The sequence below is a fragment of the Schistocerca cancellata genome, chromosome 8, assembly GCF_023864275.1.
Source record: "Schistocerca cancellata isolate TAMUIC-IGC-003103 chromosome 8, iqSchCanc2.1, whole genome shotgun sequence".
NCBI classification, from domain to species: domain Eukaryota; kingdom Metazoa; phylum Arthropoda; class Insecta; order Orthoptera; family Acrididae; genus Schistocerca; species Schistocerca cancellata.
Window position 1 is genome coordinate 268,289,762 of NC_064633.1, and position 144,179 is coordinate 268,433,940.

General features: G+C 40.9%; 1 protein-coding gene and 1 non-coding gene across 2 annotated transcripts; one reads left to right on the top strand and one right to left on the bottom strand.

The window, feature by feature from the left end:
• Positions 1-41,844: 41,844 nt before the first annotated feature.
• LOC126095506 (uncharacterized) lies at positions 41,845-113,512 on the bottom strand. The gene is made up of 6 exons (XM_049910292.1): positions 113,330-113,512; positions 58,356-58,461; positions 51,159-51,343; positions 50,127-50,237; positions 47,783-47,967; positions 41,845-41,975 (listed from the first exon to the last, which is right to left on the bottom strand). Exons 1-6 carry the CDS (start codon positions 113,510-113,512, stop codon positions 41,858-41,860), a joined length of 888 nt encoding a protein of 295 aa, XP_049766249.1. The 3' UTR covers positions 41,845-41,857.
• On the top strand, positions 52,028-52,101 carry Trnat-ugu (transfer RNA threonine (anticodon UGU)). The gene has a single exon. It is a non-coding gene; the product is annotated as a tRNA-Thr (tRNA).
• Positions 113,513-144,179: the final 30,667 nt, after the last annotated feature.

Sequence of the window (144,179 nt, forward strand, 5' to 3'; positions counted from 1 at the left end):
ACCCACCACCTACTCCAATCTGGTCACGAGCATCACATATCCCATCAATGGCAGGGCTACCTGTGAAAGCAGTCATGTGATCTAGAAGCTAAGCTGTAACAACTGTGATGCATTCTTCATGGGCATGACAACCAACAAGCTGTCTGTTCACATGAATGACCACCGATGAACAGAGGCCAAGAAACAGCTGGGCAACACTGTTACTGAGCACGCTGCCCAACACCTTCATTTCAGTGATTGCTTCATAACCTGTGCCATCTGGACCATTCCCACCAACACTATCTTTTCAGAATTGTCAATGTGCGATCTCTCCCTGCAATATATCCTTCATTCTTGTAACCCTCCTGGCCTCAGCCTTTGTTATTCATTGTCATTACCCTCTGTCCGCTTCATCCATGTACGCTCTTGCAAGCAGCATTTTAGTGTCCCTGCTATCCCTCACACCTACCCAGGCCCCCATCCCCACCCCTCAACCCCCGAGTCTCCTCCTTACCCCCACCAGATTACCCCCACCATCTGGTTGCCTCTTCCATCATCTGCTGCTGCCACTCACAGCGCGAGCGCGCGCGCGCGCGTGTGTGTGTATGTGTGTGTGTGTGTGTGTGTGTGTGTGTGTGTGTGTGTGTGTGTGTGTGTGTGTGGTTTTTTTTATTTTGTCTATTTTCAGTGAAGGCCTTGGCCAAAAGTTCATTTTCTGACAGTCTTTTTTGTTCTACCTATCTGTGACTCAGCATCTCTGCTATATGGCGAATAGAAACCTTTTCATAATACTGTCAACTAGTACTTTTACTACATTACCACCAGGAGCTACCATTGTTTTATTTACAAAATATTTGTACAACCCATTGTAGAGCATTGCTCATGTGTGTGAAGTTCATACCAAATGGGACTAACAGATAATACTGAATATGACAGAAAAGGTCAGTGTATATCTTCCCAGGTTTGTTTCACCTGAGGAAGCTTATCATGCACATGCTGAAGAAATTGAACAGGCAGTTACTTGTAGATATATGCAAACTGTTCTGAGAAAGCCTTCTTATCAAATTTCAAGAATCACCTTTAAATGACAACTCTAGGAATATCTTACAAACTCCCACATATCACTCCCTTAGGGATCATAAGAAAAGGATTATACTAATTACAGTGCACACAGATGTGTTTAAGTAATCATTCTCTTTGTGCTTCTCATATGAATGGAACAGGAAGAAGCTGTAATAAATAGTACAATTTAAAATGCCCTCTGCTATACACTTCACAGTGGTTTGCAGAGTATGGATGTAGATATAGATGTGGCTATAGTTATAACATGGTAATAGGTCAACAAAACAGAAAAATGAATGCTGTTGTTTAATCCTAGCTATACCAATGCATTTTTCATAACTCATAGTAGTATGGGTGGTACATTGTGCCCTCCATTTAAAAAAGCTAAAAAAAGAATCCATTAAATGTATTGAACTTTATTAATAATTTTTCCTGAGTGCATGCAGCTTTACTGTGTGGTTAAATGATGATGGTGCCCTCTTGCATAAAATATTCTGGAGGTAAAATAGTCCCCCATTCGGATCTCCGGGCGGGGACTACTCAAGACGACATCATTAACAGGAGAAATAAAACTGACGTTCTGCGGATTTGAATGTGGAATGTCCGATCCCTTAATCGGGCAGGTAGGTTAGAAATCTTAAAAATGGAAATGGATAGGTTGTAGTTGGATATAGTGGGAATTTGTGAAGTTCAGTGGCAGGAGGAACAAGACTTTTGGTCAGGTGAATACAGGGTTATAAATACAAAATGAAATAGGGGTAATGCAGGAGTGGGTTTAATAACGAATAAAGTAATAGGAATGCGGGTAAGCTACTACGAACAGCACAGCGAACGCATTATAGTGGCCAAGATAGACACGAAGCCCACACCTACTACAATAGTACAAGTATATATGCCAACTAGCTCTGCAAATGATGAAGAAATTGATTAAATGTATGATGAGATAAAAGAAATTATTCAGGTAGTGAAGAGAGATGAAAATTTAATAGTCATGGATGACTGGAGTTCTAGAATAGGAAAAGGGAGAGAAGGAAACATAGTAGGTGAATATGGATTGGGGGAAAGAAATGAAAGAGGAAGCCATCTGGTAGAATTTTGCACAGAGCATAACTTAATCATAGCTAACACTTGGTTCAAGAATCATTCATAAAAGAAGGTTGTACACATGGAAGAATCCTGGATATACTAGAAGGTATCAGATAGATTATATAATGGTAAGACAGAGATTTAGGAACCAGGTAATAAATTGTAAGACGTTTCCAGGGGCAGATATGGACTCTGAGCTGTAGATTAAAACTGAAGAAACTGCAAAAAGGTGGGAATTTAAGGAGATGGACAAACTACTAGAAGGTATCAGATAGATTATATAATGGTAAGACAGAGATTTAGGAACCAGGTATTAAATTGTAAGACATTTCCAGGGGCAGATATGGACTCTGAGCTGTAGATTAAAACTGAAGAAACTGCAAAAAGGTGGGAATTTAAGGAGATGGACAAACTGATTAAACCAGTGGTTGTACAGAGCTTCAGGGAGAGCATAAGGGAACAATTGTCACAAATGGGGGAAAGAAATACAGTAGAAGAAGAATGGGTAGCTCTGGGGGATGAAGTAGCGAAGGCAGCAGAGGATCAAATAGGTAAAAAGACGAGGGCTAGTAGAAATCCTTGGGTAACAGAAGAAATATTGAATTTAATTGATGAAAGGAGAAAATATAAAAATGCAGTAAATGAATCAGGCAAAAAGGAATACAAACATCTCAAAAATGAGATCGAGAGGAATTGCAAAATGGCTAAGCAGGGATGGCTAGAGAACAAATGTAAGGATGTAGAGGCTTATCTCACTAAGGGTAAGATAGATACTGCCTACAGGAAAATTAAAGAGACCTTTGGAGAAAAGAGACCCACTTGTATGAATATCAAGAGCTCAAATGGAAACCCAGTTCTATGCAAAGAAGGGAAAGTAGAAAGGTGGAAGGAGTATATAGAGGGTCTATACAAGGGCGACGTACTTGAGGACAATATTCTGGAAATGGAAGAGAATGTAAATGAAGACAAAATGGGAGATACAATACTGTGTGAAGAGTTTGACAGAGCACTGAAAGACCTGAGTTGAAACAAGGCCCCCGGAGTAGACAACATTCCATTGGAACTACTGACGGCCTTGGGAGAGCCAGTCATGACAAAACTCTACCATCTGGTGAGCAAGATGTATGAAACAGGCGAAATACCCTCAGACTTCAAGAAGAATATAATAATTCCAATCTCAAAGAAAGCAGGTGCTGACAGATGTGAAAATTACTGAACTATCAGTTTAATAAGCCACAGCTGCAAAATACTAACGTGAATTCTTTACAGACAAATGGAAAAACTAGTAGAAGCTGACCTCGGGGAAGATCAGTTTGGATTCCGTAGAAATAATGGAACACGTGAGGCAATACCGACCTTATGACTTATCTTAGAAGAAAGGTTAGGAAAGGCAAACCTATGTTTCTAGCATTTGTAGACTTAGAGAAAGCTTTTGACAATGTTGACTGGAATGCCCCCTTTCAAATTCTAAGGGTGCCAGGGGTAAAGTACAGGGAGCGAAAGGCTATTTACAATTTGTACAGAGACCAGATGACAATTATAAGAGTCGAGGGACATGAAAGGGAAGCAGTGGTTGGGAAGGGAGTGAGACAGGGTTGTAGCCTCTCCCCGATGTTATTCAATCTGTATATTGAGCAAGCAGTAAAGGAAACAAAAGAAAAATTTGGAATAGGTATTAAAATCCATGGAGAAGAAATAAAAACTTTGAGGTTCGCCGATGACATTGTAATTCTGTCAGAGACCGCAAGGGACTTGGAAGAGCAGTTGAATGGAATGGACAGTGTCTTGAAAGAGGGATATAAGATGAACATCAACAAAAGCAAAACGAGGATAATGGAATGCAGTCGAATTAAGTGCTGAGGGAATTAGATTAGGAAATGAGACACTTAAAGTAGTAAAGGAGTTTTGCTATTTGGGAAGCAAAATAACTGATGATGGTCGAAGTAGAGAGGATATAAAATGTAGACTGGCAATGGCAAGAAAAGCGTTTCTGAAGAAGAGAAATTTGTTAACATCGGGTAGAGATTTAAGTGTCAGGAAGTCGTTTCTGAAAGTATTTGTATGGAGTGTAGCCATGTAAGGAAGTGAAACATGGATGATAAATAGTTTAGAAAAGAAGAGAATAGAAGCTTTCGAAATGTGGTGCTACAGAAGAATGCTGAAGATTAGATGGGCAGATCACATAACTAATGAGGAGGTATTGAATAGAATTGGGGAGAAGAGCAGTTTGTGGCACAACTTGACAAGAAGAAGGGATCAGTTGGTAGGACAAGTTCTGAGGCATCAAGGGATCACAAAGTTAGCAATGGAGGGCAGTGTGGAGGGTAAAAATCGTAGAGGGAGACCAAGAGATGAATACACTAAGCAGATTCAGAAGGACGTAGGTTGCAGTAAGTACTGGGAGATGAAGAAACTTGCACAGGATAGAGTAGCATGGAGAGCTGCATCAAACCAGTCTCAGGACTGAAGACCACAACAACAACAACGTACATTATAAATAGGTTCTGATGCACTAGTAGGGTAGAGAACCTGATCATATCTTTTTGTACAAGCTTAGCAACACCAACACATTTACCATAATGTTTACACTGAGTGAATGGTACTTTATCACCACCACAAAAAATTAAAAACAATACAAATTTCATAACTTGTCACTGATTTTCATTCAAAACATACTTTTTAATGTTATACAGATGTGTAAGAAGGATCAAGTATGATATTTGTTGCAAAAAATCATATTGACTACTAAGACTTAAATTTTGGGTTAATTTTACTTAAAAATTTAAAACAATTATGGCTCTGATACAAGAGACCATTAAAGACAATAAATTTTTTTAAGAATTTAAAATATAAAGTACCAGACTAGATTACAAATATTTCAGAAGGAGGACACAAAGTACCCCTCCCCATACACCCCCTCCCCTTGGTATTGCGAGAGTTACTGCCAATGTTGAATTCCAGCAATTGCTGGTAGAGATTTCTGTTTCTTCCACAAGGCATAAAATTATAAAATTATCTTCTCACAAACAAAAAACATGCAAAAGTGATTTCTGAATGTAAAACCCACTGTGTACCCTTTCAATAAACGCAGAATGTAGATGGCATTATCCTGCCTGCTTGGAGCACTTGTTCTGAAATGCTTATCATTTGCATATCCAATATTTAGTACACTGCATTCCAATTTGACATTTGTTGCATGCTCCCTTGTTGCAATTTTAGTGGTCAGCAGTGTATCATGGGACCTTTTCATGTCTTACTATCTTCCACAACACAAATATGCAGCCTACAATACTTCTGAATTTGTGCCACAGAATGCACACACTCTTGAATCCAAAGCTGAACATTTGCGGTTGGCTGTTCAGGTAGTTTGTAACAATTATATTGTTGCTCTTAGTAGAAATACATTGCTCTGTCAAACTTAAGGACAAGCTAGATAATGTAACTTAACATATTAACTACTTGGTTAGATTAGATTAGATTAATACTAGTTCCATGGATCATGAATACGATATTTCGTAATGATGTGGAACGAGTCAAAGAAACCAATGAAAGTTTGAAATTGTGGGAGTACATTTCTAGAAGTCTCCCAGTAATGCACAGAAAGTTTAATGTCACATGGCTTGAGGGCAGCATGACTATAGTGCCAGATGGGACTGGCTCTGCAACACAAGGCAGTTGAAGGAACAGGAAAAGACAGTGTGTGTCAATCAGTAAGCAGTTACAATGCACAGTCGTGGTGTGCAGACAACATCTGGATGACTTCATATGGGGAAGGATCATCAGGAAACTGGATGACAGATGAGGTGTAGTGAGTGTAGCCCAGGAGTTTGATACTGCTCAGAGCAATGTTTCATGTGCATAGGGAGTGTTCTAAACCATTGGGGTTATTGCCTGAGGGAGAGGAGCTTGAAAACCATGGTCAGTTACAGCTACAGACGACCACTTCATTGTGCCACAGACAAGAAGAGACTCACATCAAACAGAAGGTGCAATTGCAACTACATCTAACATGACTGTAAGGCACACAATCTCATGTTCCACAGTGTCACAGCAACTGCATCACAGTGGTCTCTCTACCTGATGACCAAGATAATATGTTCCATTGACACCCACATATTGACAACACCATTTGTAGTGGTGCCAAGAGCATAAAGACTGGACCAAAAGGGAGTGGGATCACATGTACTTCTCTGTTGAGATCAGACTTGGTCTGGGTAGTGACTCTGGATTTACCCTTATGCAGCAGGAGGTGGGAATATACACTCCTGGAAATGGAAAAAAGAACACATTGATACCGGTGTGTCAGACCCACCATACTTGCTCCGGACACTGCGAGAGGGCTGTACAAGCAATGATCACATGCACGGCACAGCGGACACACCAGGAACCGCGGTGTTGGCCGTCGAATGGCGCTAGCTGCGCAGCATTTGTGCACCGCCGCCGTCAGTGTCAGCCAGTTTGCCGTGGCATACGGAGCTCCATCGCAGTCTTTAACACTGGTAGCATGCCGCGACAGCGTGGACGTGAACCGTATGTGCAGTTGACGGACTTTGAGCGAGGGCGTATAGTGGGCATGCGGGAGGCCGGGTGGACGTACCGCCGAATTGCTCAACATGTGGGGCGTGAGGTCTCCACAGTACATCGATGTTGTCGCCAGTGGTCGGCGGAAGGTGCACGTGCCCGTCGACCTGGGACCGGACCGCAGCGACGCACGGATGCACGCCAAGACCGTAGGATCCTACGCAGTGCCGTAGGGGACCGCACCGCCACTTCCCAGCAAATTAGGGACACTGTTGCTCCTGGGGTATCGGCGAGGACCATTCGCAACCGTCTCCATGAAGCTGGGCTACGGTCCCGCACACCGTTAGGCCGTCTTCCGCTCATGCCCCAACATCGTGCAGCCCGCCTCCAGTGGTGTCGCGACAGGCGTGAATGGAGGGACGAATGGAGACGTGTCGTCTTCAGCGATGAGAGTTGCTTCTGCCTTGGTGCCAATGATGGTCGTATGCGTGTTTGGCGCCGTGCAGGTGAGCGCCACAATCAGGACTGCATACGACCGGGGCACACAGGGCCAACACCTGGCATCATGGTGTGGGAAGCGATCTCCTACACTGGCCGTACACCACTGGTGATCGTCGAGGGGACACTGAATAGTGCACGGTACATCCAAACCGTCATCGAACCCATCGTTCTACCATTCCTAGACCGGCAAGGGAACGTGCTGTTCAGACAGGACAATGCACGTCCGTATGTATCCCGTGCCACCCAACGTGCTCTAGAAGGTGTAAGTCAACTACCCTGGCCAGCAAGATCTCCGGATCTGTCCCCCATTGAGCATGTTTGGGACTGGATGAAGCGTCGTCTCATGCGGTCTGCACGTCCAGCACGAACGCTGGTCCAACTGAGGCGCCAGGTGGAAATGGCATGGCAAGCCGTTCCACAGGACTACATCCAGCATCTCTACGATCGTCTCCATGGGAGAATAGCAGCCTGCATTGCTGCGAAAGGTGGATATACACTGTACTAGTGCCGACATTGTACATGCTTTGTTGCCTGTGTCTATGTGCCTGTGGTTCTGTCAGTGTGATCATGTGATGTATCTGACCCCAGGAATGTGTCAATAAAGTTTCCCCTTCCTGGGACAATGAATTCACGGTGTTCTTATTTCAATTTCCAGGAGTGTATAATGCACCCATGAGCTTTGTCAAACATAATCATTATGGTGGTCCAGGTGTTATGATGAGGAAGGCATAATGTTTCAAGGGCATACTATAAGCTCCAAATTTTTGAACATGGTACACATACTGATCAACATTATTGTGACACTCCTTACCCATGTGTGACTTTTCAGGGTGCATAAAGCTCTGACTTCCCATTTATGGATGCCATTGTGTGACCGCATCAAACTGCACAGTTAGAGGAGCTCTTGGAATGAGAGAACATTCAGCAAATGGACTGGCCTGCACATTATCCCAATTTAAGTCCCCTCGAGCACAATTTGGATGTATTGGGGACATGTATTGCAGCATGTACCCATGCACCAAGGACCACCCAGCAGTTGTTTTAATTCAATAATGCCTTTAGTAGCATTGAGGTTGCTGGTTGTAACTCTGTGCTCATTGAATCAGCAGGTTTGGGCACATATATTGTTTAAATATGTAATTACTTTCCCTCATAAATGGGTTACCTATGAACCTGCTCAAGGTAACTTGTGGTAAATGTATTTAGTATATCACAAGAATCTTGGTCCCTGCCTTCGATTGAAAGTGCATATGTTTCCTAATCTACATCTAGCAGAGTGAAGTATTCCTTATTAATCTTGCATGATTAGGGAAAATACTCAGAATATTTGCCAATATTTATTTTTCAGCATTGCACCACTTCAATACTTCACGTGCATAGTCTATACAAATATATGGTTACAATTTTGGGCCTGCCTCAATGATTATCTTCACTCATATTATCTAGCATCATGACTCTTTATTTATTTAGAGTTTACTGTGTTCTCCACTGCATTAAATATGTTACCACTCATGGTATTCAACCCTTCTTGTTGGTACTAATTCTGTTCAGAATTTATGACATTGGCATCATTTATTTCTGGTGTTGGCCAACTTTCTATACGAAGTATTGAGTGCATGTTACTAACACGAAATCAATAACTGAGAATAGTTGTGAGAGTGGGAACTTAACCTACCTCATTCACTTGAAGAGATATATCCCAAATAAGGTGAAATATGAGTCCTCTGAGTCCTACTTAAGCCAAAAATCAACAGCTTTTTGGCACAGCCAACTTAATTCCATCCTAAAGCCTGTAAAGATTCTATAATATAGAAGAAACATGTAAAGAATGGAATATTAGTAAATTAACCATGCAAGAAACAAGATTGCCAGATGAGGGCGCCATGTATTTTGGAAATTAGACTGTTGAAAACCAAAATATACACAAGAATCTTTCGAAATACTCTGCACATTGGGAAACTAAGAAAATACAGGATGACAAAACTGCATGGATTTATCCATTATATAAGAAAAAACAGAACTGATTATAATAATTTATGATTTCTCTTCTTCCTGAGCTATCCAAAATTCTATCTCAATGTCTTCAACAGCTTGAATACAAAACCGGTGAATATCAGGCAGATCTAAGACTAAACAAATTTTATCCAAACAGATTTTAGTTTTGAAACTAATAGTATGGTATAGCTTATTTTTTCATACCTCATACTTTACAATGGTATTAGACACAACCTCTATGAACTACAGATCTTGCCATTGGTAGGGTGGCTTGTGTGCAGATAACCATACTCGAGATCTAACCACAACAGAGGGGTATCTGTTGAGAGGCCAAACAAATGTGTGGCTTCTGAAGAGGGGCAGCAGCCATTTCAGAAGTTGCAGGAGCACCAGTCTTGATGATTGAGTGATCTGGCCTCACTGTGATAGTACTGTGAATCGCTGAGGGGAGACTACAACTGTAATTTTTCCCAAGGGCATGTAGCTATACTTCATGGTTAAATGATGATGGCATTCTTTTGGGAAAATATTCTGGAGGTAAAATGGTCCCCCACTTGGATCTCCACGCAGATCTACCCAGAAGCATGTTGTCATAAGGAGAAACAAAACTGGTGTTCTGTGCATGAGAGCATGGAATGTTAGATCCCTTAATTTCACAGGTAGATTATAAAATTTAAAAAGGGAAATGGGTAGGTTGAAGTTAGATGTAATGGGACTTAGTGAAGTTTGGTGGCAGGAGGAACGGTACTTCTGGTCAGGTAAATACAGAGTAATAGATCCAAAATGAAATAGGGGGAATGCAGGAGTAAGTTTAATGATGAATAAGAAAATAGGAATGTAGTTAAGCTACTCTAAACAGCATAATGAATGCATTATCATAGCCAAGGCAGGCACAAAACCAACACTCACCACACTAGTACGAGCTCCACTGATGGTGAAGAGGTTGACGAAATGTATGGTGAGATAAAAGAAATTATTCAGATAGTTAAGGGAGATGAAAATTTAATTGTGATGAAGGACTGGAATTTGATTGTAGGAAAAGGAAAAAAGGAAATATTGTAGGTGCATATGGACTAGGGGAAAGGAATGAGAGAGGAAACCACCTGGCAGAATTTTGCATGGTGCATAATTTAATCATCACTAACTCTTGGTTTAAGAATCATGAAAGAAGGTTGAATACACAGAAAAGACCTGAAGACACCAGAAGATTTCAGATTGATTATATAATGGCAAGACAGAGATTTTGGAACCAGATTTTAAATTGTAAGACATTTCCAGGGACAGATGTGGACTCTGACCACAATTTTCTGTACATTGAAACTAAAGAAATTTCAAAAAGATAGGAAATTAATGAAATGGAATCTGGATAAGTTGAAAGAACCAGAGGTAGTTGAGACTTACAGAGGGAGCATTAGGCAGAGACTGACTATAACAAGGAAAAGGAATACAGTAGAAGAAGAATGGGTAGTTTTGAGAAATGAAATAGTGGAGACAGCTGAGGATCAAATAGTTAAAAAGACAAGACCTAGTAGAAATCCATGGATAACACAGGAGATGTTGAATTTAATCATTTAAAGGAGAAAATAGAAAAATGCAGCAAATGAAGGAGGCAAAAGGGAGTACAAACATCTAAAAAATGAGACTGACAGGAAGTGCAGAATGGCTAAGCAGGAATGGCTAGGGGACAAATGTAAGGATTTAGAAGCATATTTCACTAGGGGAAAGATAGATACTGCCTACAGGAAAATTAAAGAAAGCTTTGGAGAAAAGAGAAGCAACTGTACAAACATCAGGAGCTCAGATGGAAAACCAGTCTTCAGAAAAGAAGGGAAAGCTGAAAGTTGGGAGTACTATATAGAGGGTCAATACAAGGGAGATGAATGTGAAGGCAATATTATAGAAATGGAAGAGGACATTGACGAAAATGAGATGGGAGATAAGATACTGCAAGAAGAATTTGACAGAGCACTGAAAGACCTAAGTCAAAGCAAGGTGCCGAGAGTAGACAATGTTCTGTCAGAACTACTTATAGCCTTGGAAGAGCCAACCACGACAAAACTATTCCATCAGGTGAGCAAGATGTATGCGGCAGGTGAAACACCATCAAAAAGAATGTAATAATTCCAATTCCTAAGAAAGCAGCTGCTGATAGGTGTGAATATTACTGAACTATCAGTTTAATATGTCATAATTACAAAATACTAACACAATATCTTTACAGAGGAATGGAAAAACTGGGAGAAGCCGACCTCAGGAAGATCAGTTTGGATTCTGGAGAAATGCAGGAACACGCAAGCCAGTACTGCCCCTATGACTTATCTTAGAAAATAGATTAAGGAAAGTCAATCCTAAGTTTACAGCATTTGTACATAGAGAAAGCTTTCGACAATGTTGACTGGAATTCTCCCTTTGAAATCCTGAAGGTAGTAAAGGTAACATACAGGGAGCAAAAGGCTATTTACAAGTTGTAAATAAACCAGGTCAAAGTTATAAGAGTTGAGAGCCATGAAAGGGAAGCAGTGGTGAAGAAGGAAGTGAGACAGATTTGTAACCTATCACTAATGTTATTCAATCTGTGCATTGAGCAAGCAGTAAATGAAACCAAAGCAAAATCCGGAGTAGAAATTAAACTTCAGGGAGAAGAAATAAAAAACTCTGAGGTTTGTTGATGGCACTGTAATTCTGGCAGAGACAGCAAACGACTCAGAATGGCAGTTGAATGGAATGGTCAGAGTCCTGAAAAGAGGATAAAAGATGGACAGCAATAAAAGCAAAACAAGGATAATGGAATTTAGTCAAATTAAATCAAGTGCTGCTGAGGAATTTAGGTAGGAAATGAGATACTGAAAGGAGTAGAGTTTTGTTATTTGGGTAGCAACATAACTGAGAATGATCGAAGTAGAGAGGACATAAAATGTAGACTGGGAATGATAAAAAAGTACTACTGAAGAATAGAAATCTTCTAACAGCAAATATAAATATAAGTGTTTGGAAATCTTTTTTGAAAGTATTTTTATGGAGTGTAGTCATGTATGGAAATGAAACATGTATGAGAAACAGTATGGACAGGGAGAGAATAGGAGCTTTTGAAATATGATGCTACAGAAGAACGCTGAAGATTAGATGGGTAGACCAGATAACTAATGAGGGGGTACTGAACAGAACTGAGGAGAAAAGAAATTTGTGGTACACTGGAATTTTACCAGTCTGACTAGAAGAAGGGATGGGTTGAAAGGACATGTTGTGAGACATCAACAGATCACCAATTTAATATTGGAGGGAAGTGCAGAGGGTAAAAATTGTAGAGGAAGACCAAGAGATGAATACAGCAAACTGATTCAGAAGGACGTAAGTTGCAGTAGTCATTTGGAGATGGAGAGGATTGCACAAGATAGAGTAGCATGAGACTTGCATCAGGCCGTCGTAACTGCCGTCTGCTTCACGTCTGCTGTGCAGCGAGCTACCGTAATTTAAGTATTATCTGTATTTTTCTTACTTGTCACTTCTTCTTCCGTGTGTATTTGCTTTTAGGAAGCTTTAATTGTTGAGTGCTATTAATAGTTCCATAGATTTCGTGTTTGTTTTGAATACAGTCAGAGAGTCCCTTTAGTCAACCATAGTGCCAGTAGTGCTAGTGTTTGTTTTCAATACAGTCCAGAGACAGGTAATGCTATTTTCATTGTTTTCTACAAGAAGTGGCTAGCAACCACAGTTTAGTGAATAAACAGCCGCCTTTAGTGAATTAGCAGTCTACTTAAAGGTTGATTAACTCTCTTCAGTAAATTGATTCCTTAGGATGGATAGGATGTGTGACTGCTGTGTACGGACGCAGGAGGAGCTGGCCACTGTTCGCGAAATGCTGAGCGTGTTGATGGCCGCAGTCAGCCATCTTCAGGCTGCTGCCTCGGAGTGTAGCGGCAGTGGGGAGTCTGGTGCGTCGCAAGGTACACCCCAGGTATTACATGCTTCACCCACTGTCCCTGCTGTCGAGACATCTTCGCGTGTACTGGGCGCGGTTGGGCCACCCTCTCCCCAAGGGGAGTGGCGGGTTCAGCGGCGTTCGCGGCGCACGAGGCGGAGGGTCAATGTGGAGGCTGCCTGTGAGTGAACATGTGGCTGCTCCTTCAGCAAGGTCCGAGCAGGCACACGGGGGGAGCGGTTTATTAGTTATTGGGAGCTCCAACGTTGGGCGGGTGATGGAGCCCCTTAGGGAAATAGCGGGAAGGTCGGGGAAGAAGGCCAGTGTTCACTCTGTCTGCTTGCCGGGGGTCTCATCCGAGATATGGAGGAGGCCCTACCGGTGGCGATAGAGAGCACTGGGTGCACCCGACTGCAAATTGTTGCTCATGTCGGCACCAATGACTCCTGCCATCTGTGTTCAGAGGTCATCCTCAGTTCGTACAGGCGGTTGGCGGAATTGGTGAAGGCGGAAAGCCTCGCTCGCGGGGTGAAATCAGAGCTAACTATTTGTAGTATCGTACCCAGAACCGATCGCAGTCCTCTGGTTTGGAGCCAAGTGGAAGGCTTAAACCAGAGGCTCAGACAATTCTGCGGAGATCTGGGGTGCAAATTTCTCGACCTCCGCTATCGGGTGGAGAAATGTAGGATCCCCCTGAATAGGTCAGGCGTGCACTACACGCCGGAAGAGGCTACAATGTTAGCGGAGTACGTGTGGTGTGCACATGGGGGTTTTTTAGGTTAGAGAATCCCCTCCCTAGGCCCGACAAGACGCCTCCTGAGACGCGGCAAGGTAGGAGTAGGCAAAATGCAACAGGGAATAACAATATTAATGTGCTAATAGTAAACTGCAGGAGCGTCTACAGAAAGGTCCCAGAACTGCTCTCATTAATAAACGGTCACAACGCTCATATAGTACTAGGGACAGAAAGTTGGCTGAAACCAGACGTAAACAGTAATGAAATCCTAAACTCAGATTGGAATGCATACCACAGAGACAGGCTGGACAGTGAAGGGGGAGGCTTGTTTATAGCGATAAGAAGTGCAATAGTATCGAAGGAAATTGACGGAGATCCGAAATGTGAAATGATTTGGGTGAAGGTCACGGTTAAAGCAGGCTCAGACATGGTAATTGGATGTCTCTATAGGCCCCCTGGCTCAGCAGCTGTTGTGGCTGAGCACCTGAAGGATAATTTGGAAAATATTTTGAGTAGATTTCCCCACCATGTTATAGTTCTGGGTGGAGATTTTAATTTGCCGGATATAGACTGGGAGACTCAAAAGTTCATAACGGGTGGCAGGGACAAAGAATCCAGTGAAATTTTTTTATGTGCTTTATCTGAAAACTACCTTGAGCAGTTAAACAGAGAACCGACTTGTGGCGATAACATATTAGACCTTCTGGTGACAAACAGATCTGAACTATTTGAAAAAGTTAACGCAGAACAGGGAATCAGCGATCATAAAGCGGTTACAGCATCGATGATTTCAGCCGTAAATAGGAATATTAAAAAGGGTAGGAAGATTTTTCTGTTTAGAAAAAGTGACAAAAAGCAGATTTCAGAGTATCTGTTGGCTCAACACAAAAGTTTTGTCTCAAGTACAGATAGTGTTGTGGATCAGTGGACAAAGTTCAAAACCGTTGTACATAATGCGTTAGATGAGTATGTGCCAAGCAAGATCGTAAGAGATGGAAAAGAGCCACCGTGGTACAACAACCGAGTTAGAAAACTGCTGCAGAAGCAAAGGGAACTTCACAGCAAACATAAACATAGCCAAAGCCTTGCAGACAAACAAAAATTATGCGAAGCGAAATGTAGTGTGAGGAGGGCTATGCGAGAGGCGTTCAATGAATTCGAAAGTAAAGTTCTATGTACTGACTTGGCAGAAAATCCTAAGAAATTTTGGTCTTATGTCAAAGCGGTAGGTGGATCAAAACAAAATGTCCAGACGCTCTGTGACCAAAATGGTACTGAAACAGAGGATAACAGACTAAAGGCCGAAATACTAAATGTCTTTTTCCAAAGTTGTTTCACAGAGGAAGATTGCACTGTAGTTCCTTCTCTAGATTGTCGCACAGATGTCAAAATGGTAGATATCAAAATAGACGACAGAGGGATAGAGAAACAATTATAATCGCTCAAAAGAGGAAAGGCCTCTGGACCTGATGGGATAGCAGTTCAATTTTACACAGAGTACGCGAAGGAACTTGCCCCCCTTCTTGCAGCGGTGTACCGTAGGTCTCTAGAAGAGTGTAGCATTCCAAAGGATTGGAAAAGGGCACAGGTCATCCCCATTTTCAAGAAGGGACGTCGAACAGATGTGCAGAACTATAGACATATATCTCTAACGTCGATCAGTTGTAGAATTTTGGAACACGTATTGTGTTAGAGTATAATGACTTTTCTGGAGACTAGAAATCTACTCTGTAGGAATCAGCATGGGTTTCGAAAAAGACGGTCATGTGAAACCCAGCTCACGCTATTCGTCCACGAGGCTCAGAGGGCCATAGACACGGGTTCACAGGTTGATGCCATGTTTCTTGACTTTCGCAACGCGTTCGATAGTACCCCACAGTCGTTTAATGAACAAAGTAAGAGCATATGGACTATCAGACCAATTGTGTGATTGGATTGTGGAGTTCCTAGATAACAGGTTGCAGTATGTCATTCTCAATGGAGAGAAGTCTTCCGAAGTAAGAGTGATTTCAGGTGTGCCGCAGGGGAGTGTCATAGGACCGTTGCTATTCACAATATACTGTACATAAATGACCTTGTGGATGACACCGGAAGATCACTGAGGCTTTTTGCAGATGATGCTGTGGTGTATCGAGAGGTTGTAACAATGGAAAATTGCACTGAAATGCAGGAGGATCTGCAGCGAATTGACGTATGGTGCAGGGAATGGCAATTGAATCTCAATGTAGACAAGTGTAATGTGCTGCGAATACACAGAAAGATAGATCCTTTATCATTTAGCTACAAAATAGCAGGTCAGCAACTGGAAGCAGTTAATACCATAAATTATCTGGGAGTACGCATTAGGAGTGATTTAAAATGGAATGATCATATAATGTTGATCGTCGGTAAAGCAGATGCCAGACTGAGATTCATTGGAAGAATCCTAAGGAAATGCAATCTGAAAACAAAGGAAGTAGGTTACAGTACGCTTGTTTGCCCACTGCTTGAATACTGCTCAGCAGTGTGGGATCTGTACCAAATAGGGTTGATAGAAGATATAGAGAAGATCCAACGGAGAGCAGCGCGCTTCGTTACAGGATCATTTAGTAATCGCGAAAGTGTTACGGAGATGATAGATAAACTCCAGTGGAAGACTCTGCAGGAGAGACGCTCAGTAGCTCGGTACGGGCTTTTGTCAAAGTTTTGAGAACATACCTTCACCAAAGAGTCAAGCAGTATATTACTCCCTCCTATGTATATCTAGCGAAGAGACCATGAGGATAAAATCAGAGAGATTAGAGCGCACACAGAGGCATACCGACAATCCTTCTTTCCACGAACAATACGAGACTGGAATAGAAGGGAGAACCGATAGAGGTACTCAAGGTACCCTCCGCCACACACCGTCAGGTGGCTTGCGGAGTATGGATGTAGATGTAGATGTAGAAGCCAATCTCCACACAACAACAACATTAGATATGTCATGTTGCCAGTTTTATACAGAATAAACAATGTTTTTAGAAATTTGTCATTGATACATAAAATAGTTATTTCGTAATAATAATGCTAACCAATAATCAATAATAATACACAGTTATGTGTACACACTAATATTTTGCATTAAATTATGCACCATTCTTACAAACATAAGGAATGTCTAAAATGTTAGATGTTTTTGCCATGCTACTGGTACTTCATCTAAGCCTACTTTTTTATTTTTTAGTTTTTGAACAGTTTCATTGACTTCATTCTCTGTGGTTGGAAGTAACATTATTGTATTTAGTGCAACATTATTTACAGGTGTTATATTTGTTTAGGGGAATTTTTGCTGTAACTTCTCTCCAATACTTGAAAAATGCTCATTTAAGTAGTTTGCTAAGTGTTGTGGATCATTTATTACCTTATCCCCCTCCTTTAGCAGTATGTTATTCTGCATTTGTTTGCCTCTCCCTGTTTCCTTTTTTATAACATCCAAGACTGCTATGCTTTTATTCTCTGCATTATATATTACTTCATCCTTAAATGACTTTTTTGCATCAGTCAGCACTTTCCTATAGATCTTTTTGTATCTATGTTAGAAATTTAAGAATTCTGTATCATTGCAAATCTTTTTCATGGATCTGAGGTGTTTAAGTGTTTGGGAGGACTTCTTAATACCCGCTGTTATCTACCTGTTTTTGTGAGATGTTGATACAGACATGAATACTTTTGGAAATGCCTTTTCAAAAGTCCAATTTAAACAACGTGGAGAATTTAGAGAATTTCATATTCACATTGGTTTCCTTATAACTTCATCCCAGTTTTTTTCTAGTTCTTTTGAAAAATCTTTTATTTTGATTTCTGATAGATGTTGTTTGTAGGCATGTAGTTTAGGGAATGATTCGATGCCTGATTTTACTGTTGTTATTTGACAGAGATGATCTGACAGTCCAAAACCTTTTACAGCCACATCACATTTTTCCCTGTCCATATTTGTGGCCACATGGTCAATTACTAATGCAGTCATTGTAGTAACTCTTGTTGCACTATTAACCAATAGGGACATGCCAAAACTTTAAAGGATGTTTATGAAGGTGCTTCTGGATTCATTTATGATATTAGTGTTGATGTTAATGTCCCCACACAGAATTACATTGACCTTTGTACTTGGGACTTTGTCAAGAACTTCTGTTAATTTATTGAAAAAAGTGTCCACACTACCACTGGAAGATCTATACACACACAAAATGATTAATTTCTTAATGATATCAAGTCTTGTTAATTCAATATCTGATATTTCAAAGTGTTTGTCTTCACTTACGGTACTGAGGTCATGTCTTGATTTGAACTGTGTTCCTTTTCTGATATAAATGCATGATGCTCCACTCCTTGAAGTAGTTCTGCAGTAAGAGTTTGCCCTTTCATACAGTGATGTACTACATGTTGGATTTCTGTGTCGCTAAACCAGTGCTCAGTAATACAAACCACTGTGCAGTTCAAAGATTGGAGCTCAACTTCTAATAGTTGTTCTTTATTTTTTATTGATTGCATGTTTTTATGGAGAATTTTAAGTCTGTGAAATGCCCCATGTTACTCTTTCCAATGGTTTGTTTTTCCTTGTGACATCTGGTATGTGTGATATTCGAAGTGTTAAAATCTGTCTAGTGATGATTGTTTCAGTATTTGTTCAGCTGCTGGAGGTACTCTTTAGGCAGGAGAACCAATTGCCTGGATTTATCCTAAAAAAGACCTACTTTCCCTACCTATGACAACAGGTATTTGACCGCGTGTGTCCCGAGATCTGCCTCCTATACTTTCATGAATCAGCTGTACCAATCTTCCCTTATCAGTCCTGTTTAGGTGTAGGCCATGCCTAGTGAAACCCATCTGTTGACAGTCCCGATGGACACCAGAGAAACATAAGCAAAGTTGGCTGTCCTCAGAGACATCCCTAACCCCACACTGATTCGCCTCACAGCTACATCAGGGTATGGTTGATCACAATGCCAGAACAGCTCAACAAAGTGTATGTTGGTGCTATGAATCAGGGAAGCTATCTTGTCCAGGTCACCACCTATGTCATATGCCCCATCCCTGTCCAAACTGTTTCCCATCCCACCCACTATCACTACATGGTCCTCTTTTGTAAAGTCCTTACATAAAGACCCTAGGTCCTCTATTACATGACTTAGCCCTCCATTTGGCTTTAAGATAGTGGTAGCCTGGTACACTGCCCCTAAACTTTCCTGCAACTGAGGGCCTACACCTTGCCCATGGCTAAAACCTAGCAGCAGCACTTTCTTCTTCCTAAACTTTGTACATTCCTAGGCTTCTTGGCCTTGGTTGAAGTGTGCTGCACATTTCCTGCTCCTTGTTCTACCTGAGGTTCTTCTCCACTTAACACTGGCAGTGGTAGATACCTGTTTTTGATGTTGATGATAAAACTGTCAGATCACGTTCTCTTTCTTCCTATCCTCCTACCAGCTGTCAGTTCCCAACCCCCCTCCTCCCCCCTATCTCCCTTGATCCTTATCAGTTCCTGCCTTGCTTCCTTCAACTGTGCCTGAAGGGCACAGATTTTCCTTTCCTGTTCCCCAATCAAAAAGTTCCTTCTCCATACTCTGCAGTTCCAGGAGACAGCACAAAAGCGTGTAATCAGAATAATAGCTGGAGTCCACCCAAGATCATCCTGCAGACATTTATTTAAGGATCTAGGGATATTCACAGTAGCTTCTCAGTATATATACTCTCTTATGAAATTTGTTATTAACAACCAAACCCAATTCAAAAGTAATAGCAGTGTGCATAACTACAATACTAGGAGAAAGGATGATCTTCACTATTCAAGATTAAATCTAACTTTGACACAGAAAGGGGTGAATTATACTGGTACTAAAGTCTTTGGTCACTTACCAAATAGTATCAAAAGTCTGACAGATAACCAACAAGTATTTAAGAAGAAATTAAAAGAATTTCTGAATGACAACTCCTTCTACTCCATAGAGGAATTTTTAGATATAAATTTAAAAAAAATAAAAAAAAAATTAAAAAAATAAAAATAAAAAAAACAAAAAATGAAAAATTTGTTAAATTAACTTAATTATGTCATGTATTGGAAAATTTGACACGTTCCACATCATTACGAAATATCGTATTCATGATCCATGGAACTTGTATTAATCTAATCTAATCTAATCTACTGAAACAATGCATAGGGATTAAACAAGGCCCCTTAACAAATATAATAAATGAATCCTTCACATCAGGGACATTTCCAGAGCAGCTAAAACAGGCAAGAGTTGTACCTTTGCTTTAAAAAAGTAATGCAGAAGATGTAGAAAATTACCAGCCCATTTCCCTGCTGTCAGCATTCTCAAAAATAATAGAAGCAATTATGAAAGACACTTTAATGAATTATCTGCATAAATACAATATTTTAAGCGAATCATAGCTTGGTTTCCAAAGTGGAAAATATACATAATCAGCCATAGTAGAATTCACAAAAAGTTGTACTTGATGCTCTTGATAAAGAAGAGTGCATTACAGGCATATTTTTGGATCTTTCTAAGGCGTTTGATACAGTCAACCACAAGATTCTATTAAATAAATTAGAAGCGTTTGGAATAAGAGGGGTAGCTAATGACTGGTTTTGATCATACCTAGCAGATAGGGTACAAAGAATAGAGACAACAGATATTTCAAATAGATCTAAACATTTAGTTAAACACTTATCAGAACCAAAATACATTAATATAAGGGTTCAGCAAGGTACCATATTAGGACCAATACTATTCCTGATATACATCAATGATTTTCCCAGTAGTGTTACTCATGGTGAAAAAATTCTCTTTGTTGATGACAACAATATTATAGTCACTCAGAAAACAAGAGAACTCCTTGCTGAGAAACCAAATAAAACTCTCTAGGAAATTTACAATTGGTCAATAAGCAATAAAGTGACATTGAACATAAAGAAAACTAATCCCATGAATTTCAGTTTGAAGAGGAAAAATGACAATGTTAAATTAAATGTAGATGGCACCTCTATATCGTCGTCGTCATCATCGGCTGATACTCGTATCCGAGTTTTCATTTCTCTCCTGAGATTTCCTTTGTCACGGTTCAGGTGTGGAAGTGTCATTGATGGCTTAGCAATCCAATCCTAGTGTGGAACAGGCGGCCACAGACATTACAGCTGATGGAAGGTGGAGGACATAGCTGAGCCTGGAGGAGTTTACATCTCCGGTGTTTGTCATCCTCCATTCTTCGACGTTCCAGCTCAAAGTTTTGAAGAGCATTTGAGGTAACTGAGCACCAGCGACTTCAGTCTTCTGCTATTGTGGACCAGTTACTCGGATCGATGTTCAAGTTTTTCAGATTTTTCTTGTACTGATCCTTATAACGTTTGAGTGGGGCACCTCGTGGCCTTTTACCTGTGCTCACTTCGCTGTACAGCATTTGGCATGGAAGTCTGTCATTTTTCATCCGCTGGACATGTCCAACCCATCTGAGTTGATGCCCAATGATAAGAGCTTCCATGCTATACATTTTTGCTTTCTCAAGAACAGCCATGTTGGATATGAAGTCAGGCACCTCTATAGACTGTGTAACAAATGTAAAATTTCTAGGAATGAATATTGATTCTCAGTTGAAGTGGTGTGAACACACAAAGGTACTTGCAATGTCATCAGCATGTTATGCCCTTAGAGTGCTATCATCAGTGTGTAACATGCAGTGTCTTTTGGTTACATTTTATTCATATGTACACTCATTTCTTAGCTATGGAATTCTTTTTTAGGGAACAAATGCACAAAATATGAACACAATTTTCAAACTCCAAAAAAGAGCCATAAGAATAATAACCAAAAATACTAGTCGAGTACATTGTACTGATCTGTTCAAATCACTGGGGATTTAAACTGCTCCATGTGAATACATTTACCATTTACTACATCTAAAATAACATTGGTAATTATGTACAAACAGCTCTGTCCATGACCATGCAACAAGAGACAGACTCAACTTACATTTACCAAGAAAAAAATAAACATAAAACTCAAAACAGCATTTTCTACCAAGGAATAAAACTGTACAATAAATTACCAAAAGAGATTAAAGAAATTTAAAAAATACGCTTATTTAAAAAGGCAGCTAAAAAGTACCTGTTATGCAATACATTTTATACATTGAAGGATTACTTAGATAAAACAGAGTAGGAGTTTGATAAAAAAATTTATACAAATAAATAATAATAATTATAAAACATCCAACATTCCACTAACACCTTCACTTTATGTTTTTCTTCTTCTTTTTTCCTTTCTAGAAACACTCTCCCCTCAAGCTATGCATAGCACAATACTAACACCTGTGTGTGTGTGTGTGTGTGTGTGTGTGTGTGTGTGTGTGTGTGTGTGTGTGTAGTGAGTGAACTGTTATGAGTGAACAGTGTGGCATTACACTAATGATTGTCTACTTTGGCATGTCCTATATCCTTGTAAAAAGAGATCAAAGATCTACAGATGAATAAAGCTACTACTACTACTACTACTACTACTACTACTGACAATACTAATACATTTTTTATAAACTAAAAACTAATGTTTAGGTCATGTATCTCAGCCATACTGGAGAAAGTATTTAGACATTCATACATACTGAAAACTCATTTAAACCATGTCTGCAAAAATGTACCTAATCTATATGTTCTCTACCATAGTTCCAACTTCACATTTTGCTTTGTTTTCCTTCTTTCAGGTAATTTGTTTCCACATGGAAAAGGAAGTGTTTTACTCCATTTCCAACTTTATATTTACATTTTTTCTATTGATTTGCCTACAAGTACTGCTTCACCTTAAACCAACATCCTGAGCTGAAATATTCCTTCAGTTTTTATTTGAAGGTGCTCAGTTCCTTTATGCTAACTGGCAGTATAAAATAAGCTATCTGCATCTGTAAGGTCTGTATCAGTCATTTTCAATCTTTTGCTGTAGATGTGGTAATTTTCTCTAGTTCTTGTATTGCGGTCATGAAGATCTCTGTTCAGAGGAGCTGTATCATTTACTTCACTGGGTCTTATTTATCATTAAAAGGAGTATTGTCTCATAAATGTGCAAACTTAGTACAGTTAATATCTAAATTTTTTTAAATTTATTTTTACATGATTCCTGTGGTATTACTTTTGCTAAGCATTTGAAGCTTTCTTTTGAAGTCTTAAAATTCTTTTAATCTGTAATCTGCTCCTCCCCATATTGGTGTACAGTACAATATGCGTGAATAGTTAAGTCCATAGTACATTTTAGCAAGGTTTCTGTGTCCATTATATATTTCACTTATTTTTTGACAGATTATAACAATAGAGCCTTCCCCAAGACTCTAATGAAGAGACTTATACCACTTTTTTGTGTGTGCGCCCGGGTGGCTGTCGGATGAGTCAGTGCTTCCTAGGGACTTGTATGTGTGTCTTTATAAATATCATTCTGTCCAGTTTGCTAAAACACTTGTGAAAGCATATAGAATGTTCTGGAAGGACTTATATTATCATGATTGTCAGGCGATTGTTGTCATTAACAAATTTATGTACAGGTGCTGAGTTAGATGTTTAATCAAGAAATTGAAGTGTTAGATGTCTGGTGGCAAATATTAAGAGGCTGTGGAAATATTGGCATAATTGGTTGACATCTCTAATTACCTTAATTGCAGTTGATTGGTGGGTTGACACAGTGAACATCATTATCTTGAGAAACTGCTTAAAAGTTATTACCAAGTGATGTATTTTCATTTGTTATCTATTATTATGTCCTCCTCTGTAATTAATATCCTTTGTAATTACATTTCTACTTAACTCTCCAATTATTTACATCACACAACTTTCCAATTTTCAGAATTTAAGGCCTTATTTGTAAATTTTACATATGTAGTCGGATAAAGCACAAGATTTGTACTGTCATTGAATGTTAGTAACTAAATCCAAATTGGAAATAATTACATAACTACAATAATACAAGAGACATTATTGTAATTAAAGTTCAGATTGACTTTTTTTCTGTTTCAAAGTACTGATAATACTAAAAAATTTATGTAATACAATATTGTATTTTATACTGTATTCGGCTGTAACATCAGTTTCTTTACATTTTGTAAATTTTAATTGTAACATCAAAATTGTACAGAGTTAATAATGGGTTATTTTGAAATTTGTTGTTAAAATTCTATATAAAGTGATGCAGTGAGGCTGCAAATTAGTTGATGAGTTGTTGTTTTGTCAGTCAGTCAAAGAGATCTGTGCAGTATGTCAGTCAGTGTTTTTGTTAACATGATGAGTATGCAGTTCAGTTGTCAATAAATTTTGTGAAGTTGGAAACTGTTATATTCTTTCATCAAATGAACTCCAGGCAATAGAAAGTTAAGTTAAATGTAACGATGCGAGCAGACCATTATAAGATCTTATCAATGTAGTTTTCCTGTCAGAAATTTGTCCACCTCTACTCCAAGAAACCTATTACTATGCACATCTTCTAAATCTGTATCCCCGATACTCAGAATAAAGTCTTCTTAGATATTAGATCTGCTTGTTTCACATTTTGTACACATTGTTTCCATCCTGTTGATCAATAAATTATTTTCTCTAAAATACCATTCTACCATTCATACATTCTCACTGGCTCTCTTTTCTAAATCCTTAAACAATATGTGTAATTACACTCACAAAGGTGTAGTTCAATGCCAGTGCTTTTTATAATACTGTGGAATTTTTTTTTTATTTTACTTCCTCCATACTGAAAATGAATATTTCTTTGAGGACTGTGCATAAATTATACATATTTTTCTTATTTTGTCACTCTACTATTTAATTAGCATGAAACATTTAGGAAGTGTGCTGCCACCCTAAGATGCCTTACATTAACATTTCACATGTGTCAGTTTGCATAGGTTCACAATTTTTCATTATTTTACAGTAGATAATAATAATAATAATAATAATAATAACATAATTCTGTGAACCCACTATGCTGTTGTAGCAGGAAGAAATGTGATACTCCAATGTGGCATGTCCCAGGTGGCGGATAGGGGGTCCATAACCTATTTCCTGGTGGTCTTCAACAAAATGAAATGGCTCTCACAGTCCAAACACACAACAACCTCTACAGTGAATAACTGTAGTTATAACTCAGAGCTTGCCCCATACAAGGCTGACCACCTTTGAAAGTCAAACATGGAACGAAATTTTTTTTAAGGTAAAATGCACCATTTTGCAATGAACAGTTAAGACCACACTCAGATAAGGTGGACAGTCACTTGAAAGATTACTTAGATGTGTCAGGGCAGCTGAAAATACCCAACACTGACAAAAGATCAAAATTTAGACTCAAGACAGGGTATATTACATTGCAACACGCAACATAAAGACCATCATACAACCAGTGAAACTCAAAATTTTGACAGATAAAATAGACTGCAAAGGGAGTCTAATAACTGGATTACAAGAAATGAGAAGCACTAATCAGGTACCAATGGAATCAAAATGATATAGAATTTATATGGGAATGTCAGGAAAAAGAGTAATGAAGCAATGTCCACAATTCGGAATAGGATTTGTGGTCAGTCTCAGAGTAATTGAATCCATAATAGAATTTAAATCACAATCTCACAGGCTATCAACACTAACTATAAAAGCAGCAAATGAAATATACATAATAATAAATGTCCATGCCCCAACTAATGATAAAAACTGTAAGAAAGAACAAAGAGAAGATGTGGATGAATTGTGGGAGCTTTTAGATCAGACAACAACAAACATAAATAGATATCATACCAAAATTTTAATTGGAGATTTTAACACCCAGTTATGAATAGAAAAAAGATATTGAGATGTAGTAGGGAAATGGCCAGCACAAAGAAATACAAATAGGAATGGCATGAGACTGGGGGGAATTCAGCAGAAACAATGACTTGATGTAAAAGTCAACATATTTCAAGAGAAGACCAAACAAGCTCAAAACTTGGAAACATCCAGACTGTAAAAAAGGAGAATGGCAAATGGACCATGACTGTATGGATACAAATTACCACAGGGAAATCTACAATGTGAAAGTTCTGAGAGGGACAGATACTGCATACTTACATGATAAAAATAAATTCACCCCATCGACAAAGAAAAAAATCCCACCTCAAAAAGAAGAGAACCAGTGACTTTAATACACTGATAAGTAATGAGGAATATGAAGAACAAACAAAGAATGTAAAAATAACAGATAATCTAGGTGAAATAGTTCCCCAGTTTAAACAAATAGTTGAACAGGTAGCCTAATAAATCCAAAGAAAAAATACCAGTGGTGGAACAATGAGGTGATAAAAATTGGTAAATAGACACCAAGCCTGGTTAAGACATCAGAGTCATAAAACAGAAGAATCACACCAGGAACTCACAGAAAAAAAGAAGATAACTCAAACAAGAATAAGGGTTAAATGCCTGCATCAAAAAGATATACATCTTATGATAGAAACAAATAGTGGAGAACAAACACAAAGGATTACTACAACTTTGATGTTAAAGGATAAAAATAGGAAGATGGCCCATGGCAGTACAAAAAATACAGAAATTTTAGCAGACACATGTAGTAAATTGCAAAGATCCCCTGTAACTCCTTCAGTGGCGTTCGCGGCACACGAGGCAGAGGGTCAATGTGGAAGCTGGCCGTGTGGCATCTCCTGCTCTGCCTGTGAGTGGACATGTGGCCGCTCCTTCAGCAAGGTCCGAGCAGGCACATGGGGGGAGGGTTTATTAGTTATTGGGAGCTCCAACGTTAGGCAGGTGATGGAGCCCCTTAGGGAAATAGCGGAAAGGTCGGGGAAGAAGGCCAGTGTTCACTCTGTCTGCTTGCCGGTGGGTCTCATCCGAGATGTGGAGGAGGCCCTGCCGGCGGCGATAGAGAGCACTGGGTGCACCCAACTGCAAATTGTTGCTCATGTCGGCACCAATGACTCCTGCCATCTGGGTCCAGAGGTCATCCTCAGTTCGTAAAGGCGGTTGGCAGAATTGGTGAAGGCGGAAAGCCTCGCTCGTGGGGTGTAATCTGAGCTACCTATTTGTAGTATCGTTCCCAGAACTGATCACAGTCCTTGGCTTGGAGCCAAGTAGAAGGCTTAAATCAGAGGCTCAGACGATTCTGCGGAGATCTGGGGTGCAAATTTCTCGACCTCCGCTATCGGGTGGAGAAATGTAGGGTCCCCCTGAATAGGTCAGGCGTGCACTACATGCCGAAAGTGGCTACAAGGGTAGCGGAGTACATGTGGAGTGCACATGTGGGTTTTTTAGGTTAGAGAATTCCCTCCCTAGGCCCGACAAGACGCCTCCTGAGACGCGGCAAGGTAGGAGTAGGCAAAATGCAACGGGATAAAAATATTAATGTGCTAATAGTAAACTGCAGAAGCATCTATAGAAAGGTCCTGGAACTGCTCTCATTAATAAACGGTCCCAATGCCCATATAGTACTAGGGACAGAAAGTTGGCTGAAACCAGACGTAAACAGTAATGAAATCCTAAACTCAGATTGGAATATATACTGCAGAGACAGGCTGGACAGTGAAGGGGGAGGCATGTTTATAGCGATAAGATGTGCAATAGTATCAAAGGAAATTGACGGAGAGCCGAAATGTGAAATAATTTGGGTGAAGGTCACGGTTAAAGCAGGCTATAGGCCCCCTGGCTCAGCAGCTGTTGTGGCTGAGCACCTGAAGAATAATTTGGAAAATATTTTGAGTAGATTTCCCCACCATGTTATTGTTCTGGGTGGAGATTTTAATTTGCTGGGTATAGACTGGGAGACTCAAATGTTCATAACGGGTGGCAGGGACAAAGAATCCAGTGAAATTTTTTAAGTGCTTTATCTGAAAACTACCTTGAGCAGTTAAACAGAGAACCGACTCGTGGTGATAACATATTAGACCTTCTGGTGACAAACAGACCTGAACTATTTGAAACAGTTAACACAGAACAGGGAATTGGCGATCATAAAGCTGTTACTGCATCGATGATTTCAGCAGTAAATAGAAATATTAAAAAAGGTAGGAGGATTTTTCTGTTTAGCAAAAGTGACAAAAAGCAGATTACAGAGTACCTGATGGCTTAACACAAAAGTTTTGTCTCAAATACAGATAGTGTTGAGGATCAGTGGACAAAGTTCAAAACCATCATACAATATGCGTTAGATGAGTATGTGCCAAGCGAGATCGTAAGAGATGGAAAAGAGCCACTGTGGTACAACAACTGGGTTAGAAAACTGCTGCAGAAGCAAAGGGAACTTCACAGCAAACATAAACATAGCCAAAGCCTTGCAGACAAACAAAAATTACGCAAAGCGAAATGTAGTGTGAGGAGGGCTATGCGAGAGGCATTCAATGAATTCGAAAGTAAAGTTCTATGTACTGACTTGGCAGAAAATCCTAAGAAATTTTGGTCTTATGTCAAAGCAGTAGGTGGATCAAAACAAAATGTCCAGACACTCTGCAACCAAAATGGTACTGAAACAGAGGATGACAGACTAAAGGCCGAAATACTAAATGTCTTTTTCCAAAGCTGTTTCACAGAGGAAGACTGCACTGTAGTTCCTTCTTTAGATTGTTGCACAGATGACAAAATGGTAGATCTGCATCTACATCTACATTTATACTCCACAAGCCACCCAACAGTGTGTGGCGGAGATCACTTTATGTGCCCCTGCCATTACCTCCCTTTTCTGTTCCAGTCGGTATGGTTCGCGGGAGGAACGACTGTCTGAAAGCCTCCGTGCATACCTGAATCTCTCTAATTTTACATTCGTGATCTCCTCGGGAGGTATAAGTAGGGGGAAGCAATATATTTGATACCTCATCCAGAAATGCACCCTCTCGAAACCTGGCGAGCAAGCTACACTGCGATGCAGAGTGCCTCTCTTGCAGAGTCTGCCACTTGAGTTTGCTAAAGATCTCCGTAACGCTATCACGGTTACCAAATAACCCTGTGACGAAACACACCACTCTTATTTGGATCTTCTCTATCTCCTCTGTCAAGCCGCTCTGGTACGGATCCCACACTGATGAGCAGTACTCAAGTATAGGTCGAATGAGTGTTTTGTAAGCCACCTTCTTTGTTGATGAACTACATTTTCTAAGGACTCTCCCAATGAATCTCAACCTGGTACCCGCCTTACCAACAATTAATTTTATATGATCATTCCACTTCAAATCGTTGCGCACGCATATTCCCAGATATTTTACAGAAGTAACTGCTACCAGTGTTTGTTCTGCTATCATATAATCATACAATAAAGGATCCTTCTTTCTATGTATTCGCAATACATTGCATTTGTCTATGTTAAGGGTCAGTTGCCACTCCCTGCACCAAGTGCCTATCCACTGCAGATCTTCCTGCATTTTGCTACAATTTTCTAATGCTGCAACTAGATATCGAAATAGACAGAGGGATAGAGAAACAATTAAAATCACTCAAAAGAGGAAAGGCCGCTGGACCTGATGGGATACTAGTTTGATTTTACACAGAGTACGTGAAGGATCTTGCCCCCCTTCATGCAGTGGTGTACCGTAGGTCTCTAGAAGAGAGTAGCATTCCAAAGGATTGGAAAAGGGCACAGGTCATCCCCGTTTTCAAGAAGGGATGTCGAACAGATGTGCAGAACTATAGACCTATATCTCTAACATCGATCAGTTGTAGAATTTTGGAACATATATTATGTTCGAGTATAATGACTTTTCTGGAGACTAGAAATCTACTCTGTAGGAATCAGCATGGGTTTCGAAAAAGACGGTCGTGTGAAACCCAGCTCGCACTATTTGTCCACGAGACTCAGAGGGCCATAGACACGGGTCCACAGGTAGATGCCGTGTTTCTTGACTTCCGCAAGGTGTTCGATACAGTTCCCCTCAGTCATTTAATGAACAAAGTAAGAGCATATGGCTTATCAGACCAATTGTGTGATTGGATTGAAGAGTTCCTAGATAACAGAATGCAGCATGTCATTCTCAATGGAGAGAAGTCTTCCGAAGTAAGAGTGATTTCAGGTGTGCCGAGGGGAGTGTCATAGGACCATTGCTACTCACAATATACATAAATGACCTTGTGGATGACATCGGAAGTTCACTGAGGCTTTTTGCAGATGATGCTGTGGTATATCGAGAGGTTGTAACAATGGAAAATTGCACTGAAATGCAGGAGGATCTGCAACGAATTGACGCATGGTGCAGGGAATGGCAATTTAATCTCAATGTAGACAAGTGTAATGTGCTGCAAATACATAGAAAGATAGATCCCTTATCATTTAGCTACAAAATAGCAGGTCAGCAACTGGAAGCAGTTAATTCCATAAATTATCTGGGAGTACGCATTAGGAGTGATTTAAAATGGAACGATCATATAAAGTTGATCCTTGGTAAAGCAAATGCCAGACTGAGATTCATTGGAAGAATCCTAAGGAAATGGAATCTGAAAACAAAGGAAGTAGGTTACAGTACGCTTGTTTGCCCACTGCTTGAATACTGCTCAGCAGTGTGGGATCTGTACCAGATAAGGTTGACAGAAAAGATAGAGAAGATCCAACGGAGAGCAGTGCGCGTTACAGGATCATTTAGTAATCGGAAAAGTGTTACGGAGATGATAGATAAACTCCAGTGGAAGACTCTGCAGGAGAGATGCTCAGTAGCTTGGTATGGGCTTTTGTTGAAGTTTCGAGAACATACCTTCACCGCAGAGTCAAGCAGTATATTGCTCCCTCCTACGTATATCTCGTGAAGAGACCATGATGATAAAATCAGAGAGATTAGAGCCCACACAGAAGCATACCAACAATCCTTCTTTCCATGAACAATATAAGACTGGAATAGAAGGGAGAACTGATAGAGGTACTCAAGGTACCCTCCACCACACACCGTCAGGTGGCTTGCGGAGTATGGATGTAGATGTAGATGTAGATGCAGAAATAAACACAGATGCTGCTATTAAAACGCCAGCAGAAAATGTAAACCCACCCATAATCAAGTCTACAAAGTTCTGACAGAGCTCAAAAACCACAAAGCACATGGAGTAAATCAAAAATTTGTGAAACTTTAAAAATATGCAGCAGAAGCAGTGAAGGTATCATTACACCTATGTATAGTGAAAAATCTGGAACAAAGAATAGCTGCCTTAACATTGAGCTACAGCTATACTCCAGCCATTACACCAAAAAAGGTGTAAATCAAATCCAGACAACTATAGGGGAAATTACCTTTTGGGTACCACATGTCAAGAATTCTATACAAGCATCATAAAGAGCAACTTGATTGTATCCACAGATCTTCAATGACAAAGATACTAAGGGATTTTTGTCTCCATTCCAAATTAATAAAAATTGCAACTTAATTCTAACGAACAGCAAATCTAAACCAAAGTCCAGAAAGGAAGTGCCTGAGCCATTTATGACAAAAACAGACTTAAGACAGGAAGATGGTTTATTGCTGCTATTTTTCACCTGTGCTCTGAAGTACATGATGAGGGAATGGTATAGGAAAATCCTAAAAACATAAGAATTGGAACCAAGAAAGACCAATTAAACTCAAGTTGCTTGGGATTCACAGATGACTTAGTGTTACTAGCTGACAAAATTTAAGAAGCCAGAAATCAATAACAGGTCTGCAAAATATAGCACAAGAAATAGAACCCAGGTATCATTCAGAAAGACGGAGATAATGGTAACAGATCCACTAGTAATCAACCAAAAGATAGTAAGTAACAGGAAAGTAAAAAAGTGAAACATATTAGATACCTAGGAGAAATTATAACATACAACTTGGATCACAAAACTGCATGGCAAGAAAGAACTAACAAAATGATAAAAGCTCAAAAATTAACATGGTCTACATACAATAAAAAATCTGTCATTTAAAACTGAATTAATACATTACCAGGCAGTGGCTCAACCAGAGGTGACATAAGGAAGTGAAACGGTTTTCAGTCACCCAGAAAAAGAGAATCGACAAAATCTTTAGAGAGAAGAAAAACTAGAACCTGCATTAAAAAAAAAAAGGCTGTAAAAGTAGGAGTAGAAGAAGAAGAAGATAATAATAGTAATAATAATAATAATAATAATAATAACTCAATCACATTTTGAAAACAACAGTAATGCTCATAAATATAATCCTAGAAAGAAGAATCATTTACACTATTCATCACTCAGCCTTAGTGTGGAAGGACAACAACCACATCAAGCTGTCTGTGGTGAATGTTTACATGCGAAAGAGCCTTGTCAACTCTGGAGATGTATGACAATTAACTGATGGTAAACCCATATCAGATCACACAATGTGAACTCTATGGATTTTGAAATTACCTTCTCAGTTACAATAGCAGTGAGCTTACATGAGCATGAACCATTTCATAGAAGATTAATTTTGGCAGACTGACTGCTCACAGTATTGCAGCATTGACAATGCATTAATTCAATGGAAAACAGTAATCTGCTATGCCTTATCCAAGGTACAGGCCATGACTCACAGCAGCTAACAGCCAAATGGCACTGAGCACTTGCATACAGCTCTGGAAATGTTGACATTCTCATCTACATGGACAACCACCTTCACTTGGCCAAAACAAATAGACCTCTGGTCGGCAACAACATTCCACCTGCTTAAAAAACAACATGACCACACCACTCTCAGTTTCACACACATTTTGGCACTAAAGCTCACAACTGTAAGACATCCTATGATTATTCAAACAGGAAGAACAATCATCCCACCAATTCAAGTTGCCTGCTGCCTCAACATGTGAGTCCATCTTATCTTCATAGTGCTGGACTGCACATCCTATCAATATTTTCTCACTGTCATGAGGTCTAAGGTGAACGTTATTTCAGTTGATCTATCATTGGCAGGAAAAATTTTATTTGGCTTCCAACTCCACATGGCAAATTATTCACATGTTGTAGGATATGGAACCACACATCAAACCTTAGACTTTGGTTTAGAAGACAAGTTGTTTTGGAAATTTTTCATCACTGATGTCAACAAACCAATATTAGGGGCTGACTTTCTAAGATGTTTCCACTTCTGTCCTAATTTATCTCTTGGAACTCTTTTTCATCACAGCAACAGATGTTTTTTCAATGGATTTATCTGCTCCCCAACAGCCAGCATGAAACTAATGACTATGGACATCAGCTTGCAGATTGTCAATTCATTTGACACATACAAACACTATTGACAGTGACTTCAATGCTGCCTCTCATTGACACTGGAATTACAATGTACTATCCAGCAATAGTTTGACATATGACAGGAAACGCTTTGCTTTTGTGAAGAAAACATCACAATATGTGACAAAATTTGCTCATCAACAGACAAGCTTGCTACTGTGCATAGATACCTGAAACAGCTCAGTGAGGAGTGGCCTCATCATCCTACTTCTCTCTTCACGAATAAGTCAGTGAGAGGGGGGTAGATGACAGCAGACATTCACATACCACTGGAGCAGCCTGCAACAGCTTCGTCAGCTCAGCAAGTACACAAGCACCAGAAGAGGAATCCACTTGACTGACCTGTGTATTTTCTGCCTCATATAATCCCCATGTGAAGTTCCATCAGAAAGCTATCAGTAATGGTGCAGTTCATATAATGAACACCACGCCAGTTCCTCAAGTCTGGCACAAAGCATGCAGGCTGGCTCCCGACAGACTCCAGATGGCTAAGTTGATAATATTGGAGTTATTGCAAGCTGGGATTGTTAGACACTCCAATAGTCCTTGGGCCTCACCCATGCAGCTCACATCAAAGGAGGAAGGGATTTTTAGACTATGTGGTGACCAGTAGGCACTCAAGTCCCACACAATACACTTGTCCCAAATACTTTGCACAGTATTTGGCAGGTGCCTCGGTTTTAATGTAGTATATTGTAAGAAAGCATTTTTACCAGATCCCTATGAACCCTGACGACATTCAAAAGACAGCAGTCATCATCCCTTTCAGACTGTATGAATTTCTTTATACACCATATGGACTTAAAAATGTAGCACAAACCTGGCAACTTGAGTCATCATAAATTATGATAAACGTCAGTAGAGACAATCTCAAGTTACTGTCCTAGGTCATTTGGTTTCCAGCAATGGTACGTGGTCCACACCTCAACATGCCAAATTGATACAGCGCCTGCTGTAACCACAAACCTTTTATGACTTTCACCGATTTCTCAGCATGATAAATGTTTATTGTAGAAATGTGCATAATCCAGCTACCACACAGGCACCTCTTACATACATGTTAAAAGCCAAGCACACCTCAGGCAAAAAGACTGTTCACTGAACTCCACAGATGCAACAAACATTTGACAAAATTCAAAGACTGGCTTTCGCAGGGTGTAACCATGGCTACCCCACCACATACTTACCAACTCACTTTCACCAGAGATGTGAGTGATTTCATGATTGGTGCTGTCTTCCAATAGTCAATAGCAGGCACACAACAACCACTGTGTTTCTTTTCCTGAAAGATGACAGACTCAAAACATAAGTGGTTGGCCTACAATAGAGAACTGTTGGTGCTGTATTGGTGCTGTACAAAACAATATGGTACTTTCAAGACGACATTGAGGGCATACCATTAACAGTTTATATGGATCAGTACTTCCTAGTGGATTCTATCTGAAATCATGGAAAATATTATTGTCCTCAGTGCTTCTGCAATTTGAACTTAATTGCACAGTGCACAACTGATGTCCGACATTTGCATGGTGCACACAATGTTGTAGTTGATTTCCTTTCACATATAAGTGCTCTTTTAGTTGGTTCTGATTTTGATACCAGGTGTAGAAGTATGAAACTGGAATTTCCCTATAGATGGTGATTGCGTGTGCAGCACCACCTGGTTCCTGTAATGGCTGACAACAAATGTCAAAATGCAGTAACCCAAGTTCCACACGTCGATATCTGTTTCAAAACTCATAGACATGTCAGTTTTTGCACCTACGAACTATGATTTGTGGAAGCATTGGTTTTCTGCTATCTTTTGAAGAAAATGGCTGCAGAATCACATCAAATGCTTGTTGAAGCTTTCAGCGAGCATGCTTTTGAGAAAAAATAGTGTTTTGAGTGGTTCACAAAATTTAAAAGTGGTGATTTTGATGAGAGAAGCAAAGAGCACGGGACACCAAAAAAGTTCAAAGACATTGAATTGCAGGCCTTATTGGATGAAGATGATACTCAAACTCAACAGGAACTCATGGAACAATTGAATGTGATGAAGAAAGCCGTTTCTCTTTGGTTGAAAGCTATGGAAAAAGTGCAGAAAGTGGGAAAATTGGTCCCACATGAAGTAAATGAAAGCAAATCGAAAGACCTCTTGTGAAATACTGTTCACCAGATAGAAAAGAAAATCATTTCTCCACCGAATAGGGAAAGGCGATGAAAAATGGATATATTCTGAGAATCCAAGCATTGTAAATCATGGGTGAATCCAAACAAACTATTGATATCCACTGCAAGACCAAATCACTTTGGAAAGAAGACATTGCTCTGTGTTTGGTGGGTCCAGAAGGATGTCATCTATTATGAGCTGCTAAAACCTGGTGAAACTGTTAATGCTGATCACTACCAACAGCAAATGATCAATTTAAATCAAGCATTATGAGAAAAATGACTGGAATAAGGAAAAAGCCAACACAAAGTCATATTGCTCCAAGGCAACAGCCCATCATACACAGAAAAACTGTTCAGCGAAACAATCGAGGCATTCTGTTGGGAAATACTAGGGCATACAGCTTATTCTCCAGGCTTGGCTCTGTCCAATTATCATCTATTTGCATCAGTGAGACACTCTCTCACTAAAAAACACTTCAGTTCATACGAAAATGTACTAAAATGGATCACTGACTGGTACGCTTTTAAAGAAAAACTGTATTTTGAATAAATTATTGTTTATCAATTTCAAGCAACATATGTGTGTTTATTGCAACCAAATTCCAGTTTCATGCTTCTACACCTGATAAAGTTGTGACAGCACAATTAAGAAATGTACAGCAACAGGACCTTCAGCATGTCAACACTATATGATTGTGCATTGAAAGCAGCAAAGTCCCTAGTTCTTCAAATCAAGTAACATCTGATGTCTTCCAAAACCTGCTTTGTCCAGTGGTACCACACATCTTGAGATGAGCCATTTTTGAGAAACTGGGGAGGGGGTTATAGAGAGAGAGGGAGAGCACTTAAAAATCATGTAACTGTTCAGCTTGTTGCCATCCATATTTTTCACTGGGAAGATGTACTATTATAAAACTGACTCACTTCATATCATAGCAAGAGGTCACAATTATGAATGATGGACCACGAAGATAATTTATAATAATAGTAATAATAATGTACATCCAAACTATCAAACAGTGCCAGTATATCTGGATGGTACATTTGATCACACATAAAAGCAGCTGTGCTTGAAAAATCTTTACGCATTGAAAAATATTTAACTTTCATCAGTAATTCATCCTCAGTAGTCTTATGAATGGCCACCCTCATGTTTGAAAATGGTGCGCAACAGTCACTAGTATGGCTTCACTCATTGGACTTCTTGAAATTCCCTTACATTGTAAGAGGTGGAGTAGGAAGTGGCAGCAAGAGACTTATTCTGTTTTGCACACTGGAGCAACTCTTCGTCTAAATTCACTAGTAGCACGAAATAATGACCATCTTTCGCACACCGAAAAGAGTCAAAGATATACTTGGCTCAACCAAAGACCAACTGGGGCTGCAGACACTGGGCATTCACAGTATTGAGTGCGAATGTGGGATGGAATATATTGGGCAGACACAGCAATGTATCTCCCAGCACTGTACTGAACACATCAGGAACGTACGACTAGGACAGACAAACAAATCTGCAGTAGCAGAACGTAGAATTATCGAGGGGCACACCTTCGAATTTGAAAAAAAGAAGAAGCTGTGCAGCACCAATGGTTTCTGGGACTTGATCTTCAAAGAGGAAGTGGAGATACGTCTACACAACAATTTAGTAAACAGGGATAGCGGTTTTCAGCTCAGTGCAGCATGGAATCCCACAACTGACAAAATACGTCAGGAATGCCCTGATCTGAAGGCAGCGGCGTCCACAGACCAATTGGATAGCCACCGGGTCTTGATGCTGGACCACGCTGCTGTGCCCCCCCCCCCCCCCCCACCCCCACCACCCAACTACTGACGCGGTACCCCCTTCCAGAGGAATGTGATTAGCCGGCCTACAGTAGTGGAAGACGGCCAAGCAGCTATATAGATATGCAGAACACGGCACCCCAACACTTTGCCACAAGATGATGGGTACAAAACTCATTGAAACATTGCAACAAAACAACACCATCACTCAGCTGATAACCCGAGAAGAATTCATCAGTGGAATATGCTGAGAAAGACTAAAATCGCATACATCACACCTCTATGAGGAGGATGTCCAGCACAGCTGCAAGATGCTGCAGAATCTACAAACCAAGAAGGGAAAGCTGCTCAGCAGACTAGCCTTCTTGCTAAGGTGTCAGGATAAGGAAGTGATGCCGCAGTTTGCGAACTTGCGGCATCCTGTCAACACGACGAGGACAAAATGCATATTATAACAGGCTGGTTCAGCCTTAGTATGGGAACACATACGTGTTACCAGAATGGAACTCAACAAATACGCCAAGACTTTGCCCACTCACCACCTGTACCTGGCTTCCACTCTCCCAGCACACACCTGGGTGTGGCTGGATGGCAACACGTACACCAGCAGTGGGCTCCAGAAGAAGAAAGCCACCAACAGACAGTGCCAGAAGTTCCTCAGACTCCCAGGTGGATGTCAACAGGAAGAGAAAGCCAGCAATATTAAGACCGACATCAACCTGACAGAGAGAGCACTGGATGAGCCAACAATCTCCGTGCTGTCGAAAGGCCTGTATTTTGCTCTGACTCCAAGAACGTTACTAAAACATGACATCATCAGCAATGTAGAACAAGCCATACATGGACTCCCACTGAGAGCAGCTGAGGAAGCAAGGAGGGAGACCAGCAGGGTACTTGAGAAAACAAGAATGCCAAAGAACAACATTACAGCAGAAGAGCGCAAGGCACTGTTGAACCTTCACGATGACAAGGGTATAGTGGTCTTAGCAGCAGACAAAGGGAATGCGACTGTCCTACTGAAGTCAGAAGATTACTGGCAGAAGGTTGACACCGTACTACCAGATCCAGCATACAAAGAAGTGGGGAAAGACGCAACTGCTTCTGTTACATGCAAGACCATCAATCTTCTCAAAAGAACAGCTTAGAACTTGACAGAAACACCATCAGGAAGCGTTACCCTCAGGCACCGGCTCCACCGCAACTGTATGGCCTCCCAAAGATCCATAAGGAGGATGTCCCACTATGTCCTATATTGAACACCATAAATTCTCTGACATATGGTGTAGTGAAGCACCGTTCACAGCTGTTAAAACCACTTGTGGGTCACTGCCCTCACCATGTAAATAACTTGACAAAATTTGTTAAGGTACTCCAAGGGTTATGCCTGGACAAGAAGGATCTACTAGTCAGCTTTGATGTCACTTCTCTTTTCACCCGGGTGCCACTGGATGATTCCTCAGCTCTACTTTAAGATCACTTCGATGAGGACACACTCAGACTCTTTAGTCTCGTGTTAACCACAACGTACTTCAAATGTGGTGGGAAATTCTATGAACAAACAGATGGTGTTGCAATGGGTTCCTCCCTGGCCCCAAGTATTGCCAACTTGTACATGGAGCACTTTGAAAATGTGGCACTGAACACCGCCCACCGTAAACCAAAGGTGTTCTACAGATATGTAGACAACACTTTTGTAGTGTGGCCCCATGGCAAGGAAAAACTACAGGAGTTCCTATGCCATCTCAATGGCATACATGAGAGCATCAAATTCATCATGGAGGCAGAAGAGAATGGCTGCCTTCTCTTCTTGGATATTTTGGTCAAGAAAAATCTGGACAGTACATTGGGACACTTGGTCTACAGGAAGAAGATGCACACAGATTTATATCTCAATGCTTGGAGCTGCCACCATCCAGCACAACATAACTCAGTACTGAACACCTTAGCACAAAGAGCCAGATTGATCTGTGACAGCGAGAGTTTGCCGCGTGAGTTAGCACGTCTGCGGGAAACCTTCCATAAGAATGGCTACACCAAGAGACAAATGAGACATGCCTTGCATGCAGACAAGAGGCGAGAAGTGAAACCAGAAGAAGACAAAGCAAAACTTATGGTGTTTCTGCCGTTTGCTGGATTGCCAACAGCCAAGATTGCAAGAATATTAAAGAATCACGAAATAACAACCATCTTCCGTGCATCGAAAAAAGTCAAAGATATACTTGGTTCAACCAAAGACCAACTGGGGCAGCAGACATTGGGCATTTACAGTATCGAGTGCGAATGTGGAATGGAATATATAGGGGAGACACAATGATGTATCTCCCAGCACTGTACTGAACACATCAGAAATATATGACTAGGACAGACAAACAAGTCTACAGTTGCAGAACAGCATTATCGAGGGACACATCTCCAAATTCGAAAAAAAAAAACGAAGAAGCTGTGCAGAGCCAAGCGTCTGGGACTCGATCTTCAAAGAGGAAGTGGAGATATGTCTGCACAACAATTTAGTAAACAGGGATAGCAATTTTTAGCTCAGTGCAGTGTGGAATTCCACAACTGACAAAATAAATCAGGAACGCTGCAATCTGAAGGCAGTGGCATCTGCAGACAGATTGGATAGTCACCAGGTTTCGACGGCGGTCCGCGCCGCGGCCTTCCCCCCACCACTACCGACACAGTACCCCCTTCTGGATGAATGTGGTTGACAGGCCTACAGTAGCAGATGACTGCCAAGCAGCTTGGTAGATATGCAGAACACAGCATCCTGACACTTTGCCAGAAGATGATGGGTACGAAACTCATTGAAAGATTGTGACAAAACGACACCACCATTCGGCTGATAACCCAAGAAGAATTCATTAAATCAACCACAATTCACATTGACCACTAAGGCTCAGTCATGGGTAAACCAGGTGGTAGACTTCAGTTTGTTGGGAGAATACTGGGGAAATGCAATCAGTCTACAAAAGAAATTGCTTACAAATCACTCATGGGATGCCTTCTAGAATATTGTTCAAGTGTGTGGGACCCTTACCAAATAGGACTAATGGGGGTATATTGAATGTTTACAAAGAAGAGCAGCATTAATAGTCACAGGCTTGTTTGACCCATGGGAAAGTGTTACAGACAAGCTGAAGAAATTGTACTGATGGGCTCTTGAAGACAGATTTAAACTATCCTGAAAAGCCTGCTTACAGAGTTTCAAGAACCAGTTTTAAATTATGACCCTAGGAATATCCTACAAACCCATATGTATTGTTCCATAGGGATCATGTGGACAAGATTAGAATAATTACAGCATCCACAAAGGCATTCAAACAATCACCCTTCCCGCACTCCATATGTCGGTGGAACGGGAAGATATCCTAATAATTGGTACAATGCGACATACTCCCTCCCAAGCACTTCATGGTGGTTTGCAAAATATAGATATATGTGTAGATATAGATTGAGTGGGTGGTAGAATACTACTTTATGAATTGTGGGACAGGATGTTGCTCATTTTTTTGACATGATGATAGTCAATGCCCTGGTGAAGGACATGGTTTTTCCTAAAGTGTCTACCAGCATTTCTGAGAGTAAAATAAACCTGTGACCACCTGTGCTCCCATTATTTGTATATGTTGAATATCCCATGTTGAACCACATTCTAGCATGGGTTGCACAAGTATTTTACAGGCAGTTTCCTTTGTAGACTGCCTGCATTTTCCCATTACCTTACCAATGAACTGATGTCTTCCACCTGCCTTACCTACAACTCAGGCTATATGATCACCCCATTTCACACCCTGACAAATTTTTAACCACAGGTCATTGATACTGTATTCATAGTGTACATTTAAAACAAGTTGCACGTGTCTGTAATCTTCCCAAGCTCTGATGGGAAATCTGTGCAATTTTTTCAGATATTACTTTATTACAGATAACTGAATTTGCTTTGGGTTTTGTGAGAGATATTTCAATAGGCCGTCTAAGTACTAAAGGTTCCATGCATTACCCTTTTGATAGTAACATGCATTTCACTTAACATCTCTTTTTAGTTCACAATAAGTGTAAAAAAATATTCAGAGAAGAAAAAATTAAAAACATAGAAACAACAGTTCCTCTCATGGTCTTTAATACTGACACCTTTCCCTTCAGCAATCAGTGCGAGAACTTTACTATGAGGTGGTACCATCTAGTGAAATCAAAGACTGCTGCTACAAGTGGTTAATTCAAACTTTACACGTAACAGAATGCCCCGTGTAACGGCTAGCCCCAGTTACCTCCACAGCTGTTTTTAATCCAAGTGATTTCCCAATAATTTGGAATTTTTAAAAATTGATATTTATTCTTATGCATTGACAAGAAACCAATAAGCATGCAAAAATACAACTATCAAATAACTTATCGTATTATTTTCAATTTTTAGATGTTTTGCATTTAAATTTTCAGTGAATAAACAGTGACAGTGCTTGCAAAGAAGTTTTGACTTGCCATTGCAGATTCTAGACAGAACATGCAAAGTTACAGTGGAAAGAAGGAATTTTATATTGAGTATTAGTATTATGTAGGACAAAGGTGTAGTAAAAGTTTATTCCACAGTCATCACCTACATCTGGAAAATTTTTTTAGTTCAATGTTATAATACTCACCAATTTAATATATTAACAAGTATTTACAAAATAAGTACATATGGGATTGCATTACAGCTTTTTGTGAATAATTCACATCTTACATAATTATACATTAAGTACAGATGAATTTCAGTTAAAAAGGTGGTTAAATTTGACCTTTCAGTACGTAATTTACAATTTATTAATGTCACAATTCAACATTTTCCTCTTCAGTAACTGTATTCTAAGTTTATCACAGATATTATTCATTCAAATCAGAAGAAAACAATTTCATACAGACAGTCTGAGCTGTAAATGAGGATTTGTCTCTTAGGTACTGTTAATTTGTGCGTATTGCAACAGTTCCCGTAGGCCTTTTAATTACACTGGAATGATTTTTGGTTACGACACTTGAAACAGCAAACTTGTCTCCAGGTGTTTGCGTTGATAGTTGGCAGCTGCAAAAATTTAAAAAAATTGATTAAAAATCCAAAGAAGTGGCTGCAGTACATTGATATAGGCATTAAATGTCACTTTTTTTGGAACACTAACATTTCTGACCAATGTGTTTTTTATTAGCTGTCTTATCTTGAGATTGCTGAAGTGATTGTTTTGTTGAGAGGAATGCTGTTCACCATGTGACTGAGCAGTTTGGCCCCCACCATCCTACCTTGTCTTTTATAGTCCTAATTACAATAGCTGGGATCAATACTAGTAATTTTTCTTGTCTTGTTGTTATTCTTCCGAAAAATTTTGATGACGGAATCCATTATCTGACCACACAGTATATGAATTTACAAACTAATGTAAATTAATTTCCCCTGTGGAACCTATTAGTGCAGATTATGCAGTTGACTGTTGTGAACATTTTGTATTAATTAACATTTTGTATTAAAAAGTTTTGCTGGAAAAGATATGTTTCAAAAGTTTTTGTTCTAGACAGAATCCATAAAAATCTAGTGAGCTAATAAATAGATTCAGAAAAGTTGATTATCTCTGAACTGTAGACCAAGTTTTGCTCAGTTCAAAGACATATTTATTTTAGCTCAAATGTAATTAATTCAGGAGATGTAATTACTAAAGATTTCAACTAGCCCAAACTTTCAGCTCATATTGTGGCAAAACCACTATAAATTTCTGGAATATGTTAACACAATATTGATGGGCTAAATTTTCTGAACCCAGTGACATCAATAACAAATATGTAATTGCCATAATTAAGAACTGCATGACATTTAATATTCAAATTTTAATAATCACTTTCGATGCCTTACCTAATAGTCAGTAACTCCCATAGTATAAGTATAACTTGGTTCTGTATATTTTAATAGCTACTGCTCACACAGATGATCTGTTAAACAAAGTCTGGCAGTAATTATTACACCTATTTAAAAAGGAATAATTTGGCCTAGGGAAATTTCAAATAACAATCAAATAACCAAAATCGCATAATATTCCAGCACACAACAGTATAAGGATAAAATCATACAATTCTATCATTATGCTTTTAGTTCTTCTTGGAGTTAAATCTTGGTCAGTATGTAACTTGCTCCAGGATTTCAGTATTCTCTACACTGTGTGTTCCACTGTTGTTTGAACAGGCCTCAGGCTTATTCAACAATATGAGCAGTGACTATTACAATCAGTGATAGACTTCTCAAGTAACATTTGTAAACATGCCACTGTACCTTAATGAACTATTATCATTCTGTGTGCTTGTAGACAATTTCTTGATCTGCTACAAGAAAAATTACTTTTTGCACCTATTAATTCATGATTCTTATTCTTTTGGTGGAATATAATTTAAAGTTATACATCATATATGAGAACAAAGAGACCTGCAAAAACATTTTTGACCTGTAATGGGGCCTGGTTGATAGGAATCAAATTCTGTAAATAAATATGTGAAATTATTCTGTGTGAACATTTAAAAGAATTACTGGACTTTTTATTTATTAAGAGATACAGTCCTGTCACAAATGTTTTTAGCTAGAGAACCAGTGTGACAGCTACCAAGAGTCAATATTAATCTACAGGTAGGTCCCCCTTGTATCCTTACATCTGGTGACTCATTCGAGGAACAATATCAGACTTGATACAGTGTCTGTTTGTGGACTCGCGAGTACTGTGAACAGTGTGCAGAAGTGAATTTTAATGGAAAGTGACAATAGTGGTATTTACATATGTTTCTTTAGATGAGTAAGGAGGAATACAAAAACTGAAATAGTGTTTATGAACAAGCGAGTGCTGAAAACATAATGTAACAAAGTGGAATATTAGTGGAAGTTTACATTGATGACTTATTGTTTAAGAAAGACTTTGCTAAGGCACTTTAGATGGGAACTTATGAAACATTCAGGTGAGTGTTAGTGGAGTGTACACTCATTAGAGAACAAGAATGTGACTGACTAAAATGGACAGTGGCTGGAACTACATGACAGTTTTGGAAGGTAACTGCAACTGGATCTTGACACAGAACAACAGAGGAGGATCATGGGAATTATGAATAACCAGAATGGTCTATAGAAGAAGGAATGTTAAATACTGGAGCAGCTGAAAGGGCAACCATCTTGAAAACTGGACAAAGCCTGTGTTTGGTGTGCTGTAACAGGTGGCACAACAGATGATACCGGACAGTATCAAATGAATCTAGTGGTGGCATCACTAAACTCATCAGGTAAATGTATTTAAAAACTATTTCAGTAATTTAATTCAGTGTTCAGTTTAACTCTATAAAAATGTCTGATAAGGAAAAAAGTGTTGGTGATAAGCAAATTGTTGTTCAAGATAAAGCAAAATTGGTACAATAGTATAGTGGTTGTACCTAGTTTTCTCATTAAGTGAGAAATTTTAAATGATACTGAGGTAGGTAATGAAAAAAGTTGTGATGACAGTCAAACAAATAGTACAATTTAGAAATAAATTGCAAATGCTTCACCCACTAATGGTAAAACTGTAATTAATATTGAAAGTAGCTATGAGTTGGTACAACTTTCTAATGTCAAGCAAGAACCTGTCAATGGCTACTGGCTGTTTGGTAAAGTTAAAACAGAACAAAATGGTGGTCTGGATAATACCACAGAAATAGTAATAGCTATGATTAGTAATTACAAATATGGACGAACTGAAAGGAGAATTAAATTCAAAATTGGGTGAAATAAAAGGGAGTATTGGTAGTATGAAGAAAGAGCTGGAGTTTGTGAGTGAAAATTTAACAAAATTTGACCAAAGGGTTACTGAAGTAGAAAGTAATTGTGAGAGCTGATTGTGTGAGGCTTGTGTAGGAATAGATTCTAAATTGGAGGAAGAAGCCAATCATTCTAACGTTAGTAAGTATTACAGGACATCCACCTCTACCATGACATTTTCGTAACAGTAGTTGTTGATACCAATATTATTTTTGGAGTTTTTGGAAAGGTCAGTATTATCTCAGTTGCTTTTCTGAAAACTTTCATATAATTTTATACACAGTATAATATAGTTTGAGCTAAAATTTATGTAAACTTTTGTAGTCTCGATGTTTTAATCAGTAAGTATTAGTTATGAATGTACAATTAAAATTTTTTTGACACACTTAAAATTTCTATTATTAGTTACACAATACTGTTCTGGTTACTATGTTTATTTCTGGATTCACTTATGAAGTAATAATTAAAAGTAATAATGTAACAGAAACTAGTAGAAATTCATTTCCTCTTAAGAAAAATTGTAAACCCTTTGGAGTATTGCTATTTCTGCAGTGTGTGAGAGTCATAAGTATGCCTCTGATGTGATCAGATGTATTTTTTTGTATTTTTGTGTGAACAATGTAATTTAGGCTTTGTTAACATGGAAAATCACAAGACTGAATGGCATACTAAAATATGACAAAATATATTTAGGTAAAACAAAAATTCTGCAACAACAATCTTCTAATTTATTTAGTTCAGTTATACTGTGAGGACCAGAAATGTGAGAATTTCAGCTTCAAGAATCAGACGCCTAGACAAGTAGAATTGGAGCCAAGTCAACATGACAAGCTAAGTAAACTAGAAAGTTTATTTTGTAATCTTTGCTCCTCTCAAATATTTGTAAAAGACTTAGTTCAATGTGGACAATAGCTGCAAAAATGGAAGGAGGGGGCAGATTACAAGTGAGGGCATCATCTGTGATTAATTGACTAATAATGAGGTTTTGTCAGTTGCAGAAATTGTTTTATTTTGTTGATTTTTGAACTGTATGAATGAATCAATTTTCGATCACTGAAGGCTGTCTAAGAAAGGATCTTTATACCAACAGTGATAATGTTCTACCAATAATGATGGATTGGATTGAATGAAAGTGAAGAGCACTTTATAACTACAACCAGGGACATCAAAAAGGAAAGATAAGTACAAACTATCTTTGAAATTAATTTGTTTGTAGACGCATGTGGTTGTCAACAAAATGAATAGGGATGAAAGCAAAAGTGAGGTAGAAATGAAAGCTGCAGGAACCAGTCAGGAAACGTTTGAGCTGAGTGAAATTGTAGTCAGCAAAGAAACAGGAAAGACTGATTTTTGCGGTTAATTTTGGAAAAATTATAGGAAATCAAGACAGATAACAACAGAAAATTTAGTGCAGTTAATGATTAGTTAACTGAAATAAGAACTGAAAACAATAGCAAAATGGACAGAGTACAAGATCAGATATGTCAACTTAATAATCAAGTTTGAGAGTTAAAAAATGGGTTGTCAGAGGGGTTAAAATGTGTGAATGAAAAAGTTGATGTTTTAGAAACTAAATTTATTGTTTTAGAAAATGAGTTCATTGCTGAGTCAGTGAAGCAGTCAGAGAGTGTTGATGACATCAGAGTTGAACAGAAGGCTGTTGCGGAAAAACTGTGTGACTCGGGAGCTCCAACCCAACAAAATGTCACCAGTTTAAACCAAAAAATTTTAAATGCAGAAAACAATATGCAAACTAACGTAACTGTTTTAGGTCAAAAATTTCAGCAGTTCAGGAAGTTTGTATTAACGTAAATCTGAGTGCAAACAATGGTATTACATATCCCAACACTCCTATCAAAAGTTTTCCATCAGATAATTTACATCCTGTGGATTATCTGCACCACTGCAGAGACAGCTTTGTGTCAGGCGTGAAAGACAATCAAAAAATTAAATTTATTAAAAGAGTCCTTGAGGGCAAAGCTCTGCCATGGGTAAATTTAAATTTAAGTCAGTGGGAAACATATCAGAGTTTTGAGAAAAGCTTTTTTAACAAATTTTGGTTGGAATCAGAACAGGGGAGAATCAAAAGTGAATTTTTGAATGTCCTGATTACAGGAATAGGGATGACACTTTCAAAGAGTTTTTTAAGAACCACCTTAAAAAATTAGCACAGCTTGACAAACCATTTGACAAAGTGACCTTGATTGATCCACTTGAAAGGAGATTACCAGAAAGATTGCTAATTACAGAAACAGAGGTAATGGTAACTTCCATCAGGATCAAAGTGTCAATAGAGGAAGAAATTCTGAACAGCAACAGGATAGGAATAATGGGAATAACCACTGGCATTTTAATAGAAGAAACAATCATAGAAGTAACTACTCGGGAAATGGCACTTTGCCTCAATGAAGGTCCACAGTTTTGGGATGAGGAAACATAACAAGCACGGGATCCATAAGTTACACTTCCAATTAGACAGTAATAACAGTGTTTTTGATATGGCACATTTATCTGAAATTGAACAGAAAGAATATCAGATTTCACATTTATATTTTGACGAAAATTTTTGGGATACTATGTTTAATTATGGTGTTTTAAGTGCTAATCACAAACCAGAATGTGAGAGTAGTGAGAATTTTGGTGTAGTATGTACTAATGATTTCTTCTCATGGGTGAAAAATAGTGTTGTTGATGTATGTAAATCAGGTGATGACTGTATAGGATCTGGACTAGTTGATATTTTTTATGTAGATGTGAATGAGACCTGTGAGGTAACAGAGGTTGCTAAGTCTGAGGCTGATGGCTTATTGAAAATAAAGGTAGGTAAGGTAAGTGACTTTTATTTGTTGTCTACATCAAACATGTGATCAGAGACAATCAGAATAAAAGAGAATATTTTATTCCATTTAAATCTTAATCCAGAGATGAAATTAAAGGCATATTAAATTTTCTGAAAAGAAAGGTAGGGACTGCAAAACAAATTCACCGAGGCTGAAGTTTCTCTGTCCACCCTGCAGTCACACTTCCAATAAAAGCTGACCTTAGTGTAATTGTTGTATAAAGAAGTGGTGCATTACCTGCAGAAGTCAGGGTCAAAGAATAATCCTGTGGAACATTCTCTAGTATTTCTACATTTGCAGGAGCATTCATGTGAATCCCACACTTTGCTATTCTGCTGACTTTTACATTTCTTTTCCTCATCTGTATTTTGGCATGCACAGGCACACTCATTGGGTACATATTTCTGTAATTTGTTGCAGTCCTAGAAGCACAGAAAATACAATGAATATTTGTTACATCAACTTTAGTTAACAAAAGACAGGCCATTACAAACATGCCAAGGTAATATAGTCTGTTTGGAAAGTGAAGAGTGAGCAGTTATGTCCCAACTCTCTCAACCACATCATGTCACAAGGAACACATACAGACAGTTTCACAAAGTTTAAAAGTGTGCCAACACACATGCAGACATGCCTAGGTAATTTTTATTTTCCACTAAAGACATTAACACTATACAGAATTATTAACTGACATAACAAGTGGAAAAAACACCCATGAATAGAATTCACATAAATTAACACATGCTTTGCACTGCTGTCCTACCAGATAGTGATTCTTAATCCTCCTGTATGGCAGTAGTTGTGTTCTGCCAGGAAAGATCACAACTTGCTCTTCACAAAAAAAACTATAATAAACATTAAATGTGGAATTTGTTATTTTATACACAATTGTCACAATTAATGCTACAGTTGAAAATGGGTTCCAAACATTTTCTTTCTGCAAAAGTTAAAATATTATAATGAAATTAGGAGAGTACCTTTGAATAATTTTGTTTCTATTAATGTAAATTAAAGTAAAACTTGAGCAGATTCATGAGTGTTGTCCTGCCAACAGAAAGAAAACACTACCCATCACAACATATCTCGCCCTTTTTATTGTACCATACTTCTCTCTCTCTCTCTCTCTCTCTCTCTCTCTCTCTCTCTCTCTCTCTCTCTCTCTCTCTATCTATCTATCTATCTATCTATCTATCTATCAATCTATCTATCTCTGTTTCTATCCCCCCTCTCTCTCTATATCTCTCTACCTAATTATCTCCACTCATTTCTTTTTATCCCATACTGGAGCTACACTGAAGGGCCAAAGAAACTAGTGCACCTGCCTAATATCATGTAGGCCCCAGTAAGCATGCAGAACTGCCACAACACAATGTGGCAAGGACTCAAGTAATGTCTGAAGTAGTGCTGGAGAAAATAGATGCCATGAATCATACAGGGCTGTCCATAAAACCATAAGAGTGCAAGGAGTGGAACCTCTTCTGAACAGTATGTTGCAAGGCATCCCAGATATGCTCAATATGCTCAATAATGTTCATGTCTCTGGAGTTTGGGGGCCAGTGGAAATGTTTAAACTCAGAAGAGCATCCCAGAGCCACTCTGTAGTAATTCTGGATGTGTGAGCTGTTGCATTGTCCCACTGGAATTGCTCAAGGCCATCAGAATGCACAATGGACGTGAATTGATGCAGGTGATCAGAAAATATGCTTATGTACATGTCACCTGTCAGAGTCATATCTAGACATATCAGGGGTCCCATATCACTCCAACAGCACACGCCTCACACTGTTACAGAGCCTCCACCAGCTTCAACAGTCCCTTGCTGACATGTATTCATGTGGTTGTCTCCATACCCATACACAGCCAGCTACTCAACATGATTTGAAGTGAGACTCCTACGAGCAGACAACATGTTTCCAGTCATCAACACTTCTATGTCAGTGTCGACAGGCCCAGGCAAGATGAAAGTTTTGTGTCGTGCAGTCATCAAGGGTACACGAGTGGGCCTTCGGCTCCAAAAACCCATGTTGATGATGTTTTGTTGAATGGTTCACTTACTGCCACTTGCTAATGGCACAGAATTGAAACCTACAGCAATCTGCAGAAGAGTTGCACTTCTGTCATGCTAAATGATTCCCTTCAGTCATTGTTGGTCTGTTCTTGTAGGATTTTTTTTCTGGATGCTGCGATGTTTTACCAGATTCCTGATATTCATGATACACTTGTGAAATGGTCATAAGGGAAAATCCCCACTTCAGAGCTACCTCAGAGATACTGTGTCCCATCACTCACATGCTGACTATAAAAGCATGTTCAAACTCCCTTAAATCTTGATAACCTGCCATTGTAACAACAGTAAATGATCTAACAACTACACCAGACACTTGTTGTCTTATATAGGTGGTGCCGACCGCAGCACCATATTCTGCCTGTTTATATATATTTGTATTTGAATACGCTTGCCTATACCAGTTTCTTTGGCACTTCAGTGTATATTTATATCAAGACAGATTACAGTCCCTTAAAGTCACTTATTTTACAGATTTCAAATAACAGTATTAAGTGGATTTTATTTTATTCATACCTTCTCTTTAATTATACAGCTGCACTTGCATTTAAGGTGCCGTTCCACAGCAACAACTTCTTTACGGTGCTGCTGTAAAAATTTTCCACCTCTGAATTCTGTAATGTAGACCTGTAATGATACAATATTTATATAGATTTTTATTTGTCAGTGATTACATGTTTGCTGTAAAACAAACTCTTTGTGGGACAAGAGCTATGCAGCAGGCTCAGAATACAAGAATTGTTTTATTTCTTTGCCACTTGTTTGTGATTAAATTTCAGAAAAAATCAAACAAGTATTCTGCATGTTGCAGTGCAGCAATACTGCATTTCAGATTTTGTTGTTACTTACGTGGCAACTTCAGCTGTGATATGATTTTTTTTTTTTTTTTTTTTTTTATACAAACTGTAAGCAAGTAAGATTCAGTCCAGGCTTTCATTTGCTGTAGATTATATCACACCTGTGGGTTTTTTTAAATGTTCTTTTCATTTTACTTGTGGATTATTATATATTAATTTGTACAGATACGTTATAATCTTAAGTCTTGACATTCTTTTTAATTTTTTGCAAATTTTGAACAAGTTCTACCAATGTCCCATACTAAATTCTTTCAGTTTTATTCTAAGTGAGATGGGCGGAGATGACAAACCTCTGGTCACTTTATTTGTACTTGTTGACAAAGGCGGAATATTAAGTGGGTCCCATTTCATTACCCTCCAGCAGCTTATAGCTATTTGTGAATTTTTCATTAAAAGTCTTTTATGTTACTAATTGTCTCAGTTAAAAAGCAGGTCAATTCACTTGAAAACACAATGCGTTCATAATTTTATATTCTGGGCCACGTATTTTCCTTTTCTACATTTTTGTGACATTTAACAGAAATTTATAGTTTATGTTAAATGTCTTCCATTACATGTATTACTTCTTTGTATACATAACAATATCTGACGCATCTGTGTCAATTTTTGGTCTTTTTTATTCACCATTATCTCATTATGGACAATTATAATGCAGTTAACATAACCAGAAGGAACTTTTTTTCTTTTTCACCTGAAAATTTACTATTTCACTGTCTGTTGGTTGACAGCTGAGCAGGCTGTGTCTGCAACACCCTCCACATCTTTCAATCCGCATACATGGTGTGTCAACGACCTCAAATGGATTGTTATTCTGGTAGAGCTGCACTATCTGGAGCTCAGGTTCACACACTGCTAGTTTAGCATGCTGTATTGCCTCTGTAAAAAGAAAATTAATTCCTTAGCATGAATTAAATTCCAAAAATAGAAAACTTGTGTAATGAGAGAGAGAGAGATAACCTTAATACTATAGTAATAAAACATTATAAATCACTTATTATATTTGTACTCCCTACATTTACATGATTTTATTAAGAAATCAATATTTTTAATATTTATATAGACTACTGTCACTTCACTATGTATCACCAATACATAATTCTAGTCTAATTTTAAAATCAAACAGTATGCAGATATTTATTGTGATCTCCCTGATAATCCCCATGAGCCTCCAATGTGCCATCTATCAGATGATGTAATACTGTACTAGTTTTGAAGAAACATTGCATGATAGGAAATGCTACTGAATTTTTTTCATCAAGAGGCTCATACGAACACAAATTGGTACCTATATGAAGATGGTATCTGTTCTTTCGGACATGTCTGAAAGAACAGATACTATCTTCATATAGTTAAGGATAACTGGCTATTGACCTTCTTCTTCTATGCTGGATGCACATGCATTGCCCGAACTCTTATGGGACTCAGTAAGATGGTCTGCGGTGAGTAAAGAGTGTAATGGGCAGGGGCACTAGGAATGTAGTGTGTGGACATTAAGTTGGGAATGTGGGTCTCACGGAGAGCATGCAAGGGATAAATCCCAGCAGTCACCTTATCCTCTGTGCCTCAGTGGCTCAGATGGATAGAGCACCTGCCATGTAAGCAGGAGATCCTGGGTTCAAGTCCCAGTTGGGGCACACATTTTCAACTGCTCCTCTTGATGTATATCAACACCTGTCAATAGCTTAGGGTCTTGATTTAATTATCATTTCAAATGGGTACCAGTTGAACCAGCATATTATGTTAAAATTCAGAGAAGGCCAGAAATTTGAAAGCTGAGAGAACAATGTGTACAGGGTCTTAAAGAAACAAGACTCAAGGTTGGATTCTCTAAGGCAGAGGATAAGTTTTCAGAAAGTGAGCCTAAGCTTCCATTTTACCATACAGGTAAGAAATTCCCCACAGTATGTGTACAAGAATGCAAAGAAACTTATAAATAGTGCCAGTGAGTGCCTCTTAGTAGGTATGAAAGAGGCAAGGAGACAGAGAGAACTATGCTACATTCTTGCCAATCTGGACCTCAGCAGTCTGGCCTCTCAGTAATATGACCGAAGCCTCTAGTCCCTCAAACAGAAATGATGCATGCACTAATGAATTCTCATGTGTAAAAATGTTGTTAGTTAATTACAATCTTAAATAATGCAATACATGTTTGAAATTGTGTCTTTTGTTGCAGTTCAGTATCATGGCTTCCAAAAGGAAACCTATTATGCTAGACCTAAAGCCAAAACTGGAGACAAGTATAACTGACCTTCTTTGCAGAAAGCCATTACTGCTGTGTACAATGATGTACAAGCAATAATAAAACTGTAAAGCAATGTGTATCACAGGGCTCAGTATTGGGACCTCTACTTTTCCTTCTGTATATTAATGACTTGAGCCTGAATGTAGATGCACCCAAAATAATAATATTTGCTGATGACAACTGTACTCCTCAAAGGGGAGAACACAGAGGCTGTGCGAAAAGCTGTGAAATTAGCCACTGAACAACTCAGCAACTGGGCTAAAATCAACAGATTAACTATCAATACCAAAAAGACAGCTTCCATGAACTTTCACACAACACAAAATGCAAATTCCTCTCAGCCACTTGTCACTGTAAATAACCAGCCAATAGATACTGAGCCTGTTTTCAAATTCCTAGGTCTATGGGTTCAAGATAACCTAAAATGGAATACACATACAGGAAAGGTAAATGCCAGTACTGGCTGTTGAGTGTACTGAAATCATGTGCTAGCCTGAAAACAGTAACCAGCGCATACTATGCTTACATACAAGCCCACCTAAAATATGGTGTGATATTCTGGGCAAATTCTCCAACTGCCCTGAGTACATTCAAAATCCAGAAGAGAGCAATGGCAGTAATGGCCAAATAACAATAAAATTATTATTATTATTATTATTATTATTATTATTATCATCAAAGGAACAAAACACTTGGAGTACAATACTGCACCCAACACCAAGTACTTTATGTTGTAACATTGAACAGCCACAGTGTCAGAAGTTTATTTATTTTTTTTATTTTATTTTTTATTTATTTATTTCGTATTCCATTAATCCGTATTGTGATAAATCACAAGGATGTGGAATGAGTCATGATTACATACAACAGATATAATACACATATATAAAATGACAAAAATGTACCATAAGATTATGAATAAGTTTGTAGGTTAAAATCAAATCAAAGGTATAGCTCAAGTAATATAAAACAATACCTAAAAAGGAAATATAGTACATTTTCCAAATTAAACAAATAATACACATATATAAAATGACAAAAATGTACCATAAGATTATGAATAAGTTTGTAGGTTAAAATCAAATCAAAGGTATAGCTCAAGTAATATAAAACAATACCTAAAAAGGAAATATAGTACATTTTCCAAATTAAACAGTTAATGTGATCTATAGCAAACAAATTTTTATCAGTATAAAAAATCATTGCTTTATCTGTAGATACTCATCAAGAGAATAGAAGGAATTTACCATTAGGTATTCTCTCAATTTACATTTAAAAGTAGGTAAGACATTAATGTGATCTTTAATACCTGATGGAAGGGAGTTGAAAATTTTTGTGGCTGAATAATGAACACCTTTCTGAACAAGACTTAAATGTTTCAGATCCCTGTGTAGATCATTTTTAGACCTAGTATTATGATAATGACATTCACTATTAGTTTTAAAAAGAGATAGGTTGTTAGAAACAAAAATCATCAAAGAAAATATGAATTGAGAGGTAAGTGTTAATATTTGTAACTTATGAAACAGACTTCTGCAAGAATATCTTGGATGAACACCACTCATGATTCTAACAGCTCTCTTCTGTGCAGTAAATATTTTTTTGGCTAAAGGCTTGTTGCCCCAAAATATTATGCCATACGACATGATAGAATGAAAATAACCAAAGTAGGCAGCTTTAGTAGCGTCCTCATCACCAATGGGGGTGATTACACGCAGAGCGTAAGTTGCCACACTGAGCCTTCTATGTAGGTCTAAGATATGCTCAGACCAGTTCAGCTTGCCATCAATTAGAATGCCCAAGAACTTAGATGATTCACAGTGTAGTATATTTTGGTTACCACAGTTTAAGTGGCATACTTCATTTTCTTGTTGAGATGTGTGAAATTGCATATACTGAGTTTTCTGAATGTTTAGAGTTAGTCCGTTGCACTTAAACCAGTGTAGGATGTCAACGAGTACAGCATTACATTTATTTTCTAGGTCACTGTTAGTTCGACTTTCAAGCAGAATAGTGGTGTCATCGGCAAAAAGAGTAAATTTACACTCGGTGTCTGTGCAAAGTGGGAGATCATTGATGAAGATAAGGAAAAGCAAAGGTCCTAGGATGGACCCCTGAGGCACACCACACTTTAATGTGCCCCAATCAGAAGAAATGGGACTATCATTGGCACCATTAATTATCACCTTCTGTTTTCTGTTTTGCAGATATGATTCTATCCATCTACCAATGCTACCTCGCAAGCCATAAAAATTAGCCTTATGTAAGAGAATGTTGTGGTCCACACAGTCAAAGGCCTTAGACAAGTCACAAAAAATTCCAATAGGTGACATTTTATTATTTATTGACTCTAAAATTTCATTTGTGAGAGAAAAAATAGCCTGCTCAGTTGATCTACCTTTTTGGAAACCAAACTGGTTTCTGTTGAGTATGTTGTGGCTGTTAAGATGTTCTACAATTCTTGTATACATTAGTTTCTCTAATACTTTTGAGAAACTACTTAGTAGTGATATTGGACGGTAGTTAGATAAATTAGTTTTGTCACCCTTCTTGAAAAGTGGTTTCACAACGGCAAGCTTTAATCTCTCTGGGACAACACCTTGCTGGATAGACTCATTAAAAATGTGACACAGGACTTGACATATGTGGTCACTACAATGCTTCAGTATTTTTGGTGAAATGTTGTCAATACCAGTGGAATTTTTATTTTTTAAGGCCTTGATGGTATTTTTAACTTCAGTAATAGTAACTGGGGCAATACAAATTGGGTCATATGTGTTAGGGTTAGCTCTGTGTAATAAATGCATAGCAGCATTTAAGGAACCGTTACAACCTACTTGTTCTGCTGCAGTTATGAAGTGATTGTTGAATATGTTGGAAACTGTTACAGGATTATGAATAACCTCATCCTTATAGCTTATCTCTGTGGTAATAACATTCTTGTTACTCTTGCCACACTCTCTCTTTATAACATTCCAAACTGCTTTTATTTTGTTCTCAGATTTATCAATTTCAGACTTAATATACAGGCTCTTGGATTTGTTTATCACCCTTTTTAAAATTTTACAATATAACTTAAAATGAGACCTTTCAAGGGGATCATTTGATACTCTTAGTGAGGCATGTAACTCCCTCTTATTCCTGCAAGAAATTTTTATACCTCCAGTAATCCATGGTTTACTGGAAGAAACCTCATTGTTCTTTCTGACAGTTTTTTTTGGGAAAGCCATTTCAAATACAGATATAAATTCATTTAAAAAAAGGTTAAATTTATCATTAACATCTGATGTGCTGTACACTGGCTCCCAATCTATCTGTGACAAATAGTCGTTAAAGGCAGACACAGTTTCAGTGTTTATACATCTATAGGACCTATAGGTGTGGGAGATTTTATTGCACAAACTGATGTTATTTACTTTCAGAAGTTGTCCATCATGGTCAGACAGGCCATAAATTACTTTGCTCACACTAGCACTGTTGACTCTATTCTTGTCAATGAAAATATTATCTAGAAGGCTCTCGCAATTTTCTGTAACTCTAGTGGGCTGCTTCCACAAGGAGGGATTCACAATAGCACTGAAGTAGAGAACACTAGTTGTAGAATACATTAATATACGGCCTCCTGGGTGAACATACTGTAAGAAAGTAAATATAAGTATTGCACAGGTTCCAACACAATGGGCTTATATTGGGTTGTTGTGCCAATGGCACAGCACTTGCCGTGCTGTCTGTCCACGTTGTGAGGCAACCTCTCTATGCTTGCATTTCCATTGCATGCTGTTCGATTATGCATGCTCACACTATAGGTTTACAACAGAAAGAATGACATACAAATGTTTTAAACACTGTGACTGAAATAAAACTTGAAGCATAGAGTAGTTCCTATACAAACTGATGCAATAATTTGAAAAGAAATATCGTTGCTAATTATAAAGTTTATAGCCCATACAATCTGCTGCAATTACTTACTGTCAGAGCAGTGACAACACAAGTTGTACTACTTGTGATGGGTTGCCATCTTTAATTCTTTGTTTGTTGTCCTCGGTGTCAACATACAGTGTTGCTACACTGGCTGAAAAATGGGTTGTGGAATTACAACACTGACTACTTTAAATGATGTAGCTAACAGGTGCACATTTGCATTTCACACTACTTTACTTTCACTGTTCACAAGCCCCCCAATAATACACAGTAATATGTGGCCAGTGCACTATTGTTTTAACTTTCCATAAGACTCATTAATAGTTTGCAGGCGAACCTCCACATACTGCTACAATAGTTTACTATTGAACATCTACGAGCAGTAAAAACCTAACCACAAAGTTCACAGTTCTTGAAGAATGGAAAGGTATGTATGGAGCAGACACTGTCATTGTTTTAACACATGGCCTAATTGTGTTACACTTATTTCACGGATGCATTGTTGTTGATCTAACCAATACAGGTTCCTTGTCTGAAACTCGGCCGCGAACTGACTGTCTCAGGATCAAAAATTGTGCCCTTATATATCCTCATAATATTAGGTACTGAAACTACACATTGTTTGAAGTTAAATTTACAGAAATTACAATTAAAACTTAACTCAGTAAACTAACTGAATACATTGAAAGATTCCATCTTTTTAACAGTTTCTTCTACTACAAGGGTTAAGCCAAATTATTTGTTTAAATGGTGAAGTTAACAGTTACACAAACAATACTTTTGACAAAACTGTTAATTACTTTGGAATTAATTAAAGGCTGGCTTTGCTATCATGTTTTCAAATAGAGCCATATAAAAACTTAAATAATGATAGTGTTTCATCTTTCAAACGTTTATAATTATAATAGAATTTATATTTGTTTATAAGTCAACAATAGAATTTAAGTTACAAAACAATTACTGATTTTGCCCTATAGTGAAAGATACTAACTAGGAATAGTCAAAATAAATTAGAAAATCAATTACATACCTAACACCAAGCACAAAATTAGATCTGGTGTTATATTCTTTAAAACTGAGAGCCAACCTTTCTCTTTTATGGAAATGCAGATTATACTCACGTATGTTAATGGTAATTAGTTTAAAATGAAAAAAATGAATTTTTAGGAGGCAGATAGGAAAACAAGAGGGGAAGAAAAAATATCCCAACTTGCTTTGTCACATAGTGACATTAATGTTAAAACATTTTCATTTTGGTGCTTCAGATTTATTTTATCTTGGACAGTACCAAGCAACTTTCCTTGTCCAGTGAGATTAATGTAACATTGTACAACAATTCTAAATGGAAGAAAATGTTACTGCCTGATTCTGATTATTAGCTGGACTATTGATTCTAAGACTTTTATATATTAACATCCAGAAAGACATTCTAGTAGGGCCTAATGTTGTTTGTAAGCACATAGATGTAATAAACATGATCTGACCAAATACTTGACGACCAACTTAAATGTACAACAGTGAGGCAAACTGCGTGAAATATATGACAATAACAGAAGTTACAAGGACCTAACGACAGAAGAGAAAGCAGCATTCAATGATCAGCTGTGGTGAAAAAAAGTTTAAGAAGGTGGTATTGTCATGCATCTTTTGCCTCACGGAAAAAGTGTTAATAACAATGTAATAAAAAAATCTATCACTTTTTGAAACATTTTGCATTTTACTCACTTGCAAGTTTGTCATCTTCTGAAACTGATTTTCTATCAACTAAAGGCTTGGCAAGCTCTGTGACATTTTCAATTTCACTCATCCTCCTCATGAAGCCGAAAAGCATCTGTAAGAAAACAAACACAAAATTGGTGTGATATCTATTTAATTTCAGCAATATGAAATGGAAGAGGGTGGGGTGGTGGGGTGGGATGGGGGGGGGGGGGGGGGAGGAGAGAGATGATCGTATAATTAGGGAACCATTTATTTTCCATCTACTCATATGTTTATAGTAAATTAGCAAGTTCGTCGTGTTTTCTTATTCAGAGCAAGTATATTTTGATGGAGCAGAATCAGATTACTTATATCAGTCATTCAGGGCCAGATACTGTTGCTAACAGTGGGATGAAGTGGAAGACAGTCCTATGAAGGCCATGTAATCTTGGTGTAACATGTCAAGCCAAGGTGGTGCTGTTTGCCAATTGCAAGTCCAGGAGTTCACTAAATGTTATGAGTAGCACTGAGAAAAAGTGTTATGTTTGCAAAAAATTGTATTTACTGAGATAAAGGGTGTATTACATGCTGTGTGTCAAGAGTGACTAAAAAATGCAAGGAGAAAACTGTAAGACCCATCAATAACATGGGAAGCAGAGCCAGTCCTTCTTACTATGAATATATGTAAGAAACATGAGAAAACTTTTGTTCATGTAAAAAAAGTGTGATGAAGGGTATTACATGCTTCAAATGCAAGACAGTGTAGCACAGTAGTTGTGTAAGCACTGACCCCAAACAGAAAACCAGGTATGTACCAAATGTGATTACTTATACCAAAAATTAACAAACATAGATTGCATGTTTTAATTGATGAGATCATCTATTTAAAACAAAAAAGAGTATTATTTAAGCAACGAAATGATAGTGGCGTTAAACTGTATGCTTTGTGTAACAAACTAAGTGAACAAAGCAAGTAAGTGGACAGTATATCACAGCTTGTAATGGATACCTGGAGTCATGAAAATAAAAGCTTTATCAGTAGTATTTGTGGAAAGTGCAAGAGAAAAAAAAGCGGCATGACCTGTATCAAGTGTGAAGCAAAGTTTCTCTTTTGATGTGGAAAGGTAGATCCATCATTGAAAGTGGACAAAAACTTTGTGATGGAATGGAAATGTAATACATGCAGAAATATATCAAGCAACAGGCCTAATATTCCTTTAAGAAACCAAAATTAGGTGCTTAGTGTTGCCAGTGATGAAAGTACTTCTCCACAATCTAATGAAGGGACATGACCAAGAAATGCTGCAGTACAAAATACTCACAAGTGTCAATGAGTCACTGAAAAATCAGATCGCTTGAAGACACATCTAAATAAAGTTAAACAGATACCATATGCCACAGCGAAGACTTCTCATTGTTTAGGGGCACTTCTGATTTTTGCTGATAGCTATGGACGTGGAATGGCCTCACATATTAATGAAGCATCAACTGTGAGATCCATGAGTTTTATTAAGCCTGGAGCCTCCCTGTCAGAAATAAGTACACATACACACTCAGAAGAAATTGCTAAGTTGCCATCAAACAATTTGTAGCCCTGGTTGGTGCCTCTAATGATATATACATAAAAATGAAACACTCATAGCGTATTGGGAATTAAAGAAGTGGCTGCGTCATCTGACTCATACAAATGTTCTGTTTGTGAACATTCCACTCCATAAATCAGAGCTCAAACAGAAAGGTTTAGGTGTTCGTTTTTCCTGCACGCTGTTCGGGAGTCGAATGGTAGAGAGATAGTATGATTGTGGTTCAGTGAACCCTCTGCCAAGCACTTAAATGTGAATTGCAGAGTAATCATGTAGATGTAGATGTAGATAATGACCTACCATGCTAGTCCTGCATAAACAAGGAATTAATGCTGCTAATGAACGTTTTCCAAGTGCATGTAAACATTTTAAAAATGTCAGAACTATAGACATCAGTGTGGATGGGTCCCAGATTCCACACTATACACTCCATTGGAATGGTCTTGGAAAGCAGCTTGTGTCACAGTAAGTAATTTAAGAAACTAAAAAGATCCCTCTTATATCCTATTACAACTAAGATAATGTTAGGCTTCCAAAAATACTCTGATGACAAAAACTTTTCAGGATAGAAACTCCACTGACCAGCCAAGCATATATCATAAACAACATGGCAAGTAATTGCAAGCAGAAAAATCATCAACCAAAACCAGTGCATTCATACAAAAAAATCAAAATTTTGTATTTTCTTTCAGAATATGCAAAACTTAAGGAACAAAAGTTCAGAACTACAAATATTTTAGAAAGCCTCACAGGGGTTATAGATTTGCTTTGTACTTCTGAGCATTGGGTTAAAGATGGTAAAGCTGCCTATTTTTACTTTACAGGCTTTCAGGTGGTTAATCAATTTTCTAGAACTAACAAAAAGTGAGGTGGCTGTCTAATACTTTCTAGAGATAATGTAGAATGTATTCCATTACTTAAAACCAAGCATATGAATTGTGAAAAGTATTTTGAACATGTCACTGTAAACATTAAATCTCTTAATTTTTTAGTTATATGCATCTACAGACCACCTGATGGTGACATAACAATTTTCACCTCCACACTCGACATGTTACTACAACACTAAAGTTCAAAATACCCCAATATTGTTTTCTGTGCAGACTTTAATATGGATTTCTTAATACAATCCACTGCTTCCCAAAAGATAGTCAAAATGTTTCCAATGCTATAAAATAATAAATGTAAACAACAAACCTACAACAACAAAAACTAATACCAGCTCCTCTGAGATAGATGTTTTTTTTTTTTTGTTACTACTGACATGTGCCGTGCTTGACACTAGACAATATCTATAATGGTAAATCAGATCACAACTGCTTTGAACTGAGTATGACCACACAAGATGAAAATAAGCAGACAGAAGCTTTCCAGCACACATATGAAAGACCAACTGGCAACAAAAACAATGTAGCATATCTCACACATCTGCTCCATAAAGTTGACCAGAAGGATGTCTATTGTGATAACAATATTGACAGTAAGGTTCAAGAATTTATGAGTGTCTTGCAACACTGGTATGAAGTGGCATTCCCCATCAAAGTTGTAGCTAAACAATAGACATCCAAAATGTCTAATAATAAATTGCTAAATCAGGAATACAAACTGTTGTGACAGTGCCACGACATGTAACAGTGCCGCCACGACAGTACGTGCAAACAGCGATAGAGGCGCTCTGCAACTCGGCTGAGCGTGGGAGCCCCACCTAGCTACGAACGGCGCTGGCCGCAGGTCACAGCACGGCAGTCGAATGAGAGATACTGAGTTGTTATCATGTAACCAGCTATTGTTTCTAAGTGAGTGTGTTTGAATATCCACGAAATTATTGGGGATTAAAGGTTATAACACTTTTTGGTGACGAGGTCGGATATTTTCACTGCATTGTGGATTTGTGTGTTCGTGATGGGGCAGACATGGAACAGCTTATGCAAGCGCTCATTGAACAACAAACACAGCTGACGGCTGCTATTCAGGCACAACAAACACAGCTGATGGCTGCTATTCAGGCACAACATACACAGCTGACGGCTGCTATTCAGGCGTTGTCGATGTCGCTTACTCATCATCTGTCTTCCTCTTCTCTGCCTCCATTCCCTCCTTACGATGAGGCCGCTGAAGACTGGGAGGATTATGAGAAGCGTCTGCGGCAACACTTCTTGGCTTTCGGCATTGTCGACGCTCCTGTGTGTAAGTCGTTATTTCTATCTTGGATTTCCCCACGGATCTATCAGCTGCTATCTCAGTTAGCCCCTCTGCGGGAACCTGCCTCCCTATCCTTCCAAGAAATGTGTGACTTATTGTCTAACTATTACCGCAGAAACACCCACATCGTTGCCGCCTGCGTGGCGTTCTACTGGTGTTGTAAACAGCCCCATCAATCTTACTGGGCTTGGGTAGCGGAACTACACGGTCTGAGTAGGAAATGTCAGTTTGTCACGGACACTCATCATGAATCTTATGCTGATTCAATGGTTATGGATGCTATTCTACAGCTTGCTCCTGATAAAGAAGTTCAGCAACGTGCCCTACAACTGCCAAACCCGTCGTTGTCGGAAGTTCTAAGCATCGCTCAATCCTTTGAAGTGTCTCACGCTGCTGGCACGCAAATAGACGCATGGTGTGGTGTAGGCGCTGTACAGTCAACTTTTGACACGGACAATTTGCCTGTATCACAGGAGAACGAGGATGTGGCGGCAGCTCACTTGCGTAAACGTCGCGTTGGGCCGCAACGCTCACAGCGAAAACAGCAACCACAGAAGCAGGTTCGTTCCGCACTTCCTTCTTGTCCACGTTGTTTTGCACAGCATGACAGGGCCGCATGTCCAAAACGTTGGGCCACGTGTAATTCATGCAGGAAAAAAGGCCACATTGCTTCTGTGTGTCAGTCCCCTAAAGTTCCTGTCGATGAGGATGAGGCATCGGACATGGATGTTAACTGTGTGCTTTCTCAAACAAATAAGTTGTTTGTTACTGTTCGTGTCCTGGATAAAGACATTCACATGCAAGTGGACACTGGCTCTGTAGTAACTCTCATTAATTCTCACACGTATTTGGAGTTGGGCTCCCCTCCCTTGTCTCCAGTTACGCGAAATCTGAGAACTTTATAATAAACAGAAAATTCCTATCATTGGCCAGTTTGATGCTTCCACTGCCTACAAGTCTGTTGTTAGGCCCCTCACGTTTTATGTGTTGGATCATGCGGGCACTGAAAACCTGTTCAGTTATGATGCTTTCCAGTTGTTCGGGTTCTCCATTGATGATGATGTGCACCTCATATCTGAGGATATTCCATATCAACAGCTGGATGGATTGTGTTCTGAATTTTCGTCCGTGTTCTCTGCTGGTCTGGGTCGTGCCAAGGATTTTGAAGCCCACATTACTCTTAAACCTACAGCTCGCCCTAAGTTTCTCCGGGCATGCCCTATTCTGGTGGCGTTGCGTGCACCTGTCAAGGCTGAGATATACAGGTTAACAGCTTCAGGGATTCTCCTTCCTGTTACCTCCAGCGAATGGGCATCGCCAATCATGGTGGTTTCTAAACCAAATGGGAGTCTGTGATTGTGTGGTGATTTTAAAGCCACCGTCAATGCTCAGAGCCTCATTGACACTTATCCTCTTCCCCATCCTGAGGAGTTATTTACCAAGCTCGCTGGCAGCCAGTTCTTTTCCAAACTTGACTTATCGGAGGTGTACCATCAGTTGCCGTTGGATGCTTCTTCCAAGGAATTTCTCGTCGTCAACACTCCTTGTGGGTTGTATCAGTACCAGCGGTTACCATTTGGTGTCGCTAGCGCACCGGCCATTTTTCAGCGGTTTTTGGAACAGCTCACGGCTTCCGTTCCCAGCTGCATAAACTATCTGGATGACATTGTTGTCACGGGGGCATCCACTGAGGAGCATCTTCGCAATCTGTGTTCACTGTTTCGGGTTTTGCATTTGGCTGGGTTGAAGTGCAATCTGGACAAGTCACAGTTCTACCAACCTTCCATTGTGTATCTTGGTTTCCACTTGTCCCGTGAGGGTATACGTCCTCTACGTCAGTGCGTTGTGGCCATTAACGCTCTACCCCAGCTGTCTACGGTCAAAGAACTTCAGGCATTTCTAGGCAAGATTGCTTATTATCACAAATTCATTCCATCTGCGGCAGTGGTAGCTCATCCTCTGCATCAGCTGTTACACAAGAACGTCCCTTTCTGTTGGTCCGACAAGTGTGAGCAGGCTTTTGTCTGCCTGAAGGCTCATTTGCAGTCGGCACCTTGTCTTGCCACATTCCGTCCGGGTCAGCACTTGATTCTGGTGACTGACACGTCACAGTATGGCCTAGGGGCTGTTCTCGCCCATCGGTATGAGGATGGGTCAGAATGACCCATCGCCTATGCTTCCAAGACCCTCAACAATGCGCAACGGCATTACTCTCAAATCGAAAAGGAGGCGCTCGCTATCATTTATGCTCTAAAAAAGTTCAGCGTTTTTTTGTATGGTTCTAAGTTTCACCTCACCACCGACCACAAGCTGCTGGTCTCTCTGTTCAGCCCATCGGCGTCGCTTCCGGATAAGGCAGCTCACCGCCTGTAACGTTGGGCCTTATACTTGTCTCGTTTTCACTATGAGATTCAATATCGCCCCACAGCCCAGCATGTCAATGCTAACGCATTGTCACGATTGCCGATGGGCCCCGACCTGGTTTTCGATCATGATGAACTACTCTGTTTCCACATTGATGAGGAAGAACGTCGTGCAGTCGAGGGTTTTCCACTTACAGGTTCGCAGGTCGCGTCGGCTACTGCGCGGGACCCGGTCCTGCGTCAGGTGATCGGTTTTGTTCAACGAGATTGGCCGGACAGGACCAAGGGCCGGGCATCGGATCCCCTTCGCAACAACCATGCCTTGCGCCTTTGTCTGTCTGTTCGTGATGGTGGTGTTTTTCTAGCCACGGATGGCGCATCTCCATGGGTCATGGTGCCAGCCTCTCTTCACAAAGATGCTCTCAAACTGTTGCATGAAGGCCATTGGGGAATTTCTCGGACTAAGTCCCTGGCCCGCAGGCATGTTTATTGGCCCAGTATTGATTCGGACATCGCCCACATGGTTGCTGCGTGTGGTCAGTGTGCTCAACAACTGGCTGCACCTCGTACAATGCCCTCTCCGTGGCCTGATCCAGCACAGCCATGGGAACGGGTGCACGCTGACTTTGCTGGCCCCTTCCTCGGTACTTATTGGCTACTGTTGATTGATGCCTTCTTGAAGTTTCCGTTTGTTGTTCGATATCCGCCGCCCACCACTGCGGCGATGATGCTGGCTTTGTCCAAAATCTTTGCGCTAGAAGGTCTTCCATCCATGATCATCACGGACAATGGCCCTCATTTCTCTTCGCAGGCCTTCCGTGATTTTTGTACTGGACAAGGGATTCATCATGTTACAGCACCGCCCTTCCATCCGCAATCGAATGGGGAGGTCGAGCGCCTTGTCTGCACTTTCAAAAGCCAGATGAAAAAATTCCTTAGTGATTTTTCCACAGATGACACTCTGCTGTAATTTCTGAGTTCTTATCGTTTCACACCTCTGGGTGATCGCAGCCCTGCTGAACTGTTGCATGGCTGCCAACCGCGCACTCTACTGAACCTGCTTCACCCTGTCAGGCCTTGTGCTGTGTCCCCTAGTGCGGGAAAATACTCGGTGGGCACCGATGTGTGGGCTCGAGGGTATGGATCTCGCCCTAAATGGATTCCAGGGGTGGTCAAGGCTCTTCGCGACCGCCGGCTTTGTGAAATACGTATGGACGATGGCATGGTTGTTTGCCATTACAACCAGATGCGCCCATGAGTGGTGGCCACGCCGGTGCCACCGCCCCTTCCTTTGCCTCCACCAGCCCGAGACGCCAGCCCTGTCGCTGCTGCTGATCTACCGTACGTGTTGATGCAGCCGACATCGCTACCGCTTCCGAGTACGCCGGAACCGGCCCCAGTCGCGACGCCGCCTTCTCCGGGACCCATCTCGCTGGAGCACACCCCCAGGTCCATGACACCTATGGATGCTGCTCCGGAGTTTTCACCCATCATCTTGTCCGGGAGGCACGTTCCACACACGAGCTTCCGTCCTGGACATTTTCGACCATACTCTCGTGTCTCTCCACGGGATCTTCTCGGGGCCTCACAAGAGGCCATGGATGTCTCCGCACTGTCCATGTCTCCAAGGAAGTGAGTGTTTTTTTTTTTTTTTTTTTTTTTTTTCAAGGGGGGAAAAGTGTTGTGACAGTGCCACGACATTTAACAGTGTTGCCACGACAGTACGTGCAAACGGCAATAGAGGCGCTCCGCAACTCGGTTGAGCGCGGGAGCGCCACCTAGCTACGAACGGCGCTGGCCGTATGTCACGGCACGGCAGTCAAATGAGAGATACTGAGTTGTTATCATGTAACCAGCTATTGTTTCTAAGTGAGTGTGTTTGACTATCCACGAAATTATTGGGGATTAAAGGTTATAACACAAACCTCTTTCTGAAATAAGAGACTGCTATATGCCTACAGTAAAACTGCAGACAGCAAATTATTCCATGACTATTTCAAACAGTATAAAAGTGTTCTAAACAAGACAATTCATGAAGCAAAGAAAATGTATAATCGGCAGTTCATCATTAACTTGTAATAAATCAAAAGATATGTGGAAACTGATTAACAAAACAGTTGGCAAAAAAGGCATGACACTCATTAACATGCATTAAAAATTAAGATGGTGTTATCACTGACACTGAACAGTTATGTGAAATATTCAATACTCACTTCATTAACATTGGCAGCAAACTCTCTTCTTTAATCAAGATACCTGCATTTATTTGTCACTCAACGTCAGCGGTACTCCTACAATCATTTTTTCTTGATCCAGTCACATCAAGTGAAATATGCAATATTATAAAGCAGAAACCACAGAAACATTCGTGGTATATTTTATTCCCATTTACAACAAATCTGACATCCTGTTTGTGACCCCTTGTCAAATAGAATAAACTAATCCTTATTGTCAGGTCAATCTATTAGAATTTTTAAAGTGGCTAAAGTTGTTCCTCTGTTTAAAAAAGGTGAAAGGAGTGATGTAAACAAATACACACCTGTCTCCATCTCATCAAGCATATTAAAAGTCCTTGAGAAATTAGTACATGACTGAGTTATTAATTTCTTGGAAAGTAATTGCATGCTGAGTCTCCACCAGTTTGACTTCCAGAGGGAGATCAATAAATGGAGCACAATATGCATTTTAAATGAAATCTACAGTTCACTCGATGAAAAAGAAACACACACATGTGCACGCACACAACACATGTGTTCCATGATCTGACAAAAGCTTTTGATGTAGACAGCCATGAATTACTGTTGGAGAAACTACTACATTATGGAATTGACTGCTTTAGGTCCATCTTTCTGACAGAGTACAGAAAGTAGTAATCACCTCATAAATGATGAAAGTGCTCAATCAATGGAGCAAGTAGTAACATGAGGCATTCCCCAAGGTTCCACACTTGGTCCCCTTTTATTTCTCATATTTATCAATGATCTGCTCCAAAGCATTCAGAAACGTCCCACAGTAATATTTGCTGATGACTCCAACATACTGGTTTCTAATCCATGCCCTCATCAACTCAACGCCAAAAACTGTAATCTGGTAAAATGGGTCTCCCTCTACGAGTTTTACTCTCCACGCTGCCCTCCAATACTAAATTGGTGATCCCTTGATGCCTCAGAACATGTCCTACCAACTGATCCCTTCTTCTAATTAAGTTGTGCCACAAACTTCTCTTCTGCCTAATCCTATTCAATACCTCCTCATTAGTTATATGATCTACCCATCTAATCTTCAACATTCTTCTGTAGCGCCACATTTCAAAAGCTTCTATTCTCTTCTTGTCCAAACTAGTTATCGTCCATGTTTCACTTCCATACATGGCTACGCTCCATACAAATACTTCTAGAAACGACTTCCTGACACTTAAATCAATTCTCAATGTTAACAAATTTCTCTTCTTCAGAAATGCTTTCCTTGCCATTGCCAGTCTACATTTTATATCCTCTCTACTTCGACCATCATCAGTTATTTTGCTCCCCAAATAGCAAAACTCCTTTACTACTTTAAGTGTCTCATTTCCTAATCTAATTCCCTCAGCATCACCCGACTTAATTCGACTAATTTCCATTATCCTCGTTTTGCTTTTGTTGATGTTCATCTTATACCCTCCTTTCAAGACACTGTCCATTCCATTCAACTGCTCTTCCAAGTCCTTTGCTGTCTCTGACAGAATTACAATGTCATCGGCAAACCTCAAAGTTTTTATTTCTTCTCCATGGATTTTAATACCTACTCCAAATTTTTCTTTGGTTTCCTTCACTGCTTGCTCAATATTGGTTTAGTATGACTTCTGAATAATGATTCAGTCTATAATGCAAAACTTTCAAACTTCCAATTAGCTTAAAACAATCTAGTAGCAGTTACATGCATGCTGCTATTGCAATAGTACTAGAGAGCAACTAGATAGAAAATGAAGCTAACATTTCCATTTGCATGTTACATTGTAGTCACATCGAACTTCTATTCAATGCAGCTACAACTCTCTTCTGTGGTAAATATTATCTTTGGCCAATTTACCATATGGACTTCAAACTTTTTTTTATTATTTTGCAATTCTTTCTTTGATGTTTTTGTTGTGTATCCTATCATATTCTTTCATTCAGTCTCTATATCATGATACATGCTATTATTCACATGACATTCCTGTTGATCAAATTATCACAAGTGTAAATTTTGTCGTGAGTAGCTGCTGTCACTGTCAGGATGATTAACTTTCCTACTTCTTTTACAACAAAGGGTTGTTTATTAGGGTTTCTGTAATTGGGGTGTTATAACTTCTGTCTTTTCTGAGTAATTTAGTATGCAATTTGTTGGTGTTAAGCCTTTCTTCCTAATAAACAATTCTATTTAAAATTGGGTCATTGTTTTTGGGATGTCCTGTATTGGAGACATCCCATAACAAATGATAAACAGCTACAACTAATAGGAATAGCTCCATCTCTGCTAAAATGTACAAATAGGTAGGATGTGACTTTTTCCACATGGAATTTCCCACTGAAGAATATTTTAACATTATATATAATCACACTAAAACTGATTTATAAATCTGAATTAATTTTGATGCCAATCGCAACCCTGACAAGATCATTCAAACATCTTTGATCTAGATTCTTTTCAAAAGAGCTGTTTGAAACATCAACATTCCTCACATGAGCACTGTTTCATGGATTCTTTTAAATATGCACTGCCGGCCAGCTATTCAAAGTGAAATTTTGAAACAGGTACAATGTGTCATGAACAAATCTGTCAGTTTTAAGACACTGCAGAATTGTTACATTACAAACTGCATCAGGGCAACCTGTGCCTTAAAAGTATTTTGTGTAAATGTCAGTGTTTTTACTGTTTTATTGGCCATCAGTGCTGAAAAGTTGAATAACTGAAGTGTGAGACATGCTTTCCCTTGTTATAAGACAACACTAATTATGTTATATACTGGTATAGAATGAGTTGTCTTCTGGAGTTCAGGAGTCAGCTGATTTAAGCACGAGATTTAAAGGTGAGATGTGCACCAATATCGAAACTTGGTATGTCTGATACTTTGTAAATCTGGTGCATTTAAGGCATAGGTGCTGATGAAGTCTGTAATGTAACATTTGTGTAGTACCTTGAAACTGGTAGAGTTGTTTGAGTTACAACATAAATGTTTTGAAATTAAGTGCCTATACATTTCAGTGTACTCTGTTGCATAAAGTTTAATACTGGCAATATCTGTCTTCACCTTACTGTTCTCATGTTCTAGAAATCCATATTTAGAAGAGCCCATGAGACAGTGCATGTGAGGAATACTGATATGTCAGTTAACTCTTTTGTATAATTGCATATAATGTAACATTTTTTAAGGTTCCTGTCATGGTTGTAACTGGTATTGAAATTGGTTGTTGGTGGTTAAGAACCTAATCAGTGAAGTCACCAGCCCCTTGGTCAACAGCATTCATTTGCATTCAGTTATGTCCACCACAAAGTTGATCAGATTATGAAAGCATGTAAGAGTCAAAATTGCACTGATGACATTGATAGCAGAGCTGAGAAGTAACTTAAAGGGAAGTAAAAGTATGTAGGTTAGTGTAGACAAGGGGTCTCTCAGGGCTCATCTGTGGAAAGAAAAACCCTACCACATCTGACTGCACACCAACCCAGTTAAGAAGGGTGTCGACTGTGACAGAATGAAGAATGCTTTTAACTAGGAAAGTCACAATAGTAAAAGTGAGGATACTAAAAACTTAATGGACATTGGTTTGACCATCAACAATAAAACTCAAAGGGACAGAAATAATGAGGTCAGCAGGAGCCAGAGGCAGTCTGCTGTGGCTCTGCATGTGATGGGGACCATCATTCATGCAACCATCTCATCACCTCCAATATGTTTTTGGCACAAGAATTGTTGGGAGTAGTAAGTGTCTGGGGGTTGTGAGGGTGTAAATAATTATGGACCTTATTATAATCTACTAATGATACAACCATTAATCACAGCATCTCATCAGTAACAGAGGAAATGAGCTGCATCCAAATTTTGCAATCATTATTTGACAAAATCATAAACCTAGCATTGATTTACAAAAAAGAGACAGGATACCTTATTCTAAATGCCTTCTTGCTGAGGACTTTACAAACAATAGATGTTGCCTCACATTAACATGAGAAACACAGTTAATCAGCAGACCTATGACTGATTAATGTACAACTGTAAAGGATGATGATAAAGAAAGGTTGCTATGTCCAAGCTCAGGAAACTATTTCAAAACTAAAGCAGCACATACACAGAAATTCCCAAAAGCTTAAATAATTATGCAGTCCAAATGTAATGTAGGAACAATAAATGTCAAACAGTCCCGAGAAGGCCTATATGTTGCTGGAATATGGAGATAACAAAAAGGTTCAATAGTTGCAGGAACACTGGATCACAGGCTAAATATATGAAATCCAGCCACCGAACTCAAGCTTAGCAGTGTTTGCTTAACATAGCACACTCTACGACAGAGGTGTATTTCAAGACAGCCCACCTTGAACTTGCAAAGGAACTGCCCCTGAGCCAATCATACACAGAAGCACTGGATGGGACAAAATTAAAGAAGATCATAGCCTAAGTGCACAGCTGATGTTCCTGTCTAACACCACCGGGACATCTCAGTGTGCCACCATGCAGGGATGCACACCATGGGTTGAATTCACTTGTCTACACCCAGTCCAGCCTTCACAGGAAGGCTGGGCACTGTCTGCCCATTCAGAACACCAATGTCATTGTGTTGATAATAAGCTGACACTAGCTCAGACCTGGCCTCCACACTGGGCTGCCCCTGTGCTAGTCACTCAACTTGCAGCTTCATCTGTACCATCTGAGCACTGACACTGGTTTCCCAACTTTCTTTCTTCCTCTCTGGCTCTCCACCAACTCATGTCCTTCCTCCAGCTGCTTTACAGGCAAACTCCAGACTGCATGGATGGCCCTGCGTACAGCACCAGGAACAGCTCCTGCTGCCTGTACAACAGCTCAAGGATGCCATCCCATTCTGTCTCCAAAATGAAGTGCACAATGTGCTGACACTAACTGTCCAAGACTCAAATACTCTGCTTGGTTCACCTGCAGGTCAATCCAAGGCTCATCCAGCTGGTGTAATGGTCAGCCTCTCCTCCCACCAACCCAAGCTATCTCACATCAACCAGCCCTCTAGGTAAATGCAGTGCCACATATCATTCAACACTCCTAGCAAGTGGATGGGTATTTGAATGTGCCATAATTCATGCCACATAGTCAAAGCTTTAAAGAGGGGAACAGCATCCAGAATTCATTGAAATGCTACCCATAAAATGGAAAATAGGATATATCAGGCAAAGGGATTAACTTTATCTAAAAGCAATTAGAACAGCAAAAGAGAGATCACTGAGGCAACTAGCAAATGAGGTAGGATCAAGGCTTAAAGACATCCCAACCAACCCACCCTGCCCTGAGAGAAGTTTAAAGTGTTACTTAAGAAGAACTTTCACAAGGAAACAGAGAGCTAGTTCAACTGTCTGTGAGTTGTTAACTAATGTTAGAGGCAAAGAGTCTAGTAGATCATGTTTAGCGTTGAGAGCCAGAAGGAAAGAACATTCCACCAGGGTATGAGCTACCACCTGTAAGGCTCCACAGCCATAATATGGCAGTGGCTTATTACAGAAAGTAAAACAATGGGTTAATCTGGACAGAAAGTATGCTCAGACAGCTGAAGTGGATAGGGCAATGACCACTTTAGATAATCAGTAAATCTGAGTTTGAGTCCTGGTCTGGCTTAAATTTTCACTTGTCACCATTGAATTTATTTCGGTGGCCAGTTGCAGCTGTGTTGGAATTTCTCTTTCTCCTTGTATATATGATTTCAGGAGCTTGAATGGTATCTGTTCTTCTGAACATATTTAGAAGAACCAACACATCACATAAAAAAGAAAAACCAATACTGTACATTCCTGGCAACAAATGTTTCTGACCGGCTAGAGGTGGAAAAGCATATCCTGCCCTACCTTTGGTTTTGGAGCTATTAGTGTAAATGATGGTAGTATCTCTGAAGAACTGAGAGGAAAGACACTGCAAGTCCACTGAAACTATGCCCTTGAAATAAACAGGTCGTAATAAGTGGTCTGGGTACTGAAAAAGATGGGTGGATGTGGCTAAACATGGGAAACATGTAATAAGGAGATTAGGCTGATGTTCCAGCAAAGTGCCTCGAGATCCATTCAACTGGTAGTCCAACCCAGGCTGGACATTGGGTGTTACTCTCCTGCATATGCAAGACAAACTGGTAAGTTGGATGACTAGGAAGTTGTTGGTTGGTGACTGCATATGTAAGCAAGAGTTGGTACTGCCAAAACTGAATAATTTGCCAATGACTGTCTGTGGTTTAGTCCAGAACACACCACTGGTTAGTCCTTCTCCAAAATGATGGACTGGGTGCAAAAATTTCTAAGGTGATGGTACCAATGAGCTGTAAACTTGTCTACCACGGCCCCATTGGGAAGAAACTAGGGTGTGGAGGAGAATAGTGCGATCTACACACAAAGAGATGTAGACAAGGAGGCAGAGAGTGTTAAACGTTCACAATGTCCAAGTGCTGGGTACCCAAGTAGAGATCTGGGTCAGGCTGGTGATAGGAAAGCATGTCTCGTGGTCTCATGAAAGATAATTGCAAGCTGTGGAAAAGAGTCCAAGTGGAGGCCCTTCAGGTGGCATTCTGCTGAAGCTGCAGATCGGCAGCTATTGTAAATGCAACTTGCTCACACAGTGTGGTTGGTGACCAGTGGTCCTGCTGAGGCCATTAGCCCATCGATGGTAATGAGGAAGAGAGGAACAATCAGCATGGAGCTCTGTGAGCTGTATGATGTACCAACTCCAACCTGAAACAACTGGTGGGATAAAAAATAGCTAATTAATGTGGATAAAAGGTATCAGATAGATTATATAATGGTAAGACAGAGATTTAGGAACCAGGTTTTAAATTGTAAGACATTTCCAGGGGCAGATGTGGACCCTGACCACAATCTATTGGTTATGACCTGTAGATTAAAACTGAAGAAACTGCAAAAAGGTGGGAATTTAAGGAGATGGGACCTGGATAAACTGAAAGAACCAGAGGTTGTACAGAGTTTCAGGGAGAGCATAAGGGAACAATTGACAGGAATGGGGGAAAGAAATACAGTAGAAGAAGAATGGGTAGCTTTGAGGGATGAAGTAGTGAAGGCAGCAGAGGATCAAGTAGGTAAAAAGACGAGGGCTAGTAGAAATCCTTGGGTAACAGAAGAAATATTGAATTTAATTGATGAAAGGAGAAAATATAAAAATGCAGTAAATGAAGCAGGCAAAAAGGAATACAAACGTCTCAAAAATGAGATTGACAGGAAGTGCAGAATGGCTAAGCAGGGATGGCTAGAGGACAAATGTAAGGATGTAGAGGCTTATCTCACTAGGGGTAAGGTAGATACTGCCTACAGGAAAATTAAAGAGACCTTTGGAGATAAGAGAACCACTTGTATGAACATCAAGAGCTCAGATGGAAACCTAGTTCTAAGCAAAGAAGGGAAAGCAGAAAGGTGGAAGGAGTATATAGAGGGTTTATACAAGGGCGATGTACTTGAGGACAATATTATGGAAATGGAAGAGGATGTAGATGAAGATGAAATGGGAGATACGATACTGCGTGAAGAGTTTGACAGAGCACTGAAAGACCTGAGTCGAAACAAGGCCCCCGGAGTAGACAACATTCCAGTAGAACTACTGACGGCCTTGGGAGAGCCAGTCCTGACGAAACTCTACCATCTGGTGAGCAAGATGTATGAAACAGGCGAAATACCGTCAGACTTCAAGAAGAATATAATCATTCCAATCCCAAAGAAAGCAGGTGTTGACAGATGTGAAAATTACCGAACAATCAGTTTAATAAGCCACAGCTGCAAAATACTAACACGAATTCTTTACAGATGAATGGAAAAACTAGTAGAAGCCGACCTCTGGGAAGATCAGTTTGGATTCCGTAGAAATACTGGAACACGTGAGGCAATACTGACCTTACGACTTATCTTAGAAGAAAGATTAAGGAAAGGCAAACCTACATTTCTAGCATTTGTAGACTTAGAGAAAGCTTTTGACAATGTTGACTGGAATACTCTCTTTCAAATTCTAAAGGTGGCAGGGGTAAAATACAGGGAGCGAAAGGCTATTTACAATTTGTACAGAAACCAGATGGTAGTTATAAGAGTTGAGGGGCATGAGAGGGAAGCAGCGGTTGGGAAGGGAGTGAGACAGGTTTGTAGCCTCTCCCCAATGTTATTCAATCTGTATATTGAGCAAGCAGTAAAGGAAACAAAAGAAATATTTGGAGTAGGTATTAAAATCCATGGAGAAGAAATAAAAACTTTGAGGTTCGCCGATGACATTGTAATTCTGTCAGAGACAGCAAAGGACTTGGAAGAGCAGTTCAACGGAATGGATGGTGTCTTGAAGGGAGGATATAAGATGAACATCAACAAAAGCAAAACGAGGATAATGGAATGTAGTCGAATTAAGTCGGGTGATGCTGAGGGTATTAGATTAGGAAATGAGACACTTAAAGTAGTAAAGGAGTTTTGCTATTTGGGGAGCAAAATAACTGATGATGGTCGAAGTAGAGAGGATATAAAATGTAGACTGGCAATGGCAAGGAAAGAGTTTCTGAAGAAGAGAAATTTTTTAACATCGAGTATAGATTTAAGTGTCAGGAAGTCATTTCTGAAAGTATTTGTATGGAGTGTAGCCACGTATGAAAGTGAAACATGGACGGTAAATAGTTTGGACAAGAAGAGAATAGAAGCTTTCGAAATGTGGTGCTACAGAAGAATGCTGAAGATCAGATGGGTAGATCACATAACTAATTAGGAAGTATTGAATAGGATTGGGGAGAAGAGAAGTTTGTGGCACAACTTGACCAGAAGAAGGGATCGGTTGGTAGGACATGTTCTGAGGCATCAAGGGATCACCAATTTAGTATTGGATGGCAGCGTGGAGGGTAAAAATCGTAGGGGGAGACCAAGAGATGAATACACTAAGCAGATTCAGAAGGATGTAGGTTGCAGCAGGTACTGGGAGATGAAGAAGCTTGCACAGGATAGAGTAGCATGGAGAGCTGCATCAAACCAGTCTCAGGACTGAAGACAACAACAACAAGGGAGCCTTGAAAGCAAGTAAAATGTAATAGCATCAAGCAGCAATGTATGGCTCATACAAATAAAAAAGACTGCAATGAGGTGTTGACATTTAGAAAAAGCTTAACGAATTGGCATTTCCAAACTAATCAGATGGTCAATTGTGAATCCTTTCCTGAAGCCAGACTGGCCCCATGATTTGAGAAGCCAGCATAATCATTGGGCTGTCGTCCTTTCAAGTAGTTGATAGAGGTCATTGATGAAAATACTGATTGGTAAGTGTTGATGGACATTGGGTTTTCACCTGGTTTAAGGATTAGTTTGATGATACTATCTAACCACTGCAAAGGGAAAACACCTTCTAGCCAAATATAGTTGAAGACCCATGGTATATTGCGTCTTTGGTTAACATTCTGATTTTGTATAATCTGATTATGAATTGAATATGGGCCTCGACCTGTATTGTGTGATGAATCAAGAGCCTGAAGCAGTTACCAGTCAGTGAAAGATTCATTGTATAATTTGGTGAAGCGAGCAGAGAATGAAAGAGGACTGTCTTCAATTTGTCTTATTCATTTTAAAGGTAGCCAAGTAAGAAGAGGAAGCAAACACTGCCATAAACTGGGTCACAAGAACACATGCATTGGTACAAATACCACCCTGGAGGAAGAGACTTGAAACAGTTATCTTTGGTGATCCAGAAGGCTACAGAGCTTGGCTGACACCTGGTATGAGGACACAAATGTTCTTAAGGATTAGACTTAATGCTCCTAGCATTTGTTCTTAATGTGTTGAATTAGATAGTGAACCTTATCACAATGCCACTTAAAAGAGAAGAGGGTGATCTTTGAACAACGTAGGATTGTCATTGTCTTTGGTCTACCATGGCACTGGCCAGTGGTGGAGGGGGTCTGTAGAAAGGGCAATAGTTGATGCAGGTGATCTCATCAGAAACATCTCCCATAATCTCGTTGATGTTGTCTGACAGATAAGAGGTGATGGTGACAGCAGAGGCATACAATGCCAGTTGGCTCTTTGAAGAGTCAAAGGTAGCAATTCATCTATCAGGCAGTGACAAGGAAGTGAGGGGATCACTGGAAAGAGCTAACCATCACAAAGATCATCATTTAGCGACCTTTGTAACTAAACCATAAGAGTGGGGGTAGAAGATTGTTAGCTGAGAAAGTGCCTGGAGGGGGGGGGGGACACTTTGTGGGAAGGACAGCCATCATTGAGGAGAGACAGAGACTGGAAGTAAACTGGTAAATCAGAAAGCTCCTGCCAGATAGGGTGGTATTTCTGCACAACACGTGGTGTGCACTGAAATCCTCAAGTAGCAGAAAAAGGGGAGGGGGGAGAGTTTTTGGATTAATGTGGTCAATGTGGTCATCTCAAGGTTCGATAGTCCCCTGCCTGGAGGTAAATATTATGAAGAGTGATTGTGGGGGTAATCTGCATTCTCACTGCTTTTGCCTCCAATAAGGTATGGAGGAGACTGCAGTCACTGATGATGTGCAAACCAGTGTATAGATCCTTCCAGGTTCTGTCTCAGTGCTGGCAGAGTTCTGAGAGAATGCACGGTAACCTCTAATAGGTGAGGAGTCGTCATTAGTGAAATGTGTTTGTTGGAGAGTAACACATCATAAAACAAGAGGAAATTAGCTGTCATAGTTCCAGTAGGTGACAGTAATGCTCATTACAGTTCCATTGGATCATCATGTTGAAGGTATCCTGAATAGGTGCTGAAGACCCAGGAGGATAGGTCAAGTCCTAGAATCAATGTCATCAGTGGCATTGGAACAACATCAATGAACATTGGTTCATAGTACAATGGCGCGAGTGGGGAGGGAGGGTGGGCGGCACCTCCAAGGTCACTGGAGTAGCCTTCTCCTAAGATAACTTTGTCTCTTTCACAGCATTTGATGATCAAGGTTCTTGTAAGGGCTTATCCACTGTGGGTGTAGGAACGTATAACAGTGGGTAGGCTTGCGGTCCACAGTCTGTGGCTAGCTGATACCTGGCCTCTGATCTGAGGATTTCTCGGAGATAGTTACTGAGAGGGAGCCCTACCACCAGTAGAAGTGAGAGGAGGAAGCAACTTCTCCAGGCAGATGAGGAATGTGGTTCCCAACAATGGTAGAGCCTATCACCTCCATGGTGAAGTTTATCTGCATGACTAACAGAGGTCAACCTTGAGGCAGTACATACACTGCAACTTACCTGGCTGTACTACTACCAAATGTTGATATTGCAGAGACTGGGTATTAATGATTGAGATTTTTCTTTTCAAAGTTCAAAATATGAGGTCCTATGACCTTCAGTTCTTAGATTTTGTGTTTCTTGATTAAAGTATTACACTTTGAGAGGATAGTCATTCCCATTCTTGACATTGACAGGCTGTATTCCCCATCACGAATTTTCATGAAATGACTGGCCACAATCTCCACAAATATGGTTGCATGTACACTGTTAAGACCTATGCCCAAAATGTTGCCATTGAAAACACTGCATTTGGGTGGGAAATATGGATTAAACTCTCAGCAGTGATATGATCATGACCTTCTCTGGAAGTGAATCCCCTTCATAGCTGCATATGAATGCATTGGTGGCTACCTCAATCTTTGTCTGGCCTCAATGTATATGAAATACAAAATGTTCGTGTAGTTCATTGTCTGTCTGCAGGATTAACTCCTGGTAAAAAATTAATCGCTGTACATGTTGAGATTTTTATGGGGTGTGATGGCAATAGGAACATCCTTGAATGTGTAAGGCTTGCTGTATTCATTAAGCTGGATCCACGTCGGGATAACATGTACCTCACAGATGAATGAGATGGCGGGGCTAAAGAGAAGCCTCTACATTTGGGTTTTCATACCGAAGGTTAAAGCGCAGCCGTCCACTTCCTACACCGGTAGTGCGAACCAAAGCGCATGCGCGTGCTTGTGCATGTGCGTGTTTGTAGCTTACGGGTCCTCAGCGGCAAGATTGGCAGCGCCCGTACGAAAATTAGTAGGAACGAACGTAGTAAAATGGCTACACATGTCTTCAAACAACAACAGTGAACGCAGTACCACAAGGATGACAGATATACGCTACTGTGACGCCCTGTGTAAAGGATTTGCTCAACTTCCGTTCGAGAGGGGAACAGTACCGTTGTATAGGAGACCTAACCACAGCAGTGCCAGATTCCTGTTTTTGCGGATTTTGAGGTGGAGGTGTTATAATCTACAATTTTTAAACGTCATCTTTTGGAGGCACGTGGCTGACACAACTGTACTATGGCTCCATGGCGAGGACAAACTTCATTAATTCTTGGACCATCTGAATTCCACTCATGGGAAAATATTTGCCATGGAACTGGAAAAGGACAGATGCCTCCCTTTCTTGGATGCCTTCATTCGCCGGTAAAACCGATGGCACCCTGGAACATGGCGTTTTTCGCGTGGCCGAGAGGTTCTAGGCGCTACAGTCTGGAGCTGCGCGACCGCTACGGTCGCAGGTTCGAATCCTGCCTCGGGCACGGATGTGTGTGATGTCCTTAGTTTAGTTGGGTTTAAGTAGTTCTAAGTTCTAGGGGACTGATGACCTCAGAAGTTAAGTCTCACGGTGCTCAGAGCCATTTTGATTTTCGCGAGCCGACACATACGGATCTGTACCTGCTAGTGGACCTCTAACATCATCCCGAGCAGACTGATAGGTAGATAGGGCAAAAACAATCTCTGATAACGACTATCTATGGAAAGAATTTGACACTTCAACAAGGTTTTCGGAGCTAACGGCTATCCACCATGGAAAATCAGTAAGACTACGCAGTTCAAACTGAAATTGAGTGTCCCATCTCGAAGAAGCTGAAGAGATAAGGTTCAAGTCGATAGACTTCCTATAATTCTTAGTGAATCTGTCTCCTAAAGTACGTCGTATCTGTATTACTAAACGGCTAAAATGTGCACTCGTTTCCAGTTGCATGTTGCCTATCTAACAGCTTCCAGGGGAACAAAAATGAGTTTCAGTATTTCATTCAGTCATTGACCAAATTTAAAAATTTTAAACGCTGTGGTAAGCTACTCCAAAAGATATAATCTTTCGCTAACGGTTTAACACATTAAGTCAAGTATTTAAGTTAATAACACGCGCAAATTACCCAGAAAACAGTCATCCCATATTTGGGAATGAGAGCACTTAGCGACTACCAACAAATTTGACACATAATTTCAAAACTTCTCTCAACTTTCTCGCTGAAACATCCAATTAAAAAATGAAAGGAAAAAACGTTTATCGCTTGCTACATTTTTTTCTGTTCATGCGGTAAAACTTCAGCATCAGGCATGCCGTTTTAAATTATTACTTTATTACTTCTAACTATTCGAGCCACATTTTGCAGACAGTACCCACAAAAACCACAGAATGTATCTCCTAAATTAAATCATTTTACGACACGCAGTTCAACAAGAGATACGACGTCAAAAGCATTAGTATATAGGTGTTCAGTTCTTTAGATTAGATTAGATTAGATTAATACTAGTTCCATGGACCGTGAATACGATATTTCGTAATGATGTGGAACGAGTCAAATTTTCCAATACATGACATAATTAAGTTAATTTAACAACATACTTAAGTTAATATAACAACTTTTTCATTTTTTTGTGTTTTTTATTTTTATTTATTTTTATTTTTTTAATATTTTTTTGTTTTTTTTTTTAATTTATATCTAAAAATTCCTCTATGGAGTAGAAGGAGTTGTCATTCATAAATTCTTTTAATTTCTTCTTAAATACTTGTTGGTTATCTGTCAGACTTTTGATACTATTTGGTAAGTGACCAAAGACTTTAGTGCCAGTATAATTCACCCCTTTCTGTGCCAAAGTTAGATTTAATCTTGAATAGTGAAGATCATCCTTTCTCCTAGTATTGTAGTTATGCACACTGCTATTACTTTTGAATTGGGTTTGGTTGTTAATAACAAATTTCATAAGAGTATATATACTGAGAAGCTACTGTGAATATCCCTAGATCCTTAAATAAATGTCTGCAGGATGATCTTGGGTGGACTCCAGCTATTATTCTGATTACACGCTTTTGTGCAATAAATACTTTATTCCTCAGTGATGAATTACCCCAAAATATGATGCCATATGAAAGCAACGAGTGAAAATAGGCGTAGTAAGCTAATTTACTAAGATGTTTATCACCAAAATTTGCAATGACCCTTATTGCATAAGTAGCTGAACTCAAACGTTTCAGCAGATCATCAATGTGTTTCTTCCAGTTTAATCTCTCATCAATGGACACACCTAAAAATTTTGAATATTCTACCTTAGCTATATGCTTCTGATTAAGGTCTATATTTATTAATGGCGTCATACCATTCACTGTACGGAACTGTATGTATTGTGTCTTATCAAAATTCAATGAGAGTCCATTTACAAGGAACCACTTAGTAATTTTCTGAAAGACCGTATTGACAATTTCATCAGTTAATTCTTGTTTGTCAGGTGTGATTACTATACTTGTATCATCAGCAAAGAGAACTAACTTTGCCTCTTCATGAATATAGAATGGCAAGTCATTAATATATATTAAGAACAACAAAGGACCCAAGACTGACCCTTGTGGAACCCCATTCTTGATAGTTCCCCAGTTTGAGGAATGTGCTGATCTTTGCATATTATGAGAACTACTTATTTCAACTTTCTGCACTCTTCCAGTTAGGTACGAATTAAACCATTTGTGCACTGTCCCACTCATGCCGCAATACTTGAGCTTGTCTAGCAGAATTTCATGATTTACACAATCAAAAGCCTTTGAGAGATCACAAAAAATCCCAATAGGTGGTGTTCGGTTATTCAGATCATTCAAAATTTGATTAGTGAAAGCATATATGGCATTTTCTGTTGAAAAACCTTTCTGGAAACCAAACTGACATTTTGTTAGTACTTCATTGTTACATATATGTGAAGCTACTCTTGAATACATCACTTTCTCAAAAATTTTGGATAAAGCTGTTAGAAGGGAGATTGGACGGTAATTGTTGACATCAGATCTATCCCCCTTTTTATGCAAAGGTATAACAATAGCATATTTCAGTCTATCAGGGAAAATGCCCTGTTCCAGAGAGCTATTACACAGGTGGCTTAGAATCTTACTTATCTGTTGAGAACAAGCTTTTAGTATTTTGCTGGAAATGCCATCAATTCCATGTGAGTTTTTGCTTTTAAGCAAGTTTATTATTTTCCTAATTTCAGAGGGAGAAGCGGGTGAGATTTGAATTGTATCAAATTGCATAGGTATGGCCTCTTCCATTAACAGCCTAGCATCTTCTAATGAACACCTGGATCCTACTATATCCACAACATTTAGAAAATGATTATTAAAAATATTTTCAACTTCTGACTTTTTGTTCGTACAGTTTTCATTCAATTTGATGGTAATACTGTCTTCCTGTGCTCTTGGTTGACCTGTTTCTCTTTTAATAATATTCCAAATTGTTTTAATTTTATTATCAGAGTTGCTGATTTCAGACATGATACACATACTTCTGGATTTTTTAATAACTTTTCTTAATATAACACAGTAGTTTTTATAATGTTTGATAGTTTCTGGGTCACTACTCTTTCTTGCTGTCAGATACATTTCCCTTTTCCGGTTACAAGATATTTTTATACCCTTAGTAAGCCATGGTTTGTTACAAGGTTTCTTACGAGTATATTTAACTATTTTCTTGCGGAAGCAGTTTTCAAAGGCATTTACAAAAATGTCATGAAATAAATTATATTTTAAATTGGCATCAGGTTCACGGTACACCTCATCCCAGTCTAACTGCTGTAGGCTTTCCCTGAAATTTGCAATTGTTAAATCGTTGACTGAACGTACTACTTTGGAGGACTGTTTAGTATTGCTGAATGGAGCTATGTCATATATTGTAACTAGCTGTGCACCATGATCAGAAAGACCATTCTCAACAGGCTGAGCATTTATCTGGTTAAACTTATCTTGGTCTATAAAGAAGTTATCTATCAGTGAGCTGCTATCCTTTACCACCCGAGCAGGAAAATCAATAACAGGTGTCAAATTGAAAGAACTGAGTAATACTTCAAGATCATTTTTCCTATTACCCTCTTTCAGAGAATCTACATTGAAGTCCCCACAAATAATAATTTGCTTCCCTCTGTCTGACAGATAGCACAACAAGGAGTCCAAATTTTTCAGAAATAGATGAAAATTTCCTGATGGGGACCTATATACAGTTACAATTATAAATGTGCCTTTATTTAATTTAAGCTCACAGGCACATGTTTCTATATGTTTCTCTACACAAAACTTTTTTGTTTCTATACTTTTTGCACAATGATAACTTTTGACATATATGGCAACTCCTCCTTTCTCCATATTTTCTCTCATTATATGTGCAGAGAGCTTATATCCACTTACATTTACCTTATCCATATCAGTAACAATGTGATGCTCAGACAGGCATAGTATATCTATTTCATCCTCAGCTTCTAAATCTTCTAAACAAACCAGAAGCTCATCTATTTTATTCTTTAAACTCCCAATATTTTGATGAAATATACTTACATTATTTTTAATTATACTTTTATGAGAACCTTTCCTTATTCTAACATTTGCAGTACTCTCCTGTCTGAGTTTCTCATTGTGCTTAGGCCTAGTTGCTATACCAGTGGTCACATGGTGTTCAGAGAGGCAGATTATGTCAACTGGGTTGGGTGGCTTTAATTCATCAATGCAATTACACTCAGGGTACGGGTTAATCGTCCTCTCTAAATATAAAGCCAAGATTATTTTTCTGCCAAAACCACCTCTACAATGGATTACTTGATTTTGTGGAAGGCAGGCGTGCATAAAATTTCACGACAATGTGCTGTGACATATTTCGGATGCATCTTACGTACAGTTCAAGAACGCTGCGTGGAACATCGGCGCTGCTGTAAGGTGATAAATCTGCAATGGCCGATCACTGTATTCAGGCAGATCACGCTATGAACTATAAGAACGTCCAGTTTTTAACATCGAAATCATCCTTCTGGGATTCGGTTTCATGGGATGCCATTGAACCAATTAATCAATCGTGATGATGGTTTCAACCTTGATAAAATGTGGAATCAGCCGCTGGCAATAGTTAGCCGCTCATGGACAGTGGTAGGCCTACCGTTCCCTCGCGACGGGAATTTGTAACATTCTTAACAGAGGGCATCACGGTAATAAACATCTGCCGTGTACGCTTGCGCTATTTGCTCACCCTGTCGATATCTAAGGTGGACGGGAATGCTTTACTGTTAGTCTTTACGGCTAGCTCCAAAAATGGCTGAACCGTTTGTTTACTGGCGAAATATTAGCAGAACATAAAGTTTAGTTACGGCTGAAATTCTCACCGTTCGTCGATCACGCAGTCTACCATCTTTTGTACTGTGACGTCCTTTGCGATACTTCGACAGCGATCTTTTGATGCTGTAGATGTATGTGACAAATGAATTCGACTCTATGTGTGAAGAACTGGAAAAGCTTATGAACCGTTAGCGGATGTTCAAGGGTGGGTTATTGCCTGAGGATTGGGGACGAGTATCACGGAAAAGGTAAGAATCGTTGGATGTTTGCCGTTTTGCCGGCACTGGTGTGTGTTGAAAGCGTACAGTATGATTTGCAAAGGAAGTATGTGTGAAATCCGAAGTATGGCGTCAGAAGTGCTGTGGGATTACACAGAAAGTCGATCTTAAGAAGTCACAAAAACTTAAACACTAATCGACGCAGGACTTTCAGCTTATGTAATGTGTCGCCTTGTTAATCGGAATGTCTACCAACGATGCCAGTGGTACGACGTCTCATAAGTTAGTCACGGACAGTTTGTATGTCAACATGCAGTCCACTATTATCTCACTCAGACTGACTATGTGCGTCATCTCAAACGTCTGGTATCGGTTATCTACCGTGTGAGATCTGACAATAGTGGTTTCGTGACTCATCCTCGGCACACTAACTGAAGCAACCCCGTACTGTGGTTGCACCAGCACACCAGAAAGTGACATCATCTGTATACTATTCGCCAGCTCAAAACAGGAAGAGGACAACAATCAGTGGTAAAGCTGTCACCAACCTGAAGTTTTATTTGAAAACATAGTACTTTACTAGGCGTGGTTCTATTTTCACATTAGCAGATTGCTGCCAGTGGTGATAAATGACAGACTGGTGATCGAACCCAAGAGCTGTGGATTTTTGGGGTAACACTGAAAACGTCAGTGTTATTCTGGACTCGTTAAACTACAGGCTGAGCTGCTTAAAAAAACTAAAGCTCTAAATACATCTTTGTAGTTATATAAAGCGCTACAATCAATAGTATTCAAGTGCTTTGATTGTAAAAATCTTCCAACTCTTGTAACAAAGCACTTAAAGCAGTTTGTTTAACGTTATTAAATTGCTTTCTAACCTCTTTTCTGTCATATTTTCCCTTCTGTATACTACAGGATGTTTAAAAAATTACTGGTCCGTGGACAATCCTCGCTGGCTCAGACAGGTAGAGCGACAGCGACCGTGGACTGTAAATGTATGATGCGGAATCATTGGCGACCACCTCATTGGTCCTCACTACATTGCGGGGGCCCAAACAGCTGCAATATACATCGCGTTTCTACAGAATGATCTGCCAACGTTGCTCGAAAATGTCCCACTGGAAACGCGTCGACGTATGTGGTATCAGCATGATGGTGCACCTGCACATTCCGCAATTAACACTAGGCTGACCCTTGACAGGATGTTCGACGGGCGTTCTCCTGATCTTACACCTCTGGACTTCTTTCTGTGGGGTACGTTGAAGGAGAATGTGTACCGCGATGTGCCTACAACCCCAGAGGATATGAAACAACATATTGTGGCAGTCTGCGGCGACATTACACCAGATGTACTGCGGCGTGTACGACATTCATTACGCCAGAGACTGCAATTGTGTGCAGCAAATGATGGCCACCACATTGAACATCTATTGGCCTGACATGTCGGGACTCACTCTATTCCACTCCGTAATTGAAAACGGAAACCACGTGTGTACGTGTACCTCACCCCTTATGGTAATGTACATGTGCATCAGTGAAAAAGACCAATAAAAAGGTGTTAGCATGTGGACGTAATGTGCTGTTCCAGTCTCTTCTGTACCTAAGGTCCATCACCGTTCCCTTTGGATCCCTGCGTAATTCGGTGCTCTCCGATACACACGATCGAACAGCGGAGGTGTGGTACTCAAGCGTCAACTTCAGGTTACAATATCTCCGGATGTAATTAACATTTTACAATGCAACAAACGGCACTGATTACGTATTTGTTTATATGTTCCGATGTGCTAACAAAAGTAACGGGGTTCCATTAAAAAAAACGTAGGTTTGTGTTAAAAAACATACTTCCGTGCATTTTTGTATGGTTTGTATTAACCAATTACACTAGCCCCTCTCCTCACGTTCGGTCTGTGGAATCGATTCGTCAGTATTTGATGTGGTTTACGAAATATATCCAGCGGTAATGTTAGGTGACTCACCCTGTATATCTGCCGAGTGAAGTGGCGTAGTGGTTAGCACACTGGACTCGCACTCGGGAGGACGACGGTTCAATCCCGTGTACGGCCATCCTGATTTACGTTTTCCGTGATTTCCCTAAATCGCTTCAGGCAAATGCCGGGATGGGTCCTTTGACAGGGCACTACCGGCTTCCTTTCCTAATCCGATGAGACCGATTATCTCGCTGTTTGTCCTATATACACTACTGGCCATTAAAATCGCTACACCACGAAGATGATGGGCTACAGACGCGAAATTTAACGACAGGATGAAGATGCTGTGATATGCAAATGATTAGCTTTTCAGAGCATTCACACAAGGTTGGCGCCGGTGACGACACCTACAACGTGCTGACATGAGAAAAGTTTCCAACCGATTTCTCATACACAAACAGCAGTTAACCGGCGTTGCCTGGTGAAACGTTGTTCTGATGCTTGGTGTAAGGAGGAGAAATGCGTACCATCACGTTTCCGACTTTGATAAAGGTCGGATTGTAACCAATCGCGATTGCGGTTTATCGTATCACGACATTGCTGCTCACGTTGGTCGAGATTCAATGACTGTTTGCAGAATATGGAATCGGTGGGTTCGGGAGGGTAATACGGAACGCCGTGCTGGATCCCAACGGTCTCGTATCACTAGCAGTCGAGATGACAGGCATCTAATCCGCATGGCTGTAACGGATCGCGCAGCCACGTCTCGACCCCTGAGTCAACAGATGGGGACGTTTGCAAGACAACCATCTGCACGAACAGTTCGACGACGTTTGCAGCAGCATAGACTATCAGCTCGGAGACCATGGCTGAGGTTACCCTTGACGCTGCATCACAGACAGGAGCGCTTGCGATGGTGTACTCAACGACAAACCTGGGTGCACGAAGGGCAAAACGTTATTTTTTCGGATGAATCCAGGTTCTATTTACAGCATCATGATGGTCGCTTCAGTGTTTGGCGACATTGCGGTGAACGCACATTGGAAGCGTGTATTCATCGCCATATTGGCGTAGCACCCGGCGTGATGGTGTGGGGTGCCATTGGTTACACGCCTCGGTCACCTCTTGTTCGCATAGACGGCACTTTGAACAGTGGACGTTACATTTCAGATGTGTTACGACCCGTGGCTCTACCCTTCATTCGATCCCTGCGAAACACTACATTTCAGCAGGATAATGCACGACCGCATGTTGCAGGTCCTGTAAGGGCCCTTCTGGATACAGAAAATGTTCGACTGCTGCCCTGGCCAGCACATTCTCCATATCTCTCACCAATTGGAAACGTCTGGTCATTGGTGGTCAAGCAACTGGCTCGTCACAATACGCCAGTCACTACTCTTGATGAACTGTGGTAACGTGTTGAAGCTGCATGGGCAGCTGTACCTGTAGACGCCATCCAAGTTCTGTTTCACTCAATGCCCAGGCGTATCAAAGGCGTTGTTACGGCCAGAGGTGGTTGTTCTGGATACTGATTTCTCAGGATCTATGCACCCAAATTGCGTGAAAATGTAATCACATGTCAGTTCTAGTATAATATATTTGTCCAATGAATGCCCGTTTATCATCTGCATTTCTTCTTGGTGTAGCAATTTTAATGGCCAGTTGTGTATAATAACCGTGACAGCTCTCATATGTCGGATGACAGTTGACACACCCCAAACTGGGATACAGATATAATAACAGTATACCCCAGAGTGGGGTTTGTCATCTGTCAACCGATATGTGAGAGCTGTCACGGTTGCTGTACATATATGGAAACATAAGCTAACTGAATGTACAGGGTGTTTCAAAAATGACCGGTATATTTGAAACGGCAATAAAAACTAAACGAGCAGCGATAGAAATACACCGTTTGTTGCAATATGCTTGGGACAACAGTACATTTTCAGGCGGACAAACTTTCGAAATTACAGTAGTTACAATTTTCAACAACAGATGGAGCTGCAAGTGATGTGAAAGATATAGAAGACAACGCAGTCTGTGGGTGCACCTTTCTGTACGTCGTCTTTCTGCTGTAAGCGTGTGCTGTTCACAACGTGCCAGTGTGCTGTAGACAATATGGTTTATTCCTTAGAACAGAGGATTTTTCTGGTGTTGGAATTCCACCACCTAGAACACAGTGTTATTGCAACAAGACGAAGTTTTCAACGGAGGTTTAATGTAACCAAAGGACCGAAAAGCGATACAATAAAGGATCTGTTTGAAAAATTTCAACGGACTGGGAACGTGACGATGAACGTGCTGGAAAGGTAGGGCGACCGCGTACGGCAACCACAGAGGGCAACGCGCAGCTAGTGCAGCAGGTGATCCAACAGCGGCCTCGGGTTTCCGTTCGCCGTGTTGCAGCTGCGGTCCAAATGACGCCAACGTCCACGTATCGTCTCGTGCGCCAGAGTTTACACCTCTATCCATACAAAATTCAAACGCGGCAACCGCTCAGCGCCGCTACCATTGCTGCACGAGAGACATTCGCGAACGATATAGTGCACAGGATTGATGACGGCGATATGCATGTGGGCAGCATTTGGTTTACTGACGAAGCTTATTTTTACCTGGACGGCTTCGTCAATAAACAGAACTGGCGCATATGGGGAACCGAAAAGCCCCATGTTGCAGTCCCATCGTCCCTGCATCCTCAAAAAGTACTGGTCTGGGCCGCCATTTCTTCCAAAGGAATCATTGGCCCATTTTTCAGATCCGAAACGATTACTGCGTCACTCTATCTGGACATTCTTCGTGAATTTGTGGCGGTACAAACTGCCTTAGACGACACTGCGAACACCTCGTGGTTTATGCGAGATGGTGCCCGGCCACATCGCACGGCCGACGTCTTTAATTTCCTGAATGAATATTTCGATGATCGTGTGATTGCTTTGGGCTATCCGAAACATACAGGAGGCGGCGTGGATTGGCCTCCCTATTCGCCAGACATGAACCCCTGTGACTTCTTTCTGTGGGGACACTTGAAAGACCAGGTGTATCGCCAGAATCGAGAAACAATTGAACAGCTGAAGCAGTACATCTCATCTGCATGTGAAGCCATTCCGCCAGACACGTTGTCAAAGGTTTCGGGTAATTTCATTCAGAGACTACGCCATATTATTGCTACGCATGGTGGATATGTGGAAAATATCGTACTATAGAGTTTCCCAGACCGCAGCGCCATCTGTTGTTGAAAATTGTAACTACTGTAATTTCGAAAGTTTGTCCGCCTGAAAATGTACTGTTGTCCCAAGCATATTGCAACAAACGGTGTATTTCTATCGCTGCTCGTTTAGTTTTTATTGCCGTTTCAAATATACCGGTCATTTTTGAAACACCCTGTACATTCAGTTAGCTTATGTTTCCATATATGTACAGCAACCGTGACAGCTCTCACATATCGGTTGACAGATGACAAACCCCACTCTGGGGTATACTGTTATTATATCTGTATCCCAGTTTGGGGTGTGTCAACTGTCATCCGACATATGAGAGCTGTCACGGTTATTATACACAACTGGCCATTAAAATTGCTACACCAAGAAGAAATGCAGATGATAAACGGGCATTCATTGGACAAATATATTATACTAGAACTGACATGTGATTACATTTTCACGCAATTTGGGTGCATAGATCCTGAGAAATCAGTATCCAGAACAACCACCTCTGGCCGTAACAACGCCTTTGATACGCCTGGGCATTGAGTGAAACAGAACTTGGATGGCGTCTACAGGTACAGCTGCCCATGCAGCTTCAACACGTTACCACAGTTCATCAAGAGTAGTGACTGGCGTATTGTGACGAGCCAGTTGCTTGACCACCAATGACCAGACGTTTCCAATTGGTGAGAGATATGGAGAATGTGCTGGCCAGGGCAGCAGTCGAACATTTTCTGTATCCAGAAGGGCCCTTACAGGACCTGCAACATGCGGTCGTGCATTATCCTGCTGAAATGTAGTGTTTCGCAGGGATCGAATGAAGGGTAGAGCCACGGGTCGTAACACATCTGAAATGTAACGTCCACTGTTCAAAGTGCCGTCTATGCGAACAAGAGGTGACCGAGGCGTGTAACCAATGGCACCCCACACCATCACGCCGGGTGCTACGCCAATATGGCGATGAATACACGCTTCCAATGTGCGTTCACCGCAATGTCGCCAAACACTGAAGCGACCATCATGATGCTGTAAATAGAACCTGGATTCATCCGAAAAAATAACGTTTTGCCCTTCGTGCACCCAGGTTTGTCGTTGAGTACACCATCGCAAGCGCTCCTGTCTGTGATGCAGCGTCAAGGGTAACCTCAGCCATGGTCTCCGAGCTGATAGTCTATGCTGCTGCAAACGTCGTCGAACTGTTCGTGCAGATGGTTGTCTTGCAAACGTCCCCATCTGTTGACTCAGGGGTCGAGACGTGGCTGCGCGATCCGTTACAGCCATGCGGATTAGATGCCTGTCATCTCGACTGCTAGTGATACGAGACCGTTGGGATCCAGCACGGCGTTCCGTATTACCCTCCCGAACCCACCGATTCCATATTCTGCAAACAGTCATTGAATCTCGACCAACGTGAGCAGCAATGTCGTGATACGATAAACCGCAATCGCGATTGGTTACAATCCGACCTTTATCAAAGTCGGAAACGTGATGGTACGCATTTCTCCTCCTTACACCAAGCATCAGAACAACGTTTCACCAGGCAACGCCGGTTAACTGCTGTTTGTGTATGAGAAATCGGTTGGAAACTTTTCTCATGTCAGCACGTTGTAGGTGTCGTCACCGGCGCCAACCTTGTGTGAATGCTCTGAAAAGCTAATCATTTGCATATCACAGCATCTTCATCCTGTCGTTAAATTTCGCGTCTGTAGCCCATCATCTTCGTGGTGTAGCGATTTTAATGGCCAGTAGTGTATATAGGACAAACAGCGAGATAATCGGTCTCATCGGATTAGGAAAGGAAGCCGGTAGTGCCCTGTCAAAGGACCCATCCCGGCATTTGCCTGAAGCGATTTAGGGAAATCACGGAAAACGTAAATCAGGATGGCCGTACACGGGATTGAACCGTCGTCCTCCCGAGTGCGAGTCCAGTGTGCTAACCACTACGCCACTTCACTCGGCAGATATACAGGGTGAGTCACCTAACATTACCGCTGGATATATTTCGTAAACCACATCAAATACTGACGAATCGATTCCACAGACCGAACGTGAGGAGAGGGGCTAGTGTAATTGGTTAATACAAACCATACAAAAATGCACGGAAGTATGTTTTTTAACACAAACCTACGTTTTTTTTAATGGAACCCCGTTACTTTTGTTAGCACATCGGAACATATAAACAAATACGTAATCAGTGCCGTTTGTTGCATTGTAAAATGTTAATTACATCCGGAGATATTGTAACCTGAAGTTGACGCTTGAGTACCACACCTCCGCTGTTCGATCGTGTGTATCGGAGAGCACCGAATTACGCAGGGATCCAAAGGGAACGGTGATGGACCTTAGGTACAGAAGAGACTGGAACAGCACATTACGTCCACATGCTAACACCTTTTTATTGGTCTTTTTCACTGATGCACATGTACATTACCATAAGGGGTGAGGTACACGTACACACGTGGTTTCCGTTTTCAATTACGGAGTGGAATAGAGTGAGTCCCGACATGTCAGGCCAATAGATGTTCAATGTGGTGGCCATCATTTGCTGCACACAATTGCAGTCTCTGGCGTAATGAATGTCGTACACGCCGCAGTACATCTGGTGTAATGTCGCCGCAGACTGCCACAATATGTTGTTTCATATCCTCTGGGGTTGTAGGCACATCGCGGTACACATTCTCCTTCAACGTACCCCACAGAAAGAAGTCCAGAGGTGTAAGATCAGGAGAACGCCCGTCGAACATCCTGTCAAGGGTCAGCCTAGTGTTAATTGCGGAATGTGCAGGTGCACCATCATGCTGATACCACATACGTCGACGCGTTTCCAGTGGGACATTTTCGAGCAACGTTGGCAGATCATTCTGTAGAAACGCGATGTATATTGCAGCTGTTTGGGCCCCCGCAATGTAGTGAGGACCAATGAGGTGGTCGCCAATGATTCCGCACCATACATTTACAGTCCACGGTCGCTGTCGCTCTACCTGTCTGAGCCAGCGAGGATTGTCCACGGACCAGTAATGCATGTTCCGTAGATTCACTGCCCCGTGGTTTGTGAAACCCGCTTCATCGGTAAACAGGTAGAACTGCAACGCATTCTCTGTTAATGCCCATTGACAGAATTGCACTCGATGATTAAAGTCATCACCATGTAATTGCTGATGTAGCGACACATGAAACGGGTGAAAGCGGTGAGGATGCAGTATGCGCATGACACTACTTTGACTCAGTCCACCGGCTCTCGCAATGTCCCGTGTACTCATGTGTGGGTTCATGGCAACAGCAGCTAACACACCAACTGCACCCGCTTCTCCTGTGACGGGCCCGTTACGGACCCGTTTGCGTGCTACGACCATACCTGTTGCATGCAGTTGGCGGTAGATGTTTTGCAATGTGCGGCACGTTGGATGCTTTCTGTTCCGGTAACGTTCTGCATACACCCTGCAGGCTTCAGCTGCATTTCGTCGACACTCGCCATAGATGAGTATCATCTCCGCCTTTTCAGAGTTCGAATACAGCATGGTCACAGTTCCTACAACACTACACTATCACAGAAGTCTGGTAACACGGTGTACTACAGTTGGTCAGCGTGCGGAGACGAATGCAGAATAACAATAGCAGCAAGCGCTACATGCGGACACTGCGACAGCTAGACCAAACCACAACAGTGCACTACAGCCACACTCGTCAAAACGGTCGTCATCGTAAACATGTCCCTGCAGATGCTGCTCGCCGACCGTGGCCTGTCTTTGTCACAACACGCAACTGAACGTCGGAGGTTTCAAGCGTCAACTTTAGGTTACAATATCTCCGGATTTAATTAACATTTTACAATGCAACAAACGGCACTGATTACGTATTTGTTTATCTGTTCAGATGTACTAACAAAACTAACGTGGTTCCATTTAAAAAAACGTAGGTTTGTGTTAAAAAACATACTTCCGTGCATTTTTGTATGGTTTGTATTAAACAATTACACTAGCCCCCCTCCTCACGTTCGGTCTGTGGAATCGGTTCGTCGGTATTTGATGTGGTTTACGAAATATATCCAGCGGCAACGTTAGGTGACTCACCCTGTATATAGACACAACATGAAAACAAACTAATTGAATGTAGATTATAAAAGGGAAAGTATGACAGAAGAGATTAGGAAACACAGAATTCAAGCTATCTCGTTACCAAATTCAAGGTAAATCAGTTCAGCGGGTTCGTAAAAATAATAAATATGATGCAACAGTTTTTCACGCATCTCAGTGTTAATCACCTGATATATGCTAAAGTACGTGTCGTACTACGATATAATTTTCAGGTACATTCAGTGGTATATGAGAACACTTTATGCAAAGTGTGTTGCGATCGCAAATACAGTTAGCAGTAAAGAAGTAAAAAAATGAAAACGTCATACATGAGGCTAAAATTAACGTAAGCGATGATTATTTTTCCTTTCATATTTTGTCAGAGGGGGGCGAGCATCAGAGAGGACTAAACGGCGAGGTCATCAGTTCCGCGATTCAAAAGTTACTTGCGTTAGATAGTGGGGAGGGGTGTAACTGTGAAAGCGAGGAAGTTAAAACACACACAGTAGAGGCATAAATAAAAGGGTATGCTGAATCTAAAAAACTGGAAAAACAGAAGGATAAAAAAGCCGTCTTTGCACGGGGGAGTGTTCATGGATCCCAGACCTAGAAAACAAGAGAGGCCCCAACTACAACGACCCTGCCCCTGCTCTAGAAGTAAAGCAAAACCTTATACCTGAAAATAAAAACCACTTTCACGTAGGAAACAGAGGACCAGTCCAACCATCCGTCAATCGTCTGCTAATGTTGATGACAAGGAATCCGCAAGCCTACACCTAGTACGAAGGGCCAAAAGAAAGCGACATTCCATCAACATATGGGATACCGTCAGCCTGGCTCCCAAACACATTGTGGGGGTGGTTCGGTATGCAAGAGGAAACAATTGATAAGCTAAGTATGACCGATGCTAGACGGTATAAGACAGTGGACACCTTCAGAGAGGAGCGGAAGGAAGAACACCAAACTGCATTGGAGTTGCACTGTATCTCTGGAGAGGGTAATGACGGTAAACCAACAGCATCGAAGGAAATAATGAACTGTATAAAATTCTCATATTTGCAACCGACATACTTTTTTCTAGGATCATAAAAGAGACTTTGAAACAAGTACAAAACCAAATATTTAATGGTTGTGTAGAAAAAGATTGTGTTTTAAATCTAGTAAACTCTTCCAATTTCAAATTATAAAATCTACAGTAGTATACATGTGGAGGCCTATATATTACCACAGTTTAAGAATTAGATGAAATTTTCTGAGCAGACTTTTCTTAGTTTACTCTTCAGACATCATAAATGTTGGACAGCGTGACAAACATTATAACTTTCCCTTCTCCAAAATAAGAAGCGCTAAAAGTATCAAAAACAATTGGCAGAAAAGGACTTCGCCCTCCATTTGACACGGAATGAAAGATAATTTCAAAATAAAAAATTATAAAACAGTGTAATTCGCTTAAAAATTTCATTGCTGCTTCAGTTACATCTAGAACAGATAAAATGCTCTGCCTGATAAGAAAAGGGCTCCTATCTAAAGTATTTCATACAGTTTACTTTATTATGTACTATATTATTATTTTTGTTGTTGTCTTTCTAGTTTTGTTCGCCCTAAGGAAGAGAAAGCGTGAACAATATGGGTGTGACACGATTCCTTCCTATGATATCCTTATCTAAAAAGTAATTGGAAGAAAGACTGAGAATTCAATGTAGTTCAGGTGTTTGATTTGCGGAATAAAATTATGTGAGAAGTCATTAGTGTTCAAAGTCACGTGTGCGTTAATACTGGAAATATCACGTTTTAGCAGTCTAATAACTGAAGACGTCTTGCTATGGTAGTGCCGCTCGGGCTCGTTGTTCAAACCATCACTGATACTGTCACTGCAGCAGTGACGGAAAAAATACAGAAGACTCTGGAGGCGAATGCGAGCGAGATCCGTGCACTGGACACATCGTTAAAAGCAAGTGAGGAGAAAGCACGACTGCTCGAACAGAAATTAATCGAGAAGTCGGACGAGCTCGAACAATATCAGAGACGCAATAATCTCAGACTGTTCGGCATTCCAGAGAGCAGCAGAAGAACACAGATGAACTAGTGATAAACCTTGTCCAAGAAAAGCTAGGCGTGCAGGTGACTGAGTGGCATTGGCAGAAGTCATAGAGTGGGTCGTAGATCGCCAGGTTCTACAAAACCAAGACCTATAATAGTGAAATTTGTGTCAATAGGAAAAGATCTGAAATCTTCAGAACAAAGAAGAATCTCGCGAAGTCGGGTCTGACAGTACGCGAGGATCTGACCTCTGAAAGACTAAACATTTTGAAGAGAGCGATTTCGAAATTTGGGCTACAGAACGTATGGACAAATGACGGCAGGATAATGGTTAAGACCGAAAACGGAAAGAGAACGATTTGCAGTGTTAATGAACTCGAAAGCCTGTGCTTTAGAAGCGTTATCATGTCTAATCTTGCTGCCACTAACATGTATGTTTATATTGTTTACACTATCATCCGTAACTTAACTAAAGTATTATCAAATTGTTCGTTTCCCTACATAACTATTTTTTTATCTCTATTTTCTCGTGTAGTTTTGTTATTATTTGTGTTACCAACTTTTCGTTTCTCCACATAACTATTTTCATCTTTAAATTGCTTGTCTCATGTAATTTTGTTAATTATTACATAAGGTAGTCCCACTTCCATCCTTAATTAGCAACCCACCATCATACTTTAGTTGTTATCCTCATACGTGCAATTAATATCACACTCCACCGTAACGTGCAGATTACTCCCGTTGTGTTTAGCGAAATTCCTTCCCCTGCCAGTCCACTGCTACTTCCAGAACCGTTGCAGACCTCGCTGACCTTGGCCGCAGATCCCGTTGCCTCCCCAGGGACCCACCCCCTCCCCCTACCGGCCGCTTTCACTGCACAGAACTGGGAGGACACTCCCTCACCCCCCCCCTACCCCTCCTCCACACGCCTTCCGCATTCCTCATGCCAGACCCTCTTGTCACCGCTAACCACGACCCGCTAACATCTGTCGGCACTCGGCAGCCTCCTCGGGCAATCAACACCCGAGCGCACCAAGATGCACATTGCACATGCAAATGTCCAGTCTTTGCCAGCTCACTTCGAGGAGTTCAAATATATATTTCAAACTACTGATATACACGTAATACTTTTGTCAGAGACTTGGCACAAACCAAGTATTCCTACAACTTCCGTAAACCTAGATGGCTATATGTTTCTCAGGCACGACAGATGCAACAGACGAGGGGACGGAGTATGGGCGTACATACGCTCTGATTTATCACCTACTGTACTACATACATCCGACAACAATGTAGATAAACAAGAGGAATATATGTTCATAGAGATCAAATCCCTTAACAGAAAGTGCTTAATATGTGTCCTTTACAAACCTCCTAAAGTAGGTGGGTTCGCCTGCTTCGAAACTACCCTTTCTAGTCTCTAATCGTCATATGAACATGTAATTATAGCAGGTGACACTAACATTAATGTTCTGCGCAATAGTCCTTCCACTGGGAAATTTAAGAGGATGCTTTCTTCCTCAAATATGACGCTACTTCAGCTGGCACCTATTCATCACACGACTACCAGTCACACTTTCATAGATATATTCGCAACGAAATCTCCAAACAGAATAATCCGCACCTCTCAAATATCTGCACCTGGCATGTCTGCGCATGACATCATTTTCATGACGTATTCACTAGAATGTCCTAGAAAGAAACAAAAACTGTCTACATATTGAGACTTCAAACGCATAAATTGGCCTGAACTCTAAACTGAGGCACAAGAAATAGTTTGGGCGACGGCCTCTACTCCCCTCATGGACATAAACGACAAACTCCAGGATTTCACTAACAAAATTCCCAAACTATATGACAAATATGCTCCAATAAAGACCAGAAAAGTAAAAAGAAAACCTGCACCTTGGCTGACTGATGAACTAAAAAAGCTCATGAATCACAGAGACGCTACACATCGAGCATACAAGATACACCCTACACCTGAAAATCATACTGTATACAAGCAGAAACGAAACATAGTCAGTCAAGCGGTGAGAAACGCTAAGCTCAGGCATGCCCGTACATTAGGTGACAATAGACGCAGACCAGCTATGCTGTGGAAAAATCTCCGTAGTCTCGGTTTAGGAAAAATAAAAGTTGCAGAAAACCCCATGGTCCCAGCTGAAGAACTAAACTGATTCTTCACATTACCTACAACCACAAATGAACACTTCATGGGGATGAACGACTGTAGCAAAGAAAAATTCTATCTACAGCACGTCACTTGCAATACTGTCAAGAAAGCCATAATGCGGATTAGATCAGCATCTACTGGACATGATGGCATCACTATCCAGATGGTAAAACTTATGGAAACTGGGACAAATTAAGCCCCTGCCTAAAAAGGACTTCGCCACAGCACCCTCTGACTACCGCCCCATCTGCCTTCTTCCTGCGCTATCAAAGGCCTTAGAATATATAGTCCATGACCAGCTCACCAACTACCTAACTACTAACAACCTACTAGACGAATACCAATCAGGTTTCCGTAAACATCGAAGCACAACATCCGCACTGATAAAGGTGATAGACGACCTGAAACTTGCCATGGACAGACAAGAAGCGACTATCATGTGCTTCTTAGATTTCAGCAAAGCATTTGATACTGTCGACTTCGACATCTTACTAGCCAAACTTATCGGTCTAAATTTCTCACCAAGTGCAGTGCAATGATTTCGCTCATACATAATGTCTCGTCACCAAAGCGTCCTGTCCGGGAATAAAAGTCACAATGGCGGCAGGTAGTGTCAGGCGTTCACCAAGGCTCAGTATTAGGTCCTATACTCTTCTCTCTCTATGTCAATGATGTGTCATCAGTTCTGACCTATTGCAAATATCATATTATGCTGATGACCTTCAGTTGTATCTAAGTGCGAAACCAAGGAATCTTAAGAAAGCTATTGAAATTTTCAATAGTGACCTAGATGCACTATCAAAATGGGCACAGGACATAGGACTAAAACTAAACCCATCTAAAACCCAAGCGGTACTTGTTGGTCACTCTAAGCTCATTAGCCCAAAACATCGGGAATCCGTACCGTCTCTTATCCTAAATGGGACAAATATTAACTTATCTCCCTCAGCAAAGAGTTTGGGAATAATAATAGATGAAAATCTAAATTGGACAGAGCAAGTAACGGCAGTGTGCAAAAAAGCATCAGCATCCCTTAATGTCCTACAAAAATATAAAAAACTCTTCTCTTTCGATCTGAAAAAGAATTTAGTACAAAAGCTTATACTCCCAATCATTGACTACAGCGATATTATCCTACAAGGCCTCTCTCAAGAAAATTCACGACGTCTGGAACTGGTCATGAATGCCTGCGTCCGATATATCTGTGACGTTCGATTTTTTGATCACATTTCACCAGCATATGCAAAATTTTCCTGGCTGTGTGCAGACAAACGCAGAGATTTCCATACACTCTGTCTCATCTACTGCCTCAAGTGTACACTGTCCCTCATCTCTCTCCTCGTCCTTAACGCTTATGCCGGAACAACATGACAGAAACAGACGTTCCCATCATAATAAAATCCTCTCTGTTCCACTGCATCGCTCAGTCACCTTTTCCAAGTCCTTTACAGTAGCGGGAACCCGACTCTGGAATAACCTCCCTCGTTATGTTAGAGAACTTAAAAACATGTCCGGCTTCAAAAAACAGTTAATGACGTATCTACTTAAGCAACAATAATGCCTTCCTCTGTTCATGAATGCGCTTCACCTCATTACTTCCCTCTTTCCCCCTCCTTAAATCTCCCTTCCCCAAAACTCGCTATACTAGTAAACATCTACTGTACACACCAAGATATTAATGTACATCTGCACAAATCTTCATTACTATTGCCAATTTTTCTTATGTTTATCATTATTATTTGATTTTGTTTTTTACTGTTATTATTATTGCTTTTTATCATAATTTGTATGTATAGCACCTGTTGTAAAAATACTGCCATCATTTACTTTATTAGGTCTTAGTCACTACTTTTTATTCATATTGTCACTAGAGTAATCTAATTTTCTTGTTTAAACTATTGTCATGATGTAACGCTGATGTGCGAAATGCTGCATGTGTGAAACACTGGTCCGATGTAAGAGAGGGCCTGATGGCCCTAATCTGATCAGGTTAAATAAATAAATAAATATTTTCGGTTCTTACGAGGCGACCTCACCTACTCGGCATCAACAATTTCGTCCAGATCTATGGTATACGCAAGAAATGACCTGAAATGAAAGTGACAGAAGTGGGAGCTCCAGACGGCCAAGCATTAAAAAAAAAAAAAAAGTTTTTGGCGGGGGTCGAGCGAGAGATTAGCTGTTGTGGGTTGGCAGGAGAGCCAACACCAGTTATGAGAGGAAGCCGAAAGGCACGCGTTTTAGCTCACGCCGGCTGGCGTAAGGTCTGGAACAGGACAAGGAAATTAGACTGTCGCAAAAAAGGACGTAGCTGTTGGAATACTTAACTTTAATCCGTAAATGGTGAACGTCGCTCTTGACGGTACATGTTTTACAGCATCAATAGTAACTGGTAATGGCGCCTTGCTAGGTCGTAGCAAATGACGTAGCTGAAGGCTATGCTAACTATCGTCTCGGCAAATGAGAGCGTAATTTGTCAGTGAACCATCGCTAGCAAAGTCGGTTGTACCACTGGGGCGAGTGCTAGCAAGTGTCTCTAGACCTGCCGTGTGGCGGCGCTCCGTCTGCAATCACTGATAGTGGCGACACGCGGGTCCGACGTATACTAACGGATCGCGGCCGATTTAAAGGCTACCACCGAGCAAGTGTGGTGTCTGGCGGTGACACCACATTAGCCATCAGTGTTGACGTAGCTTCCAGTCAGCGGCTGCCACAACGGAAAAAATGCAGAATAATCAATGGTGGTGACGCCTAGTCTTCCTGCAAAACATTTTTTTTTCCTTTTTGTTTTCAGTTTTTACGTTACTTACGTTGTAAATAAAGCGAAATAATACCCCGTATGTTGTGTTTGTTGATATTTTCGTAAAAGACAGCTGGTGACCAAGCTTCATGACGTCATGTAAGATCTGCCATAATTCTTTGTCTTTCGGCACAGTCAAGTAAAAAGGTGATTTTTGTCTTCAAGAACAGAAAAGTGTCATAGTTTATATATTAAAAAAGCTGGGCACCTAAGAGCCTGAACGTGTAAGGAATTTTTTGGACGGGAACAGTCGTGTGACTTGTTGGATAGTTGTTCCCCTTGTATCTTGTAATCAGCTGTTATTCCCTTTGTCAGTTGCCTCTGTGCGTATTCTACAATGCTTATTCGTTGATAAAATTCTTTCGGGCTTCCGGCCGCATCAAGTGCTTTAAAATCCACGAGCTTTCAGCCAAATACTCCTTGAACATAGTCTAGTGGTATCAAGACACCACTAGACAATGGCCGAGAAGTACTCGGTCGAAGCCGGCCGCCGGTGGGCGAGCGGTTCTAGGCGCTTCAGTCTGGAACCGCGCGACCGCTACGGTCGCAGGTTCGAATCCTGCCTCGGGCATGGATGTGTGTGATGTCCTTAGGTTAGTTAGGTTTAAGTAGTTCTAAGTTCTAGGGGACCGATGGCCTGAGATGTTAAGTCCCATAGTGCTCAGAGCCATTTGAACCATTTGAACTCGGTCGAAAGCTTGCTGATTTTAAACTACCTGAAATGGATGAAGCCTGAGAGAATTTAATCAGTCTATATTGCCGCAAAGCTACACATTCAAATAACTTTGTATGTATTGTATTGTATGTTAACTGGGGACCTGGAAACGATGGAGAGGCTCCGTCCCCACCGCAGCCGCAGTGGTCCACAACCTCACGACGACTACCGCAGTCCACTCCACCCTTCTGCCGCCCCACACTGAACCCAGGGTTATTGTCCGGTTTGCCCCCCACCTCCCCCCACCCCCCAGGGAACGTCTACACCAGACGAGTGTAACCCCTAAGTTTGCGTGGTAGAGTAATGGTGGTGTACGCGTACTTGGAGAATTTGTGTGTAGGTGAGGCGGAATAAGGGGAACCAGCCCGCGTTCGCCGATGCAGATGGAAAACCGCCTAAAAACCATCCGCAGATGGCTGGTTCACCGGACCTCGACACAAGTCCGCCGGGCGGATTCGTGCCGGGGACCAGGCGCTCCTTCCCACTCCGGAAATCCGCGCGTTAGACCGATCGGCTAAGCGGGCGGGCAACTTCATATAACCTTATTTGTTATTTCAGTCCGCGTTACGTCCTCTGTTCTTTCGACAGACGTCCACAACTTCATTACCGGTAATCCCAGCACGTGCTTTCACTGAAGTGAAATTAGCGGACTTGTCTTTTTCTTGCAGCGATTTCCATCGGTTCAAAAATCCTGTATGCAATATACTGTACTTCTTAAACTTGATGGCGCTTAAGTTGGAATTCAGAACTGTTAACACATATTTTAAGGTAATTTTGGCACAGCAGGAGGCCAGATCGGTAAAAATCATCATCCACAGCTTTCGTCAATCTTTTGACCTGTTACTGGATGGCGAAAACCACAGAACCAGTTACGTCAACCGGATGAGCTAGCTTTCGCTTTCAAGAGGGAACATGTCACTATAGAACCGATCACAGTGATGAAGGCTGGACATACTGCCGAAGCCTTATTTCTACATTCGACGTGGTATCCAAGAGCTTCCTAATTTTGAATTTTCTACATAAATGGTTAACAAATAAACCGAAATAGACACATCCATCTTGTACCTGCGTATCCAATCGTCTGCAGGTCGAGTGGTTTGGTTAGATGGTGAACTTATTCCCGTTGTCATGTTTTGTAACTCTACGGTTTTCCGATGGCTACCAGAAAGAACAGCGTTTCTGTATAAGGTTTCGTTTTAAACTTGCAAAAATCGCTGCAGAAACGCGTGAACTGTTGAAGGAAGCTTTTGGACACAACGCTTTAGGTCAGATCTTGGGAACAAGTTAAGGTACACGTGAATGTATTCTCTCAGAAGAATTTAACGCGGTATAGACTGCGGCGATGTCTGTGGCACGACTGCTTCAGGATGATTAGAAACAAGGTGGCGTGGAACACTGCAGCGAACTTAAACAACTGCTTCAAGGCGATCCAGGCTTCCTTTCAAAGGCTATCACTACGAAAATTCTGTTTATGGCTAAAGGTAATAGTGTCATCGATACGAAGGTTGGTTTGAAAATTACGGTAGTTTACTTGGCAAGTCCCTTTTGGAGGTGGCATGCTCTTGCCTTCTTCCGCCAGTTAAAATGCGACATACAGTTTAACATATATCCGAACTACAGGGCAACTCGGAATTTTTCGCGCTGACATATGTTACTAGATGAGATATAAGTGATGAATGACAGATAAAAATCGTAGGTTTAATGGGGATCGAACCCAACACCTTTTTATAATTATTCTACCACTTTACCATTGAGACACACGCAACAATCGTCGCACTGGAGGACTCCTTCACGGCACACACACACACACACACACACACACACACACACACACACACACACACACGCACAGATATATATATTGACAGAAGTGGCATACAAACTAGTGGGTACCGGTACTCTATGCTATTGCATGATTAATACGATCTAGAGTATTCAGGAATTTTTGATGAAAACAAGATAATAATGACTATACAACTACTATATTCACAAGACTGTGTTCTGTGTGACTTCTTTCCTTTTCCCAAGATGAACAGCAGGTGAAAGGGGTGGAGATTTAATACAGTGGGGAAGTGGAGATGGTTCAAATGGTTCAAATGGCACTGAGCACTATGGGACTTAGCATCTGAGGTCATCAATTCCCTAGAACTTAGAACTACTTAAACCTAACTAACCTAAGGACACCACACACATCCATGCTCGAGGCAAGATTCGAACCTGCGACCGTAGCGGTCGCGCGGTTCCAGATTGAAGCGCCTAGAACCGCTCGGCCACACGGACCGACTATGTGGAGATGCAGAAGGTACTAAGCAAACTAACAAAGAAACACTTCCATGCCGCACTTCAAAAGTGACAGAAAAGTAGCGAATGGTGTACCCACTCCCAAGGGAACTGTGTTTAAAAGCGATAGTGCAGGATAAAGGCTAGGTAAGACTTGCTAATTTCAGCTAGTACATTTCGGGAACATTTTGATACCACCTCTTATAACTTCATATAGTCCTCCGGAATATTTCATACGATGTTATTAAAAGGAAATGCCAGGAAGGTTAGAATTTTACATCTCGTCAACTTTGGTATCATAAACACAGAGGAAACAAAGCGGCAATATGCTATTTATGAATCCATCCTGTGGTGATGTGGGAAAACCAGGATGGCCTGACAGGGTTACTATATTCGCTCCTCCCACCAACTGTCAGCATCCGCCTGCCTAGCTATGTGGTAACACGCTCGTCTCTCGCGCAAGCGGGTTCAGTTGCGATTCCCAGCAGTGTTGGAGATTTTCCCCGCTCGGGGACTAGCTGTTGTGTTGTCCTCAATATCATTTCATCCTCATCACCGGCACACGACTGAAATAAGACTTGCACTTGGCGGCCGAACTTACCCGGACTGGGCCTCCCGGCCAACGATGCCAAACGCTCATTTCCATTTTTACCAAAGGTCAGTAGCGCAGATTTGAAAAGGGTCCGGCGCACGTCGTTCTGTGTCTTTAGTAGAAAGGGTCGGTCAGCTGCAGTCGAGATTAGGCAGCCACAGGCGAGGGCCAAATACCTTTTGTCCCGGGGCAAACTGATATTCGTGTATACACCGGCTGCTCGCACTGTCTGCTTGCAGTGCCGCTAGCAGGGACGCTAATGATCTGCTGACAGCAGACCCCGAAGCCGGCCTCTTTTCGGAACGAGAAGAAAACTTCGCAACAGCTTTGAATGTGGGCTTGATATAGATAATCATCGGTGCCATTTTGGCTCTATTAGTGATTAAGTCTGTGTGTGTGTGTGTGTGTGTGTGTGTGTGTGTTTTATCCTCTTGGAAGGTCTTGAGACAAAACGTTTCCTCAGATTTGCTAAAACAAACTTTTGTTTCTGAACCAACATGATTAAAATCCACTTACGGTTACCTTCATTTCGTGGTTTTCTTATATCGCATCTGCCTCACGACTCTCTCGGCAAACAGAAGGAACTGTGTTGTCTCAGTTGAGCTGACAATGATCACACACAAATGTGACCTCGAAACAAGAAAGATGTGGCAATGAATAAAAACAAAAAAAGAAAAAAACTCTGGAGTGGCAGTCGGCACAGGAACGGGTTCCAGATACCCGTCTGGCCGGACACATTAAGAATTTCCACGTTTCCTTTAGATCACTTGGGGCGACTAAGGAGATGGTTGATTTATGAAGACAATAATCGATTTTTCTGTCCCAAGCTTAAATCCGAGTTTGTGCTACGTTTTTAATGATTTCCTTACGGCAGTGAGTTTAGCTTTCCTTGCTCCTTTCAGTTTGATAAGGGCAAGAGACCGCTTACATAGAATTTTCGTCGAATGATCTTGGAATTATAATCAGGGTCGTCCCTACTAATATTGCCATTTTTATCTTTTTTCTGTTTACAACTCGAAATAAAAAAAATGGCTCTGAGCACTATAGGACTTAACATCTGTGGTCATCAGTCCCCTAGAACTTAGAACTACTTAAACCTAACTAACCTAAGGACATCACACACACCCATGCCCGAGGCAGGATTCGAACCTGCGACCGTAGCAGTCGCGCGGTTCCGGACTGAGCGCCTAGAACCGCTAGACCACCGCCGCCGGCAACTCGAAATCGATCAGCTTTTCATAAATAACTTCCCCATTCAAACTGAAAGTACATAAAATTTCCTACAAATTTCACTATTTAGGATGTTTCCTTCCAACGAACGTTGGGGGTCGACCGCTAGGTGAAAATTGGTGTATTTCGCCTGTTTCCGCAAAAACGCATTTATTTCTGTCCGTAACTCATTATCAAAGGCTGCAATTTAGGCTTAAATTTGAGTGGAGTACACCACGAGGTCAGTAAATCCCGCTGCTGCTTAGCCCCTCTCGCCCCAGTTCAGAGGAATGACTCAAAGCAAATACCGACTGAAGATAGGGACTACAAACCGCTGACGACCAGATTTCATGACCCGGCATAACTAGCACGAGCCGATCGCTGTATACGATACAGATCTGATAAATATTTCCATGAAGGTCCCAATGTTGCAACAGAAGCGGATAATAGTGTATTCCGAGGCCGCATTTCAAGAAGGCTGTATAATGGCTACCCATTCTTACATTAACTTTTACTTTTCTCCTTCGCTTCTGCGGAGATAGAACAAATACGGAGAAATAAAATGTTGCTTCAGTGGTGATAAAAGAGTTCATTGCTGTAGGAGAGCGTAGAAATCATGTATTCGCCGCCGCCCACGAAGATGTTGAAAGTGTAAACTTGATAACGTGTGATAAAATATCAATATTTACAGGGATGCGCGGTTTAGGACACAAACGATGTAGGCACCTTACGTCTGTCTGATTGCGTTATGTTGAATATAAAATGAAAAGCAGAGAGAAAAAGGCAAAGAGAATTAAAAATTGCTTTTTTGATCCACTCATCCTGAACTGAGATTTTCCTAAATAATCTCTAACATTATCGTTGTTATTGTGTTTATTATTACAACGTTATTTTCGTTTCGACATTTGGTTCTCCATCGTTTTATTTTCTGGCCATTCAGTTTTAAAATTCTGGACGTGTAATGACGTTTGATCTTCATGTGTTGCTGACCTACGTCCAATGAAATTAAAAACTTACATAAATAAACGTTGTCCGAATTAAGATTGTCCTGAGGCCAGCTTGGAGCACGATAACAGATTCTATGTAGAAAATTATTACGGCAAAAGAAACGCTTTGGGATGATCGCTACCACTAAACAATGCACGTCAACTCATACGTATGGCGAGAAAGTCTCCAAGGACAGCTTTTGTCAAGATTTTGTTCGAAGATCTGTTACATGCAAAGCAGACTAATAGTGCTTCGACGTTGTAGAAAAGTGTGTGATGCTTCTGTTTAAAAATTAGACAGCTGAATCTGCCCACAGGATAAGCGCATATTTCTCATCACATCTCCAGTTTGCAGAAGCACATAATCGAATGTCAGCCGTAGACGACACGACATTTTGATGTTTAGGATGGGTATACATCGTTGACAACAAGATTCCATCAATTCTGATACTCTTTCGATTGCGCGATCAAAACACTATAGAACAGGTTAATGTCACACAAGTCTTAAACTTGTTGCTGACAGAGGAATAGATACGCTAGAGCAAACTGTCAAATCAGACCCTTGTGGAAAGTCAAGTTCATATTATTTATCCGCCTTAAAATGCACACAAAGGTTTCCAAATGTGCTGTTCTGGTTCGTCCAGGTGGATTTTTGCTAATAAACTTAGCATAATCAAAAATGATCATGTGAAATACAGAAAAAATTACAGACTACAAATTCAACATACCTAACTCGAGCATTGATTCCACACGAACTCTTTATATGTAGTTTGCAGTCTTCGCCAGCTGCGGTAGGGCACCGAAATTTATGCAGAAATTGGGGAAATTACTGCAGACTGCCTTGTAAACTTACGTTGTTAGCTGTTTATTCCTTGGTACTGTTGGATGAGTTGTCCGAGTGTCGGCCTCTGGTATCTAAGTTCAGTTGTTAAAACCCAGTTGAGGTCTAGCATCAGTACATTTTTCTTCGAACTCGAAATCCATCGCTCGCCATGTCACACAAAAAAGTATCTCCAGGAAAGCTTAAACCCTCCGATTTCGCAGCCCAACTTACAGTTGTGGCACAGAGGCAAAAATAAAATTCGGAGAAAATGACCATTGTATCTTCACACTGTACCCGGTCCGAATTAATATCTTGTATGATTGTTTCTTGACTTTCCGTGGTTCTAACACTGTTATTTTTTTTTACTGTTCTTTTTTATAATTAAATCTCACACTCTGTCACCGAATTAACTTATTATGTATTATGTTGTAATTTTTTCCGATTAGTATACGAGTAATATTAGAGTTCGGAGCTTTGTTTTGGGCAGAAGATTTGAACTGCTAAGACTGATCTTTCTTCGTTGGTCGAAGGGAGGGGGTGGGGTCACGGGAGACAGTGTACCTTGTGAAGCCGGCACCGTGCAGCACAACACTACCCCCACAGTGCGAAAAGTAAATGATTGCACCTATTTGTGGCTTACTTACGTTTACATTCTATACACATTTAACACAATATTGTGATAATGAATTATTCCAAGTTATTTACCAAAATTCACATCACCCATATTGAGAGATGCATTGTAACGCACTCATGTTTATTTGTATCGATTGATCAGTTTTGAAAATAAATGCTGACACTTTCCTTTTTCTCCTAGGAAGCGCTTATTTTATGCGACAACAAAAAACAGGACCAAATCAGGCAGCTCAAAACCTAATTTTTGCGGACCATGGCAGGTTTGCCGTAGAATACTCGCGGAGAGGTAGCTTTTATTGGTTCGAGTACCGTCCCGGTACATAGCTTTACCTGTACTCACGCTACATTTAGTAATACTTGTTTCCATTTTTATAGCTAGCAATAGCGAATCACTTGCCTTTAGTGATAACGTAACGTGTGTTCTTTATCTGAACGACTCATTCTAATTAATGTGGAGTGAGAACTCTTTCACTTATTCATGCACCAAGAATTTTCGACTAAGAGCGCTATGCCTTTGACGCCCGCGAAAAAAATAAAAAAATATTCCATCAATCTGTCCGTGGTAATTCGGAAGAACTCTTGCAAGTGATAAAATTATATCGAAGGAGTGATTGTCACGGAGCCAGATATCGATTTTACAGCGATGGCAACTACATCGAAAAAAGATGAATGTTATGGATTTTGTGTGTAGCTTCCTAGTAAACTCCATTCCAAATGATCAACGTTTCAGATGATTTTTTTAAAAATTAATTCATAGGTATAAGTTGGTGGATGACTGAGGGAGCTTTAGTCAAAAGTAATAGCACATTAAGAGCAGAAGCAAAACTATGTAAATATGATTTTCAGTTGCAGCAGTATGTCATGATTTTCGAGGAAGCGGTTAGGCAGGAACCTTATACCACAGCTTTAATTGCTGCCATTGTAACGATCAGTAATCATATTTACAGTATTGCTTCTCCTACGGATGTATTATTTCTTTTGTCAGTAAAAACTGATCGACTTACCTTTACTCAGCTACCTACAGAATCATTTGAAACAATGATAACTTGAAATAAAGTGGTCTTCAGTGTACGTATGGAGTATAGAAGTTAATTACAAACGCAAATGAGCTCGTCTTTCGGAGTTAATTATGCCGCTGCACTTTGTACAAGTAATTCAAAAAAATATCTCCAACATTGTAAAAGCCGTGTCTATTTTTAAATATATCAGACCTATGCAATTATTATTGTCTTTCGATATTAACATAACATAAGATACTAGCTTCAAGTCGTATTGGGAAAGTCGCTCGCATCGCAGCACATTAGTGCGATTCTCACAATCGATATCTCGCGAACCTTCGATATAATTATATTGCTTGGAAGCGTTCTTCCAAATTACCTTATTTGTTTCCGTATGAAAGATTCACGAGACAGTGTCTTTAGAAATGACTCTGCCTAAACTGTCACTACTTTCTCCCGTAAGATCAACACACGCTCTCAAAACGCTATCTTACGGAGATAGGAGCTACATAGCTCTCCTCCAATCTTGCATTTATCATCGTTTATGTACGGTGTATCTACATAAAACGCACCGAAATACTCTGAGATTTGTGTGTGTGTAATACAGCCTTTCTAAATTTGTGGTGCGGTTCAGTTTTTAAAGCGACAAGTGAGGTAAACATGCCAATGTGATTTCTCCATTCGATTGTAGTGGCCAAAAACTAGCATTTAAGGTGGTAACACTAAACACACAGACATATGTTTAGCAAGGAGAACGTAAACACCTCTGGCGCTATATTTTGTCGTACACGAATATCACGAAATTTGTAGTGCTGCCAACCAACGAGATATTTACCAAAAACAACCTTGACAAAAAAAAGAAATACTTAGAAAGTACGCAAACAGACGACACTTCTGGAAATAAGTGAAAAAGTGACAAAAATTGTTCTAGTGACAAAGTTTAAAGTCAGCAAAAGAAACGTGTATGAAAATACAAGAAATTTTTTTAGTATTTGTATGCACAGATTTTAAATGACTTCGATAAATGGCAGAGCGGAATTTGACATCTTACACTATAGATCAATCTGTTAGCACAATCTTAACTTCAAAGCCACATTTGTCGGCTTTGCCAACTCATCAACAAAATTATCACCTTTCAGCGATTTGAGTATTTATTTTTTAGAAATGTGCTGACGTGAATCTAATTTCTCACATTTATACAACGTAAATTTATAAAAAAAAGTTCACTGTATGAACATCCTTTGTCTTATTAGTGTCACGTCTGTATTAGTTGGATGTTTCCGCTATCTGACAGGCAGTCTTCGCCTAGCCATGACGCTGCATCTTAGCCAGTTAGCGGACAACTGTCACACAGACAGTTCCTTGTTCCTGATATGAATGTTAGAAATGATGTCTTGCTTACATCCACTCAGGGGTGATGCAACTATCATTCCTGTGGATCGTTTGTACATATGTGCGGGAAAATGGGCACTGTAACGACATGTGATTAGTGAGTGATTAACGTTGTCAGTTTACATAAGCAACTAAGATTTTCACTTTAGGTAAGGTACTTCATATTACGCAGCACATAATTTTCATTTTCATTGTGTCACGTTTTAATATTTTCCCGTTATGTCTACAGGATTTTTTATTTAACTATGGCGACATAGCTCTAAAAAATACGACGTTGTGTAATGAGTGTCACACAAAATAACATTTTAGATTCGTGTGTGTTGCAAATGAAAATTCGGGTGTTGAACGTATTTTTATTGTACATTTCTATGTACAATTTTGTGTACTTTTAGATCTGAAAATTTAAGGACTGGACATATAATTTTTATCCACTTGTGTTTTATACCACATTTCAGCCTAGCCTAGACCTTGAGTTAACAGGCCTATCCGTCACCACAACTAAGACTTTAGAGGGAGGGGGCCAGAGTAATGTAAACAGCTGTAAACGTGAAGGACGTAACCGAAAAGCGTGAACGATAACCACGACCGTAACCGCATCTGTCGAAGCGCCGCGTTCGAATGCAGCAATCGAGTGGAAATGGAGTAGAAAATGCACTCCTAACAGCCGGTATGTTAGCACAATCTTCACTTCAAAGCCACATTTGTCGGCTTTGCCAACTCATCAACAAAATTATCACCTTTCAGCGATTTGAGTATTTATTTTTTAGAAATATGGTATGGAAGCAGTGAGGCCTTGGTGGGGAGTTGGCTCCACATCTGGACACACAAGTCACCTAATTCCTGTAAATTTCGCGAAGGGGGACGATGAGCTCTGACACCACTTTCAATTCCATCCCAGATGTGTTCGATCGGGTTCAGATCTCGTGAGTTGTGAAGGAGAGGGGGCAGCATATCAAATGGAACTCGTCAATGTGTTCCTCGTACCACTCCATCTCACTTCTTGCCTTGTATTAGGGGTCACCATCTTGTTGAAAATTGCCACTGCCGTCGGGAAACATGATCGCCATGAAGGGGTACGTGGTCTGCAACCAAAGGACGATACTCCTTGGCCGTCATAGTGCCTTGCACGAGCCCTACTGGTCCTGTGGATGGCCACGTAATCGTTCCACAGAGCCTCATGGAGACGCTGCCAGTTTGTCTCCGCCCTGCAGTAGTGTCAAGGAGATGTTCCCCTGGAAGACGACGGATTCGCCCCGTCCCGCGGCATATTGAAGAGGGTATGGGGATTAATAAAACAATGCAACGCTCCGCCACTGCGCCAGCATCCAGTGCCGATGGCCACGTGCCCATTCAGTCGTAGTTACCGATATGTCGTGGTGTTAACATAGGCACACATGCGTGAGTCATCGGCGCCGCAGGCCCGACGTTAGGAGTGTTAGGTGCACTGTGTGTTCAGGCGCACCTGTACTCTGCCCAGCATTAAAGTCTGATGTTAGTTCTGCCACTGTCCGCCGTCTGTCCTGTTTTACTAGTCTGCCCAGTCTGGGACGACCCAACCCCACGACGCCTGGACATGCTTTCACCTTGGTTTCCCCATGTGTTGAAGACACTCACCACAGCAGTCCTCGAAAACCCGACAAATCGTGCGGTTTCCGAATTGCTCGTGCCGAGCCTCCGGACCATCACAATCCGCCATCGGTCAAACTCAGATAGCGCGCGTTCACCATTCTGCACGCGAACACCACACTCACTGGTACACTACTGGCCATTAAAATTACTACACCACGAAGATGACGTGCTACAGCCGCGAAATTTAACCGACAGGAAGAAGATGCTGTGATATGCAAATGATTAGCTTTTCAGAGCATTCACACAAGATTGGCGCCGGTGGCGACACATACAACGTGCTGACTTGAGGAAAGTTTCCAACCGATTTCTCATACACAAACAGCAGTTGAAGGGCGTTGCCTGGTGAAATGTTCTTGTGATGCCTCGTGTAAGGAGGAGAAATGCGTACCATCACGTTTCCGACTTTGATAAAGGTCGGATTGTAGACTATAGCGATTGCGGTTTATCGTATCGCGACGTTGCTGCTCGCGTTGGTCGAGATCAAATGACTGTTAGCAGAATATGGAATCGGTGGGTTCGACTAGCAGTCGAGATGACAGGCGTCTTATCCGCATGGCTGTAACGGATCGTGCAGCCACGTCTCGATCCCTGAGTCAACAGATGGGGACGTTTGCAAGACAACAACCATCTGCACGAACAGTTCGACAACGCTTGCAGCAGCATGGACTATCAGCTCGGAGACCATGGCTGCGGTTACACTTGACGCTGCATCACAGACAGGAGCTCAATGACGAACCTGGGTTAACGAATGCCAAAACGTCATTTTTTCGGATGAATCCAGGTTCTGTTTACAGCATCCGTGTTTGGCGACATCGCGGTGAACGCACTTTGGAAGCGTGTGTTCGTCATCGCCATACTGGCGTATCACCCGGCATGATAGTATGGGGTGCCATTGGTTACAAGTCTCGAGCATCTCTTGTTCGCATTGACGGCACTTTGAACAGTGGACGATGCATTTCAGATATGTTACGACCCGTGGCTGTACCCTTCATTCGATCCCTGCGAAACCCTACATTTCAGCAGGATAATGCACGACCGCATGTTGCCGGTCATGTACGGGCCTTTGTGGATACAGAAAATGTTCCACTGCTGCCCTGGCCAGCACATACTCCAGATCTCTCACCAACTGAAAACGTCTGGTCAATGGTGGCCGAGCAACTGGCTCGTCACAATACGCCAGTCACTAACCTTGATGAACTGTGGTATTGTGTTGAAGCTGCATGGGCAGCTGTACCTGTAGACGCCATCCAAGCTCTGTTTGACTCAATGCCCAGGCGTATCAAGGGCGTTATTACGGCCAGAGGTGGTTGTTCTGGGTACTGATTTGTCAGGATCTATGCACCCAAACTGCGTGAAAATTTAGCCACACGTCAGTTCTAGTATAATATATTTGTCCAATGAATACCCGTTTATCATCTGCATTTATTCGTGGCGTGGCAATTTTAATGGCCAGTAGCGTATTACATGCATCGTGCGTGTGTCTCAGTGGCACTCATTACGCGGAAGGTGACGCTGCTATCGCCTGGACCGGTTTGTATCGATAATAGGTCGGTGGTCATAATTTTCTGACTGGTCAACGCATATACTGATCGGCGCGGCCTTCAGCGCTTGCATACCTGCTTTGGCGGGTGTCTTGGAGCATCGGTGTTCGTCGTCGACGTGGTGGCGATGCGCGGGATCTTGATTCCGCGCCGTCTGCTGTAGCCCTGCCTGGCGAACTCTGCCGCGCCCACCATCTGCGTCAGCAGTAGCAGCGCCGTCGCCACGCAGAACGCTGCCCTGGACTCAGTTGCCACCATCCTCACCGGCCGACTGTCTTAGAGGTACTGAACATCAGCCGCGGCGCGCCAGTAAACAAACAGACATGACCTCAGAGCTTGCGAGACTCCGGAGACCCGGAAGTGACGTCAAAATGACGTGTACGTGTCCAGCAGCTCATTTTGAGTACGGCTGAGTTTACAGTGGCTCCGATAACAGTTGCTGGACGCTGTCACCAGAGGTCGTCCGCTAACATCGGCCGACAGTACATCCGATCCCTTACGCCAGTTTCTGGCGGTATCAAGGACATTAGGCTGGATTAGGTTAGAGTCCATTTTCTGTATGAATTAGCCTCTATGGGTGGGGTGAGTACCACGACACCTCTGCGCTTGGAGAAGAGCGCTACATTGCTGCTTTTGCATCTGAGTTTTTGCTATTAAAAAGACACCGAATGCACCTTACTTTGCTACATCTGTCTCGAAAATAACGTGACAAGTAGCGTACACTATGCCCTCAGTTATTGGAATAAACAGACAAGTGTTTCGAATACATGAGATTAAGGGAGAAACGTTCCGTTACAAAAATGGTTCAAATGGCTCTGAGCACTATGGGACTTAACAGCTGAGGCCATCAGTCCCCTAGAACTTAGAACTACTTAAACCTAACTAACCTAAGGACATCACACACATTCATGCCCGAGGCAGAATTCGAACCTGCGACCGTAGCGGTCGCGCGGTTCCGGACTGTAGCGCCTAGAGTCCCGTTACATATTCGAGAAGCTTCATGATGACCTTTGAAAAGCAAGGTTTTGCTGTATTTATTTGAAATTGTGCAGATGTACTTCAATTAACCTTCACTGCCATTCCACAACGTATGGAAGACAAGCACAAAATTTCGAATAAGATACTCAGAACATCTGAAGCACTGAAATGTGGAAACACGAACACTATGTATGCAAACCACTTCGTATAACAGTCACCACTTTACTGGTATTAAAACGCTAAGAAGCAGAAGTAATAATCTGTAGACAGCTATTGCGCACCTACTACAGCCCAAAGAAGATACACTACATTAACTAAAGCGGTGCGCCACGCTTCTCACTTGAGCGAATTATTTTTGGGGCTATAATTATTTAGATTTAGCGTATTTGTGGTTCCCAATAACCCTGCGATTTCAGTCCATAGATTCCGAACTATATCCTGATTATGATATTTTTCATCCTCTTTCTTGTGATAAATTTGTCAGCTTCTCACAGTGCATGCTTACTGTGTAAGAACGTCGATCGATTTGACTGAAGAAAATAAACTGATTTGAATTTCATTGATTGTTGTCCGAACGAAGTCTCGAAGTTCTGACGATGTAATCGGCTATAATGTGTCCACACGTAGTAGCGTAATGATTTGAAAAGATCTGCCGTCTTCGGGCGATGTCGGTAATCGGCGGAATCCACTGTGCCACAGCGACTGCAGCCTAAGCTAAGCTTGGCACTGAGACCGCGAGCACCTTGTCCCTTGCGAGAGTGATCTCCGGAAATCGCAGAAACAGCTTCTAAATATTTCACTCACAGCAATTTGGTCCAGTTGGGTGTGTAAGGAAGACCATATATCTCGTTATAGATGCTTGCAATAGGCAGAAACGGAGTATATAACCACAAGCTTTTCTTAAGAAGGAAAAGCAAATCAAATTTCCCCGAGAATATGAATCTATTATGGGGATTACAACTAAAAATATGCGAAAGACCTGATCATTCTTGTTTCGTACGTTCATGCTATCTGTAATAATAGGGCTGATATGTCACTATTATGTTACAGATTTTTGACGAGAAATAAAAGTAGTTTACAAACCGTCAGAAACTGGTGTGCTGTGGACACTGTACTGGTGCTAAAATGTACTGATTTTCTGGCATCTATCCTAAGGAGGGGGGGAGGAGGGATTTATACTGAAAAGTACTGTAGTGAAATATATTCTACAGGAAACGATAGAATTCCAGTTACAAAAGGGCGACGATATACTGAAATCTGCATGATTCTTTAATTAAAATATCTTCTGTTTTAAATAACGGCGCACAGCCTTGTTACGGATGTGAAGCACCTTAAAATATTACACATAAAACGTTTGCGTGATGTATCGAAAAGCTAAACGCTCAGGATATCTTTGATAAACTTAAGCGTGGGAAATGTTATTCGTGGATGTCGCGTGGCGAAATGTTGTCTCTTCGGAAGGAAACCTAAATTATTTATTATTTTTTACCTAAAAATATTGTTTTTGAAATGGTAATCGATCCCGTGAATCAACTTATGTGAATCACAGAACTGATAGTCCACAAGTTACGATAAATACTGCAAATGTTTTAAAGTTACGAATATATTCACATTAAGCCAGTGAAAGAAAACTATTTTACACGCTCAGGCGTTTATGTCTGAGAGAAGCTGTGAAAATATTAAAAGAAATGTTACTGCCGGTAATGGCGGCCAATAATGACTTTCATTGGCGCGATCTTCCCACGCTGCTACAGTCACTGAAAATTAAAAAAAGTTACAACTTCCTGCACAATAAAGGACTGTTACTTTAATGAAACATAATAGCTCTTTCTGTTATATATTTTAACACTTTTAAATTATTACAGACATACAATGTTCAATGGCCGACCGTTGTCCGCATTTCAGAGCAACAGAAACATAATAGCGAATTCTTTGTCTTGTAAAATAATTAAAAAATAAAATTTCTGAATACACAGAACAAATAGTGTCTTTATTGTTAAACAATTTCTATGCCGAACTTATCGACAATATTCTGAAATTAATTTTAGTTCCTTTTTTTTACGCACGCCTCTTTGGGTATATTCACAAATATTTCAGCGAATAAAAATGTTCACTTTATTTGATGTCATGACCAGGTATCGCTACAGCACGAACTCTTGCTCCATGGGTATGCAGTTTAGACTGATGTTGAATCTGTTACCTCAGTGTTGTGACTTGGCAAGACAGCCAAGTCACTATGCGAGGATGCCGAAAGGCACGCGATTAAGCTCACGCAGGCTGGCGTGAGGTCTGGAACAGGACAAGGAAATTAGACTGTCGCAAAAAAGGACGTAGCTGTTGGAATACGTAACTTTAATCCATAAATGGTGAACGTCGCTCTTGACGGTACATGTTTTACAGCATCAATAGCAACTGGTAATGGCGCCTTGCTAGGTCGTAGCAAATGACGTAGCTGAAGGCTATGCTAACTATCGTCTCGGCAAATGAGAGCGTATTTGTCAGTGTAGCATCGCTAGCAAAGTCGTCTGTACAACTGGGGCGAGTGCTAGGACGTCTCTCTAGACCTGCCGTGTGGCGGCGCTCGGTCTGCAATCACTGACAGTGGCGTCACGCGGGTCCGTCGTATACTAGCTGACCGCGGCCGATTTAAAGGCTACCACCTAGCAAGTGTGGTGTCTGGCGGTGACACCACACCCAGGTCATATAAAATGGTAGATAACCCCCATGAAGCTAATAGGCTACTTGAAAAATCAGCTGCCGCGCACATCGGAGAGCGTTATTTCGATAGTTCCTGAATTCATCAGGGGCCTCGCTTATTGCTTATGGTTGGAGGACTCAGGAGTTTCAGTTGAATAATTTACTTTGATGGTGTCTGAATGATAAGAGTTTGATCTAGTAAAATAATATTTATTCAAATAGTAGGTAAAAATTACACATAAGATACAAATGTCCATGCTATAAAGCAAATTGAGGATGGACTTACATGATTAAAATTGAACAATGATAAAAAAATGAATGTTTGTTAGGGTCGCCACCAACATGATGGCATAAAGGACACGAATCATGCTTTCAACTATGATTGAAAAACCTTATAATTACCCAAAAAAGGTATGAGCACGAGTAGAGCATATAACATATTAATGAACAAAGGAAGAATCAGAAAGAAACAACACTTGGCAGGAGAGCTTCAATGAGTTAACTCGAGAGCGAAACAAACATGAGTGGTTACGATAAAAATTACCTTTGCAGCTAGAATTAGATTGCATAAAAACTTGCACACCGGGCTGTGAAGCGCGTTGATCAAGTTAGGGAGGCTAAAAGAAATGGAAATCAGGAATTAATTTCTCTTCCCTCAATACATCGCGATACCCGAAGTCTGGAGTGTGCACTGCAAATGCTATTTACCGTGACTGCCAGAGAGATTGTTGCCCAAAGGTCGGGTTGCGCTAAACTGCGACCGCTACTAACCAAACCGTCGCTAGGCCGAGCCAATGTGATGAGGTTGCGAATCGCGTATCTCACAATCACTCGCGGACGCACGTAATTTCAAAGTGAAACATCGAAGACTTGGCAGAGGGCTAAAGTCAAGAAAAACACACGCGAGCGCAGGGTCCAGGGTAGCATCAGCAAGCAGAAGTTCGAATGAGAATATCCGTACGAATCCTAACACGACTATGAATGCTTCCCAGTTTATGGTAGCCTTCCTTCAGACTTCGGAAAGCACTATTAGGTGTTTTCTAGCCAGTCCCAGAAAAGGCCTAAGTGCCCTTCCAACCAGGAATGTGTAAGTCCGTTCCCTAGCTTCCACCATGAAGTTAAAATTTATCTGCCAATGAGATACGTTTATATGGAAATGGGAGATGTGTGTCGCTCCGTTCCCACGTCCAGGCTTGTTTGTTGGAAATTCGTTGGGCTCCCACACCGTTCCCATGGGAAGGGAAAAGTCCGGAAAATTTCAGGCACACTAGTGACTATATATTTTGCTTGATGAAACGTGCCTGGAGATGACACACAGCAGCATAACAGCATGTGGACATCTGAGGACCGCACCCGAAGTTTACTAACTAGGTTCTCACCCCTTCCACCACTGGTTTCCCGTTTAGCTGTTGAGGACACCATTCTTCCATTCCTCCACTCATTGTTCGCAGAAACTTATTGTTAGACAAAAGGGTAATCCCTGCAAAGACTCATCCGACTGCGCATGTGGTACATCAGCGTGGGAAACTGCACTTTAAATGCCCGGCCGCTCTCCTGTTTCTGTCCCAGCGAAAAGGAGATTCCCTGGTCAAGACCACATCGATTTAATGTAAGAAACTACTGCAAGAACGAATTGTTAGAGGCTTGGGTTACCTACATTGCCAAACGCTACCTCCTAGCCACTCATGTAAACAACACGCAATACAGTTGGAATGTCGACAAGTAAAACTGACTCAGAAAGTAAATGAAGCAAGAGAGTCTCCAATGCAAATTCATTATGCAAATAGGATAAAACGTGAGGAGAAAGGCCTGAAACAGGCCGCCGCCTCACAAAAGTATATAACAGATTTTATCATGTAACCTATGTGTTGGGTTGTATGTCTGTTTCACATTTGATTAATCATATTTTATTGACCTTATCTTCTTGATATATAAGTTACTTTCATAAAATCTTTGAATTGCTTCGCATATGTCTCTGCAGACATCAGACGCTACCTCATGTATAGCAGCTACTGAAATGCAAAACAGTCACATCGTAAATGTCGCCAGTTGCTGCTCTCAAATTTCCTCCTTGTAATGAGATGACAGCAAAAAATGTCAAACTAAATAGTCGAATGCCAAGCTCTAACTTCAATTCACTGCTCAGTGCACTACCTCCACACCTCTCACGTTTACGTGCATTTCCCTTCACTTTTGTAGATCAAATCGTACTAAAAATGACGCGTTTTGGAGAGATCTACAATGTGGTGTATCACTGAAACTGCGTATTTTCGTAATACGTAACTCACCAAATATGGTGTGTTAGCTTAGCACAAAGACGAATACAATGTGGTTGTTGGTCCCACAATATGTTACAAAAGGCGACAAAAAAAAGCATGCAGCTGGACGCGAACTTGTTTTCTTTGGTACTGTAACTCGACATCTTTATTGACACGGTCGTGATGACCTTTTACAAGGTCTTTGTGATGACCACATGTCACTATCACCATTATTACTGATCTTACGACGTACTGAAGGCTTTTGTTCCATTTGTACCATTAACTGGTATTTGCTTCAGTGGCATCTCCTGTAGGTATGAGGTTCGTGCGTCAACGTCTGAATAAACTTAAGAAATTATGATATTATTCTTATCTAGTATAAAGTACATTACGTCTGTGAAATGAAATGATCGTATGGTATTGTTGGCCGGGAGGCCCTATGACAGGAAGTTCGACCGCCGTATTACAAGTCCTATTTATTTGACGCCACTTTGGCGACTTGCGAGTCAATGATGATCAAGAACACACAATACCCAGTTATCACGAGGCAGGGAAAATTCATGACCCCGCCGGGAATCGAACCCGAGAATCCGTGCGCGAGATGCGAGAACGCCACCGCAAGACCACGAGCTATGTCTGTGATTTTGCTGGATAATACTTCAACTCAACTGTCCATCGACAGCAGAGCCCCTGGCAGTGTGCTATACGCTAAACATGAGCTAAGACGTTGGCACGGCTTCGCCGCTATATCCCTGCGCATGCGTCAGCTCCGTCCACTGGTTGCCCACTCCGCAGCCAGGACGTTGTGTTGTGTACGTCTTGCGTTTCTTGCGTACGTGTAGATTGCTGTAGGTTTGATACACGTTGTGAAAAACTCTGCAAAAACTATTACTCAGTCCTTTTCCATTACTATCTTACACAGAGAAGAAACAAGTTATGGACAACGGCAGACCATGACCTAACTTGACAGTATCAACGCGTGTAAAGGCAAAATATTGTTTCACTGGAAAGGGATCTGCGAATCATTTTCGTAAGGAGTTGTACGAGTTATCAGACTGGTTTCGACGGATTTCGTTATTGGACCTGTCTGTTATTTGCTACAAAGAAATCTATTTTGAATAATCAAGGGTATTCTGATTTAAATCTTAACACTGCAAAACGTGATGAGCCTGAATTTCATCTTTCCACTTTTTTTAGCGTACAACAGATTTATTGCACGCCCTCTTAGATCTGACCCTCTCAACGAAGGGTAGAAGTAGAACTGCACATTGAGAAGGTAAGAAAGACCAGGGTAATTCTGAACAGATTAATTAACGTTGTTTGCTATTTAGTGGAACAGAAACTACCCTTTCGAGGCCATGATGAAAATTCACAATGTACGAACAAAGGAAATTACATGGAATTTCTTGAAATTACATGGAAATTATTCTTGAAAATGTCGAGTTTCATCCTTTCTCTGAAAGAAAATTTAGTAACGTCTACGGTTTTCCACGGCACATAGACAAGCATTCAAAGTTATTTAATAAATGCAATAGTTGATGTTTTGAGAGATGAAATCCGTAACCAAATTAAAAATACGGATTTTGTGGCTATTATGCTTCATCAAACACCAGATGGAAGCAATAAAAATCACAGTTATTAATTGCGTTCAGTTATCTTTCAGTTTCACAGAAATAAGTAGTGGACGATAATGGAACAATATAACTGTAGGGATAAACTAATTGCCCGAACCTATGATGACGCTGCTATCATGAATAGCCACCTCGATGGACCCCAAAGTAAAGTTTTGGGAAAAGATCCTGCGGCTCTATTTATGCACTACTATTCTCATTCTTCTAAGAGGTTACATGAGATTTCAACGTTCATGTCCCGAAAACTACCATCTTTGTCCATCTCTAGACTTATCCATACAGTCTACGAAAACAGAGGAGCATTGATAAAGTTCTTAGAATATGTTAATGAAAGTAGAAAGTTTGGCCATGTTATTGCAATGACCGCAAATGGATTTTGTAGCTTCCTGAAGGATTTCCAGAACATATTTCTAATATAGGTGTTATCCAACTTCCTTGTTCATTCAAATGTTTCGTTTAGTGGATTTCAATCCAAAAGCATTCACATTTTGTATGCCACTTCGAAATTACAGAATTTCAAAAGGAAATGCAAAAGGAAAGAAAGAATTCGAAGCAGTGTGGTCCTCGTTTGTTAACTGTGATTCAAATAAAAAAGAGAAAACTGAACATTGAAGCACAGCAAGCTAATTTCAGGTGAATTTATACTAAGATGGTATCTGTTCTTCCGGACATGTCCGAAAGAAAAGATACCATTTAGTATATATATAGTTAAGGCTCACCGGCCACTTGACCATCTTCTTCTTCTGTGCGAATGCACAAACAGTGCCCGAACACTTACGGGAATCGGCAACGCGCCGCGAGTAATTAGTATAATCGGCGGGGGCACTACGAATGTAGTGCGGGACAATACGTTGAGAATGTGGGTTTCGCGGGAGGCGTGCCAGAGATAAATCCCTGCAGTCGCGCTATCCTCTGTGTCCTCGGGGGCTCAGATGGATAGAGCGCCAGAAATGAAGCAAGAGATCCCGGCTTCGAATCCCGGTCGGGGCACACATTTTCATCTGTCCCCGTTGACGAGTGTCAATGCCTGTAAGCAGCTAAGGGTGTTCATTTCATTGTAATTTCAGGTGAATTTATTACGAAATTATTGATAACGTCAACAATCAATTAAACATTAGATTTGCAGAGTTTGGAAAGCTGGAGTATCTTAATTGGATAAATGCATTGAAAAAAGAGAGAATTGTCCAACGAGTTATTGTATAAAGTGAACTATATTTATAGCTGTGTTTTCAATCTCCAGAACGAACTTCGTGTATGGTATGCTTCTAACGAAGAGTTCGACAAAACACCAATTCAAATTGTAAATTATCTATTGGAGATTAATTTAATGAGTGAATTTACAGAAATATACAAATGAGTATTGATTGTCTCAACAATTCCTTCCACAGCATCATCTGTCGAGAGATCATTCTCATCATTGAAGAGGGTACACCCCCACTGCCAATCTACTCAAACGCAGAACCGGATGAATAACTTAAGTCTTATATCCAACGAGAAATAATTATTTGCCAACTTATGTGAGGACAAATCCAGCTTCCGTGAAGCAGTACCTAAGAAATTTATGCAGAAGGAAAGATGGATAGATTTTGAGTTCAAATAATGCTAAAAAAAAATAGTTCAAATGGCTCTGAGCACTACGGGACTTAACATCTATGGTCATCAGTCCCCTAGAACTTAGAACTACTTAAACCTAACTAACCTAAGGACATCACAGAACACCCAGTCATCACGAGGCAGAGAAAATCCCTGACCCCACCGGGAATCGAACCCGGGAACCCGGGCGCGGGAAGCGAGAACACTACCGCACGACCACGAGCTGCGGACTCAAATAATGTTATTTAGACTTCTTCAGTGCTTTTGGTTTCTTCATTTATTTTAGCTGTTAAAATTACATCGACTGTTTTGGTTTAATTCTTCTTCATTGATAATATTTCAAAATTATTACGAACACTGTAAGATTTTTAATAGAGGTGGAGCCCCTCCACGCCCACACCGGCATGATGGCCAACACAAAAGGTCTACTGCCATCTCTGCATAAGGGTTAGTATTCACTAAAGTGAGGTGTCGCAGGATGTGGGTACTGCGATGTTTGCGTACGTCTGGTTAGGATTAACCATTAATACGCGCTCATCTGGAGATAGATTGGTCGAAATCTGACGAAGGGTAGCGGTTTGAAGGGCAGAGGAAAAAAAGTGCCAAGGCAAGAGCCAAGGGAAAAAAAAACCTCTGCGAAAGTTAGGTCGGGCGGCAAGAGCAGTAGCGGTTGTCTTGCTGCCTGCGATAGGTTGTGCAAGGATAGGCTTTGTTAGTAGTGGGTATCATGCATGTCGATACCTTGACGTTGTGCGTTTGTGCTGCTCGGCGGCTGGCGCTGGGTGCTGGTACAGAGTCCTCGTTCAGCGTCCTGCAACCTGCAACAGTTATGTTTGTTATCGGTCTTGTGTCCGATAGGTCATATACCGGAGGCACAGTGTGAGGGAGTGTTGGGAGATTGTTCGTGCGTCTGTGGGCGAGCTCGTCGGTGTCCCTGCTGTGGCCTGTTGGTCGGCTCTAATAGCAGCTGGTAGTTGCCAGTCAGTGTTGCTGATATGCAGAGGCTTACCGACGTTTGTCGCTGTTTGCGTATGTTAGTTTACCATAGGTGGTTATGCCCTAGCTAGCAGTGTAAGACCTCCACATATATGTTTTATATGCCGCTAGCTATGGGACACACATGGCACCAATGTACACCCTTGCTTTGTCCGTCCACCCCTGCACTCCTGCAGTCAACACACCCACTGGACAAGGTGACACACATTCTGTAGTCGATGTGGTATCCAGCATCAAAATAAAATTCTGGTGACGTTCACTTCAACTGCGGAGATGGACACACGCTCACAATGGCACTTCCAATGAAAAGATGGTTGTCGGCCCAATAGCGACGCCAACTGACCAGCCGATGTTCGTTACAGCCAATCCTGAGAGCTGTGTACTTAGCTGTTGCTGTAGGAAGAATACGACACTTAGCAGCACCCATTCGCACACTCATCGTCAACATCTCGTTACACGCCGCGGTACAGTTGCTACAGGTTCCTCCCTCTCTGCGTCGCCTTCACCTGACTAAGAAGACTGCTGACATGAGTTATATCGTATTTTGGCTTGATTGTAGAGCTGACAATTCACATTCACCAAAAAGCTTCACAGCTATGTCCTCAGTTCATTTAAATAATTCTTTTTTAAATAATAATTTTTTGGGAGTTCAACTGTTTTCAATATTTATTTATCGCAAGAGAAAGAGAGAGAGAGAGCATCGATGTCCACACATTATTGTTGTCTTCCACCAAACATAATTAATTTTTGTAGTCTTACTGTAGCCATAAGTTTAGACCTAAGAACAATAATCTTGCGTTCCAGTGTTGCGAAATTTGTTGTCTATAAGGGTTTGGTTGTTTCTATGCATGTCCTCGATACATATAGAGCCCATCCTGTATGTTCAACTCTCCTGGAAACCGTTTTCTTTGTCTTATTTTATTAATTATACAGTAACGATCTGCATTACGGCATTAAAAGGACCTGACATATGGATTTCTTAGTTAAACTCATTGTTCTTTATACATGCCTCCAAGAATCGAAACACCACCGCGTCCATTTCATTTAGTTATAAACATGTCCTCCCTTCTGTGACCTACGCTGGGTCATGACTCGGGAACAAGCATTGCGCTTACCGACACAGCACTGGGAGCTTCCCAGCATTTAACGTCATTTGGCCTCACAAATGAGTTACCTCTGATTTTCACAAAAAGAGGGCTAATGTGTAAAGCATAATAGAGAATTTTTTTGTTTTCCAACGTCTTAAGATACAAATTAGGAGATGCCACTGCTTGGTGTTCTGTTGCTGCTTTCAGAAGGTTTCATGTAGGTTTAATATTAGTTGCATCCTTTGAAGTACTTTTTGCATCTGTATTCTGACAGATGATACACACACACTCTTGCCCTTAGCAAGAAGCACAAACTAGAACTTGGAAAATCACAGAGCGTGTTCAACCCATGGGTTGTTCGTTTGAACCCTCCTCCAAACTGAACACACACGGTTTCACCTCTGTCACCAGTACAGAAGAGTTCAGCTCACTTAGTTAGCCAGGACGTGGCTTAAAAGATAAGGGCCAACCTTTGGAAGATGCCAGCCTCGCATCGTTAAGTTCTATATTTAGGGCGAGTTAACCTAATCTCCCGCACGTCACATGCTGAATTGCATAACGACGCTGATTCAAGAGATGTGTATGAGAGTATCTCCACCCTGCACAGGTTACAAATATTGTACAAAAGAAACAGTTCGACCCACCACAGATACAATTTCACCTCCCCAACACCCTCAGACATCCACTATGTTACAGAGCGACCTGCTGTCAAAGCTCCCTTTATATATAGGCTACTCTAAAGGTCCAAGATGCCGATAATGCACATGTAACCATGAGGTCACTTCTGCTCACGTACACTACATCTACATCTACATGACTACTCTGCAATTCACATTTAAGTGCTTGGCAGAGGGTTCGTCGAACCACAATCATACTACCTCTCTACCATTCCCCTCCCGAACAGCGCGCGGGAAAAACGAACACCTAAACCTTTCTGTTCGAGCTCTGATTTCTCTTATTTTACACTCCTGGAAATGGAAAAAAGAACACATTGACACCGGTGTGTCAGACCCACCATACTTGCTCCGGACACTGCGAGAGGGCTGTACAAGCAATGATCACACGCACGGCACAGCGGACACACCAGGAACCGCGGTGTTGGCCGTTGAATGGCGCTAGCTGCGCAGCATTTGTGCACCGCCGCCGTCAGTGTCAGCCAGTTTGCCGTGGCATACGGAGCTCCATCGCAGTCTTTAACACTGGTAGCATACCGCGACAGCGTGGACGTGAACCGTATGTGCAGTTGACGGACTTTGAGCGAGGGCGTATAGTGGGCATGCGGGAGGCCGGGTGGACGTACCGCCGAATTGCTCAACACGTGGGGCGTGAGGTCTGCACAGTACATCGATGTTGTCGCCAGTGGTCGGCGGAAGGTGCACGTGCCCGTCGACCTGGGACCGGACCGCAGCGACGCACGGATGCACGCCAAGACCGTAGGATCCTACGCAGTGCCGTAGGGGACCGCACCGCCACTTCCCAGCAAATTAGGGACACTGTTGCTCCTGGGGTATCGGCGAGGACCATTCGCAACCGTCTCCATGAAGCTGGGCTACGGTCCCGCACACCGTTAGGCCGTCTTCCGCTCACGCCCCAACATCGTGCAGCCCGCCTCCAGTGGTGTCGCGACAGGCGTGAATGGAGGGACGAATGGAGACGTGTCGTCTTCAGCGATGAGAGTCGCTTCCGCCTTGGTGCCAATGATGGTCGTATGCGTGTTTGGCGCCGTGCAGGTGAGCGCCACAATCAGGACTGCATACGACCGAGGCACACAGGGCCAACACCCGGCATCATGGTGTGGGGAGCGATCTCCTACACTGGCCGTACACCACTGGTGATCGTCGAGGGGACACTGAATAGTGCACGGTACATCCAAACCGTCATCGAACCCATCGTTCTACCATTCCTAGACCGGCAAGGGAACTTGCTGTTCCAACAGGACAATGCACGTCCGCATGTATCCCGTGCCACCCAACGTGCTCTAGAAGGTGTAAGTCAACTACCCTGGCCAGCAAGATCTCCGGATCTGTCCCCCATTGAGCATGTTTGGGACTGGATGAAGCGTCGTCTCACGCGGTCTGCACGTCCAGCACGAACGCTGGTCCAACTGAGGCGCCAGGTGGAAATGGCATGGCAAGCCGTTCCACAGGACTACATCCAGCATCTCTACGATCGTCTCCATGGGAGAATAGCAGCCTGCATTGCTGCGAAAGGTGGATATACACTGTACTAGTGCCGACATTGTGCATGCTCTGTTGCCTGTGTCTATGTGCCTGTGGTTCTGTCAGTGTGATCATGTGATGTATCTGACCCCAGGAATGTGTCAATAAAGTTTCCCCTTCCTGGGACAATGAATTCACGGTGTTCTTATTTCAATTTCCAGGAGTGTATTTTCGCATTCGGAAGAGAAAGTTGGTGACTGAAATTTCGTAAATAGATCTCGCCGCGACGAAAAACGTCTTTGCTGTAATGACTTCCATCCCAATTCGCGTATCATATCTGCCACACTCTCTCCCCTACTACGTGATAATAGAAAACGAGCTGCCCTTTTTTGCACCCTTTCGATGTCCTCCGTCAATCCCACCTAGTAAGGATCCCACACCGCGCAGCAATATTCTAACAGAGGACGAACGAGTGTAGTGTAAGCTGTCTCTTTGGTGGACTTGTTGCATCTTCTAAGTGTCCTGCCAATGAAACGCAACCTTTGGCTCGCCTTCCCCACAATATTATCTATGTGGTTTTTCCAACTGACGTTGTTCGTAATTTTAACACCCACGTACTTAGTTGAATTGACAGCCTTGAGAATTGTACTATTTATCGAGTAATCGAATTCCAACGGATTTCTTTTGGAACTCATGTGGATCACCTCACACTTTTCGTTATTTAGCGTCAACTGCCACCTGCCACACCATACAGCAATCTTTTCTAAATCGCTTTGCAACTGATACTGGTCTTCGGATGACCTTAGTAGATGGTAAATTGCAGCATCATCTGCAAACAACCTAAGAGAACTGCTCACATTGTCACCCAGGTCATTTATATACATCAGGAACATCAGAGGTGCCAGGACGCTTCCCTGGAGAACACCTGACATCACTTCAGTTTTACTCGATGATTTGCCGTCTATTACTACGAACTGCGACCTTCCTGACAGGAAATCACGAATCCAGTCGCACAACTGAGACGATACGCCATAGGCCCGCAGCTTGATTAGAAGTCGCTTGTGAGGAACGCTGTCAAAAGCTTTCCGGAAATCCAGAAATACGAAATCAACCTGAGATCCCCTGTCGATAGCGGCCATTACTTCGTGCGAATAAAGAGCTAGCTGCGTTGCACAAGAACGATGTTTTCTGAAACCATGCTGATTACGTATCAATAGATCGTTCCCTTCGAGGTGATTCATAATGTTTGAATACAGTATATGCTCCAAAACCCTACTGCAAACCGACGTCAATGATGTAGGTCTGTAGTTCGATGGATTACTCCTACTACCCTTCTTAAACACTGGTGCAACCTGCGCAATTTTCCAATCTGTAGGTACAGATCTATCGGTGAGCGAGCGGTTGTATATGATTGCTAAGTAGGGAGCTATTGTATCAGCGTAATCTGAAAGGAACCTAATCGGTATACAATCTGGACCTGAAGACTTGCCCGTAACAAGCGATTTGAGTTGCTTCGCAAACCCCTAAGGTATCTACTTCTAAGAGACTCATGCTAGCAGCTGTTCGTGTTTCAGATTCTGGAATATTCGATTCGTCTTCCCTAGTGAAGGAATTTAGGAAAACTGCGTTCAATAACTTCTCTTGAGCGGCACAGTCGTTGGTAACAGTACCATCGGCACTGCGTAGCGAAGGTATTGACTGCGTCTTGCCGCTTGTGTACTTTACATACGACCAGAATTTCTTCGGATTTTCTACCAAATTTCGAGACAATGTTTCGTTGTGGACCCTATTAAAGGCATCTCGCACTGAAGTCCGTGCCAAATCTCTCGCATCTGTAAATTTTAGCCAATCTTCAGGATTTCGCGTTCTTCTGACCTTCGCATGCTTTTTCCGTTGCCTCTGCAACAGCGTTCGGACCTGTTTTGTGTACCATGGGGGATCAGTTCCATCTCTTACCAGTTTATGAGGTATGAATCTCTCAATTGCTGTTACTACCATATCTTTGAATTTGAGCCACATCTCGTCTACATTTGCATAGTTAGTTCGGAAGGAATGGAGATTGTCTCTTAGGAAGGCTTCTAGTGACACTTTATCCGCTTTTTTAAATAGAATTATTTTGGGTTTGTTTCTGGTGGGTTTGTAAGAAACGGTATTGAGCCTAGCTACAACGACCTTGTGATCACTAATCCCTGTATCAGTCATGATGCTCTCTATTACCTCTGGATTGTTTGTGGCTAAGAGGTCAAGTGTGTTTTCGCAACCATTTACAATTCGTGTGGGTTCGTGGACTAACTGCTCGAAATAATTTGCGGAGAAAGCATTTAGGACAATCTCGGAAGATGTTTTCTGCCTACAAGTATTTTTGCCAACATATAGAGGGAAGGTTAAAGTCCCCACCAACTACAACAGTATGAGTGGGGTATTTATTTGTTGCGAGACTCAAATTTTCTCTGAACTGTTCAGCAACTATATCATCGGAGTCTGGGGGTCGGTAGAAGGAGCCAATTATTAACTTAGTTCGGCTGTTAAGTATAACCTCCACCCATACCAATTCGCACTGAGTATCTACTTCGACTTCACTACAAGATAAAACCACTACTGACAGACACAAACACTCCACCACCAATTCTGCCAAATTCATATTTCCTGAACACCGTCTGAGACTTCGTAAAAATTTCTGCAGAACTTATTTCAGGCTTTAGCCAGCTTTCTGTACCTATAACGATTTCAGCTTCTGTGCTTTCTATTAGCGTTTGAAGCTCAGGGACTTTCCCAGCACAACTACAACAATTTACAACTAGAGTTCCGACTGTTCCTTGATGCAAGCACGTCTTGTATTTGCCATGCACCCTTTGAGATTGCAGCCCACCCCGTACTTTCCCGAGGCCTTCTAACCTAAAGAACCGTCCAGTCCACGCCACACAGCCTCCTGGGCTCGTGACGATGTTGAGTGGACCCTAGATGACTGGAAAAACGAGACTGGTCAGTTGAGTCCCCATTTTAGGTGGTAAGAGCTGATACTAGGGTTCGAGGCGCTGACCCCATGAAGCCATGGACCCAAGTTGTCAATAAGGCACTGTGCAAGCCGATGGCGGCTGCACAATGGTGTAGATTGTACCTACGCAGATCATTGGCTGGAAACAGCTATATTCGGCTACTTGGAGACAATTTACAGTTATTCATGGACTTCATGTTCCCAAACAACGATGGATTTTTTATGGATGGCAATGCGCCTTGTCATCGGACCACATTTGTTCGAGATTGGTCTGAAGAACGTTCTGGACAACTGGGAGTGAATGATTTGGTCACACATGTCGCCCGATATGAATCCCATTGAACTTTTATGGGACATCATCTAAAGGTCAGTTCACGCACAAAATCCTGCACCAGGAACACTTTCGCAGTTATGGAAGGCTATAGAGGCAGCACGGCTCAATAATTATGCAGGGAACTTCCGATGACTTGTTGAGTCTCTGCCACTTCGAGTTACCGCACTACGTCGGGCAAAACGAGGTCCGACACGGTATTAGGAGGTCGCACTAATGTATTGTTGAGTAGTACTTAAGATAGGTAAATAAATTAGTGAAATCAATGTGAAGTGAAGTAGAAATTAGAAAATAAATGAAAAACTTAGTTTAGTTTAGAAGAGTTACACACTGGCAAACAGCAGGCAGAGCAGCAGTGGCAACGGCCGGCTCTTGCAAGTCAGTATGTTCAGGAGAAGCCATCACCATCCCCACATAAGCAGAAGCTGTCGATTCAGCCGTCAGGGCATCGCCCGACCGGCTCACGTGTTTCTCAATTGTCACATGTGATTAAAGGCCCTCGCCTACTTTCCAAGAGCCAATGACCGACGTTAAGAAGATTCTTCGAGAAGCTTTTCAACGTGACAGAAGAGGCAATGACTGTGAAGTCATTCACCTCCAGTGAACTGAAGTAAATAAATACGCGAGACGCAGTGGGCCCGACAGTAGTTTACAGTTCAGTTTTGGTTCGAGTTCAGTTCCAGTACAGTTCAGTCGGTGCTGAAGACCGTCATCGTACACAGAAGCACCAAGTCCGCCGCTGTAATGGAATAGCAAGCAGCAGCCTCGCCGCCAGAAAACAGAAGTTAGAAGGTATTTGAAGACTGATTTTTACGTGCCTGGGTGACTCGTGAGGACGGGAAGGAGATGGCCGCACATCAGCAGTCACCTGTGAGCTGGTGATGAAGATCTGACAGCCGTAGACTGGCAAGCTGCAGTCCGTTGTTCGAGTCCGGGACACTGTCCTTCCCACGCCGCGCCCCTCTGCTGGCCGACACACAACACTGACACATGCGGCCGCATAGAAAAGAGAAACACTGGGACGTCACATCCAAGTTATCACCATCCGATTCACGACTTCGTTCTCAGTAATTAAACAGGCCACCTCACGATGCGCGTCTCCAGTCAACTGGGCGAAACAGCGACACGAGGTACACACCGCCAGGCGTAATCAGACGCCGCCGCTCACGCAGCAGAAGGCTTCACAAACGACACAGCTGCGGCTCTCCCAGCCAGAACAATCCAGTAAGGAAACCATTGTACAAATTTTTCAATAAAAGTTATCTTATGTAAAAATGCTGTTTCATTCTACCTCATACCCAAGCCAAGGAAGAACCCACCCTGCCCACATGTTGTTGAGAGAGGAAAAGTAATTTATTTAGTGTTTTCAACCTGACATAATGCTTTAGAATCAAATGCCCTTTACAGTAATGCTCATCCTGACAATTGACTAGCATCAAGGAGGTTACCAAGTTACAGTATACATCAGGTGTCTCTCCAGTGGGTTGTTAGGGGCATTTTCTTTGACGTTGCGGCAGATATTTACAATTTCGTTTTATCATCGAGCAGCAAATACCTTACATCAGGTAGAATGAGATTTTCACTCTGCAGCGAAGTGTGCGCCGATATGAAACTTACTGGCAGATTAAAACTGTGTACTGGAGCGAGACTCGAACTAGGATCTTTGCCTTTCGCCGGCAAGTGCTCTACCGTCTGAGCTACCCAAGCACGACTCACGCCTCGTCCTCACACCTTTACTTCTGCTAGTATCTCGTCTCCTACTTTCCAAACTTTACAGAAGCTCTCCTGCGAACCAGGAGACGTGTGAGGACGGGGCGTGAGTCTTGCTTGGGTAGCTCAGACTCGATCCACTGATCAATGTGGCACCTATTTCTCCATTATTGTACCACGTCGCCAATTGTTTCATAGAACTTAGCTACGTTCGGGCCGATCTTCCAGTCACCCGTCCTCCCCGTACAAAATATTATTATCGATTGTTTATGCTGTCCAACCCTTGCGATTCCATGGTGCTCCAGCACCGTGACATTAACTGGCGAACGGTTTGGGGGTGTGTACACGCACCCTTTTTACCGTCGTCTGTGTCTGCACTCTGGTATGTTTTAGTCTATAGCAAATTACCGACTAATAGTCGACTTTATCGCATAGGACTGGCCACCTCCCCACTCTGCCCTGACTGTCAGCTCGAAGACACCGACGAGCACCTTATTACGTGCCCCCTCAAACGAAACGTATGGCTCCTCATCCAACGAATCGTGGGCTTTTACCTCCGTGTCCCGCCAACGACGGTAACCCCAGATGTTTTGTTGTTGCCCCAAACATTTCACTACCCTCTTGCTAAGCGCCATACACTCATCTGGTTTCGAGGACAGACTTTAGAATAGGTCTTTCAGAGTGGTCCGCATACTGTCCTTGACTTCTGGTACAAAGTTGTGGCCGGCCGGGGTGGCCGAGAGGTTCTTGGCGCTACAGTCTGTAACAGCGCGACCGCAGGTTCGAATCCTGCCTCGGGCATGGATGTGTGTTTGATGTCCTTAGGTTATTAAGTAGTTCTAAGTTCTAGGGGACTGATGACCTAAGAAGTTAAGTCCCATAGTGCTCAGAGCCATGTGAACCATTTTGAACAAAATTGTGACCGCGCATAGCACCCTCACCCGAAATCGATCTTACCGACAAACTAGACAGAATATGTTATATTTTGTTATATTTAATTTTATTCTAATATTTTAGTTCAACCAACAATCATTTGTATATGTTTAAATGGTACCTTGAAGAACTGTTGCATTATATATATATATATATATATATATATATATATATATACGTTTGTTCAATAAACATTATTGCACAAAAAAAGACGGTAGAGCACTTGCCCGCGAAAGGCAAAGGTCCCGATTTCGAGTCTCGGTCCGGCACACAGTTTTAATCTGCCAGGAAGTTTCACCTTACATCACGTGTTTCATACGGCGTCCAGTGTCGACGAAAAGATAAGTTTGTTTCCCATTATAAACCAAATTAGTTTTAGTTCGGAATTTTAAATGACCATTCGATAGAGCGGCCCCAAATTTGTCTAGTATTATTCGTTTTATCGAGTCGTATCAAGAGGAAAGGTTAAACAGGAAGAATAATCAAAACTTTAGCAGAGACAGAGCAGCGCTTTTGCATGGCGGCAGAAGCCAGCGAGGGCCAGAGTGGTGCTGTCGCCGCTGAAACACTGCTCCTTCGCCACAGCGGGTGTGTATTAAATTCCTTGTAGTTACGAACTGGTTAATATTGGTACCATGAAGAGTTGTTAATACTCGTCTAGTTGAAAGCAAGAGGAGCTGCCGCCTAGGACATACGGATAAATGGGCCTTAGTGTAACATGTTTACCAAGATGATGATCATGAAATGAAATTCAGTGAGACGAGCGTCATATCGAAAGCATTGCAGTATCATGTTCGCATGTATAGAGAGGCTAATCATTTTAACAGAAAAGAGGAAGCTGTTAAATAGATAAAATCTGGCCTGCCGGTGTGGCCGAGCGGTTCTAGGCGCTTCAATCTGGAACCGCACGACCTCTACGGTCGCAGGTTCGAATCCTGTCTCGGGCATGGATGTGTGTGATATCCTTAGGTTAGTTATGTTTAAGTAGTTCTAAGTCTAGGGGACTGATGACCTCAGATGTTAAGTCCCATAGTGCACTGAGCCATTTGAACCATTTTTAGATAAAATCTAAATGTTAACGTTGTACCCTCAGAATGACGATTACTTTGAGTCGAGAATGATGGCATTACCAGAGACAACCCGTAGCCGACGTAGTGTAATGGACCGTGGTGCCCTTTACACTGCCTATATATTCGGCAGCCCCTCGACTTCTCGTTAAAAAGAAAAAAAAAATGGTTCAAATGACTCTGAGCACTATGGGACTTAACATCTGAGGTCATCAGTCCCCTAGAACTTAGAACTACTTAAACCTAACTAAACTAAGGACATCACACACAGCCATGCCAGAGGCAGGATTCGAACCTGCGACCGTAGAAGTCGCGCGGTTCCAGATGTGGCGGTTTTTGTGTGTCATCAACGTCGACAAGTGCAATGAATATGGATGATACGATACTCTATGGTATTATGCGGTTCGAATTCACTCTGGTTTTTTTTTTTTTTTTTTTTAGCAGTTGCATTGATTTGTTTTTGTAAATGACATTGACAATATTATACACATGTATAATGCATTTTTCAAACTACAATTTCTCACGGATAATTATTTTGTTCAAATTCACAAGAATTCCACCTGACGTAGTGTAATAATGTTGACTGTAAGCTGTGTTCGTATCACTAAAATTACAGATCGTACATCAGAGCTTTATAATTTTTTTGTCTTCGATGGATTTAATTATTCTTAGCAAATTGATCATGAAAAGGAACCACAGAATACCACCCGTACACAACACTGACGTATGCTACCAGAAATATTTTTCTCCGTGATTCGTGCGTAGTTTAATTTTGGCCACATACATCAGCAATGAAATCTTGTTCAACAATAAATACCATCAGCACTGTTCTTAGAAAATTCGATTAATTTTCTTCTTTTATAAATAGAGTTCAGTACCACCGGTGCACATTTATTTCTTACACATCGGAATATTGAAAGTTTGCAGTTTCAAGTAATTTAAATTCGCCGCTGTAATAAAAGTTAAGATGGCGGCCAACAAAAGATAGAGGATTTCTTTTTTAATTAAGTGTTTCCTTTTTCCAATAAATCATTTAAATCATTTAAATTGATGCCACCAATAAAAAAATTATTAATTTTTATGCAAATTAGTTTCATACAATGTGTCAGTGACAAGATAAACACTATTACCATCCTGTGGAGAAAATTTGTTAGTGTCCATATCACTCGCATTCACACAGAAGAAATTAATTTTCTCCTTTATCTTGACACTGTTCAATACAATGTAGTGATTCATTTAGGTATTCATCACAATATGCACATTTCAATCACGGCATTGTTAATCACACACATGTCCGTAGCGTGCTTTGTGTATACTCGGAGAATGTGATTACGCTTTCTCTCTCGCGACGCGCTGCGAAGGCAATGTTGCATTATTTTTGTGCGGCGCGGCTGGCTCTACAGTCAGTCACATAATATTTTACCCGCAAAGACGCTCCGAATCGAAATATTAGAGATCACGAGTTCCTTTTAACTGCTAATATTGGCAACAGAACTTAATGTCCATAGCGTTGCTGTTACCTTCGACACTACATGAGTCTTCTTAAGGTTTCTTGATCACAGTTTATCACTGTTCACATTTTTCGCTAAATAAATCAGTGTCCACTAGACTTTTGTGCAGTTCTTGTAAGACACAGTTCAAGTTTCTGATTGCTGTGAGAACATGTCCATAGTACTTACACACAGTCTATAAGCGAACGACATCTTTCATGAAAAGAGGTCTGGTACATTTGCACATATTTTCGCATTTCAATGACTGAATAACAAGATCAAAATTTTATCCAGTTACGTAAACATCATACAGTATAAAACTTTAGGAATCTGCTACATTGTTGTGATCATTAGATCATTCTCGAATAATCGAGATAACAGTACATTTCCATGTTCATGGCGAATACAAATATTTTATCATTTCTTGGGACAGAGATCCATGTTTGACTTCTTTTAACCGGAATGTCCCTGATAAGTCATTTTATGTGACTTCATATTGAAATGTGTACATTAATTAGTACACAGTCAGATACTATTCGAGAGGTGGCTGACAGGATCACACAGCTCACACATGACCAACACTCGTTGCATGTATGGGACTATATGAGTCAATCTCATTTAAAATATTTTTTTGCATTTCATTTATATTACGCTACAAAAAAATAATAAAATTTATTACATTTAATACAATAATTTTTAAGTGAACTTTTATGAAGATACTGATTTCTTTTATTAAAATGTGTTTATCATGGAGATTCTTTACTCCTTGCACAAATAATTCAAGAATATTATATTGTGGCACTTGACGTGCAAATCTACAAACTATAACATATAATATCATTGCATTACTAAAACTAAACATCACATTTATTAATGTTCGGTACATTAGCACCTCTTATTAGTCCTTTCTAAATACAAACTTTTTATTGCAAAATATATTTTCATGTCTTTATTGCAATATAGCCCCTAGCCCAGGGAACCGAGTAAGCTGCTCTACAATAGGTCTTGTGCGGGAATACATTCGTTTTATATTGATAATCTTTTATAACACCAGGTTGTTCAACGAATACTTCATGATATTCAGACAATAATTCCGTCAGCTGCTTAGCCTCACAAGTATTAATGCAAATTGTCTCCTTTATTTTTGCTTGTCTTGTTGCCATGATGTCATTCGCATTGCTGGGTACATCGTTATTTTGGTTTTGACTACGTATCTGCGGGTGCTCTTGGTTCAACATTAACATCTTCTGTTTACTGACAGAAAGGTGTACCTTTTGCATTAATGGAAGGTTTGCACCGAACTCCCGATTCAACATCAAAGTTATCGGCCGCTGTTGGTGATTAAGATCACACAGCCCCCGGGCAAGATTAATTATACCTTCCTTTTCCCGAAGGAACTCAAGTCCAAGTACCACTGGTACGGATAAGTTATCTATCAATAGGAACGTGCATGTCAAGCGATCATTTCCTAAGGTAACTTCCGTCTGTGTCTGGAATTTTATGGTTTGTGTCTTATTTCCCAATGCTCCAATAACCTTGCAATTTGCAACGGGTAAGATCGGTAATTATCTTAGTTGAGAAACCTTCTTGAAAAATTGCATATGCATTACGGATACATTTGCACCTGTATCGAGCAGAATTGTAGTTGGTATCCCATTTATACTCCCATTGACACTTGATTGAATTATTTCCTTTTCTATCTTATCAGAAATGACAGGTTCTCGATATAACTCATCTTCTAATTTATTTCTATCCTGATATCGAATCATGTTTATATTGTGCTTCTTCAACCTATTGCCTTCTTTGTTGCCCTCGGTCGCCTGGCGAAGGCCTACAGGGACCTATGATGTATCATGCAGCGTAACTTGCTGTGACAGTGCGAGAGAGAGACAAAGATATTGTTTATTACTCTGTGGCGGTCAGCGCTCACATAATTATTCTTAGGATATAGTTTTTTGTTTTGTTCTGGTTAAGAGTAATTTTTTTTGGAGGAGAGGAGAGCCATTCTGGTGATGTAAAAATCGACGCCATTGCGAGTTTGTGATTCATATTGTAAAATATAAGTGCATATGGAAGGAAATCAGTTAATAGAACAATAAAAATATTGTTCATTTCAAGAAGGTACGTCTTATTATACACCCAGCGATATACTGCTATTGTGATCTACTAATATCCCACAGCTGAGAACAGTTCCGCCGGGAGCGTTCAGTTCTAGTGAAATAGTTCGATGTTTTCTTCGGAAAAGAAGTCACTTCATGGATCATTCAAATCCACAATAGTAACTGGACATTTCTCAGAACTGAAAGCAATCTGATTGCTATGCAACAGAGCCCCGAAGAATATTTCTCCGTACTTTGGTTACCACTTTCAGCTCAACACGGTATCTGCAGCATCTGGAGCAGATTTCTACAACAGCGGAAGAGTGTAATCGCTATCAGTTTCACACACCGCCCTGTGTACGCTGTATGTATTTACCCACAACAGTGAACAAACAGTTACTCACACACATAGAAGTCAATACTAGGTGGTGTGGAGAACCATTTCAGTATAAAGGCCCTGTAGAGCTAAATAGTAATTAGCCTAGTAATAATAGGAGTCTTTATAAATGGCGACCGTGACAGGACACGATCCTGATACAACACTCATAGTGAACATGAAATATAACCATGTTAGTAATTTAGTAATTAATGTTTCATTGTGTGTATATATGTCTAGTTTTATAGAGTAACTACATTATGGTCCTTTGTATGTTTCATGCTAACTGAACGTGCGGGAGTATCTTGTGAAGAGAACGAGTACGCCGTCCCAGCAGCCGAGCAGAAACTTCTAAAAGGCCAGAACATTTGAATTACTAGCTTTCTTGAGCATTTATGCATTTAGTTACCTTTCAGCTATTAATTTTCTAAGTATAAATAGTGTTGCTATATTACTTTTACTAGAATTCCTGTATTTCAGTAGATATAGTAAGACAATATTTTATGTGTTATCTATGTACTGTGTTTGTGTCACATTGTAAAGTGTACATTGACAGCATTAGGACATTAACGTTTTTTTGCGTGTGTAAAAGTTCAATAGTCACTTTTGTAGGACTTATTTAGAGGAGAAACTGTCAATTGCTCATTTACATGGTGGTAACTAGATCTATGTTCAAAGGCAATAAGCAAGCACGCATCACAATGCCACAAAATGAATTAAATAGTGTGAATGCATCGTCAACTAGTGCCACAGAATTTAATACCGCCGTAGTTAGAGATATGTCGATTACGGCTGAGCAACCAGCAATAATTAATGCGCTCACGCCGTCGACACAAACGGTTGCTAGTTCCGACATTCATATGTCGAAAGAAGTCCAGAGAAATATGCAGCAACCAACAAACAACATGAATTTCATCTCTGACACAGACGCGTGCGAAAACGAAATGACTGTACCGAAAATTGTGTCGGTACAATCCTCATTAAGCCCAGTGCAATAGCCAATTGCTGAGAATACCGATTTGTTATCCCAGCTGATGTCAAGTTTGACTGTCATAACACAAGGGATTAAGGCATTGGAAACATCGCAATCTAATTTTGCAAACGACGTGAATCGTAGATTCCAAGTATTGGAGAGTGCGCAATTTAATTTGGCTCAGGAGCAATCTAATAAACTAAAAGAAATAAATGATAAGATTACTGAAAAATTCCAGAGTTTGGAAACAAAGCAGAGTCACTTGATTACCAGTCAGGCACAACTCATAGTTACACAAGAACAACAGTATCAGGAATTAACAAACAAATACAAAGACATCTTATGTCGTCAAGATACACTAAATCATCAAGTGCAGGAAGTTATTCATGTACAGAACACTATTGCGCAAGACGTGAATACAATTAAGCACGATAACGAGCAAGCTGTCATTGAGCTTACTCGGAGGATAGACACTCTCAGTCTCGAAGGCGAGAAACACATAGAGAAACTTTTCAATGAACATAAGATCGCATTCTCTAAGGACATTGAAGATTGGGCGAAAGAGCAAACCGAGACAGTGCGAAATTATGTTGACAAAACCTTGAAAGAAACGGTTTCTAACGTGCAAGTTAACAACGAAGCTGCACAAGAACAACTTAAGGTAGAAGTTAAAGAGATTAAGGAGAATATAGGAGATGAATTTCCTGCTTGGAAAGCAAAGATAGAAAATACATTAAAAGCATGCCAGCAAGGTCTAGTTAATACTAGAGGGGCACATACTACTTGCAGTTTATCAAAGGCAGACATTATTCCTGATGAAACCAGTGAAACCGAATCCATGCAACAATATCCATGTATTGGTGCATATTTACGTAATCAACCAGAAACACATGATCGAGATTATCATTCGCCGCGAAGTAGCCACCAGAATACACCTGTGACCATGAATGAAGAAAAAATGCTTAAATATCGTCAATTCCAGATATTTATTCCCGAAAGGAAGTCGATCAATCCCGTGGTATTTATCAAGCAATTTAAAGGGATATTGCCGCAAATGTGGACTGAGCAACAAAAAATTATGTACGTTGCAGGATTCATACATGGAGATGGGTCGATGTGGGTGTCAGAAGCATCCGATTGGTGTCAAGATTATGACCAATTTGAACGCGCTTTCTTGCACAAATACTGGAATAAGGGAGTACAAGAAAGACTACGTAAGGAAGTTTTTGACCCACAACCTTTTTCTTTCAAAAATGGATCTTTAAGAAAGTATTTCGAGAAGTATATAAATAAAAGTAAATACTGGAATGAACCAATCCCGACGCAGGATGTCATTCGAATATTAAAGGGCAAACTTCCACTTGAAGTTAAGGAAAAACTTCTACATGTGCCTGAACAACATGTGGAAGATTTTCTAGCCACATTGGATTCAATAGACATTCTGTTCGAAGAATCACGTGTGCGCTATAACCAGCCAAGTTACCAACCTAACAAATATAATAGTAACAACAAACAGTATGGAAACAAACCTTTTGCACACAATTCACCAAACCCACAGGTGAATTATTTCCAGAAAAACGTGAAATTTGGTAACGAAAATCCCGACCAGTGTAATCATGACCAACAATGTGAACAAACATATAAACGGAAATGGAGGAAGAATAATAAGAAGAGGAAAGGATACTATCAAGAAGGGAATTATCAGCAAAAACGCCGATATCAGCAACCAACCCAAGAATATCACAACCAACCACAAACTTCAGGTTGGATACCAAATGATAATGCAAATGAATGGAGAAATCAACCACCAATAATAACCGACGTAACGGAGCAGAGATCTACTAATAATGGACGATCGTCAAACTAAACTCGACTGTCAGAAGCCCCGACGGTGCAGTCGAGGAAGTTTTCAGGGGCGAAAATTCAAGCGTCAATTTCTTTCGGTACAATGATGGCAAATTATTAATAGAAGAACTTCAGAAAGATATGATGCCTTGTCAAGAGGAACATATCACTGAACCTGTTGCGAAAATTCAGGCGGCAATTGAAGGCATTACTGTGCAAGTTACTTTAGATACAGGAGCAGCAGTAAATGTCGTTTCTGAGAAGTTATTTCAAAGAATACTCCAGAAAGCAAATCCACCGGTTTTTCCTGTTCAATGTTGTAGAATTGTAGGTCCTACTGGTCATAAGTCTTCTCAGGTTAAAGTGCAGACTCAACTCCAGTTAGATATAGGAAATGTAGCTATAAATTGCACGTTCCTTGTAATAGAAAAATTGGTTGAGGACTGTATCCTGGGTATAGATGAATTTAGAGAGAGAAATTGGCATATCGATTTTTCTCTAGGCCGTGCCAGTTTTACAATAATGGATCAGAAACATCAAGTGAATCTTCTCAGGGAATATAGTACCCATGGAAAGTATTGTCAGGGACGAAAGCTGCAAATAAAGTGGATACATAGCAAACCTGTACGGTATTACCAAATTAATTACTTGCAACCAGTTTTAAACCCTGAAGATACGGTATATGAAAAGGTACAAGAACCTGAATATTTGCAAAAACACCAAAGAAAGCAATTATATGATCTTCTACAGGAATATCATGAAGTGTTTCAAGAAAGACCTGGTGTAATCAAGGGATACACATGTCATTTAGATGTGATACCACACCAAGTTTTCTGCCGTATTTCTTATCCAGTACCGTGGCACCAACGAAAGGCAGTTGATGCGGAAATCCACCAGATGCTTGAATGGGATCTGATCGAACCTTCGACGAGTCCATACTGTAGTCCGCTTTATGTTGTCTCGAAAAAGGGAGGAAAAGTTCGTCTCGTGCTAGACGCACGGCAGATAAATAAGATTATCGTGCCCGTGCGAACTCATCCGGAAAATATCGATGAGCTAATTCAAAAGTTCGAGGGGATGAAATACTTAACAAATATTGATTTGAGAAGTTCATTTTGGCAGGTGGCTCTAGACGAACCATCAAATAGGTACACCGCATTTGTACATGCAGGTAGAAGCTATCAATTTAAGGTTTTACCTTTCGGGTTAAACGTGAGCTCAGGAGTTTTTATAAATGCTCTAGATTATGCATTGGGACCTGCACTTCGAAGCAATTTAACTTTGTTTGTGGACGACATGCTCATAGCTACGACCACATGGGAGGAGCACGTTGATTTATTGAGAAGAGTGTTAGAGCGTTTCAAGGAAGCAGGCATAACCGCAAATCTGCAAAAGTCCCACTTTGCTCGAGATAAAATCAAATTTTTGGGTCATCTTATAAATGGAAAAGGCATCTTACCGGACTCCGAGAAACTAAAGGCAATCAGAAACTTTCCACTTCCAACAACAAAAAGGCAGTTAAAGGGCTTCCTCGGAGTTGTCTCTTTCTTCAGGCGTTTCATTCACGACCACTCTATTAACGCAGAACCGTTGTACAGCTTGTTGCGCAAAAATAGTCCGTGGGTGTGGACGCAACAATGTCAGAATGCATTTGAAGCAATAAAACATGCCTTAGTCAATTCACAAATATTATATCATCCAGATATGAGCCAAGAATTCGGTTTAATGGCAGATGCTTCGGAAATTGGAATAGGTTCATGCCTCTTCCAAGTAAGGATGACAGACAGAAAATCAACTTTCTGTCCAATAGCCTTTGCTAGCCGACTCTTAACTGCTTGTGAAAGAACATATACGACTACCGAAAGGGAAGCATTGGCCGTAGTCTGGTCATTTAAGAAATTTTACTATTACTTATATGGAGCGAAGACAACAGTATACTGTGACCACAAAGCGTTAAGTTTTTTGCAAACATGTAAATTATTACATCCAAGATTAGCAAGATGGACGCTCTCACTCCAAGAGTTTCAATTTGAAATTAAATACGTAAGCGGACAGGATAATTTCATCGCTGATGCACTGTCTAGAATGCCAGATGGAGATTTGTCAACTATCAACATCACGGACAATCCGTCCGAATTTAATGTTCTTATAATGACTGATAGAATATATAGGAAACATTTTCTTGACATGTGTAAGAACATGGAAAAACTGCAGAATGAAGATCCTCGTTGGCATTCAATAAAGGAAACTTTAGCAAAGCCTGGAAACGATGATCTGAAGAGACTGTACAAAGTTGAGAACGACGTCTTATTCTTCAAAGGGCATCTTGATTCAGATAATTGGAAGGTGTGTATTCCCGAGAAGAATGAGAATGACTTAATTTTGCACACGCACATCACTTGGGGACATTTTGGAGTATTAAAGTGTGCTCGGAAGATTCAAGCATATTGCTACTTCCCAAACATTCGCAGGAAAGTGCACAGACAGTTAAGGAAATGTAAAATTTGTCAGCTAGCCAAACCAGGAAATTTTTGTGTGAAAGATTTCCTACATCCTATTATACCCACTAAACCGCTGTCAATCATTTCGGTCGACGTCTGTGGTCCTCTACCATCATCAAAGGGAGGATGCAAATATATTGTAGCTTTTCTTGATATATTTACTAAGTATGTCAAACTTTATCCATTAAAATCAGCTACTGCTGCATTCATAGCCAAGAAGCTGGTCAAGGATTATATAGTCAAGGTTGGCAAACCAGAGGCTATTCTTTCTGACAATGGGTCAATGTTCACTGGATTTCGTTGGAGGCAAACATTAGCCAGTTGTGATATAAAACAAATTCTAACATCAGTGTACCACCCTTCGGCGAATCCCGTGGAACGAATTTTTCGTGAATTAAACCGGTTCATGAGAACATATTGCCACAACCAGCAACCCAAATGGATCGATTATCTTCACGATTTTCAGGAAATTGTAAACAATATGCCACATACTACGACGGAATACACCCCATATGAACTGATGTTTGGAAAACAGGAACAGAATGACTGGATTCGACCAATTCCTAAAGTAGCTATTAACAAAATAGACCTACAAAATAAAGTACGACAATCCTTACTTAATATAATGGACAAGGCAAGAAAAAGGAAAATATATTTTGACAATCGACTTGGAAAAATAAAAACATATAAAGTGAAAGACCAAGTTTTAGTAAAAACTCATCCTAAGGCTTCACTTATACAGAGGAAGAACACAAAATGGCAATTACTGTATCAAGGACCATTTGTGATTACCAAAATACCCCATCCAGGAACTTATGTTTTGAAGGATGTGAAGAATGGAAGGGTGAAAGGAATGTATCCTCATCACTTGTTAAAGCAATTTCATGATGACTGAAGATTCTGAAGATTGAAAATACTATTCTTATCAAATAATATTGATTACAAAATTTTCATTAAACCTATGAATCATACTTAGGATAGTTTCTTTTTTTTTTGCAATTTAGTAGTTAGTTTTTCTTTTCAGGCATAATGTACGAGAGATATGCAGGCATTATGTATTTGTTTTCCACTGTAAAGGTAAGTTTTCTTTTCAGTATACAGAGAATTTAGCTATAGTATGAATGATTTCTTTTAAAATTTTTTTTAATTTTTATTTAGTTGATAGTAACTTCAATCAGGTTTCACAATGCATAATGACCATGGGT

Coding starts and splice junctions, on each gene's coding strand:
- LOC126095506 (XM_049910292.1), bottom strand. CDS start 113,512: ATGGTGGCAACTGAGTCCAGGGCAGCGTTCTGCGTGGCGACGGCGCTG. Junction 51,344..58,355: donor AGAAGATGACAAACTTGCAA/GTGAGTAAAATG, acceptor TTCTTTTTACAG/AGGCAATACAGCATGCTAAA. Junction 50,238..51,158: donor GTGAAATAGTAAATTTTCAG/GTGAAAAAGAAA, acceptor GTATCATTACAG/GTCTACATTACAGAATTCAG.